The sequence below is a fragment of the Corvus hawaiiensis genome, chromosome Z, assembly GCF_020740725.1.
Source record: "Corvus hawaiiensis isolate bCorHaw1 chromosome Z, bCorHaw1.pri.cur, whole genome shotgun sequence".
Classification (NCBI taxonomy): Eukaryota; Metazoa; Chordata; class Aves; order Passeriformes; family Corvidae; genus Corvus; species Corvus hawaiiensis.
Window position 1 is genome coordinate 62,882,753 of NC_063255.1, and position 144,179 is coordinate 63,026,931.

General features: G+C 36.4%; 1 long non-coding RNA gene across 2 annotated transcripts; it reads left to right on the forward strand.

The window, feature by feature from the left end:
* Positions 1-27,785: 27,785 nt before the first annotated feature.
* Positions 27,786-102,472, forward strand: LOC125320469. Of its 2 annotated transcripts, none has more exons than XR_007201121.1 (3): positions 27,786-28,057; positions 39,557-39,851; positions 102,329-102,472. It is a non-coding gene; the product is annotated as an uncharacterized LOC125320469 (long non-coding RNA). The 2 variants fall into 2 exon arrangements; XR_007201122.1 differs by lacking the exon at positions 102,329-102,472 and adding an exon at positions 40,840-40,893.
* Positions 102,473-144,179: the final 41,707 nt, after the last annotated feature.

Sequence of the window (144,179 nt, forward strand, 5' to 3'; positions counted from 1 at the left end):
TGAATCACAAAGGTTTACTTTTCTCGTAGTTTGTTGTAAAGGACAAATAAGCCCAAAGGAGTCAAATCTACAATGATTATGTTAGTTTTATATTTTGGTATTCTTGCCTTATTTTTGGACTATATGATGCTCCAATGACTTTGCATTCTTCACTCTAACTTGAAGTATACTGGGAATTCATAGCTAAAACCTGAAAACTTTATTTACAGAATTAAATCATGAGTAATTAAGTATTTATTGAGTGGGCTTACATCACTTTCACACGATATATTGGCATGGATTCTAGACTTCCAATATTTATAGGCCTTACCATATATTGCATTGTTGTTCTAAAGACTTCTTGAAGTCTTTAGAATTGTTCCTCTGAAGTAGCCATGTTTTTTCAATATGCCTTGGTGCTATCATAAAAATTCAGATATTAAATGTACATTTCAACAGAAAAATTAGACATATCTTAAAATAAATAGTCTGTGTGAGGAGAAAATTACCATGCAAATAGAATATAAATAAACAGAAGGAAGAAAGGAACTATGGTAGAGTGAGCTTATAAAATAGAAAAAGTAGGTCACAGAGAGAGAAAAAAATAGACACTGGCTTTATCTGATAGGCAATCTTATAATTTATTTAGTTTATAATTTATTTACAAGAGCATTCATGCATCAAAGATGGTATAGACTTGTTAAAAAATGGATGGAGAGTTGATCTGCTTGCACTCCAGAAACTGTGTTATAAGATCATTTGAATATCCTAATCATAACATTAGCTGCTCTGTTGTGATCTATGAAAAAAAGAACCTTTTCAAAGCAGTACGTAGGGAAAAGTGAGTTGAGATGATGTGGGAAAGGGACATTCCACTGAGCTGCCATGTCCCTTGGATCACTTTTTGATTCTGAGCAGCATTACTGACCAGTGACAAAGTTACAAATTACATGAAATTATTAGAAAATAATCAAATCTTTGATTGACAGATGTTTGTTTCTATACCAAGCCTGTGTTATTACAAACATATTGTAGATTTTTTTATAATGTTGCTTTACTGGACCCTAGTTCAGTCAAGCACTTTAAGCAGACACAAATCCTTTTGATGTCAAGAGTACCTGATTATATGCCAGCAATTAAGTATATACTTAAATGTTTTTCCTGGCTAAGGATTGTCTCATTGTCTGTGGTAGGAAAGATATGAACACAGATAACTCTGAAATGAAGTTCCAAGTTTTAAGTGTATCAGATGACTGCAATTTTTATCTTTTCATTAATAATTCCATTTTAAATTTAAGTCTGATTTACCTGAAGTGTTCTAATATCCACAAAACACACAATTGTGGTCACAAGTGAAATTACAGTGCTCTATTAAGCAGTCAAGATTTTGCTTCATCAGAATGTTTCTGGAATAAAATCAGAAGGAGACACACTTTCAATAAAGAGAGATTGTTGTAGTGAAAAAATGTTAGTAAAATGGATTATTTTTTAAATATTGAAGTTGAAGATATTTGAGTCAAATATAAGATTCTTAAACATATTACTGCTATTTGATTCCAATCATAGTTACATTCCTTGTAAATAGCTTGAAAGTTACATTGCAGTGCTTGGCCAGTAAACAGGAAATAAACAATTGTACAAATATATTATTATGTTTTTCCAAAAATATCAAACAATTTCTTTCAATTTTAACATTATCTGTGCTATTAAAAAAAAAAAAAAAAAGGGTAGCTAAGATGCAGGAAATCATATCCATTTCCTTTTTGGTGCAGCCAAAAAACTGCAGTAGCAACACCATAGCTTGTCATCAGCCAAATTGCTCTTCTAAATCTGGCTGCTTATCTACAATCAGTTTGCAGTTGCTTAGTCCTTTGATTACTATTCTCAGCATTAAGGAACGCAAATAAAATAACATTATTCTTATTTGATGCTTTGTGCAAAAGGAAGACCCAGACTGGAATCTTCATGTTAAGAGGAAAAAGGAGGCCATTCAGGAAAAAACAGATAGGGAAGACACAAACAAACTCTCCTAGCCAAAGATGCGTCCTCCATAGTGAAGTATCTTTCAGATTATTATTGAAAACTTTTTTTCAGATCAGCATGGGAATTTTGAATGGAGCAATCTGATACATAAGGTGGTAACGAAATCCAGCCCAGAGCACCACACAGACTACTAAGCTTAGGCTTTCTTCGAAAGGATTATTTGTCAAGAAAGATCTAACACTTAATGTGTGGTCTGAACAGTGATAGGGTCTGACAATGTGTTAAAAACCAAACATTTATTGAGGCAGTAAGAAAGATGAGAAACAATGCAGCCCTACAGTGATCAATGACAGGAAACAGGAGAATGTAAGTGATGCCATGGCTCTGGTGGACTGACAGGGACACTTAAAGTCTGGGGTCATTTGACACCAACAGTCAATCATGCAAAAATTTTTTGAATGCAGGTAGGAGTTGTGCAGCCTCTCGGCTCTACCCAGAGTAGTGTGATTAAAGAATCGTTTGTACCTTATATGAGTAATGTGGGCAGCATCTTGTCTGTGTTGACAATGTCAGTCTGTGGACTGGGTGTCAGAAGAACTGTGTTGGCTGTCTGTCTATGCTGCTGACACTGATCCAGGGAGGGTGTGGGAAGACAGGGTGTCACGATGTTAGATGTTATACATTGTTAATACAGTATCTATGTGTGCTCCATGGCTTCACTTGAAGAGCTTATATATTTCATTTCTTATCCTCATTGAAGTTATACAGTGATACACGTGTACATCGTGTTACTGAATATCAGAGGTCTACTTTCAAGATAAGGAATCAGACCTCCATTTTATTTCAATTATTGTCTCATTCAATTACTGACTGGCAAGGAAAATAGTTTTCATTATTTATAGAAGAGACACTTGCACCTGCAAGTTACTTGTTGAAACAAAAGAGAAAACATAAATGTTACAGTGCTGAATGCTTCCTTGCTCTCCACAGTATGTGTTTTATTCTAATTGACTTGTCTTCCTCAAAATGCATACACAGGGAGTGGCTCTCTTTATCAAGGCATCTTCATTAAAGTTTCTCATTTTAAGCTAGTTTACTCCAGCAGGATACAATCACAACTCTTAAATGTATACTTCTGCTATTTCAAATGATTTTACCCTTTCAATAATTGTAATTTATAAATTAAACTTAATAGATGCTGCACTTCACTCTTTTTCTTCTTACTTTCTCAGACAACAGCCTACAACATTTTTCATTAAAAATAATTGGTTGGGAATCTTGTTTTTATGATCATCTTAGTATTTTATCTATATTTTCAGCATAACACATTTATTCTGTGCATCTCTTTTTCACCATAGCATAAATGTTTTACTTTCATTTGGCATTTGCTGTACTACTTTTTACTACAGGATTGTTTTTCCATGCCTTCCCACACCCAGTATATTACCACTACTGGTGCATAAAATAATCCATTCCATTGATTTTTGTTCCTCATGCTGGTCAGAAAAGCTCCTTTAGGAGTATACATTTCTCACAATCCCTTTTATCACTTTTGTTCTGTGTTTAAAAGATCAACAGTTGTGATTATCCACTAATAGCTGAAAAAGTTAGATCAACTTGTGTAATTTATAGAAAGAGGCAACACGCAGGACCATCTCACTTGAAATTTCAAAATCGGGATTGGGAAAGAGTGGTAACTTTTTGAGCTCTGGGGTTTTTTTCTTCCCTGTCAAAGTATTTCAATTTCAATATTTTAGGTGAATGAGAAATTGAAAGCATACACTTTTAGCTTATTATTTTAAAGTTTGTGAAAAATCCGTCCCAGCAGATGCAAATACTTTAATTACATTTTAAAATCTGATTGTTTGGGTTTATAATTTTAAACAAAGAAAGCAGATTTTTTTATACCCAAAAAAGAAATAAAGTAAGCTAAATATTTTTTTCTTATAGTTAAAAGCAAAAAGGCACACAAACATATAATCTTCTGCAAATATTCTCTTCATTTTTAAAACAATTCACTTTAGTCATGCATTTATTTTAGTGGTGTGCTAAAAAAAAATCTAAACAATTATTTTCATTCTCTAAAAGTCATCCCTCAGATACATACACACTATTTTTAAATTTTTATTTTACTTAAAGGGTTTGTTACCTTCTTCTTATTTGATTATTTGTAATTAAGTTACATAGTTCTAAAACCAGAACAGAAATACTGAATAATTGCAATAAATGATTCCTCCTCAAACCTTAGATGGGAGAAAAGCCCTTGCATTAGTTTAAGCTCTTCATAGTAAATAATTCAAGATTTTTTCACAATAGAGAAAATATTCTGTAATCTGCCAAAGCTTGCATCCAATGGATAACATATATATAATGAATAATTAACTTCTAGATGTTTGAGTAATCATGATATTGATACATTTGCTCCAAATCATAATAGTTAGCAGTCCTAAATCTGAAAATGTTTTTTAATATTACTGCCAAGTACTAAGTAGTTCTCAACATGGAACCCATAAAGAAATTAATGAAAATAAGAGATTTTTAAGGTAACATTAAAAAAAAAAAAGCCATAGTTGTCACTGCACTGACTTAAATATTCCAAAATTAAAACCAAAACCCAATTCTGACAGTAAATGAAAAACAAGGAAGAATTGAGACAGGAGTATGCTATGAGAGTAAATTTACTGAGATTTACATCTTTATCTTTCGGTTTTATGTGTTGATATTTGAACAAATGTGCAGATATGCATTTAAATGCTTGCTAATTTACTTGACTTTTTCCTGCACAGATATTTTTAGGTTTTATTTATTTATTTATTTATTTATTTATTTATATTTCCCTTTATCCTTTCAGTATGGGATGCCTTAGATAACTCTGGTTCTCCTTGATATCTTGCAATATTTGCAGTGCTCATAACTCCTGTATATTAGGCATTAAGCCCTGGACAGTTGAAGTTATAGTTGCCTTATGTTGAGCAGATCAAAATTCAGGGTACCAAATCATAAAGATAATTTAAAAAAAACATATTTTCGATACACAAACCATTGGGTTTCCTGACCAGTCAGGAAAAGCCAAAGGTTTTGCTAATGAAATATTGATTGTTGCTAGTCCTATGACAGTGGCATCACTTAAGACAGTGTAAATAAGCAGCAGCTCCAGGGTCAAACTCACCAATATTGAAACACGGATGTCACAGCCATTGATCTGGGACTCATTAGGGTGCAGACTGAACATTACTGTGCAATCGTGCTAGTGAGATGGATCACCACTTGCAGATGGAACATGCAGAGTGATTTTACTGTCTTTTCCTGAGAAATGTATGCGGTTTTCCAACAACAGGGAGATTTGTGGGTACACAAATCAAATCTATTATGGAAAGGACATTTGTCTTGGAGCTGTGAGTTTCTTTCACAGAATCTTTGATGATAAACCCTGAAGCAAGATCAAGACAATGTGGTTGCATTTTCTATCTGCAAAGCTAGAAATTGTAGCACAAAGCTGGGATTTGGGTAGACTATGCACCTTTCCATAATAGCTGTTAGGATACTGTTTCTCTGGCATGGCGGCTTTCAGGAATTCATAGGTAAGGTAATTCCTGAATGCCTAAAGGTTACTGAAGAAAGTTAGGCTTATTAACTTATTTCTACTGATTACACAAAAACAAAATGATCCCAGACTACTCTGGAAGAATGTAGGGATGCACAAGTCAAAATATTGCAAACCAGTTCTCTGAGAAACCTGTAAGAGGGAAGAAATATTGAAGATTAGCCAAAATGCAAAACCTATATAACAGTCTCAGTGAAGACAAGAATTCACTAGCAGGATGGCCCATATCTCTTACAAGGGACATAGCAGACTACACGTTAACTTCTAATTTGGATAAATATTATGAGGAAAGGAGCCTTTACATCATCAAGTCAATTAAATATTCACCTTTCTCAGAATACTCCTGAATTTGTGGCACTTCCAAATTATTTTTTTTTCTTTTTGATACAGCTCAGAGCTCCTTACAAACATGCCACAGATAGCCTGGGGGAGTTCTTTATTGAATCTTTGACTACAGAAAACAATGCATTCCCAATGGAAAAAAGTAATAGCCTGCCTGATGTTCAAGCAATGCACTTCTGCAAGAAAGCCAAATCTCGACTGCTGTATTTCAACCTACAATGTTCAAACCTATTACGCTGGAACGGATACAAAATACTCAATAACTCACTTCTATACAATCCTTATGGTTTTGGAGTTTTTAGTCTTAAACTATGGTAACAAGTCTCATGATGACTAGTTGAAACTAATTACTTCTCAGAACAAATTAAAGAGGGCAATTTTGGAGGGGGAAATAAAAAAAATAAATCCCTTCTGTAGAATATGTGAGTGGGTGTATTGTGCCTGAGCAGCCGTGTTGCTAAGTACTGTGAATGCTCTCTGTGATCTCACAATTCTAAAAATTCTGAACAACATACTTATACATGTAATTGGAGACTTATTCTTCTGCATGAAGTTCAGGATTAATACACAGTTGTTTTGGTGTTCCATCATGGATTCATTTAATTTAATCATTGCTTTCTAGAACAGATCACTGGAAAGCAATAAAACTCTTCAAATGTAAAAAAAACCCCAAACCACAAAAACCGAACAAAAAAAAAACAAAAAAAAAGAAACCAAAAAACCACCAAAAAAGCCCCACCAAAAATTTAGGGATGTGGGTAGATGATTTTGATAAAAATAATTTTTTCAATTCCTTTCTTTTTCAGAAAAGGTAATCAAGCACTTCAAAGCCTTCCTATTATTTTCTTTTCTCCTGATCTGTTCGAAAAGTGACTCCTTTTTTTGGCCCCTGATACTGGTTTTTATAGATATACAGGTATATTTAAAAGGCATCACTCTTCAGTTGAATATCTGCCTGAATGACAAGATTCATGAAAAGATTCTAAATCATGTGAAGTCATCCCAAATTTGTGAGACATTCTCAAATAATCATATTTTTCTTTAAATTTAATAATGAAAATTATGAAATTGGAATGAAAGCCCAAGTGTAATAGTACTTTACTGGGGATTTTTATTTTATTTTAGATCAAATTCCATGTTTTTACACATACATCACTAGAAAATACCTCCTACCTAACATTAGCACAGTGCAAATTTTAAAATAACAAGCTTGACAGTTAAGAAATGAGCATCTAAATTTTCAATGTCAACACTGTCTAATCAAGCAAACCAGAAAAAAAATACGGAATTATTGGAATAAGAGGTGGATTTTTTTTTTTCTTATTGTATGCTTGCTTATCTTCACTGACTTTTTTAAGCAAAATTTTTTAATATATTCTTCATTTGTTTTATATTCCATGACAGCATAGATCACTGGTAGCAAAAAATCAAAAGAAGCTCTGTTTTCAGCTAGATTTGTTGAATTTGTAATTTGCTAAATCCTATTAATTTTGCATAGGAACCTTTTATGTATCTTATGCATGGGCATGTTAAGACCAAGTTTTCTGTCTTGTCTGGTCTTTTCAAATGACAAAAGATGTTCCAGCTCTATGTTTTTTGAGGTAGGCTGTTTTTGCACTTCATTATCTCTCACCACAGCTTGTGCTTATACAGAGTACTGCCATTGGGACTCAAGTATTTCTTCTCAAGTGTTTTCAGCATTCTTTTATCTTTGTAACTTCATACTTTTCCAGTTCTTAATCCTTCAACTCCAAATTGTTCATGACAGTATAAAATCAAATGGGATGTCGTGTTCACAATTACTATATCTTATATAGTTTTGGTTCAATATTGAAATAATAGATGTGAAATAGAAGCTATTTCATACATTTTAAACAAATGTTTTTATTATTTTAATCGTACTGATACTACTGAAATTGACAATACTACACTTCAAAATATTCAACTCATATTGGGAATCAAGAGGTACACAAAGCCTTACAAGTCCTGCCTTTTTAGGATTGTATTTTACAAAAGTAAGGGTCATTGGGGTTACTTGGACTCATGTATTTACTTTAGTGGAACCCAGGTATAAAACCTGTGACATTCATGCAATATGACTGCAGAGTTGTACCGAATTTATTAGGAATTAATTTATTCTTATAGTTACCTCTCAATGTCACTCCAAAGAAGAATCTTACTTCTCAATAGGTCATACTCATGTATACTTGGTGTTAATGAAAATCTCTAAGGACCCCAATGGCTCTGAAAAGTTTCTGCTATTGTTGCATACTCCCTTCCATTTGAATGTTCCTTTTTGAAGCAGTGCTTGACTTTATAATAACAATCATTTGTTAGTATGTGCATGCACATATTTTACAGCTAAGCTTTAATCACTTTCAAGGCTATGTTTTTGTTTACTAGTATTCAGAAATTAATCACTGCTGGTTCATTGTTAAGAGAAAAATGAGGCATTGATGAAGTGGCAACAATTTTTGTTCTGTGTATAAAAATCAGTTTATGCAGAACTAAATCAAGGACTTAAAAGATATTATTCAGACAAGCTCCTTTCCTACTTTGCATTGCAAATGGTGGTGGTTAAAGGCACAGTAATTATCTCTTGGTAATACCAAAAGAGAGGAACACTTTAAAAAATATTTGAAAAACTGTTAAGCTATCTGTATGAATAGAGCTAGTGCAATCTTCAAGAAATAGTGACTAAACAAGACAGCTCTGATTTCCACATTTTTTTTTGCTGTGATTATAAGTGAATGATACTCTACCTTCTGTGAGAGAAAGGACAGTTAAAAGCTTCTGTTCCATTTGGCTGAGGAGTAGGATTGTGTATATAGAAGAGTTTAAACTTCATATACTTAAAAATGCTGGTAATAGTAAATCAGGACAACAGATATTTGTGTTAGAAAGGAAGAAGACAGATGTAAGTGTTGGTCTTTATCTGCTTCAGAATTTATATGTTTCAAACATGTTGGAAGCAGAAAAGAAGAAGAAGAAGAAGAAGAAGAAGAAGAAGAAGAAGAAGAAGAAGAAGAAGAAGAAAAGAAGAAGAAGAAGAAGAAGAAGAAGAAAAGAAGAAGAAGAAGAAGAAGAAGAAGAAAAGAAGAAGAAGAAGAAGAAGAAGAAGAAGAAGAAGAAGAAGAAGAAGAAGAAGAAGAAATCTCTGAATGTTGTTCTCAAAATAGTCACTTCAGAAAATCAGAAAATTGATTTCTCCTTCAAATTCTGTAACACTATTCCAGCAGGGTCAAACAAAAATGTTTGGAAATCGATTTTGTTCATTAAATGAAAGAAAAAGTCTTCTCAGCCAGTTTGTCTTTTCACTGTCCTAGAAGCATGTCCCAGAAGCCTGCAGTTAGCTCTTGTCTGGAGGTAGCACTGGAGATAAGGATCCTGAGTCAGTTTTTAACAATAAAAAGCCAGGGGAAAACAGAAAACTGAGAGGAGACAGAGAGAGTACTGAAAAAAAAAATGCTGGAAGATTCTGGCTAGTTCAAGAGATTTTTTTGTAGACTGCACACTTGAATAATTGTGTATGTGGTGTTGCTACTATTGTTTGCTCCCAGAAAGTAGTTTAGGAATTTTGTCCTGTTTCCTACTGGGATTGGGAGCACCTTTATCTCTCATTAGCTCATACCCTTTCCTAGAGGTCCCTCTAGAATCTGCACCAAGCTGAATATAACTTTTCTCCCTTAAATAAGCTATTTGTGAGAGTCAGGCATTCTAGCTTCCAGTGACAGGGGATGCTAGGTGAATTAGTCATTACATCTTCCATCTGTTTATCCTGCATCAGTGTTTCTATGCCAGATATTTTTGTAATGGAGACAGAATAACAGTTCCATGATTGTATCTTTCATTTTCCCCTGAGCAGGGAAGTAAACAGGCTAATTACATGGAAGAATAGTGGAATACTCAATTGGAAAATTTCTTTAATTTTTAATGTTAATTTGCAGTAAGTGAAGAATTAAACAATAATAATAATTGAAAAAGCCTACAATCAACCCCCTCCCCCCAAACCTTAAGAAAACCCACCTCCTCCTAAAAAACACCCAGAAATAAAAGATACGGCATTCTAGAGCTGACATTAGTTTATTCTAAACAATTTTAATATCTGTTCCTAAAAGTCTGGTGATTCCATCAGTATGGTAATAGACTACTAGCTTCTGCCTGAACCCACAAGTAGTAGCAGAATTCATTGCACCCACAGGTAATTTTCCCCTTCTACCTGCACTTACAAGAAGCAGTATTTCTCCACATTTGCAGCACATTCATCATTTTTCACAAAATCACTTCAGGATTACATCCCTCCATGCAGTAAAATAAAAAATGCTCCACTCTCAAGGCTGTTGGATAGACAGATAAGAGTCCTGACTAGAGAACGGCAAGGTGGAATACAAGGGGTCATTTAGGTGGGGACTATATGACTGCTGAGGGCTGTCACAGGGATCAGTGCCCTGTTGGAGTGAACATTGTAGATACATGTATAGCATAACATTTTCTCCAGCTGAATTTGCAACCTAAATGGACAAAGTATAAAGTGAACATAAGGGTAATGCCCTGGTTTTGTTTCCTTCTTAAAATAACTTCCCATACTAGTTCCTGTGGAACTGATCTTATACTCCAGATCTTGCCTAACACAGGATCTGCAATTCTGTCTGATCCTTGTGGGAGGGACTGTGTGGGAAGAGAATACCATTACGATCTTTTTTCTCTTCTTTGGTAGCAATGCCAGTCAGTCTGGCCCTGGGCCTATTCTGAGGGAAGAACAGCCTTGGGATCTGGCTTGCTAAAATCATTAGTCTTCTTGGTCATGTTCCATACATATCTGTAAAGTAAAACTGATAAAAATTCTGTAGAATTCCTTGCCAGGACACCATGGGAATATCTGGGGGCATTTTGAAGTTACGTAATGAAAAATGATGCAGGGGGAGCAGATAAATTGTGAGCAGGAATGCAATAGTGCTCTGTTAGCTGAAGTCAACTGACTCAGCTGTGCTGGTTTTTCTTTTTTACTGGATAACTAACGCAATAAGATCCATATGAAAAAACAGAGACCTAAAAACAGAGTCACAACAGTGTTTTACAGCTGTCTTGGACTTGCTTGGACTTCAAATGGTGTTGTAATTCACTGTTTGCCTGTCATGCTGCAGAGAGAACCATCTGGTTGTAATTAGTAGCTATATGTGCTTCTGTTACTAATAATAGTCCTAGGTGTCTTAAAGGGCTCTGTGGTTTTAGTTCACAACTGTCCAGATTTATCTCTGGTGAAAGACCTCTACTCCTTATTCCTCTCTTTGTTTCGGTGAGTCATACCGTAGAATAAATGAACAAGCAGAAACACATTATAATTGATTCAATTACTGCTTCAGAACCTACAGGACAGTACATGCACTCATATGTGAGAATATACATGAATAACTACAGATTTACAAATAAAATGCACAGTTCTGTGTTTATACTTATGTATAAAAGGATGTAACAAGGAACTTAATAGAGGAAAAAATGATGGCACTTTGGCACTTCGGCCAGCAGGATTTAATGAAAACAAAATAGGCTGGTTTAGAATTAGTGTTTTGCAACAACAGAGTGATGTGGAAATTGGAGTTATAGTGAATAAGGTGTAACTAAAAACCATGCAGTAAATTTAGTTTTACTAATGAAATAAACATGGCAAGTGGGAAGGGCATTGAAAAGCTGGTTAATAAATATCAGCATGAATACAATCTCTGGGGAGCATTAACAGATAGATGATTTAAGGCAGTAGAGAACTGAAAGTTTTCTACGTTAAAATAAGGAGATGGACCTTTTAAAAATTCCTCTACATTTTAAAATCAAGGAAGTCTATACAGACCTTTCTAAAATTCCTATACTCTTTAAGATCAAAGTCTATATATCCTTTGCTAAAAGTTGTATACTCTTTAAAATCAAAGTTTATCTAGATAATGAAAGTTAAAACTATGAGAATCACATGGAAGAAGAAAGAAAGAATCGAAAGTTGGGTACCAGGTGAATTGCTCCTGGCAGTGAGATGCTGTGTCAGTGATAGACCACACGAGTCTGTTTGTTTTTCTGCAAATGCTTATGCCCCGGTGCTTCCACAAATGTTTTGACCTTACTGACACATGAAGTTTCCCCCACCTTTGTCTCTTCTAATTTCCTTTTGAAAGTCTACGACCTTGACTCAAAACTATGCTTCCCTCAAGGACTATAGCAATTATATTTATTGGAAAAAGGAAAGGGAAAGGTTTTGAGAAGAAAAAATACTCAACAACAGAACCAAAACCAGATGGAACAGACCACTGCAGCATATCTCAATTCATTTCACTGAAATTAATAAAGGCCTTATTGCCTTCATGCTCGTAGCTTTATTGAGAGTGAGTTTCATATACAGAGCTGTCTTCTCAATTGCTAGTAGAAGACAGTTTCTTAAATATGCCTGTATTAATTGCTGTTCAATTTTAACTCTTAATAAGTTCAGCATGCAGCCTGATGTGAGAATGGAATTTGAATTCCAGAAGACTAAAGCTGTATAATAATTTCAGCTTTTTTTCTGCGTTGGACAAACTGAAAACCTTTTGCAGATGATTTTATACTTAGACGTCTTTGACAAAATGAGAAAAAGAGCATATTCTAGACTCACTGCTTGTTACTCTTTCAGTTAACAAAAATAAAAACTTTTGAAATGAAACGTTGCTGGATGGACAAAGTAAAAACGCAACGTTTAATAACAGAGGCTGAAATTCCTCTGATACCTCTATTCTGTTTCCTTATGCCAAGAATCTGACTTTCATAATACTTCTCCATTAGATTGAAATAAATTTATTTATAAAATATTTAGATTGAAACCTCTATTTCTGAAATAAGAAAATCCAAAATTGGTTGGTGTTCAAGACCTTGTTGTCATATGGCCTCTGCATGCTGATGCTGGCATCCTTAAGTATGCACAACAGCTAAAGATAAATCAGCAACTGAAATTCCATTCCTTCCTTCTCAGTTTGGCTATGTTAGAGTTTCTACTGAAATCTGCTATTTCATTCATCTTCTTTACTGTATCAGTGAGTCTTTCCTGAAAAGACATGAATGACTCAGTTTCTTCTATGTATTTTTCTTGTCGACTCTAGCATTGTACTATTCTCAGCCCAGTACTATCCGTCTTTATATTCGCTTGTCATTACCTGCTAGTGAATACCAGGAGTGTTACCATGTTAGATGCCCTGTACACCTTGACATGGTCTGCAAAGTGCCTGGCCTCATTCCATTCAGGATTCATTCTGTGTTGTTGACAAGAAATTACATGACTAAGGATACTTTCTGGTTTCATTACATTAACAATTTAATGAGAACTTAAGGAGTTATGGATTTCCTTACCACTGATTATCTCTCACTGACTGCATCTTCATCAAATGAGACCTTAGTGCTCTGTCTCTACAGAAATGACTCAGACCAAAAGAGGTAACAAATAATAAAAGGCTAATTGAATTAGCAAAATGGAAGCCTGTGACATTACGTAAAACTAGCTATTCGTGTTCAGGTTTTCTAAGACAGTTTGTTGTTAGTTGATTTTTAATTTGTTTGGTTGGTTGGTTTGGTTTGGTTTTGGGTTTTTTGGTTGTAGTTATAAAATTTTGAACAGCCAGTTACACTCTGAGACCTTTGATGAGACTTTCAGATAACTCATTTTGAGCTGGTATTTATATGCTTCTGAGCCTTCCTTCCTGCGCAGCTCTAATTTTTAGCTTTCTTGTCTCATATCCAAGAGCAGTAGCACAAATGAGCTTTATAAAATAAAGAATCTCTATTTCCTGGCACTCAAGGAAGCCAGAACCCCTTAGCTCTTTTTTATAAACAGTTTTAAAGATACTCCATTTAAATGCAGATATTTGACAGTTCACTGCATCGGAGTAAAAAATACATTCTTTTTCCTTATAGCATCAAAGGAAATCAGAGGGTTAACCGTTGACTTTTCTTGAGATCAAACTCGAACACTCACTTCCAAAAGGGCTGTATAATTAAAAAAGCATACCCATGTAATTTAAGACAAGGAAGTCTGGTATATGTTTCAAGTAAATTTCATTTTCATTTTGACTGTAGTAGGAAAGGTACTTTCACATTCATGTAAAGTGAAGGGGAATAGGATGATTTTTTTATTAGAGGGAAAAAAAGAGAGCATTTGGCCTTTGTTTAAGTGATATATCAGCACATACTGTAAGAAAAGCATTAATGCCTTTGAATATCTCTTTTTTGTCAGAGATACTTGGCATGCTTTTCTATTATTGTATCTGGATGAAGGAACAACTTAACTAAAGCCAGTGAATTTGCAGTGATTTTGTTAGAGGGACATTGAGGCAAGCTTTGCTCTAAACAAACTTCATTTTAAGCAAATGGTTTTATTTTCTTTTATTTTGGTGCAATTAGGATTTTCTTTGGTTATAGCTAATGAATGTATCAACATATTTGAGCAGCAATGCTGAAAGTATTCTGCATAGTCAAGAGACATTTTGCCACATCTTTGTTTAAGGTTTTTTGTTTGTTGGTTGGTTGTGAATTTTGTTGTTTTGTTTTTTGTTTGCTTTGGTTTTTTTTTCTGGAGACACTATTCAGAAAGAAAATCTAGGCACAGAACAATATTTTAGGTATAACTTCAATATCTAAAATGGTCTGTTCAGCATAACCCTTTTGACCTGACATCTTTTTGTATGCAAAGGGAAATAAACTCTTATAGACTTCTTAAAATTTTTAAATCCTGGTAGGGATGAAGGAACAGCATCCTTGCACATACATCAATAGCTGACTGTGTACACTAATATATATGATACACCTGAATTCAGGTGCCAGCATTGACAGCTTCTCAAATGGCTATATTGATTTTGCTCTGCTTCCTTGGATTTTAGACTAACAGTTTGAATTGATGAACAGACTTAAATCAATTTCCCCAAGCTATGGTAGATCTGGAAAACATTCTCATTGTATTGGCCTGTTTTGCTGTATAATACACCTGGAGGTATTGGAATCAGAGGGAATCTAAACAGTGCATCCAGGAGAGAGTTCATTTCACAGTAACACAATTTTTAATTCCATGGCACAGACTAATGTTTACACTGTAGAGCACTGGGAAGGAAGCAAACATTGAGCCTAGACTATGAACGTCACGGAGATCTGTACATATCTGTTACTGAAACATCTCGGTGTGTGCCATCCATTTGTGGTACAAATTTCCTTCCCACCATGTAGGAAGAGGCCAACAGAAGTCAGTGGACCTCAGTTCAGGAGTGGTGCTGCACACCAGACCCTCCACATCCAGAAATCACACAGGTGTGTGCCTATCTTGGATATCATTATTGCTCCTTGCTGTGTGTGGCAGCTCGTTAACTCCTGAATAAGCCATTGCAGAGGCAAAGCAATCTACAGCTGTATGAAGTAAGAACCCAGGGTAAAAATAGTGACAACTCTGAAAGAACAGAGGAGTCTGAAAAGCTTGAGTGCAATTAATCACAAACTGCCGGACACATTCTGTCCTGTGTGGTATCCATATTTGATATGAAAGCAACCTCAACCCCCTGGCAGACAAATTCCAGCTGCTACCTACTGCAAGGTAACTAGCTGCCTGTCTCAGCACAGCATTGCACTGTACTGTGTGATACCATTAGTTCATTGCTATCAGGTGACAGTGAACCATGTACTAAATCACTATTACCACCTTCTCTGTCATACTTGTGGGAATTTGCTGACCAAATAGGTGGTCTAGTGAAGCTTTATTTAATCTTGTTAGTTACGCTTGGACAGTACTGAAAATATCTTGTCACAAGGCATTTTGATGTGTTAAACTTCCACAGTACTAGTTTTCAAATTTTCACTCGTCATTTTATTTTTTGAAGACATATGGGAAATATTGATGAATGAGATGTTTTCGTATTGCTTGGCATGTTGCACAATGAGCAATCTTTAATATTGATAAAAATAAATGCTTCAGAAAAAAGAAAAATCTGTAAGTGGTTGTTTAAGCTTAGCCATAGAACTTCTCAAATTTTATGCTATGTTCCTCTGTCTGTGTAATTCTTTCAAACAAGCCCTTATAAACAGATTTTGGAGAATGAGAAGGAAGAAAAATGTGTAAGTGGTATCAACCTTTTTTTTTTTTTTTTTTTTGTTTTGTGATTTTCTTTTTTTTTTAACGTATGCACATACATCTCTGTAGCAGAGGTTTTCTGGGGTTGGAAATATTACTTTTGTATTTCTTTCCTGCTAAGAGTAGATTGCATGCTACAGTAAAATCAAAAGAGTTATTTTTTAAAAAGTACAGGATAAGCAATTCTGATAACAAACAGATGTGTAAATGTTTAATACTCTGCATTGTTACACGGTACAGCAGAAACTAAGGCTGTCTAGTCTTACGGCACTGCCCTAGATTCCCTTGTCTTTGTTCTAGCCATGCATCATTTAGAGGTCTCTTGGGTGAAACTGTAATACTGAGGAAATGGGAGACTGAAAAGGGTGGAGGAAAAAAGGAATGAATTCCCATAAAAAAGGAGCATAATAACTGGTGGCATGTTGTATATATCACCTGTATGTGTTACATACAAAAGCACAGGGCTTATACAAAACAGCATGCAGCATTTTGACACACTAAATGAGTCTTAAGCAAAAGTGGAACATATGTTTTTATAAGAGATTTCAAAGCTCACAGTTTATGGAAAAGCAAAGTGAATAGGTATTTTTAGAATGTTGCCATTTTAAGGTATTTTCAGCACTGCCTTTTCTAACCTTTTCCTTTCCATATATATCAGGGGACCCTCTTCTCCACTGAAAACAGGTTTTTGCCTCAAATAATTTATCTGTCCTGGTGCTCTGTATTTTCAATAATTATACTGTCAAGATCTTACAGATGGGATGTCTGAGACCAGAATTTCAAATTCTCAGAATACTGTTTGTGATATGAACAAATTGGGTAGGAATTTCTATGAGGTATATTAAACAACATAAAGCTCTCTGGATTAAATAGCAACAGTATTAATTATTAAGAGATAATTAGTGTAATAACACTTCTGAACATTGTTGTACTTATCAACTGAACAGGTCATTTAATTATATTAAGGAAGCATCTCACAGTTTTTAATTTAGCACTGTCAATGAAATTTCTTTTCCAGTCTGTACAATTTTCTCAGTTGCTGAACTGGATACATCTAAGTTATGATAGTATGAATATTAGAATTTAACCAGCAGCCTCATGGAAAAAAATGGCTTAAACTCTTTGTGAGTTTATATAAGAAGATAGAAAACAAATCCCAGTTTATGGCAAGAGTTCATAAATTATTATTTGTTTGATAAAGTGTTTAACTTGAAGAACAGAAATATTAGCCAAAGTTGCCCTGATTCTGAAGAAACAAAACCACTGTATGTATATCATGGTATAATTAAGTGTATATAGATATGCTGAAAGACAGAGGGCACTGCAGCAGCATAAAACTACAACAGAGAGTTGCTATTGTAATGGACAGCACTACACAAGCATCTAATTTTCCCATGCTTCCTATTTTAACAAAATGCTAACTTGTAGGTTTTTTCTTTTTTTTTTTTATTTTTTTATCAAACTTTTTATGAGGCCACTTTTTATCTTTGTTGATCTTGAAATGTTAAGAAGAAAAATCAATTCACACTGTGTCAAACTTTTCAGATTATTATGTTCAGTTCTCTTTGCATGATTGATACAAAAGTTTGCTCTAAAGGTTGCCTTACTGAAAATAAATGCTACTTATTAGAGTGAGGGATAGAAGGCAGCTGTTACAGACGCATCAAGAAGCATGGAAGTTACTAACTAAACAATAAATTTTGTAGCATTTTATTCTCAGCATGTATTAGAATTAATATTTTACGTTAATGGATAAATACTAAAATGGGGGGCAAATTTACCATATAACAATTATGTTGCGCTTCATCTTCCCATCTCCACCCTGAACTAGACTTTGGACAGTTCTTTTCACTTCCAAGTGTAAGAATGTTTTGTCTTTAAAATAGATGAAGATACTGATTAAATGAGAAGACACACAAAGAACTAACAATCTGTGTTTCTTAAGGACTCCTGGGATTCACTTAAATTCTTCCAGAGAAGGAACAAACTCCTGCATTCAAGTACAGCATTCAAGAAAGAAAGAAGAAAGAAAAAGAAATTCTCCCCTTTTGCTTCCTCTTTATTTCCCCTTCTAAGTGGGAATCTTTTTTTGACCATTGATGCATATGGAACAATGAGACTTACAGAGCTGCTGTTACCCTATTGGGAAGGAGGTGGAGAGCCTACAGAACATATAGTTCTCCACAAGCTTGAAAACAAAAAGAAAAATCATGCCAGCTTCATGAGTCTTAAGAGTTACAGAAAGTTAGTTCATATTCATAATATTTGAGAAAGCAGTCCCTTAAAACAGTTTGAAACACTGTTATATTTTCATGACACAAAAAAGACAATAGGAGACAAAGGGTTGGTTTTTTGCAAGTCCCATACCTTGAGCTTTTCAAACAAAAGTTTCTAAATCCTAAACTTTAAACTAAATCTTGAGAACTTTTATAAGGATAAGTGAAGGAAGGATGTTGTATTTTTGTAGACTACTGCTGCTAGCTTTTTTAATATCCACTTTGAAGAAGACATTGAGGGACATTAGATGGAAAATGCAGAGAACTAGGCAGAATTTAGGAAAATTATGTTCAAATCCTGAAATTATTTTCTCTCTGGGGGGAGGGGAATCATTGTGCTCTGACTATATTGCATGAGAAAGAAGGTAACATATTTTAGAATATGAATCATATAGACATCTACAAGGACTGATTCTGGCAATATTAGCTGTATAAAAAAAATGACAGAGATGAATTTAAGAAACATTAATGGAAAACAATAGCTTTCAGATCTTTGACTTGCCATTCAGGTATACTGCTGCAAGCCTGAGAAACAATGGAAATGAGTCTAGAGAAAGAGACTAGGCTAAGAACCGCCTTAAAATAGAATTCCTTAGTGAAATTCTGGCATGGGGTGGGGGGTGGGGAGAGAAAAAGAGATTGAGAGAGAGATGCATATATAAGAGGAGAAGAAATTAACTAGAACTATAGTAGAAATTTTACTTTCTTATATTCTTTCTCTCATGAAACAGGAACAAATTTGATGATTAAAATTTACACCTAGGTTATAGCTATCTAAATATATTCACAGTTAGTGATCAGCACGCAGATTTTAGCTAACTGAATAAATGCAAGTTTGGAATATGTTGGTCCAATTATGGGACTTCTTCAGAAGACAGCATGGGATATTTAGTCTAGTAGTTCAGAAAAAGCATGTATAGACTGAGAAGGGGTATGAAATATTTTTTGAAGCTTACTCATAGATCTAAAAATAAAATGACACACAGTTGTACAGCTATATTACAAAGCCTATCTACCACATATCTTTCAAGTCTATCAAGATTACACATTACAAATTATGAAACCCAAATGTTTGACGTTGTGTACCAGGTTGATTTGATCACAGAAACCAAGCAAACCTTCAAACTGTCAAATTGCCTTAAATGACAACTACTACAGGATGAAGCTTTTTCTCTGCTATGATAATCTCTGACTAATACCCCTTAGAAAGAGTTGGTGCAGAAAGAGGAATATTTCCATCACTTCAAATCTGTATGTGTGTATGTGTGTGTCTCTGTGTGAGTCTGTGTCTAAAACCTGAAATACCAGTTTTCTTTATACCAAATAACTATAATTATATTGAAATTGATATTTCAGGCATGACTTTGCATGCATACTGGTCTCCATAATGGTAATGGAAAGTAAAGATATTTCTCAGACGGGGAAAATATGATGAATATGAAGAAGTAGAAGAGTTCCCTCCAATGGTCACGGACCAGACCCAAACAGTTAATATGTGGTTAATATTTATCAAAGTTCAAAGAAGCACCTTGTTGTCTCTCTTCTCCTTTCTTCCTTGTGGATGTGTTAGCGTGCATAAATTTGCAGTTTCTCTGTGTATGTGCCCTGAAGTCCTCTACCTCTATCAAGACTTAGGTGTACTGAGTTTCCATATTGAGTAGTCAGAGGTGTGCAGGAGAGAGAAAGCATATTGACAACAATGTGGTGTTGCTCAGAAACAGAAACCCTATTTCACACAGCACTGCTGGTGTAAATAGAGACAAACTAATTATTCTCCTTACTCTTGGTAAATATTTTTCATCAAGCCAACAAAAGTCTTCATGCACTCTTCACTTCTTTCTCACTGGTTTTTCTTTTGCAAAAGCCCAACCTTCCCATTTGTTTTCATCATAATTTTTAATGTGCAGTACAAGTAGAATTACACTGATAAAAATACGCAGTTTGTTTGAACTCTGTCTTGAATATAAACATGTTTACTTCAAGAAAAAACTAATTTAACATGTTATCACAGAAAGAATGATGACAGCATTAAATTTATTCATAAATAGTGCACATATAAGGCTGGTGGAATTTTAATAAAATTAAGAGAAGACTAAATGTATGCAAATTAATCAAGACTTTTTAAGGCAGGTATTTCTCTACAAAACAGTAAAACACTACAGTAAATTTATTTCTAGATCTGGCTTATCACAGATCTGACTTATCATAGACTATGGTAGAATAATTCTCTATATTTGTTTAGGACAGAATTTTGTTTTCCTACCTATGGTCTCAGAGTGCAGCCGAGAAAAGAAGATTAAAAGAAGAAAATTAAAATATTGTACTGAAAGGTGTTTGGTTGTGTTTTAGAGGTATCTAGCAGGATCAGGGTAGGTATGAGACACTAGGGACCATTCATAAAATTAAATGAGGTGAGCCCCAAGATTATGTAGAACTTGGGAAATTACATCATGTTCTGAATTAAATTGAGCAATTTCTTATCGTGCTGGAAATCTTGCCAAGGAAAAATAATTATTTAGCCTCATTAATTAACCTAATTGCCTCTTAACTGGACTTGGATAAATCTAAAAGAGACACTTGTGGTCTCTTACTACTGAGTGCCCATCAAATAGAGTTCCTTTTAGGTCCCAAGGCTTTTGTGGTCTGGCAGTGAGCCATAGAAGTCTTGTTTTCTTATTCCTCATCTCTCTCTTCAACTACAAAAAGCTGATCTGCTCCTAAGTATCCATCCCAAATCCTCTTACTACCTTTTTCTTTTTTTTGTTGTTCCATATTTAAAGGACTTCCTGCAACCTGCACCTATTGCCCTGGGAGTTTGTGCTAAAGAAAACATTATTAGGTGTACACCTTCCTATCTGTGCTCTCTGCACTGAGAGAAAATTCTTCCTTATAATTCCAAGTGTCATTCCCTTCCTTGCAATGTATTTATTTCCTCTACCTTTTCCAGTAGTCTCTGCAGGCATATCAAGTTTGTTTTATTTTATTTACCACTATTGCTTTTAGACTCATATCTTCCTGTAATTAGGAAATGTCCTTGAAGCATACAACTTGAGTTCATAGTTTTGGCTTAGTTTTACTGTTTTAGCTGGTCAGAATTGAAGTTTTAATTTGGGAGCCTAGCAGAGGAAGGTACCACAAAAGATTCCCAATCCATCCTCAAAAATGATTTAAAAAAGAAAACAACAAAACCTTCAAGGGTTCATAACAGTGTACAAGTTGTGTTAATTGCCTCAGGTTCGTTATGTATACAACATTATTTCCCAGAGAACACAGTGTGAAAATATTGTTAAAGCTCTTGAAATACCAGATAGGAATATACCTGTGAGAATCTGGAGATTGAAAGAGATTGTTATTCAAATTTCCCAACATTACAGAAATGTGTGCAGAAAATTGTGAAAGAAAGTGTGCTGAAAAGGAAGGAGTGCTTCAAGAGGTAGTTTTGTATTCCTGTTAATATTATAAATACTTCTATACTAAAATTTGATGTCAATTTCTCCAAATCCTAATCTTTTTTTATTCAGACTGAAGATTTGTAGCTACCTCCTATATATGCAAAAATACTCTGTAGAAAATGTTGAGCATAGAGCAACTGTCAAATGCAGACAGTGAAAGCTGTGCAGTGCTATTTTGTCAGATTTTAGTCCATTTATTTTTGTTAACTGTTGCTCTGATAAAGAACAATTTTTTTGTAGTTGGCTTTTTGTAAGATGAGTAGAAAGTGTAGTTTAAAACTTTTCCCATTGGTGATGCAGCCTTAGTCACCATCGGCAAATTGAGCAATGTGAGCAAGAATTTTAGTTTCCCCTTGTAGAAGTATCCTGTGGCAGTTGAAAGATTAGGGACATGCAGCTGCTTTATAAAATCAATCAGTTTCAAAATACTGGAAGGAACTATTAACTGAACCTGCTTCTACTTCTGGAGAAGGTCTCCAACAGATTACTTTTGCAATGAGATAAATAAAGATTAGAAGTCTTCAGAACATATTTTACTGCAACTTCTGCCATCTCTTGCAGAAATGATCATTCACTGGAGAAGAAAGTTTGCGCCATTTAAATAGAGTCTAGTAAATGTATGGGATTAGAGTAATCAATTTCACATTTACAGAGAACATCAAGACACAATCATTGAACTGAGTAAACAAATTATAGAAACCAGATGCTCTATCTTGTTTCTCAGATGCTGCACTACCAAGAGTCACATATTCAAAACATTGTCTTCAGTTGAAACAAGACATAGATTTATACCAAATTCTTTAAACGCAATATACTGTGCAAACACAAAACTTTTAGGGAATTTAAAAAAAATATTTATGTACTTGAGACTTGTTCCTAACAGAATTTGTATTTAGACTGAATGAAATTTTTGTGTCCAAAGGACCTGAAATGTTTTGACCTCTATCATTTGCCTCTAGTCACTAGAGCAGTATGAATATAACTGAACTGCAAACAAAATATTCACCAAATTTCTCTGTAACTCCATCTAGTTTTCTGTAACTAGAAAATTTCTCCATAGAAAGGTCTGTCAAACAAGCTGAAACCACATGCCAAAACAAAACAAAGATTTTACAGTATGGTTTATAAGAGCACTGTTCCTAGCTAACACTAGTAATGACACGGTTTAGAAGCATTGAACACAGAAATACACAGCATATACCCAGAAAAAAAAAAATTTTTAAAGGAATTGATTGGGGTTTTGAATTAGTGCAATTAATACACTGTTGCTGTGATATTGTCTAACACTAGACAAATTCAGATCCTGTAGATTACAGACAGTAATATAATAAAAATTATTTATTTAATTATCTGATTTTAAAATTAGTCTGATTTTAAAATCTCTCCGAGCTGATAGAATCTGGGCCACAATCTATGAAACTAAAAGAAATTATTTCTCATACAAAACTAAGTCAACAGCCATGAAGAACTGAGAAATACTACTTTATCTGTCTACATCTCTCAGGAAAAATTCTTTTACTGAAAGTGTTGTTAAGCATCAGAACAGGCAGCTTGGGTAGGTGGTGGAGTCTCCATCCCTGGAGGTGTTCACAAAATGACTGGACATGGCATTTAGTGCTGTGCTATAATTGGCAAGGTGTTGATTGGTCAAAGGTTGGATTCGATGATTTCAGAGGCCTTTTCCAACCTAAATGATTCTGTGAAACCTATATATGTGAGAAAAAGGTACTCAGGAAAGAGCTGCTACAAAGACACCTGCCTCAAAGGCCTCTAAGTGACACTTTCCTCAAGTATTAATTTTCTTTATGGAACCAGAAAATCTATAGGTATATGCAGAATTATCAAGAGAGTCATTCCAGTGTCTAAAGACTTATACAAAACAGAAGACATAAAAAACCTCAAACCAAATCACCCCCACCAAAAAACAACCAGAAAAACAAATCAAACTCTCTTAACCCCTAAAATAACCCTTAACAAGCTCCTCTCCCAAGCAATTTACCAACAACAATAACAACAAAAATATCACAGCCATTTCAGCACAGAAGTATGGGATTCTCAACTATGCAAAAAAAAAATTAAATTACAGTATCAAGTACAGTCAGGATTGTCTGCATTGTGGATGTTACTGGTTTAAATCCACTGAGGACCAAAAAATTTTCGTACTTGCCAGAAGCATTAAAAACACCTAAAAAGAGAAGGTCTGAACACCTTCTTTTCTATGCCTGCCAGTCCCTGATGGCAGATATCTAAGTGATAGATACTAGTATGTAAGCTGCCAAGGACACAGCTCCCGACGACTAATGTCCTCTAGGCTGCAACTATTTGTTCATTTTAAAGGTGAAGGGAGAGCTTGCATTACCTGCTAGATCTCTTCAAAAGATCTTCTTTTTCCTGTCATTAGGTATATATGAAATTGGTGTTTAATGTTCTTCCTGTCCTGTGATTTAAAACATTACCTTCACAGTTTAGCATAGACACTTAAAAGAAGTCCTCACCAAACTCCAGGTTTTTAGCTTAAATTTTAACTTTTCTATTCTAGTCTTCTCTTTACCATTGACATCCTAGGGACTGAAATATTATTAGACTCCTGCAGAGACATCTCAAGTACACATAATCTTCATTCATCAAGAAATTATGTTGAAGCAACATGCATACTTCACAGCACCATTCCTTGTGCTTCCAACTGGTGTTGGAATATTTGCCTTTCCCTGTGACCTCTGCATGCTTTAGATACTTGTATACAGACTGAAAGGGAAGTTACCTGCAGTATAATTTTCTTGAAGGAATTGGATACATTCTTTATGAAATGACTGAGTTCTACATTTTTTATCTTCAGATTGCTTTTTTTTTTTTCTTGTTTTGCATATAGCCCTTTGGTTTCAAGACAAGATTAAGATAATAGCCATGATAGAAATTCCTGGTTCTGCATCACTCTTATGAATTCTTGGCAGTTCTGATCTAGTCTGGCATGTGTCCTCATTCTTTTAATAGAACTAAGAAGGTGTTCAGCAGTAAGCTGAAATTTGCACTTTCAAAGAACAGAAGCATCAGAAATGTTTTGATAGTTTCTTTACCACACTTACAGTTCCTTGGCCTATGGCAGTGGTAGATGTCAGGACGGAAAGCACAGGATGCTTGAAAACCTGACTTTGGAGATTTGTAAGCAATAAATTCATCATGGTCATTTTATCAAAAACTGTTTCTCAGGCTGTTTTTGAAAAGCTGGCATTTTTTTTATCATCCATGGTCACTTTGTTCAAGTGCAGTGACTGGAACAATGTAATTTTCTTTCTCTCTGAGCAATACTAATCAGTGGTAACTTTTATGTGAAAGAAGCAAGTGTCGAATATGTAAGAGTTGATGCTAAAGAAGCTGTAGAGGAGATAGGATTCATGCAGAGAATATTGTTTGTGTGTCTACTGTGGGATAATCATATCTCATGTTGCACTTTTCTACCTAGCTGGAAACTCACATAAGAATTGTCCTAATTGTAGAAGCAGGTCATTCTGCCTTGGCTTTTCATAGTTTTCCTGGGTTTCAGATACTGAAAGGTATCTGAAGGATAAGGAAAAGTTTTCTCACGCTGGATAAGAACCACGACTGAGGTGAACTCTCCGACCATCCCTGTATTGAACGTTATGAAAACAGAGACACTTTCTACCGTGTCTGGTCTCTACTATGCTGTTAGTGAGAAGGTATTTAACATATTTTGTGAGGTTCCTGTGCCTATTCTCAGATGTATGGGTCTGACTAGTGGCTGGGTTATTGTGCTTTCCAAAAACTTGAACCTGTGAATGTATTTTCTGACTGTCAATCTCTCAATTTTCTTTTCTTAAAACACGGCTGTGTTTTAATTTTTGCAGTTAATGAAAAAGTATAATCCATTGAGCAACTACTAATCACCTTAGATAAAGAAACCTTTTGTAATCATTCAACATCTCCTTACCTTATTTAAATTAAAGAAGAATCTTCAGGAGGCACATGTTTTCTATTTGAAGTGTGTTTTAATTTTCTTTTTAAAGTCTTCAGAAAAATGTATATACATTTAACTTCTTTTCTCCTTAAAATTGCTGGACAAGAAATTAAATCAGCAAAATTCTACCAATTAAATGTAAAGTCTCTACCCTATATTTCCTGGTTCAACAGACTCCAAAAAAAATCTGTCCTAAGACACCCTGTTCTGTCTTGCTATCAGTAGATAAGATTGTTTCTACCTCTGCATTCTCATTTTTTTCCTCTTTCTAAATAAATGACAAGAAGCAAAGCATTTCTAACTTTTCTTCTCTTCATCCAGATGTCCTATTTAAACCTTGGCAACTGGACAGAAACATAAAACAGAATGGAAAAAAACTTTGAAAAATCCCTACATCTTCTTTTGTGTCTTGCCTTATGTACTATTTTAGGTTTTATTCCTATTTTCTTTTTTAAATGCTAATACCTAAAGTCCAAAGAAACCCTGCTCCATTATCCACCTGATGTGACTTTTGTACAGTCATTTTTTATATTCAGAAAACTAGTATTTCCATATTTTGCAGCCCATTCATGAAAAATACCATTACCAGTTCCTCATTTGTCTATCTTTGAAGTGGCTTCAGTTGAACAACTTGTTAGGACCTGAGGGACAGAAATGAACAGAAAGACGCCTTTTTATTTGCTTTGGTTCAGAAAACCAAATTTCATTGAATTGCAACTCCCAAAGTATTACAGTTGATAGCTGGACTATATCAGAAGTCACAGAAAACTACAAATTTGCATTAAATGGATGGTTAGCACTTTTCAGTGTCACAAAGAAAAGTAGGAGAAGGATGGTCTTCCTTCAGAAATGCAAACACTAGCTTTTCAGATATAGGTTTATATCCTCTCTATAGCAAATGCTGAAAAATACTGCCATAGTTGAGCTCATTCCATAGCTTGGAGTGCTAAACATCCACTAAATGCAAGCAACAAGCAGATACTAATTTCAGCCCCTCAGGACTGAGAAGGTTTAAGCTTGCCAGTTTTTTAATCTTTTTTCTTTATTTCTTTTTTTTTCATTCAGCTGGTATCAAATGATTCAAACCAGAATGTGATGTAGCTTATTCAAATGTGTGTATATTTTCCAGTAGCTTGGGTATGCAGTATGAATTTCCAAACAAAACATTCCATGTATATAGGATTTCATCGGGCTCAAAATGGCAAATTTGGATTTTTACTCTCTTCTGTTTCACTGTTTGCCTTTTTTATTGTTGTTGTTGTTGTTGTTGTTTGTTTGGATGTGGTTTTTCTGCTCTTGGTGGGGGTTGGGGGGTGTTGTCTACATGTCTAACATACATATTTCCTACTCATAGAATCAGGTAGTAATTTCATAATTAGTTTACTTATTAGTTGGGAAAGTCTAAGAAAGAGAATGTCTTCAATATCAGATATCATGAAATCTGATATTACATTTTGAGTCCCTCCCAGGGTCCCATTGCTGAGGGTGTATATAGATCAGTATACCATAGACTGCAACAACTTGGGTGGTAACACAGTGACCACCATTGACAGGTGAGCTGCATTTCAATGTCTCTGTGTAGGCACCTAAGTCTTTCTAAATGCAATGGAATATGGAGTATTCCATATTCCCAAATTGTCTTTCAAAAAGTTTGTATGGCTTAGATAAAAAGAAAGCACATTGGGATTTGTTGATTTGGGGTTTTTTCCTTTTTTTTTCTTTTACTTCTAGGCATTGCTACACTAACATATTTTAGTGCGCTTGCATGAGCTAGGAGCACACAGCCATTTAGGACTGAAGCTTTGCAGCTTTTTAAACTGCAATAACTCCCTTATTCTGTAGTCTTATGTCTGTACCCAAAAGCTGGGTGCTGTTTAAACCTTCTCCAGTTGTTCTCTGTGCTTCTGGAGCATTCCAATTCTAGTGAGGTTTTCACAGCTCCATTCCTATGCTCAAAGTATTTCTCTTCATGTAATTTATTCCTGGCACCATTGGCTCTTCGTGATTATTCAGAGCCAAAAAGTCTTAAAAGAATTCTGCTTCCTCTAGTGCTTCACTTCGTACTGATCAGAAATGTTGAACATGATCCCCTGCACAAGAAAACATGCCATTTTTATGGGAGAAACATGAAAATGAGAACATTTTACCTACAAGATCTCCTGCGCAGCTGGAAAATAGGGTGTCATCATCTGTCACAAAAGACTGCCATAGATCTACAGACTGAGAAACAAATGCAGAAGGGTTTTATCAGGATAATTTTACATTTTGGATGGCTGTACAGAAGAACGTCTTGAGCTGAATAAGGAACTGCTGGATCATCTTCTCTCAGTAAGTGCTGAATAAATACATGTGAAATTTTTTCTTGGGAGTCCTAGAGGTGAATTTCTGGGGAAGCCGCGGCGAGCTGGTCCCCAAAGCATTTAGGGGAAGATTTTAAAAAGTATCTGGATGATCTTGATATTTCAAGTCATGGAAGGCCCTAATTCTCAGCATAGTGTTGGGGGGAATAAGGCAGACAGGTGTTCCTACTCGGAACCTGTTTTTTTTACAGTTGGGCAATTTGGAATGAGGGCCTCAGTGCGGGAGATCTGAAAGTACTGAACTGCAAGCCTATCCTTGTCACATCAAGACAGTTATTGTACCTTCCACTAGTTCACTCAGTTAACATTCATGTTCTTGGGAAAGGAAATATGCAGAGGGATATTTCCGGAAATTTGCCTGGTATAAACCACTTAGTAATAAGCCTACTTACAATGCGTTAGATGACCGAGGCAATCCTCCTTTCATACAAGGACAAGACCCTGGAAAACAAAACTGTATCTACAAATAGGTAGTTGTGAGTCTAGGAGATTTTTATGTTCACGTATATATGAGACATGGACACAGTAAATTTTCAGCGTATGCTTGCCTGATGCTTTACTGAACCTTCAGGTTCTCCTCACTGTAGACCAACATTTTCATCCTTAACTGAGAGACATCTTATCCAGTCAAGGATAACTATTTATAATTAATTAATTAATTATATAATTGCTATTTTCTATTCGACTTGCAATGAGGTAATGTGACCAGATGAGGTTATCTCCAAAGTGAAGGAAAACTTCTGTTCAAAAGAAATAGATACTAAAAAGGGAAAAAAAAATCTAGCATCCAAATTCACCAACTGCAAAAATGATAGCTTCGACCATGAGGAGTCAGGTATATCCTTTCTTTAGTCTCAAAGCTAGACCAGAAGCATCTGAACTGTCTTAAAGTTACCTCTGTGCTATCCCTTGTAGAGCATATATTCAGCAGATTCTATGTACAGACATGGATCAAATGAATATATCTTTTGAATTACTTTCTTCAGCTCTCATTTGGATTTATCAAAGATGGTAAATGTACAAGTGGAAAAATGCACTTATTTTCAGGGACTTGTTTTGAAGAGATCTACTTCCTAAGTCAATATTTCAGAGAGTAAGCTGTAATACAAATCCCCCGTTGTATATTTTGAGATCTCAGGACTCACCGTCACCCAGAAGTGAGCCTTTTTTTGACATGATATAATAAGGCAGAAAAGTGTTTACATCAAAACCAGTGTTTTGATGGAGGAATTAAATGAAGACTCCAAAGAATACTCAAGTTCCAATGTTAATTGAAAGTAGAATCAGTAATATCAAAGTCAGATACTCCCTACACAGTTTTACATGAAAACCCACATCTTTCTAAATGTACCTAGAACCTGTCTCTTTTAAGTGCAGATATGAGAGCTTAAAACTCACAACTTCTTGTGCTTTTATAGGTGTTGTAGGGGTATTTGTTTACTGTCATCATGAACTATGAACAATGAAGAAAACCCCATATGTACAAGAAATATAAAATTTGGACCAGATTTTAAACTCAAAAGAATTATGAACACTTTCCCCTGGTGATTAAAGTAATCCCTTCCAAGCATCCAAATTATGGATTAATGTCAGCATATCAAAATGAAGCCAATCTTTTCAAAGTAAAACTGTAGGGTACATTGCAAAGGGTTAGGCAGACAGCAGATTCTCCTTAGTAAAACTGGATGATTATGTAAAATGCAAATAAAAAAGAGTTTCCAGCACATATGGCAGCAGAATTTGAGAACTGGTGTCTGCAAGAGTGTGAGAAAAGTTGTTCCTCCTTTTAGCTGCTGGTTAGAAGGAAAAACAGTCCTGAAGAGTTTATTCATTGTCTTCCTGGATATAAAAGCCCTTTATATAGAAGGCCTTTTCCTGCAATACAGGCCATACCTTCAAAAGAGTCTAAATTTTAATTTGTCTTTTATCTGCTTAATGGTTCATAAGCTTCTCTAATCTTGTTTGTTTTAATCACAAGGAAATGAGGACAGACAGTTATCACAGCAAGGTGCACCCTTCAATATGACTGACTTATTAAAAATTATTAGTTGACTTTCTTATTATAAATTCGTATGTGAAACAACTGCAATCTTTTTGTATATTTGAAAAGGTTACAAAAAGAAATTTCGTTGTTTTAGACATACAAATTCTAGACAATGATTCCTCATGAATTATTTGCTACAATGATTCCTCATGAATTATTTGCTATGCTGTTTATAATTTGGATTTCCTAATCTCTTGTTTATCAGGTAATATAATTTTATTTCATTATTGGATATAAAAAACCTTGAGAAAGCATGAAGAACACAAAAAAGAATCACTTGTAGGAAATATATTTATTTATTTATATAAATATTTATACACACTTAAACTCCAATTTCTGCAACAGTCTGTGATGACATTTTCTTTTGACAGACTGAACTGTTGTTCACGTCAACAATTTCGAAAAAAATTAAAATGATACAGTATTTTTTAAATTGTAGGGTCTTCTTGTACCTCAGCCTGTGCCGATAAATACTTACTATCAGCACCATTATTTTCATTATTATTTTCTGCTGTTTGCTGCCTTGTTTTGTCCTAAGTATACAAGTATACAAGCATACAATTCAGTTATAATACACAACATTTGCAAAAGAGGGAGTCAATGATTTCTTAAGCGTACATTCATATGAAAGGTTAACAATTCATTAGAGGCTGGTGTAAATCTCAAGAAGTAACTACAATTACAGTGTATATTAATTTAAGCCATTACTAATAAAAGAGAAAACCACTATGCTCTCAGAACTTTTAGAAATTTCCATTATTTTATTTTACTGTTATGGAATGAGTGTCTAATTTTATCATATTGCCATGGAACATGAGGATATTACCATATGTTTCTTTTTATGATAAAAGTGTAGGCAGATATTTAAGTACAGTTAAATGAACTAATTTATCTACAAGCTACTGGTATCCTTCTCTTTTAGCGTACTCACTTTAATTCAGTTCATACTTTCACCCACTGGCTTGCCAAAATACTATTTTCAATAAGGGATTATTTAGATATCTTTTTCTGTTCTGAATATTCATAACAGTCTTTAAAAGGTGAAATTGCTTTTTAACGTAAGGAACCACCCCAAGCTACTCCTTCTGCTCTGTGTTATTAGACCAGGTAAGAATGGAAGTACCTGATGCTTAACTAATAATGGACTAGCAACAGATAACCTTGGTCTGTACATGAAATGCTTAGACGGCTAAAAGAAAATAAAATATCACATAGCAGCAGGAAAGATGAAGCTATGCTACTTACTAATGATTTCTCAAATAAAAAGTACTCTTCTGATTACTAGAAAGCCAGTTCATATATACTGGTAAACATAACTAGTTTTCTGTCATAATTGGCTCCTAATAGCTGGGCCTCTCTTATGCTTCTTGCCTAGATTCTTCAAAAGTTAAACTTTGTTACAGTAAACAATTAAGTCTTCAAAATAAAACCTATGGAAGCAGCCATTTTCATGTCAAAAAGCTTTTCTAGATAGTTATCCATTGTCAGCTTTGCCTCAGGATGGAAAACTAACGAATTAGTTGCTAATTACTTAAACCCGCTGGCTCCTTCTGAAGCAGTTTCACTAATGCACGATTTAAACACCACACTGTGCTGTTTGTCCTTTACAAAAGGTATCTGTTCCTTGCCATTGTGTCTGCTCCATGGTTTGGAAAACATCATGTAACTCTGCACTTAAAAGAAGGCATTACTGGTAACAGGAACCCAGTTCAAGATAAATTACTCATGAAGGAGGGGGCAGAGAGAAGGAATAAATGGGCTCCACATTTATTGAAAAGAATAACCTATTGCTCTAGAAATTTGCTTCTTGATCCTATTTTCTTTTCATATTGCTACCCAGTTGTTACATGAGTTGTCATTGTGAAGAAGATAATTATTTAACTAGGAAGGGTCTTATAACTACAAAATCAGTGTCATTTTACCAACTTAGAGACTTTATAAGATTCTCTCTTTTACAAAAATCCCCATGTAAATGGAGGGGGAAAAAATACTATTTTTTTGGAAGCCTTTTGAAACCAACTATTTCTGCAAAGGCCCATGGTCACACTTCACTTTATCTTTTAGATGGGGAATAAATGCAATCGATCAAGAGTAATTGTACTTGTTAAGTGACTTTTATTTACAACAATAAAAAAAAGAACACCTGCAAAACAGTTTTTTTAAAGCTTGAGAAACATTAGGACTTTCTACCAAAGCATAGAATAAGTACAGTGTAACTTTTAAGACTAGCTGGAGTGAATATAAAACATTCATATTAAATATTTGATGAAAGAGTAGCATGAAAGAACTCCTTTTCTTTTTAATACAAATAATTGGTGAAGTAATTTTAAATAGTGAATGAAATAATTTCATATTTGTGAACAAATATAAAACCTGACTTCTCAAATAGGCTAAAGACAATGAAAAATTGACTTATTTCAATCTTGTATAGGTAAATTGAACCTTGCACTATACTAACAGCCAAAACACTCAAGCTTATAGAAAGAATTTTCCAGAGAGCTCTATCCACCATGAGAGTTTTAAAAAGCATTTTTTTAAATGTTACATGACAGTTTAGATAAGCTTTCATTTAGGAAAAGTATCATGCTCAACATTCTCATTTCTTTACTTCATGTCTTCTTAAAGAGATAAAGTAGATAAACATTTGTTGTGATTTGCTGGCGTTATGTTTTGTCAAGATATAGTTCTGATTTAATCAACTTTTTCAAGGCACAGGAAAATATAACAAGCAATTATTTCCCTAAATACTATCCATTCTTCTTAAATGAAGCATTACTTCCCAAAACAAAACTGGATTAAAAAGACAGTGTTCATTATTTTTGTGTTTAATTATAGAGAGTATGCATGGATTTCCAAGCACACTCCACATCACACATGAGCTTCCAGATGCATTCTACATTTTACTGCCAATACAAAAAATGTCACATTTACAAGGCTTCCAAGGGAGCCAGGTAATCTTTCTTATGAAAGTAGGTAGTGAAATATTTTGAAAAATAAAACCTGTAAAACTGGATCACTTTCAGAGTCTTTCTGTGAGCTCCACTATCTTCTCCAGAATTCCTGGACTCAACCTAATCCATGAAGGCTAAATAATATCTTAGCCACAATACAGGTTTTAGGAGTTTTTCCTCCCTATGGACTTTTCACTTGCAGTTGTTTCTGAGTGTGACCCTTACTTAGCTTTCTCACCATTTGGTAGTGACAACTTTTGTATTACAACCTTATATGCTGGTCACCTCTCTATAGGCATTTTCCTCTTAGGAAATGCAAACTAAATGGTGTACTGAGCTTGCAAAACAAAATACTATGCTTTTTCTCTCAGCCTTCTAGGACAGAGCATTGTTCGCGCTACCTTTGACACAGGTTCCCCTGAGTTAAAATTCTAGCTTACTACAGCTGGAGTGTCTATAATGCTGTGCTTTTATCTGCCACGAGAGCATGTGTCCTGTACAGATGGAGGTATGCTGCTCATAATTTGGCTGTATGGCTAGCCAGAATAGAAAGAAGGGCATTTTCTGTTTTTTATCCAAATAATCAGAGGAATGAATGCAAAGGTCTTGTCTTATTCATTAGCATGAATAACAAGCAGTAAAATCTTAAAAGAAACAAGTAAAAGCCCACAGAAAATCCCAAACACTAAATGTAGATGCTTAGTCTTACAACTATGTTGCACCCCAAACTTTGAGTCAATTTATTGTAATGCCAATAGGGATTGAATTCAGTGGAGTGAAACATTATGAAGTCCACTTGAAATATGACAAGGAAAAAACCACATCAGCCTGATTAATTCACCTCTTAATGACTGAATGAGTGGCAAATTGTTAAGAACTTGGTGCAGCTAGCATCCAGTAGACACTGAAACAGCTCTTAGAGTCTTACAGGATTGCTCGCACACTTTGTCAAGACCATTTCTGCAGTGGCCCCTCACACTGTAACACAAACCTCACACATTTAGTTCAGCTCTGCAGAGAAATTAATCTTCCTCTAGACTGGTGCTAAGTGGGACCTGTGGTTTATATAAATAAGAACTCTGACTTCCTCCTCATTTTAAAATGGGTGAAGAAAATGGCAAAGACAATACAATGCATCCATGGTCCTGCTTTCCTCATTGTCATATGCATTACTCGGAAAAATCCCCAAATCTGGGCCCTGTGAGAGTGGAATCCAGGGTGGAAATTGCTAGTGCTTAGTGTGCTGGCTTTTCACTGTTCAGTGCTCTCTGGCACAGCCACTGGCTCAGTCATCGTGAAATAGAGCTTGAGCCCTACTGGGGGAAAAGGAATGACAGTGCTTAACAACAGTTTTTCAGTCAGGTAGCACATGGTTTTGGGAAAGAGAAATCTGGAAATTCACTGGATTTGGGTTCTAGCCAATAATCTTGTTTCATTTTACAGAAGGAGGATTTTCCCTTACAAAAATCTTGATCTGTATTAATTTTTCCAAAATCTAAAGCACATTTATCCTAAATAAAACATTACTTATTAACTGCACAATTAATTAATTAATTTCCTTTTTTAAAACTGGTCTAATTATATAAGAACATAAATCCATACCTAAACTTTAAACTCAACACCTCATTTTTAATAGCAGCACCAGAATATGTAAAGCTCATATCCCTAACTCTAGGGGAAGAATATACTGCTAATGCTATTTAATGCATCTACTCTTAAAGAGAAACTGACCTATTTTTAAATTATACTTCCATTTTAGAATCAGAGCAAGAAATTTGGTATCTCCTCTGCAATTTTCTTGAGTCCATTTTAGATTTAAAAAGCAAACAGGAACATTGTATTTCTAAGCATATCTAGGTAACTTTCAATTTTTGCTCTGAATCTGTCATGTGTGAAGAATACTATTGGATGACAAACTCTCTCAGAGAAAACTGTTCATTTTTTTGCTATGGAGCCATTCTATTCTACACCATGTAAGTTATAGTCGTGGGTTTTGATCTCAGAAAATTGGGATCAACCGATAGGTGGAAGATAGGCATTATATAGTGTTACTAAGATTCTCTACTAACTCCTCCATCATCCAGTGCAATACTTGCAGACCATGTTGGTACACACAGATGTTTCTTCACAAAGGAAAAAAGATTAGTGCAAGTGAGGAATAGTAAAATATTTGTCTAATTCTCTTGTCTATAACCAACTTGTAGTTATTAGTATATATCTTAGTTTCAGCTGGCACTGAGTTAATTTTCTCCCTAGTAGTTGTGTCTTGGATATAAGAAGTGAACAGCAAATAGAAAATTTAGGGCTAGGAAATAATATTTATGCAACAAGTTTAGCTTAAGGAGACCATGCAAAATATTCACTTTCATGGAATCATCTTCTATGCTAACTATTTGGATTGCTTTGAGTAGATAGAATATTAAGATTCTGTATGAACAGGTGCTGCCTAGTAAACATTTTCAGCACTGATCTAAATAGACTGAATGGGACAAAAAATTCTCAGGGCTAACAAAATTATCCCTATGCTATCATTCGCTCTGCATTTCATGGCTGTGGTAAGCACACTTTTGGAACTTCAGTGTGGCAGTGGTGGACCATATGAAATTGATTCACACCTTAAAGCTCAGTGAATAGTTCCAAGGAAATTACACACTTTATTACACTTAAGCACAGAGAGATGAGCAATAATGAAATGCTAATGTGTAGCAGCCATAGGGTACTGATTATTGACATAAATAGTAGTTCAAGAAAATGGCTTTTTTTTCTTTTATGACTGAGCAACAATCCATGTAATAAGTTTAGCCATCTCTTGATTAGAAAATAATGTAATAGGGTAGCATTAAAAAGAAGAAACATGTACATGTACATATATTAGAGGTACAGAAAAGATCTGCTTAGAATATGGACAAAGGAAATATAACACTTCTCCATAAGGGAGATGTGAGCTACAAAAAAAGTGACAGAATTAATGTGAGTTGTCTTTGTTTATTCCAAATTATTTACATGTTAGACCTATATTAGGAAATGTTTTGTTCTTGAATAAGGTCTGATATAATATGCATTTTGTTTACTTTCAGTTCATTTCATAGATGGCACTCTCAAGGCAACTATCAAAAGCCTCTGAAATAGATAGCATTAAAATTTCTAAATGCACTCACATTTTACTTGAATTACAAATGACACCAAATTTGATATATAAAACAGATATGAAAACATGTTGGTAAATTTAGAATCTGGACACCTGAAGCTTTAAGGATGGAATTATAGAGACTGCAGGATTTAGACACAAAAATCCAAGCAGAGAAATACATCTAAGCTGTTCTAATCTCCTAAGGAATCTTGACAGAAATTTGTGTTATATGTCTCCTTAATTCCTTTGTCATGCTAGAAGCCAGAAAAGGAGTGGGATTCTTCTCCATCCCCAGAACACCATGGTAAACAGAACTAATATATCACAATCTTAACATGACTTATGCAGCTGACATCTTTTTGGCAGTATGTGCTTGACTTCCCTTTCCTGGGTGCTACTCTCATTGTGCCCAGGCTCTGGGTGTACTGGCTGCAGACCTCTTAGCACTCTGAAACAGAAAAAAAAGCAGAAATGGAACTGAGTCAGTGGAAAACTCAAGAAAGTTTGGAAGCATGTTCTTTGCTCCTGAAAATATACTGATAAAATATAATCAAATATCCTGATGGGATAGTATCATATTCTAATTTTAAGTCGTATTTAATTCCCGAAGCCTGTTAATTATTGCAGCAATAAACTGTTTTAGCAAGTGTGAACAGAAGATCTAATCCTCAAGCACTGAAAATGATAGCTCTACAGAATTCATGAAATAAATATGTATTTTCCACAATGATTTGGTCATTATCCTTCCCCTTCTGTAATTCTGTTAACTTCTTTCTTTTTGTTTAAGAATCATGTTTTTCTCCTGACTCGACTTTAAATTATGAATGCCCTGGATTTTTTTCTCCTTCCTTTTGCATAGCACAAGCCAGCTTGTGTAGCTCTCCAGAGACTGCTGCAAAATTGTGTTTACAGACAAGACACCATTTTTGACTAAGTGATATCTCACATAGCCATATGATTTTGAATTTTCTTTGCTTTGTAGGAAAACAAGTCAACATTTTTCAGGCACCTAGAGTCCACTTTTCTTAAATACTTTGATATGCATCTACTTTTTAAAATAACATATTATATAGCTATGGTATAGATACAATTTTAACACTTTAATACATAAAAATAAGAAAATATTTTTAAAATATATTTAATAAGTATAAAATATTTTAATTGTTAATAATATCAAATAAAAATAATATAAAAGGGGAAGTTTGAGAGAAGCAGCCTTTAGGAAAAATTAATGTCTACAGTAATTAAGCAATGAAAGACAAGTGGGAAGCTTCAAAAATTATTTAAATAGCCATACATTGAAAAATGTTTGAAATATTTCATTGCTTCACAGACTTAGCTTGAAGTCAGATAGTATATAATGACTAGAGCAGAGACAGTTATCTAAAGTCTTGCTCAAAATTGTTGTCATAGTGGATAACGACATGGTTTGGGACTGAATATACATGAGCATTTTGGCGTTACATAGGAGAGTTCCTCTAAAAGGAAGCCATTATATTTGTTACCTTTTTTGTTACTTCAAAATACTTTTTAGTCAAGGTTTCCTTCTTTGGGACAGAGCTATTTCAGTTAGGCAAACAAGTTCAAGCTTTCAGTGACAGTGCAGGATGCTTCGGCATCTTACAATGGACTTAATTGTCTTCTCAGAAGTGGTTACCAAAAGCCCAGTTTAGAGGTGCCCTTCTGATGGACTGGTTTTAACTCATTGTGCATTTTGATAAACAGGGAACAAAGGGAATTTTTCCTTCTCGTTTATTTTCCAAACCTGTGGGGTTCTTTAGTTGACTTTATTGATCATTCACAATGCATAGAAGGAAAATCTTTTTTTTTTCCTTTCTTTTTTAATTTTTAAGGTAACAGTTACACCAAAGAGAAGATGGGTCTTTTATTTATGCTACTTGAAAGTTGCTGGTTTTTGCAAGCGGTATGGGCTAGCTCACACCAGAGATATAGTCACTATTTCACAACTGGGTTACAGGTTTTTTTAATGAAGTTCAACTTCTGGTCATCAGAAGCAAGACAAGGAGTTAAGCAGTGTACCTCAGAAAATGTGCACTTTTGAAATGTAGTTCCTTTATCGGTACCATCAGAATCAGTTGCCAAAATTGCATATTACAGGTGCAGTGCACTTGCTGAAAGTATTGGATGAATTCCCATCAAAAGCTAGATCTCTGGATGTTCATGGTAAATGCTGTGTGTGCTCTGGTGCTTAAGGACCTCTATTAAAAATTCATGAATAGGTGATATTAGTTTATTACACATCCAAAGGTTTACAGAGTCTCCTGAAGACCCAGGCAAATCATCTTTCTGCTCTCCTACAGACAGTCTGTTACCACACCTTAAAATAAAGCTTTTTAGAGGCAGAGGGAAAAGCCTCCAATTTAAATGCAGCAAGCTTTTGCTTGCTTGAGGCAATCAGAATGTGTTAGAGGGGATACTTCTTCCTTTTACAATGGTCCATTTTTACCCAAATTGACCCATTTAAGAAAATCTAAAATTGTCGCATAGGTTTGCTGAGATGCTGTCTATTTTCAGGGTAAGAAGGAAATGAGACTAGCTCTCATATTTAATCCAGAAAAAAAAAAAAAATAGAACACAACTGACTTCAAGATGGCTTCCTCGTCCTGCAGGCAGGCTGCCTCATGAAAGGACTCAGGATATAGTGGTCATATCAAGTGTTCATGCAAATTTGGAGACTGCTGTCACAGGAAGAAATAAGGCCAAACAAGCAGAGTTTCTCACTGGAAATTACAGACTTATATTGTGCACAGTCAGGGAGCAGAACAGAGTGGAAAAAAAACACCCTTAAGTATAATAATTTCTTCTGGGTAAGTAATCACTAGGTAAAATGAATATCCCTTGCTTGGATTCCAAAACTTTGAGACGCCAGATTTTTTTTCCACTTTCTCATAGGAGAAGGTAGTTAGATGACGTTTTTTGTCCAGTCTCTGCCTAAATACATGTTCCTCCTTTAGTCTGCCCATGAAGCCAGTGGACGACAAACTTCCTTGTCATGTGACATTTTCTATGTTTACCAAACAGCAATCTGAACCTAATGAGGTTAATTTTTCCATTTTCAAGATACAATTAACAGATAATGCTTTTGTGATGGCATCTTTGATGTGCACATGTACCAGCACCATAAATTTTCTAAAATTACTGTGTTTTTCCCCTGTGGTCAGCATAAAATAACAAAGGACTCGAAGAGGTAAGACTTCATCTGAGAAAGCTGTGCAGCTAATCTAACAGTTAAGTCTGAAAAAGTAAAAAGGACAAACATTAAGAAAATGCCTACTTATGTGCTTTATTATTTGACTTCATCTTCTCTGCTTTTTTTTTCAGCTGTGGTATGGGGAAAACTAGATTGGGCTCAGGCTGCTTCTCTGAGAGACTAGGAGAGGTCTCTGCCAGTTTGTGAGTTTGTACACCGTGACAAAAGAAAACTTCAAAAGGAATTAATGTTGATCCCACTTTGGAACAACCAAGGCTCCAGAGGAGAACCATTTACTGGAAAGAGCACTCCCAGATCTAGCTCCAAAATCATTAAGAGCTTAGATCATAGAGTGGTTCTTAAACTCCATTGCATGTTTTCCCTCCATATGTGTTTCTTAATTGCTAATCTCCTGAATCTTTTGAGGTAAGTGTATATGTTTCTCTACTCTTCCTCTTTTATATTTAATCTCATGCACTTCTGGAGTATCTGATCCATAAAAGTCATGTAATAAATACAGCCATTTCTATTTTATTGTGACCTCTCTTCTTTAAAATGTGTTTCAGATGGAATGTTTTAGTGTTTAAGACTAAACTCTTTTCCTATGCTTATGCTTTATTTCACAGTAGTCATACCATCTCCTACAATAGTAGAGAGCTCTTCCAAAGGCTTTCTGAAACTTATGAGATTCTCTGTTATAAATTATGGTTGTATTCTCCACAGAAAACTGAAGACTACTTTGCGCAAATAACGGCACAGAAGCTCTTGTATTTCTGCAGAGCTGCTGAAGGCTTCTTTCCCTCCCAGTTTGCCTGCTGCTGTCAATCTAAAATCAACTGGAGTCACCAGCTGTCATATACTCATGTCATATCTCCCTTGCTCCCTGCTTCAGTTGTGCTTTCTGGAGCATTTTAAATTTCTTAGTTTCAACTAATTTTTCAAAGAACTTGTTGAGTCTTGTAAGAGGGCTCCAGTATCTTATAGCTGCAAAAAAATTAATTTCTAATTAGCTAGCAGTTGAATATTCCCCTGTTAGAAATTGAAACCAATCATCTGCAGCTTTCAGTTTTATGTTACATATCTCAAATATAGAAAAGAGAATACTGCATTGTCATAACAAATGTCACTAATCACAGGTGTGGGCTTACACCAATATTTGCCTGTAAGTAGTTTAACAATGCACAACTGAGGAACACACTTTCTTTTTACCACCATTCTTCTGTTTTCCTCATCCTTACAGCTTGTCACTGTGTTTCCAAACAGAGCAGGAAGTTCATAAAAATGGTTGAATATTTGGCCATTTCCAATGTTAATGGAATATTTTTTTCATCTTCCCACTTCCTTACCTTCCCAATTTCCCTCTCACTGCTTATGGTGCAGGTCTTTGTTTTTTCCTTCTTTTTTTTTAAATTAGGGGACAGCCGGGATAGATGGACAGGAAGGAAGGAAGAAAGGAAGGAAGGAAGGAGAGAAGGAAAGGGTCAGTGTTCTTTCATATGTTATTGAATACTTAAAAAAGAGTAAATCCCTCAGAAAAATACAGCAACTGTATTATGGTTTTCAATATGTAGTTTACTCGTCTGGACAGACTGTTCATCAGTTTTTCTGTAGCTTAACCTTTGTTGCACATGCCCACACAAAAATTTCAGCCATGTTCAGTTTCATAGTAAAAGGAGACAACCAAAAGAAATTTGGTTTTACATTAAAAATTTTGGATAAATTTCTTGGTATTCAAACAGCTCCAGGCCAATGTCCATAAAAAGAAAAATTCCAGTTTCTTGCAACCCACTGGCTTTTGTGTTTTCTTTCACATAATCTGCATTCATAATGGGCCTGCTGAGAAGAAATAACAAGTGGCTATCCAGATAACATAAATATGGGAAAACATCACTCCAAGGATTTTGTTTTGATTATATAATTGATTCGATGCATTTCTTATTGTAAAATTATCCAAGACCTGTAATATATGCCTCTAGTACAATAGTTTGCTTTAGAGGCTTGAGTATTATTCATAGAAATGAATTCTTCAAAACAAGTCTTATGTCAGAAACATTTCATTAGAAGTGATATCTGTGCAGAGAAACTTAGATTTTTCTTGTTCTAGGACCTCGCTCCCAAAAGTTTCTGCTTGCCAAAGTGATAATAGAACTTGGAGTTCAAAGTGCTTTTGACTGAATGCCAGGTATTTTGAGACCCCTGCAGCTAACACATCGCTGCATGACAAATTATTTCCACTAACCCCTTTGGAGCAGTCTGTCAGTTTGCCTGTTAAGTTCCTAGTTACTGGGAGGTCTCTTGAAGATTTGAAGTGTAAGACAACATCCACAAAGACATCTGTGGACAATTACTGGATATTTTTGCACTTGTAAACCTTTTCTGTTAAGTGCTTCTGTTTGGAAATGGAGGGATTCTCTAATTTATGGAGTAGAAGTATCATTTATTCCTCTCAAGTTAGCATGTAATCACTGCTTCTCATTCACTGCTATGACTATGTTAAGTGCTACCAAGAAGCATTTAAACAGTATACCTTCTTGCTAGAATGCATTAGTTGTCCAGTGAGGGAAGATGGTTAGGAGGAAAAAAAAGAAAAAAAAAAAAATAGCACAAAAAGCCTCCTAACAAAACTTCTTTTACAACGGAAAGATTGAAGTATAGCTTTTTGTTCTGAAAGAAATATTAGAATATTCATTCTTATCATAGAAAATAATTTTTCATCTTCTGACATTATAAGTTTCATATTAAAGGTTCCCTTAATCATCCTTGAAAAAGAAAAAGAAATACCCAGCATGCACCACATGTTATTTTCTTAAAGTGATCTACGTTCTGAAGTTTCCCTGTAGGGCATGTTGGAAAATATTGGAGGGAATCAAGCTCAAAATATAATGAAGTATTATTTTTATCATGTAATTTCACATTTAATAGTGAATATCATCCATTTGATGAAAGACACCAGTGCTTGGATTTTTTATGGTCTTGGCTTTTTAGGGAGGGTTTTATGGTGGGATTTTTTTTGGTTTTTGGTTTTTTTTTTTTATAACCAAAATTGCAGAGTCCATTTCCTTTCTCTCTTTTCCTATCAACAGGCATCAAAAAGCTTATGCTTTGTGGGAAGTGGACCATGAACACCTAGGACTTGGTGAAAGCTGAAATATGTAAACTTGGGCGTTCCAAGTGTAGATAACACACAATTATTTACATTTACATTGCAACAGTCCAAGTTGTGCAAGAATGCTCTCACACTAAATCCATCAGTGTAATAATTCTGCAGCTTTCAAGTTCACAATTGGATAAGATTGCTGTCATTTGTAAAATAAAAATTTTTTACATTATTCCCTTCTGTTACAGAGAGCAGTAGGAATCACAGTAATTTCAAATTTGTTACTGTTTAAGAAGCAGGGTCATAAAGGGAAGTTTTGAGTTTCATATAAATGTGGAGAGATTTCTTGTCATACACAATGCCTATAGGAGTTTTAGACCACCTGTAAACAATACCAAGCTCTTGTAGACTCTGCAGATTCATTCTGGAGTTAGCTGAGCATCAGAAACTGCTAGATTCCAGTGAATGATAAGGTATATTCAGCTGTAACTGTATTTTCCTACCCAACAATGAGAATGAATTGCAGGAAATTGAAAGATGAAAAAATTGAATTGTAGGAAAATCAGAAAGAATTGGACAAACTTTGTGTGCCATCAATGTATGTGTGTCCTAAGCATCCAGTCATAGTAGAATACATTATTCAAAGATGATGCAAGCTTCATTCTATTATTTCTAGTCCAAGCAGAGGTAAAAAGTATTTTAAATCTCAATTGGAAACCTCTTTTCAGAAGAGTGCTGGTTGATATTTTCTAGCATAAGCGTTTCACATAGATTGTATCCTTAAGCACAGGTTTTTATCAAAAACAATTTTGCGCTATTTTCCAGAATAAGCATACTTTCTTCTATGACATGTATATTTGCAAGAGTTACATGAACTGAAGCAAATTGTTGGGCTTTATGTACCCACATAACAGATTTCCCTACAGTATAGATTACTTGAAAGCATCACACCTAGCTTTCCCTTTTTACATGGTTGCCATATGGAAGCTAGACAAATTTGCAGATGCTTTCCTTATCTTCATGGAACTCAGTAGACTATGCACAAACTACTGAACAAATAATCTTTTACCCTACAGAGAAAGCTGGTGTCAGCACTTCCATTATTTTAGCACAGTGTATGTTTGTTCTCTAAGATTAAATCCCGGTTTTTATTTATTCTTACAAATATTGTCCCCTGGGAACTGAGGACCAACAAGATCCTCACTGTTATCTAATCCAGGTACAGGGAGGCTTTCTTTCCTGATCCTGATTTCTAATGCAAATCCATAGTAGCACATTCTGGAAATCTCCACAAAGACACAGGGAAAATAATAAAATTAATAAATAAATAAACTCCCAGTGTTCTTCTTCTTTCTCTTTGAGAATAAAAACAAAAGAAGAAATAACTACCGAACAGATGTTAGCCACACTACTTAATATGCTACAAGAAGGCGTGCTGATGTTTCAGTAATTGCAGACAGAGCTGAACCTGAATGGAATGAAGCAGACATTCAGCAGAAATGTTCAACTCCCACAGAAATAAACTTGTGGTGTAGACAGAAATATTAGACAAAGTTGGTTTGAAAACCACATTTTAATTATTAAAACTACTTTAACCAATGTATTCATGATCCAGAACTTTTGTAAGTCTCGGCTTTCGCACTCTCAGGACCATAATTATATTTACTCATGAATATAATGTAAAAACTTCTCACAGACTGTTCCAGAAACAATCCTTTACCATGCAGTATATCTATATGGTAGTTTGCAGGAATGTATCAGGTGCTAACTTGAGCCAGTTGGGAAAAGGCAGCCTTTTCTTTATTGAAGCTAGTAGATCGTCAAGTTATTCATCTTATCCATAGTGCCCTTTCTTGCCTTTAGGTCTCAAGAAAATGTAAATCAAAAGCTTTTTGAGTTATGGTTCCTGATGATTCACAAGGTAATCTTGCAAACACAGCAAGGAAATATACGATTTGCAAATTGCTTAAATGACATCTTTGCTATTACCTTAAATTATTGTTGCAGTAAATCCTGTTTTACAATATTTCAGCTTGATAATATTTTAAAACTCTACCTTTATCAAGATAAATACTGTACTTCTTATTTGCTTACTTATTTTTTCTTAAACTTTATGCCTGTTTAAGGACTGAATATTTTATCTCAAAATCACCTAAGGTTCATTTCTTTGTGCCAGCATCTATGTGTATTTAAACTAATTCTAAATCCTTAGCTAAAGCCAATTTTTATCCAGAATTACACTAGGATTTGCCTGAAAATTAACATTTTCAAATTGCTAAAGATTTCAGGTTCAGATTAACTTTGGATTAAGCACAATGTTGGCCTAGGTTTCTTAATGGCATTGCATTCCCTTCCAATTCCTAAAAGCAAATAACAATTTATTAACTATTTCAGCCCTTGAACACATATTGTGAAGTAACATCGTCTGGTTTGTATGGGATATACTGAAGAGATCCAATTAATAGTACATGTTATATTTAGTTTGGCAAAAAGGCAATCTAACTTCATGAAGAGATACCTCAATTTTCTATATTGAATGTAAGACACCTGCAAGGAACTCAGGTTATAAAAGGCTGAAACTGACCTTAGGCACCTCTGGATCTGCCTAAATTATAGTAACTTTAAAAAAGCATGCTTACTCAGGCAGTTGCCTTCAAGTAATTGTTACTTATTGTTGCTGGCATTGTTTTTTGTTTTTTGCCTAGAGAAACATCAGAAAGTGCAGTGGTAAGGAGAGTTCTTGCAAGATGAGAATGTGCTTTCAATGGATAGACGTCTTTAAAATAACACGGTTTTTATTATTTTTAGGGATTCCAGTAATTTATATACTTGGTATGTGTAATACATATATATTTATTGGCATTTAATATGCCATATGCATTTTAACTTTTATTATATTTATGCTTTTTAAATTATATTATATGCTTTTTATTATAATTTACATAAGAATCATATCTCAAACATTACTCAGCCCACAAGAAAAGGCTTACTACTCAGCAATTGCCTACATGTTTGGAGGCACAATTTTATGCCATTCTTTGTGTCCCTTGAATTAAAAATCTTCTGCAGAGATTTATAAAAGAACATATTATTTCCAAATAAAAAATTGCAATATCACCTAAAAGTTTTGGTATTACTGTGAAGGTTGCTTGGGTTTGTTTTTTGTTTGTTTTGTGTACATGTAGAATAAAAGCAATTAACCATTTAATCAGCAAATTTTGGGAAATAAAGCCCTTAGACCTTGTAATATTTATGAGCTATACATGTGTTTTGAAATTACAAACCCTATATTATCATTATTGGCTAATGAACTCCATGTATAACAACTTCTAATAGGATCCCAATCCAGACATATAACTCACATACTGGATTGAGAGAGCCCCTCAACATTCCAGATATAAGATACAGATTTCTTAGGTTAGTAAGTTATTTTCCAAAAGAAAATCAAGAAAAAAAGGAATTAAGATAGAATAAAAGCTCACATAATAAAATGAAACTGTGAAAGATTAGCTGTGTCTCTGTTTACAAATTTACTTTTTTTTAATGAGGCAAAAGGAAAATAAATAAAACTTAAAATAATATGAGGAAAAATCCCCTGAAATAGTTTCTAGCAATATCTTAGTTAAATAGACACATTTCAAGGAAATTTTTGTTCCAAGTTAAAAAAAAAAAAAACCAAGAAAAACAAAAGAAAAGAAAAACCAGGGTGTTTTGTGTGCTTGTTTTGTGTAAAGAGCTCCAAGAGGGTTTGATACTAACACAAACCCTAATGACAACTATTTCGCAGTTGAAAAACTCTCTTACATCCAATTTTGAAAAATAATGTGCTGCTACAGAAATTGCATGGCCAAAGTGCCCCTCTTTTGCAAAGATACCCAGGGAGCTTATTTCGCAATGCATTGACTGAAATTCAGGACTTTCTGGACAGGTCATACAGGGAAGGTACTACTCTGAAATAGTCTTTTTCCATGAAGCCAGATTTCTGTGGGCAGATGTTGGGAAAAGGGTACATGATTTTACCTTAGGAGTTAAGTAATATAATGAAATTAATTTACTCTTTCTGTCAATGTTTTAATACTGAAAGAGATCAGTTTCAAAGCCCTTTAATTAATCAGAAATATAGTTAGGGAAGGGCATGAAATGCATTGAAGATGATGGTTGTAAAGGAACAGGCTTGAAATCCCAGACTATGAGCACCGTTCCATCCAGTATCTAGGTGGGAGAAAGGTATTTGAATGAAAGCAAGATAAGGGATTTCTAAGGTCCTATCCATTTTGACCCTTCTCTCTCCCAAGTGTTCAAAGTATCATACTTATTTTACTGAACCTATTTGTTCTTCCTGTCCTTTCCTGAATTTTCTGTATTTAACACAGCATAAGACTGATCTTTCTCTTAAAATTTTAAACTTAATTAAAATCTGTGGAGGAAGATTGTTCTCTAAGGGTCTCCCATGTGAAAAGGAAAGGTTAAAGGGTCATGGCTAGACATCGCCAACTAATTTAAAGAAGCGAAATTGCTGAAGAGGCCAGGAAAACTCCTTCCATTGAGCCACTGATGTAAATATTTGGAATGTGACAGTGTCTATGTGATATTTCTAACCATAGCTGTAATGGTCACTAGTACCAGTTTTACCCTTTTGTTTATATCTATGTGTATATTCCAGGTGAGATCTATGTTCTGCTATCCTCACTAGTTTGCATTATATCTGCAATTCTGTATGATATTCATGTCTGATAAGGCAGGGCTCTTTGAGACTCTGTACTGTACTACCAATGAAATTGAAACAATTGATAGAGTGGAAGTGTATCCTACATGGTTTCAACACAAAGAAGTATTTCCAGAAAGCAGGAACCCCTGGTAGGAGATGAAGTTTTCCACTTTCCCTTTCTGTTTCACTTCTGCTTCCTTTTTCCCTTCTCCTTCCCCTTTCCCTTCCCTTTACTCTTATCCTTCCCTTTCTTCCTTCTTCCTTCTTTCTTCTTCCTTCTTCCTTCCTCTTCATCTTATCTTTCCTCACTATTTCATGGTTTTCTGGTCTAGAGATGTGTTGAAGCACTAATTTGGTTTACTGATTGGCAGCTGTTCTCTGTGTGTGATGACTGAAATTTTCTCTTATGTACTTTAGTTCTCTGTTATAAAGCTATAAATATTGGTTAAATTATGTTTTACAAAGTGCATGAGATATTTGAAATTCTGGAGAGGAAGACACCCTGCATATGCCAAAAGCCATAACTATCACTACTTAGCTCTTTCTGAATTCTCTGGATGACCACATTCATAGAAGGGTATTTGGGAATTTGTGCATCGCTGTTCCTAATTTCACTGTTGGTAACTTTTCATTAGTAAGATTTCAGTGGATACAGATCTCATACCATTAATTCTGGCTTTAGACGACATATCAGTAAACTCATAGTTACCAGAGTAGCTTAGCATCCATTCTTATTTGTATCACATGCTATAAAAGGAAAGTTTTGTTGAACTGAACAGTGACAGAAAACTGATGAAAATCTTACAGCCTACAAATTATATTCACCCATAAGATATTTCTACTTGGATTACATTGCTTTTTCAGCCATCCCTGAATTCTTCTGTTCTTGGATAGCTTGGTTTTCAAGATCTTTCCAGTGGTCTGAGTAGTCCATTTTCAAACATGCTTGCCCTTATTGGTCAGAATTTAGGAATTCATATTATCTTGATGTCACTGTTTAGCATAGTTCGGGTTTTTAATTAAGGAGGGCTCCATCAGCCACAGAAGTGATTCTTTTACAAAGAGGTGCTTAGACCTTCTTCCTCTAGACCCGACAGAACAAATCAACTGGCTAGTTTGAATACTGGCAACTTTTTAAAGCCACTTAAGAAGTTTGACACGCTTCTGTGATCCACATTTAAGAATGAACAAACCCTGGAAAAGCTCTCTTGCTTCGGGCTTTTGGACAGGTAACTTGGTGGCCTGCGGTGCGGCCCAGTGGGGTTGGGCCGGGCCTTGCTCGGCACGGCCCGGCCGGGTCGGCCACAGCACGTCTTGGCTGAGATCTCAGCCGCTTCTGCTCGCTGGACACCCGGCGCAGCACCCAAGTGCAAGCCAGGCCGGCCAGGAGACAGCAACCCTGAACCGTGTGGCCCTGTTCCTTCCATGGTCCTGCTCCGTGCGGGCAGGTCAGCGGTGCGGCTTGTCCAGGCCGGCCCCTGCCTAGTGCAGCCAAAATTAATCTGAGGCCACTGCCCAGCAAGGATCATGTGACCAACAGCGATAAACGAATTCCAGCTGCAAGGCCTGGATGAGATTGACTCTTTTAGTGCTGTAAGATTCCTTCAGAATAGATGAAGCCAGAACAGATTGAAGACATCAATCCTCTCTCGAATCAAAGGAAAGGGAAAGGTGAAGGCACGTAAAGAAAACACCGTAGAGACACCAAAGTCAGTGAAGAGGGAAGAGCTGAAACCCAGAGAGGAGAAAGCAGAGATGCTTCAAACCTAGAAGCTAAAATTCTGTTGTAAAGCTATGGTGATGAACTATGACACATCAGAGTACCTGCTGTAATTTCGTGAAAACATGGGGCGTGGAGCATTCAAACTGCAATTTTGAGCAAAAGTACCTGTGCTGAAGCAAGCAAATGTTGAAGTAGCTGTGATTTGATGAGAAGATTGAACAGAGAGAGATGAAAGTGATGAAGACCCTTGTTCCCAGGGAAGAAGAAGACCTCTGTTCCTAGAGATGAAGATGCTCCCAGAGATAAGTGAAGAGAACCTTTTTTTCTGAACAGCTTATCCTTAAAATGGTACCTCAGTAGCTAAAGATTGAATGCTCAGAAGCAGTTGTGGGGAAAGCTGTAAGTCGGGGGAAGGGACTGTCACATGCGAGCAGAGAACCAACCCAGGCGGCTGTCTTGCTGTGACATTGAAGCCATGAGAGAACTTCTTGTGGAGATGTCTCCATAGCATGAGCAAGAGAGACTCCTCTCCCTAAGTGAACTGAAAAAAGATTACTATAGAGGTGGTAATCTGACTGAAAATCTCAAGGGTTTTCTTTTTACGTTGTCAGTAGGAGAAGGGAGAAAGGTGGGGGGAAGAGAAGTGTTCTGAAGGTTTAGTCTGACTCTTCCTTTTTTTATTTTAGTTCTGTTAATAAACTTCTTTATATTCTTTTAAGTTTTGTGCCTGCTTTGCTTTCTCCTAATTCTTATCTCACAGAAGGAAAATAAGGAAGTAATGGATTTCAAACCGAACCACTACACTTGACTATATTTCAATGATGCCTGTGTTGTTACCTTCAGGAAGGATCTTTGAGGGCTACCTGCTATGATTCATATCTCATAAAATTCTTCACTGGGCTGAAGTCCACTGTGAAAAAGATGCAAAACCAACACTTGAAATTCCTTCTGATGAGGAAATACTGTAAGCTGGGAAAAGCCAATGTAGTGCTTCATATCTCAAGCAAAAAGGCAAATTTTTGTCAGCCAAGGCAGAGGAGATTTAGAACCACATTTTTTCAGGAAGCAGCAGGGAGGGGTGCTCTTGGGGGAAGCAGAGCCAAGGGCAACTCCAACACAGGGCAGGGCAGGCCAGGGCAGGGCAAGGGAGGGCAAGGCAGGAAACGACCCTAACAGGTGCAGTTCACCCTCAAGGGAAGAGAATGACCAGGCCAGTTCCCTCATGGTGGCCAGGACTGGCCAGGATTCTGATTGAGACCAGGAGGTCAAGTCAGGGAGTTGAATCTGTGAGTCACAATCTGCATCAGCACAGTATGTCACCATGTGCTGGCACAGCTGCAAAGGCCCCTACAGAAGGTGGGGGAGTGGGGGCATTATTCATAGCCCTTTCTCACAGTTGTAACCCAGATCCAGGTAGCCTTGTCTTGTCAACGATGGCCTTAGGTGCAGGCAGTAAAACTCTTTTGATTTCTATGCATATGTGCACTGAGGGAGGTGACACGTCCTTTCAATAACTGTTAAACTTATCCCAGCAATGAATTAATCACATTGTTGTCATTGTCACTGAGCAAGGAATAAAACCCCTTCCAAGGATGACTCACCTCCACAGTTTCTTGAGAATAAAATCAAGGATTTGATCATCTTCTGAGACTGTACAGAATCTTGTAGTGGTATCGTCAGAAGATTTACACAGAAAGGCAGAAGGCAATTCTTGAAGGGATCTCAGTATGTTTAGCTGGTATGGCGATGTCATATTGAGCTTTGACTAGTGAAAAGTACCTGCCTGTCCTCACACCACTGTTATTGCCCATCTAGCACGTCTTTACCCCTTTTCCCCTTTCATTTCTACTTTTACTCTCTACCTTTTGTCTCTTTATCCATTCTTTCCCCCCAGGAAAATATAAAAAAAACAATTCCTGATGCCCCATTTTCTTGAACACCTATCTTATTCTTAAGCCCTGATGTCTTAGCTTAAACTAGAAGCCAAACGTCGTCAAAGAGCACATCAATTAAAATGTGACTAGCTAACCTTCAATTCAGTTTGGGCTTGCATCAAATCTGTGGTACTAACAAGAAAACATGGGTATATTGAGAACAATTTATACATACCATGACTATGTCAGGGCTATTAACTTATCACATCTACCACTCAGGACTAGGTTGAACACAGGGTTGGAGTTGTTGGGTAGGAGTGAAGTGGAATGACTCAGTCAAAGCAATGTTGTAAGTTTACATCCTTCATAGCAATGAACTTGTTTGCAGGTATGAAAGAAGTGTTTGGTTTAAAACCCATTTTCTTTATAAAGCACTTATTTGTAAAGGGCTGCTTCTCTTTACTTTGAATCACAGTGATAAGTCTTGCCCCTAGTAACATCACTCACAATACAGTCACCATCTTATATCCATGCCATCCATTAGGTGAAATCCTGCTGGATAAAAGAAATAAAGCTGTTCAAGGAATAGATTTACTGTACACCAAGGCAATGAATTAAGAAGTCTCCAAACTCTCTAGTGTATTCTATATTTCCTGGCCATTTAGCACATCTCTTAGAAAACTAACAAGAAAAATCACTTTCTTCACCCCAACTTGTAAAGGCAAATTGAATCTAAAATAAAAATAGGATGCATAAATTCTTTTAAAAAATGCTGATGCAACATCTCTCTTCTGATTTTTTATCTTTTCACTGTCTTATAGCAAGCGAATGCATTCACTGAGAGTAGTTTATGGTGTTGTGCTTTCCCTGAATTTCTGTGCGTGTCAAAAGAAGTACTATGCTAAAATTCTAGAGATTTAGATTCAGTTCCAGGCACTTTGATAGACTTCTTATGTGACCTTGTACAAAATGACATGGTGATAGATTTGATAAAGTACTCAGAATTTATCACTTAAGTTAGATTTTTCATAAGGTTTGGCTTACACTTTTGAGATACAGAATAAAGCAAGTGTCATTTTCTTCCTTGGGTGCTGAACTACTCTGAAAACCAGGCCATACATTTCACAGAGCAAGCCATTAGAGACTATCATCTTTGAGTGCTAACAGCCACAGAACCTGGTTTCTCAGAAATCTGGCCTTGGCCTTTAGAGCCTATCATTTTGTGCCACAACTTGCCACTCAAAAAATGAGCTTCCTTTTCAATTTCCATCCCCCTTTTTCTTTTGAAGCCTGTGAGAATCTGTTTACAGCCAAATGCATTGGCTACACCTAGTACAATTCTTTCAGTTGTTGCCATTAGACACATTTTATTATCAATAATCAGGAAATTAGAAATCTGTGATTCTAAAAGAAATTCAATAGCACATATAAGCAGCTATCAAACACACAAACAGACTGCTCAAATTGAATGTATTGAATACTTCTAGCGAATACTTTAACCCAACACAAAACAGCGGAAATATATGTTGCCTTGTCAGAGAAACCTTGACTTTTAAAATTTATTGAATTTTAAGGAGGTCTGGTAGAGTCACATTTATATTTTCATTTAAAGACAAATTTACATTTAATATTGTAATGTTGGATAATTCTCTGTTGCATTTATTTCTGTTAGGTGTACTGCCTGAGGTTACTCTAGTGAGTGAAGTAGCAAGATTGTCCAAAATGTGTTTATGGTCCATTTCATTTTGTGAAATATTCATGGAACATGAATTCTAAATTAGAAACCATCAGTATCCACATTATAAACCTTCCTTTAGGATCTACATTTGAAATATTGGAGTTGTGGAGAAAAAACCTATCTTGCACATGAACCTCACACTGCAGCTATGTCAGTAAATTGCATGTTCTGAGCTGACTCTGATGTCATCTATTAAAGCCCTTGAAGTCAGGATTTTTGCAGAATTGTTCAACCCCGTCTGGTAAATCCCTAGAGTTTCTGTAGTTCTGTTATTCACCCTGTTCTTTATCTCCTATCTTACGTTATTCAAATCGTATTTTTATCAGTCCAGTAGTTTATGAAAAAATAAAGAAAAGATTGAATTAACTCCTTGCTTAATTGCATACGTGTTCATTATATTTACTGACATGTTAATTCACTTGAATTTGAGGGTGTTTTAAGGACTTTAAATGCATTAGACATTGAGGTCAACAACGGAAATAAGAACTTAGAATAGCCTGTGGCTGAATAATTCATCACATTAATTTTTTTTAAATTTTAGAATGCTTTGTTAGCATGTTGTGCTTGTCTTTCAAGTTCCTTTAAGCAGATACTGGTATAGTTTAAAATAGAATTCTGACTCAGCTGTGTGTGTGTACCATGATGTTCAATACATGATGGTGAACTCTAGTAGTGAACCTCATAACTGAGTTAACTTTGATTTGTTTAATATTAGGTACCTAGAAATAAGTTATGTTGAACATTTTAAATTTGAACATTTGGATTCTGAACATTTTACATTTTCATGTAAAGTGAAATGGTTTTTGAATATTTTAAATTTTCAGGAAAAATATTTTCACGAAGCATGGAAAAAAATCAAAGAAGAAATTTAGTGATGAGAATAGCTAGCAAAAGAAAGAATTACTTTCAAAAATACTTGAAGAATACCTTACAGAAAGTCTTGAAATCAGCTAAAGATGTTTTGGAGAAGGGAGTGGATGGAAAAATTTGACCCTCTTGATTTTTAGTGCTGCTACATGCATCAGATGCGTAAGTTCTGTATCACTTAGTCCATGGTTTAATCATTGAATAACTGACTTTGAACTGTGCAACTTTATTTTTTGTTAAACTTCATATAATATGTCTTGGACAGGTGTACTCTTCATTGGGTGAAAAACTTGCTGGTCCAGTGGGTTGTGGTGGATGGGCCTAAACACAGTTGGTAGCCATTGACTAGATTTGTTCCAGGGCTCAGTGTTGCAGCCGGTCCTCTTTAAAATCTATGGTGGTGGTTTGGGTGAGGGGATTGAGTGCATCCTCAGTAAGTTCACAGATGACACCAAGTTGGGTGACAGTGTTGATCTGATAGAAGATAGGAAGGGTCTACAGAGAAATCTTGTAAGAGTGCGTTGATGAGCTGAGGCCAACTGCATGAGGTTCAACAAGGTCTTGCCTTTGGGTCATGACAATCCCAGGCAGTGCTACAGGCTTGGGTTAGAGTAGCTTGAGAGCTTCTCAGCAGAAAAGCACTTGTGCATGCTGATTGACAGCCAGCTGGATATGAACCATCAGTGTGCCCAGGTAGTGAAAAAGGCCAAAGGCATTTTGGCCTGTGTCAGCAATAGCGCAGCAAGCATGACCAGGAAAGTGATTGTACCCTTGTACCCGGCTATGAGGAACCAATTTAATTTGATTTAATTTGATCCTGCCCCAGCACCCACTCACCTCATGTCTGGCTGCCTGTCACTGCAGGAGGTCTGCTTGTGCAGCTGTGCCTCTCTGAGAGCTGTCCAGGCTCCCTGCTGGCAGGGAGCATGCACACATCACCTGCTGGGTGGATGCTGAGAGCACATTCCGAAGTTCTCTTTCTCCTCTCTCTCTCTCTCTATTCCCACCTCTATTCTCTTTTTCCTTCTTCTTCCTTCTCTTCTGTCTTTTCTGTTCTTCTTTACTAAGGCAACGCACCTTTTAGTTACCAATAAATGGTTCTCAAATACAATATTTGCCTCATTTGGCTTAATTCCATCCTAGAACATCCATTTTCCGTTCCCCCAACGGAACACGACACTGGTGCTGGTGAAGCCACAGCCTGAGTAACGTCTTCACTTTTGAGCCCCTCACTACATGAAATACATTGAGGTGCTGGAGCATGTCCAGAGATCGCCAACAAAGCTGGTGAAAAGTCTAGAAAATATGTCCTATGAGAAGCAGAAAAAGGAGGAGAGGGGGGGATCTTATAGCTGGACAAAAGGAGGCTGGGGGGGGACCAGGCTATAATCTGGACAAAAGGAGGCTCAGGGGGGACCTTATAGCTGTTTATAATGACTTGAAAGGAGGCTGTAGTAAGGTGGAGGTCAGACTTTTCTGCCGTGTCTCAAGTGAAAGAACAAGTGGAAATGGCCTGAAGATGTGCCAGGGGAGGTTCAGATATTAGAAAACAAATATTTCACTAAAAGAGTGGTTAGCCATTGGAATAAGTTACCCAAGAAAGTGATAGAACCACAATCTCTGGATGTGTTCAAGCCTCTAGATGTGGGGTCTGGATGTGGCACTTGGGAATATGGTTTAGGGGGGATCATGGCGGTGCTGGGTTGATGGTTGCACTAAATGATCTTGAACGTCTATTCGAATCTTAATGGTTCTGTGAATGTTCTGCAAGTAGTTGAGTGCATGTCTGCGATCTTTTCTGCTAAACAAGAAGTTTGAGACAGAAAGTGCCAAAAAAATTGCCTAATTTTTTTTTTTTTCACTTGGTGTTATAGAAAAAAGTTGTTCGTACTTTCAAAGAAATCATTTAATTTTTAAGAGCTTGTTTGGTGTTCATTATAATACAAACACAGAGACTTGTGAAACTGGGGGAAGAAACAGGAGGTTTTGTTCCTTTCTCTGAGGAGATCTTAACTTCATCACAGCAAAGATTCCCAGTCATGACTATATACGGGTCTCTGAGGTAGGGTGTTCTCAGTTACATCCGCTCATATTCTGTTTCGCTTTGCATGAATAATTAAATTGTGAACCAGGGAACAAAATCTGACTATCCCTGCTCCCAGATAAGAGTCCGAACTTCTAGGCTGGAGAATACTTCCTCCCTTTACATGCACACAAATATTTATATATGTAAAGCTATCTACAGAGAAAACTGAAAGGTCCAATCTTATTTCAAGGATTTGGGATACTTCCCAGGGAGGAAGAGGAAACTAGAAAAAGTTACTGACCCCTTCTTTAGCACAGCCCATATATATTGGATGGTGATAGAATGACTGTTATTGATCAAAGCCTCTCTTAGAGATTGTACATAAAGATACCTTCTCTGGGGTTTTGACTTTTTGTTGCTTGTTATAAATCATTTAGTAAATTATAAGGGTCCACACAACAAAAAACACTTAAAATACTTTTCTGAATGAGAGATTAGTCTGTGTATACCATGATCCTGTCAATATAGTCCTTCATGTGTTCTCTTGTTCCGTTTTGGGTCTGAACAGACATGTCTTTCACTTTGCTCAAGGGTCTTGATATTCATGAGCCAAATTAATTGAAGCTTTTCTTTCTAGCTGCCTTTTTAGATACAATCAATGGCCTAGCTTTAGTAGATGAAGACTTGCATTTTCACTGAGTATTCATTTATTCTCTCATTTATCAACAGATACATTTTATTTAATATTATTTAATACACTTTCACACAATATTCAGCATTACTGGTATAAGTACAAAATAAATGAACTGACCAAAGCCCCCTTTCTGCAGGTATGTTTTATGTTCCCTAATAAAGTTTATGTTTTTCATTTTCATGGGTCATATTAATACTTTGCAAAATATATTTTGTTCCACAGATGAAAGATGCATTAGTAAAGGTAAAGAGAGTTTTCTCATACGAGTTTATTAGAATGAAAATGGAAACTGAGTTAGGAAAATAAAATATCTAGGCTGTGAAATAAATTAGGGACTTCATTAAAAAAAAGTTTTGTCAAAAAAGACCACTGGAAATAAACTTTTTCTTATGTATTCTATTTGGTGAATTAAGTCTATTGCTGGAAGCACTTTACAAAATATTTTCCACCCCGAGTTACAACCCATGTGTCAGAATACAAGAAGTGCTTTCTGTTCTTCTCTCACAGAAGCTCTGTTCAGACAGCGTGAAAGGGTTTCCAATGCTCATTGAACCTCTTTTGAAATGGAAGCTTTTAGTTAGTAATAGGACTTTGGGCTTTTCTTTTTCTCACTGAAGACATATAACGCTTAAAACACACCTGGCGAAGTAATAATCTGGTTACAGAAATAAATAGACCCTACTTCAGAGTTGTGCCTTTAAGAAATCTTTATTGCATCTGACACTGGAGTGTCAGATGTTTACTACTGGTAAAGAAATAAACACTTTTTGACAACCTACAAGTGATAGGAAGAAAAGGCGGAGGCCAGAATGTGCTTTAAATAATTCAAAATCTAATTTGTAAAAACAAAAAAAAGCTAAAAGGACAAACTTGAGAAATTATATTGCACAACAAAATATGTCTCTTTCAGGATAATGTAGTCATTTACTTAGGAGGCACTTATGGTACAATAGAAGCATTTTACTTAAATATGTCATCTACTGATTTTTGTTACAATTCTACCACATAATTGTGAATTCTTGTATAGATGTTTCAAAAAAGTTTTCAGCAAATAAGAAATTAACTCTTGAATCATGCTAAGGTGTCATACTTGTCTTGTTTGTAAATAAATGTGTCTGCACAATGTGGTTTGGGTGGGGTTTTGGGTTGTGTTTGTTTTTTTTTAATTTGGGAACTTCATGTGAAAGAAATCTCTAATTTATAATAATTATTTAATTAATTCTACAAAATTAAACCTTGAAGAGCATTGCAGTACAGAAGATATTCAATCATTCCAAAGAATAAAATAATTACAAACAGCCTGCTCATGGTGTGTATCTTTTACACTTAAAAAAAGGATAGAAATAAGCACCAAAATTTGTTTGTTGTTCATGGGTTTATTTTTATGTTTTATCTGTGTCAAGCAGATTGTTAACCAAGAGTCATTTTCCAGGTGATTTCTGTAGTCTATAAAGGAGACCATTTTCCCCCTCAGCTTTCAGTATTTTCAAAACCCCAGAGTAATCTGTTCCTTCCAAAGAAATATTCCTTTCAAATGACTGATGAATGGAGGCATCCATCAGCTTGTAAGTAATTGACAACTGGACATTTTAACAGAAGGAATGCATAAAGCAGCATTATAGAAGAGCTGAACAATTCAGTATTTTTTGCCACTAGTGATAATTAGATGTTACAGCTCAGTGGTGTGGTGAATTGTTCAGCTCCAAAAGGTATTTCACCAATACAATAATTCCAGATGCATATCTGTCATGTGTCCAAATCATTATCTGCACTTCTCCCTCTAGAAAGGAGCAACAGCAGAAATAAACCAGGGAAGAACCAACAGAATGAACTCAAGAGATTAGGAGTCATTTGCATTTCAGGTGGATTGCCAGAGAAATAAATTTTTCTAAATCCTATATTCTTGATCTTGAGATTGTAGTGCTCTTCTCATAAATGGGAGAAGAGTGGTCTTGCCTATTCTTTCAGCAGAAACACAGCATGATTTTTCTTGAAATGCAGTATGCAGTGAACTATAAATTGACTGTATCTCTGTGTCTGTTGGGTGAAATTTTTATGTATTATGTGAAGGAGAAATCATTTTGAGTATGAGCTACCCAACTATGTCAGTTAAAAACCTAAGAGTAGAAGTATATTAAGACTATTAGAGCTAACCATATAGCCTCTGTCTGACCAAGAACAAATATTCAGATGATTTTCCATCAAGTATGTAAATTAATGCATTGTTTTATTCCCTATTTTTGAGAGTATTTATGAGTGTAGCAGAAATAATAAAAATACTGATTTCTTATAGAAGACTTCTGTGTTTGCTGTGAAAATTATCATGCAGATTTAGAGAAATCATTGAAACATGTCACATTACTATAATCTATGTAATTTCAGAGAGTGTTAAAACACCAAAACCATTTATGTCCCTTACAAAATTTGCAGATTCCACCAAATCTCAGCTGCTTCTAGAGCAAGAAACAGTAGGTTCATGTATAAAACAGTAATATCAGTTTCTTGGGACCTGGAGTGGTAACAGATTTTGTTTCAGGATGAAGAAAAATTTTTTAAGAAGACGTTCAATTTTCTGAGTTATTTCACGATTTATTATTTATTATGTGACACAGAAATTGTGAGGTACAATTCCTTATTGGGTGTGATTCAATAGTTCATTGTGAAAAATAAAAGCTTTCTATAGATTATTTTAATACCTTTCAGAAATCACTCTTTTTCATGGCCATGTATTTTGTTTCTGATTATTCAGGGAGGTTCTTGAGCTCATGGTTCAAGAATCATGGAATGATTTGGATTGGAAGGGACCTTTAAGGTTCCAATCTCCCTGCCACAGAGAGGGACATCTTTCACATCCAATCTGGCCTTGAACACTTCCAGCTTCCCGGAGCAAACTGTTCCAGTGCCTCACCACACTTACTGTAAAAAAATTCTTCTTTATATCTGTTCTAAATCAACTCCTTTTCATTTTAAAACCATTACCCCTAGATCTGTTATTACAGGGACTGGTAAAAAGACACTCCCCATCATTCTCGTAAGCTCCCTTTTTATATTGAAAGGCCACACTTCCTTTGTATAATCAAGGTTTGAACAACTTTAACTCTCTCATCCTTTATGCACAGGACAATTAGTCCAGCCTTTTGACCATTTTCAAGGCCCTCATCTGAGCCCTCTCTGACACATTCATGTTTTTCGGTGCTGAGAGCCCCAGAGCTGGATGCAGTAGTCCAGGTGAGGTCTTAGCAGTGCGGAGTAAAGGAGGAAAATCATCTCCCTCAACCTACTGGCTACACTTCTTTTGCTGCAACCCAAGATACTGTTGGCTTTCTGGGCTGCAAATACACTTTGCTGCCTCATGTCCAATTGTTACTCGGTCAGTATCTCCAAGTCCTTCTCCACAGGGCTGCTCACAATCCATTCATACCCCAGGCTTTCCTGATACTGGGGATTGTCTCAACCCATGTGCAAGACCTTTCACTTGACCTTGCTCAACTATCAAGTTGTTCACCCACTTCTCAAGTCTGTCAAGGTCCCTCTGCATATCATCCCTTCCCTCTAGTACATCAACTGCCTTCATCTTGGTGTAATCCATAAACTTGCTGAGAATGCAAATAATCTCACTGTTTATGTCATTAATAAAGACATTGAAGAGCACTGGCCTCAGTACAGACCCCTGAGGGGCACCATATGTCACTGTTCTCAATTTGGACATTGAGACATAGACTGCAACACTTTGGGCAGGGCCATCCCATCAATTTCTTATCCATCTAACAGGTCATCCATCAAACCCATATCTCTCCAATGTAATAACAAAATGTGGGTGGCATCATTTCAAGTCCAGATAGAGGATATCATTAGCTCTTTCCTTACACATCAGCTCTGTCATTCTGCATAGAAGGCCACCAGCTTACTCAGATATGGTTTGCCTTGTTGAACCCATGTTTGCTGTTTCTAATCACATCTCTGCCTTTCATGTGCTTTGCCTGGCTTCCAGGCAGGTCTGTTCCATGATGTTATGAAGCATGGAGGTGAGGCTGACTAATCAGTAGTTTCCAAGGTCCCTTTCTATATCCTTTATAATAATGGATGTTGTCTTCTCTTTTCCAGGCATTGGGAATTCATCTGATTGCCATGACTTTTCAAATACAGTGGAACGTTCTTCTTCAGTAAAACTTTCTAAATTTCTGATGCTCATTCATGGCATCAGTATTGGAAACCTAAAGGTAATTATGTACTGACTCTTCACAGAAAGAGTACCTGTAAGTGTAACTGGAATACACACTACTTCTCCAAGTACATGTCCAAACATACTACTACAGCAGTAGGTAGCTGTGCAAATGTTGTACAAGGTATCCCTGTTCTTCATCTCCCTACAAGGCAGCTGCATACTTGCAGGAAGAGGTGGGTTGTAAAGCTATTTTTGCCATTCTTGTTGAGATATGGGTAGACAGAGCCAACAGGACTAAGAAGAGCAACTTATTCTTGAAATTAAGGTTTCTGCGATTCATGATAATATTTATCCTGTATTTTGTAGATTGAGGTTAAGAAAATGGTCATCTGAATCATACTTTTTTCCTATTTTCTCATTTGGATGAAACACTAGAAAGTGAAGAGGTAAAGAACAGATTTGTTGTTGCTACAGGCTATCTTCTATGCACCACCAATGGAGGCTAAAAAATATTTTAAAAGTTAAAAAAAGTTTCAGTTTCTCAGAATTCAAAATGTGTTGTGAATGCTACTTTTCCATTTTTCAGAATATTCTTGTCTTTAGTAGGCCCCTTTGGAACAGCTTAGATCTCCAGGTTAAAAGTTTCATGGAAATGTATGATTTTAGGTTAATTTTTTCCGGAATGTCAGTTCAAGGTTCAATTACACTCTTGAGGAATGACTAAGTATTTCAATTCACCCTGGTGGGCTTGCTTTTGTGCCATGTTTTATGTTACAAATAAATTCAGGTGGAAATTGTCATATGAAATTTTTAACAGAAAAGTTACTTGGAAATCTTCTTCCAAGAAAAATATTACTACTTTTGCACAAAAGTTTTTCTGAATTTAGAAAGATGTGTCTTACATTAAATAGCAACAAAACAAGAACCCTCAAAAATATTTTCCTTGTTTCGCTGTTGTACTTTTGCATTTATTTGTTTGACTACATTTATTAGGGCTCAAGATTCAGTACTGACACTGGTGTTTGTGTAGTTACTAGCTGAGCGTGGGCTCAATCACAAGGTCATACCACATTTCTTGTAAAGTTTCTAAATATTGTTAATAATAGATAAGAAATGTGTTTGGTGCTAATCTTGTATGTCTTTTATTTTTTCTTAAAGAACACAAAGGCATTAGTCTTCTGTCTTTGCAAACATAGATACTTGCAAAGGATACCTGCAAAGATAGCAAATACATAGTAACAAAGGGAAGTCTCCCAACCTCTGAAGTTAAATTTATGCTTTCAGTCTGAACATTTCTCTTGGATGAATTTCTTCATTTCTCACATAAGTCCAGTGACACTGAAATAGTCCAAAGCATTTTAGACAAAATGTGCAGAAGTGGAACTAAAGACTGTGTACTTATTAAACTAATGAATGATTCAGGCAATAAGAAACTAAATGTCAAAGGCTTTACTACAGATTAAAGAGCAGGTCTGCCTCTCAATAATAGCAACCTAGTTATGAATAAGGTTCTGATGTATTGTGGAAAAGCAAAACTATTTCAGACTAACTTTCTTCAATAACTGTGTTCTCTTTTTGGCTATACAGAGTAAGATTTTAGTACAGGAAATCTGATCCATGTAGATTACATCATTCAAAACCCATACTAGCACACAGTCACTTTACTCAAGTGATTGATCTCTAGCATTCTGCCACTTGGCCAGTTTCTACAGACCTGTTACTGGGAAAACATCTGTGCTAGCTCTTTTCATCTGCATCAGCATATGTTGGGCAATGAAGCACAAAATTTGCAAATAGTTTCCTTAATTTTAATACACCATTGTAAACTACACTCTGCTTTTATCATCTTTCTTTTCTCTGCCCCACCCCATGTAAGTATTCGGTTGCATTCCATAGCTCAAATTGAGAGGAGAAAAATGAAAACCAAATATTTAACTTTGAGCAATTGTTCTCCATTACTAAGATTGTCTGGAAGAATATATGAATATATAAAGTTGGCTTAAACCTCAGCAGGAAAAATGCCCTGTATACAGACAGTGTAATTAGTTTCTTCAAGCCTTGCCTCTAGCTTTATACTTGATCAGTTATTTCTTCAGTGAAGTAATATTCTGCATGGTTAGACAAGGTCTTTAAAGCAATTACAAAAGGTTAATTGTACCAAATTAGCATATCTAATATGATACTAATGTCACAATATGTGGTGAATAACAGTAGTTTTATCCACCATATGTATTTAATTGCCATATCTATTTGTCTAAGTATTTCTGAACACAACCCCCTGAATATCTGCAGCTGAATAGTTTAATTTTTTGTAATCAGTATTTTCTTCCAGTAAATTGTGAATATTCAGTTTCTTTCTATACTGTGCAAACCTTAACACAACTGTTAATCTGCAACTTTATTTCTACAACAAAATAGTACAGGTGATTTGGCCATTACAACTTTGCATCTCTTGAATATACATTTTTTAAAAATGCAGCTGACTTGCTAATTAATTTCAGAGATGGCACTAGGTAGGCTCAATAACCTAAATTTCACAATGTTTAAGATGGAACATTTAAGCATCCTTTAGCATGTGCTTGCTCTTTTTTATTTTTTTAATCTTAGTCTGAGAAAAAGACATGACAGTTTATTAGAAGATATTGTACGAGAAAAATCCTAAGATTTTCTTTCTGTTATATTAAGCTAGTCCACTGATGATATCCCCAGTGATAGCCATGGCCAAAAGGGGAAGTGTGAGCTAGATGTGAGCAGGAAACAATAGTGAAACACAAACCAAGGTTTTGTTTTGCAAAACTATGTTAGTCGTATGGCAATGCTAGCTTACCACAAAAGTTTCTGTCTATGATTTTCACCATATTTTGAAGGATGGTGAAAAAGTCAAAATGTAATATTATTTTTGAACACTAAAAACTATTAGGAGGTGAAGGGAAGGAGACAATGACAGTGGGCTTTAACTGGGAAAAAAAGAGCTTTCAGAATTTGTTTTCACAAATATCTTTGGAGGTAGAGGGGAGAAACCTAGATGAAGTAAGTTCAGATCAAGTGGAACACAACTGAAAACCAGAGAATTAAAAGCTAATTAAAAAAAAAAAAAGAAAATTAAAGACTATAGATGGGAAGATGATGTTTGGAATAAGATCAGAGGAGTTACAGAAAACAGAGAAGGCGGGAAAATGAATGAAATTTTCCTTTAAGTGAATTTTGATTTAACAGATGCTTAAAAGGACAAAATAAAGATTGCAAAGAATTGTTTTCAGAATATAATGAATCATGTAATGAAAACAGAAGAGTATTCTCATAACTTTTGAGAAGCACACTTTGTAGCTCATGACAGGTGCAGGTGTGTTGATGATATTTGACATGTAGTGTCAACATGAATGCACTCCTATCAGTAGCACCTTAAAATGCCTCTATTTTCACAAGGAAAATGAGGGCTAATAAGTCACCAGCAACTGTTAACAATGACAGTTGTGATCCAAAGAGTCACTGGACTTTTTTGACAGTTCTGTTGCCTGACTCTATACTGAGCAGACTGAGAGAGCCATAAGGATGCCTAGATCCTCATGATTTGTGGCTGCTGGAAAGGCACCAATACAAAAACAGTCCCATAGAAATTGCAAGTTTAAACAAGAGCTTCTACAAATGAGATTTTTTGATGGATTTTCACCTGCAACAAATTGTGTTTAAACCCACTCTGTGTCTTTAGTTATTTAAAATATAGATTACATGTTTTAGATGAAGGTACTTACTGTGAAATTCAATGTGATTTTTTAACTATATTGCATAGTAGTAGCGGTAGAGGGCAGGAGAGTGAGGGGCAGTGGGAACAAGTTGAAACAAGACACTTATGCTGGATATGAGGAAAAAATTGCACAATGAAGAAATGTCCCTTCCAGCCTTACCTATCAAATGTCTGTGCAGACATTTTAAACTAATCTTTGTAAATTTTAAGGTTGTCATTATAATCGTACACTTTTAATCACATTTTCTGAAAAAGTTTAACACTTACTCTTCGAAGCCTGTTTATATAAAAATGGAAATTACTTACATGTCTAAAAAAAGAAACTTAATGAAATTCAAAAGTACTGATCTATTCATGAATTTTTACTTTCATAAACAATATTTTATGAAATTAATTAATTTTATCCTATATTTATTCTGTTTAAATCCATTTGAAAATAGGTAAACATGCTTACACTCTCTCTCTCTTTTCTTATAAAAGGAGTAACTTTGTGTAAATTGAGGTTTAAAGCACTAACAAACCTGTGTCTTTTGAGTTTTAGAATATTATAACCAAATTGGTGAGATATGTATGTGACAGGTTGACAATAGCATGAATGGTGAACTACTGGGTGGATGAAAAGGTCTGTGGTTAGTTCAAGTTGAAAGAAAGAGTTAATATGCAGGAAGGCAGGATTGCAGGGGTCCTGGACAGGCTAGAGAAGTGGACTGACAGGAACCTTACAAAAATTTCACCACAGTCATAGAGTGGGTAGGAAGGGATTTTCAGGGGTCACCCCAGCCCCGACTTGCAGCAGGTCCAATGACAGCAGGTGGCTTATGGTTATGATCAGTGCATCCCTAAATATTGCCATTTTTAATCACCCCCACAGTTCCCTTTCAATAGGAAATTCAGCCAGAATTTCCCATGTTCCAGTTTTTGTTTACTTGTATGTTTGATCATGATTGTTGGTACTGTTGTGATGGGGTAGATTAGTATCTTTTTTTCTTTTATTTTTTTCCAAGAAGATTTCACAGCTGTACATAGTTTGAACTGTGGCAGTAATACTACTCTTGATATACACAACCACAAGAGCCTCTGAATGTAATAACAAGTCAATGCTAAAGGAAAGCATGGAGTATTGTTAGGATATTGCCTCCAGCATCTAATGCCCTAGGAATTCATTTATAATTGGAATCCACTCCATCACTTATGTTTTAGTGTTTATTAGGAACTTGAAGATCAATTCATCAACTGCAGGCTGCTGCTGCAAAAAAAGGAGGACACTGCTGGAGGTTCTCTGCTTTATTATAGTGGGACATCAGCACTTAAATGCTTGCAATATAATCTGAGCCTTGTAATTAGTAATCATTCATTACAACCTGAAAACACCACATAGAGCATTTACAGCCCCACAGGACTTAATTCTTAACTGCAGCTAGTGTTGTTTTATGATTCCAATAACTAAAATCTATTGACTATGATTTTATTATGGTTTGTAAGGGCAGAAATTGAATGTCTCTTCCATTTTCCTCTAGCCTCAGGCAATTGCTGTCTGTTTTATTTTCTGTTACCATTAAAACTGAAAATCTGGAGAGAATTACATTTCTTTGTATTAGATGGCTGATGGAAATTAGCAATGTGCAAGGAATTGATGATACTAAATTAACATATTTAATCTTGAGTATCAAGCTGTAGTGCCCTGTTCATTAATATACTTAAAACCATATGGTTGCTTTTGTTTTTGGTGTCAGTTTAGCTGGGTGGGCAATGCTTAGGCACAACATAAGATACACTTATTGATTCTTAAAAGGTCTTCATTCACACTTGAGCCAAAGCAGCTGGTTGAGGGCTAAAGAGCATTCAAGTCACCCAAATCTCTAGATATTGCTTTCTGCTGTACCATCTGTATCCTATTAAATATTCTTGACTTTTGCCAAGTTTGGCCAATTTATATGTTAAATCAGTTGCTGAAAACAGGATCAAGATTCTTGTGCAGGGAAAAAAACCCCAGTATTAAATTGCAAACTCTTATACATTAATCATTTGTTTTGGAAAAATCCAATTCAAGTTCTTCTGCACAAATAATGGCAGTAAGATGTCAGATTTCTTAGTCTCTGAGACAAAAATAGGAGGGCAAGTGTAATTTCAACACATTTTATTCCCAGAGAAGGGTATCATCTTCAGACCTAAGAGAGGATGTCATCCGATTTCTTGTTAGAAGAGCTAAAAACCACCAGTCCTGTGAAGCAACTGTTGAATCACTTGCATATACTTTTTCATCCAATATATGCTATAACCAAATAAGTCCAAAACTGTTTAGCAACTGATATTTCAGTGCCTTATAATCAACTAAGTATTGAAGTAATCCTGAGTTTCATACATTTAGCGTTACTACTTGATGGTGATAATCTTTATGCAAGCCAGTATTTTAGTCTTCTACTAGTTTAATTTATTGAATTAGGAGGTCAAAAATCTCATCTCTGGATAAGATATTTTTCCCATAAACTGAACACCAGGTGCATTTTTGCACCATGTATTGATTTTGTGTCAGCCATCTCATTGCAGAAGTTGGAATTTGACCATCTCACTAAAATCTACTGAATGCACTAAAAGTGCCTTTTTTTTTTTTTTTTTTTTTTTTTTTTTTTTTTTTTTAAGGGGGTGTTGCTTTTGTCTTTATAAGGATCTGTTCATTCCTGGAAAAATGAGATTTTTAAAAAAAATCTTAAAATTCACTGTATCTGATTTTGTATCCCTTTGCTATTCCTCTATCCAATTTTACTTTTTACTCATTTTAAGTTCTGCCATCTCAGACATTTACATGCTCACTGCAGGATTTGTATATATATTGCCAGCAGTAAGATCTTGCCAAATTCCTCATAAAATAGTTTCAGAGTCCCATTCTTCTCCCTCAGTGCAGTAATACCACAAAGCATAATTTTTTTGCCATTTCTCATTCTTATCTTGAATGAATGTGCATTCATTTCAATGAGAATGCTTCCCTGCTGAGATTTCATGATATGACAATGTAGCCTAACTTCAATGTTAAGTCAGTTACTCAAAAAACTAACTGAATTAAATAACAATGTAGATAATTTCTAATACATGCAAGGGTGTCAAAAATAATTATGCACAGTCTTGCCTCTCTGGTTCTCTATTTTACCTGTGAAACTATGAGAAACAGAACACTCAGGTCTAGAAATTGCAGCTACCGTTAATTCACTTTTAAATAAAATTTCAAATTGATTCACTTAAATACTTCTTTATTTGTAACTACTTCTCTTCCCCTCCTCCACCCCAGGAATACAAAAGCTTTGTAAAGGGGAATAGATTGTCATGTTTATTGAAAAAGGGGTAAAAATACAATATTCTTTTCCGTAATGAAGTTTCACAAACTCTTCCTAAATCTGCGTATCAGTCAAGCCTGTACTTGATAATACATGAATGGAGTAAACCTGAAATATATTGACTTTGTTTATTTGTTTGCATTTTTAACTACTTGTTTTACTTATACATGCGTGTGTGTGATTAGTGAAAATACTGCGGAGCTGGCTTTTTTAAGTCTGCACTCTTCTTGTAAAATATGGGCAATAACCATATTAAAGGGCTAAAGTCCTTTCTAGGGTCCCAGATTAAATTGCAGCAAGTAGTACACAGATGACTTGTTTTTCTTATTGGATTCTCTACTGCTCATAACAGATTCCTTGTATACAATTAATCCAGATGAAAATATAAATCTTGAAACATATTTGCAAGTAATGACTTCAGAAAATAATGATTAGCTTATTGATTGCTAAATAAAATTTATTATGATTTATGTACAAATTATCAGTAACCAAGAAGAGATGATAACCTTTCCTTTTTAGAACCGGCTTCAAATGAGGAAAAATAAACTTTAAAAAAAAGCAGTAACTGTTGAATTACTCATTTGGCTTTCCAAATGACAAGTCATTGGAAGTCACAGGTAGTTCCAGTGCTCCATGTCAAGTGTTATATCAGAATTCATTAGAATGACGCCACTACTTCATTATTAGGTCTCAACTTTCTAAATTAAATTGGAGTTCTCGGCTCCCTTCATTAGGTGATGATGGCTAATTTTCTCAAATTCTCATAACTATTTGATATTTATGGAAGAATTAGGATGTACTTATATGAATGCCATCTCTGAAATGAAATCATGTCAGGATTTTTGATCTCATATACTATTTCTGCATGAAATTTCATTATTGATATTAGTTCATTTTTTAGAAATCATAACATTTTCTCACAACAGAGGAATAGATTTAAATCACAACAGAGGAATCATTTAAAATCTCTTCATTACCTCAGTGGGACATGGACGGGCCTTAGCATGAAGAAAGTATTAACACCTTATCATTACCTTGGTATTCTGCGATCTAACAGTGGCTGCATTTAAGCAATGTTTACTGTAGTTTTACTCCATTAGCTTTCGGTGTTAGTTAAAATGATCTCTGATATTTACCTTTAAACAAACAAACAAAAATAAATAAAGACTCACAAAGAGTTTCTAAACTGCTGTTGTACAACAGTCTTTTTTAAGTCTGAGTCTTTCAAAGTAAATTTCAATGAAAGCAAATAGATGAAGGATGAGGGGTTGTGGAGACAAAAGTTTCAGCTCAGAAATATCTAGAAAAACTCTTGTTTGCCAAACATCATAAACCTAAATGGCTTAGCTAATTATTTGGTTTCTGAGAGCAATCTTATTGTGTGCTGCATACCAGTACTTTTGGAATTCCACCACTCAGTTGTAGTTTATATTTATAGGTTCCTTAGTATATCAGTAATATTCATAAGAAAAATATTTATGAGTGATGACTTAGTGTTTCTCTGTCACTCAGTAGCAGCAAAAACCTGGACATTTCAGGTTGCTGTGTGAGGTAAAACAAGACAAATCAAAGAGAATATGTTAGATATTCACACACTATCAGGTCTGAAAGGTATCTTATCAGGAAAGTCCCAAACTGATTAGGTTAAGTTAGCATGTGTAAATTACCTTAACATGTCTGTCACAAATATTATTTTCATGATACCCAGAACCCAGAGTGAAAAGGCAATGAAATATCACTTAAGAAATTGACCCTTGCTGAAATGAATCACCTCTGCAAATAAGTGTGCCTCCCAAACTGTAATTTTGTAAAGTTTTGTCTTTTAAAACAGGTGTGTAAGCAAGATGCTTGAAGAAGTTAAAAGTAAGATATTTTTATCTTTTCCTATGATAACAGTTACATATATTTAATTCTGTGTCTCTTTCCTAGGCCTCCAACAAGTTTAATTGCATCATCTTCCTTCTGCACTTTCAGAAATTTAAACTTGAATAATTCATACAGCACGAGTCTCATCAAGACTATGTGACGTAGAAATGTATTTTTAGAACACCTGCCTTAATTTAGGTACCAGTAAGACCATGGAATCTCAGGCTTCAAACAGTGAGAAGAGTAAGAATGCTTTCACATATACCGTTATCTTAACTGTTACATGTTACTTAAAGCTTCTATATTAAGGAGCTGCGCTCCTACTTCACATTTTTCACAATAAAATTGTGAAATATTCAAATCAGTGTAAAGGATCATAAGAAAGTATTCACTAGTAAAAAACCATTTATTTTATTCTAATATCTCTGCTGTCCTAATTGCACTGAATGATTTCCAGGGGCTGTCCAAGTATAGTAAATGAATATTGTCTTTTCTTGTTGGTGTTATGGCTTGAATTGAACAGTTGCCATTATTCACTGTGTGTGTGTTCCCAAAGTCTCTCCATTTCAGGCCCCAGTAAAATTACACACGTATCCAAAGCAGTCTTACATGCTAGCTCTAATGCTGGAAGCAGAGCAGAAAAAGCAACACAGACTGTACGGTCTAATTCATCTACCTGTTGTCACAACTAGATCTCTTGTGGAAGCTACGCTGGCTAACCTGTCTTTTACTGTCACACTGCAGTCCACTTGGTGGATACCTAACTGCTTTACAAAAATTATCTGCTCTGGTTAGGTGCTCTAATTTCTAGTTTAAGTTACAAAGTTAAAAAGCTCTAAACCATCAGTGACTATAAATATGAGGTCTGTATATTTCCACCTCTTTCTAGTTGTTTCTATTCTTGTTTATCCTTTGGATATAACAGCATCTGTATTTGTCACTCAATTTCCATTGTGTCACTTTCCTAATGTTTTTGCCCAGCCCTCTATGATTTGACCAGATGGCCATGAGGGAAAAGGATAAACTGACACTAATTTGAACTTCTGTTACTCTTCAAGAATGGTAGAGACAGAGGGAGGAGAGAAGAATAGCAGCTTTAAAATTATAACCTGCTTTTCCTGTTTATTTCCTTCACTGAATTCTTATCAAATGCACTTGTTTGCAAACTAAATCCAGATTTTTCTAGCTGTCAGAGATACATGCTTGTCCTTTCTCTAAAACACAAACTGAGTTCATCTTGTCTCCTGCCTCATCACCCACAATAAATATTCTTGAAAGAAAACTAAACAGCTAGCTTATGATAGTGCACAGAAAAGAATATCACAATGTATCATCCTTGAAGTACTTACAACACTGAATTTTTTGCTAATAAATTAATGTATGCATTTCCTGACATTCCTTGGCATGTGCCCACCAAGCCACTCAGCAGGACAGGCAGGGAGCAAATAGAATGGAAAAAGCCAATGAGTCAAGATAAAGTCAGTTTTATAAAGCAAATATAAAGGCTGCATGCAGAAGCAAAGGAAAACAAAATGTTTATTCTCTACTTCCCACCAGTAGGTGCTGTCATTCTACTTCCTGGGAAGTAGGGCTTGAGTACGCATATTGGTTGCTCTGGAAAACAAATGTCAGTAACAGATGTAATCCTCAATTTCTTTCCACACAAGCCCTACTCCTCTCTCTTAGTTTATTATGGCTGAGTAGACATAATATGGTATGGAATGTCCTCGTGGTAAATTTGGTCAGCTCTCCTTCCAGCATCTTGCCAAACCCCTGCCAACTGATGGACTGTTGGAAAGACAGAGCTGATGCTGTGCCAGTGCTGCTTAGCAGGAGCCAAAACACTGGTGTATCATCTACATTCTTTCAGCTACCAATGCAGAGCTGGTGAGGGCTGCTATGGGAAAATGAACTCCAGCTCAGCTACATACACTTTTTTCAGGCTACTTTCTTTTGGTTCTAACTTTAGATTTATTTAAAGAGACAATTTAATACACGTCTTCCACGTTAAAGTTTTCTCAGAAAATACTCATGCCACGTGTGAATATTCCAGTCTTTCGTCGCTCCCTTCTTCAGTATCATGATCAACTGCCAATCTGAAGACGGAAATTTGACACTGGCAATAACAGTTTCTCCTCCAGCTGGAAATTTTCCTTAATTACTTTAATTCTCAGAGTTTCACAGAAAATGTTTTTGAGTGTGTACAAAAGTTGAAAACAAAGCAACATCTTGATATGATGGGGAAAAAAAGAAAGAAATCCAGCTTTTTTGGGAGTTATTTTTCACGAATGTAGTGAGATTCTTAAGTGCATTTATGAGTTCCAACTGAGGAAAACAAATTTAGACATTTAAACAGTAAAATAACCCTTAAGGAAGAAAATAATTTCTATAAAAAAGAAGGGGAATCTATTACGAAAGAGGTTAGTAACTAATATATATGATAAAACAGTTAAACAGAATGAAGCAAACTGAAAAATGAAGGCCGTGAGTATCAATGACGAGCAAGAGGATAGGTCAGAGGAGATAAAGGACTCATTAATTCCTTTTACATAGACATGAACGTGTAGAAGCCCCAACAAACTGTTCATTTAACCATAAAAATAAGGTCACATGCCCTCAGACTTCATATTTATTAGTGCAACCCAAAGGCATTAAATATATATATGGAAAATAAACCCTAAATTAGACAAGTATGAAACACTAAAGATGCCATGATATACCTTCTTTTACCAAGCCACCACTACCATCCTCATTTTTGCAAGAAATTTTTCCAGGAATTTCCAAGATTTTCTTGTTTCATTAGCAGGGGAATTACCTTCAAACTGAGATGAAAGAATAGGAGGTTCTATTTACTTGAGTTTTAAAATTAAAATTAAAGTTTTAAATTAAAAGTTCTTACCTTTAGTCAAATCCAAGTCTACAACAGGTACATTGTCTGACAACATGAGGACATCCACAGGATATTTTATTTGAAATATAATTTTTTTTTTTGGTAGAAATTGTAGGAGAGGCCTTGTTTTCCTGGCATCCATTGTGCACAGTGGTCTTGAGATTGCCCATGAGGTTTTCTCAGTGGTATTTTGAACATAAAAGAAATGGTAAGGGAAAAGAAGATAAGGTTACAGAGCATGAATGGGAGGCGGGAAGGACATTATGTTGAACAGTAAATGTAAAATGAAAATAAACACAGCATCAGGAAGAAAAGCGATGAATGAAAGGGAACAAAGTAGGGAAAGATCACTGAATAAAAATTCTATTTAACTGGTCTACATGGAATATAGATCATCAATCCATGGTACCTTACCCATCACTACTATTCTTTCTTTCTTGTACTGGTTTTGGGTGGGATATGGCTCATTTTCTTCATAGTAACTCACATGGTGCTGTGTTTTGGATTTTTGATGAAAATAGAGTTGATAACATGTTCATGCTTTAGTTACTGCTGAACAGCTCATACACAGCATCAAGGCTGTTTTTCATGCTTCCATGCAAGTGAGGAGGCTGGCAGTGCACAGGAGGTTGGGAGGGGACAGACCCAGGACAGCTGACCAGACTGACCCAAAGGCTATTATTCCATGCCATATGGCATCAGTATATAAAGCTAGGTAGGGGAAAAGAAGAAAGAGGGGCATATATGGAATGATGGCATTTGTCTTCCCAAATTACCACTAACACATGCTGGAGCCCTATGTTCCTGATGGCTGAACACCGCCTGTCCATCAGAAGTGGTGAAAGATTTCCTTATTTTGCTTTGCAGCTTTTACTTTACCTACTAACCTGTTTTACCTCAACACATGAGTTGTCTCACTTTTACGCTTTTGGTTCTCTATCCCAACTGCTGGTGGTAGTAAGTGAGCATTTGTATGGCGTTTAGCTCTCAATGGGGCTTAAACCACAGCAGTCTTTTTTAGGAACCCAGCATAGGGCTCAAGGATTAAAGGCAACAGATTTGATTGGAGTGTGCCAGCCCAAATTTATAACTGTTTAGCTAGTAGCTAAAAGGTTCTTGTACTTGCCATGGGGCTTGCTTGCTTGACTGTGTATTGAAGCCCAGTTACTTTTTGCTTTTGCTGTTTGCTGTAGTCCTTGTTATCTTCTGTACTGTGACTGGGATTGTTTTAATAAATTGTTGCCTGGATTGGCAGGTAACTAGGGCTTTACTGCTTTTTGTGTGCTGTATTACAGCTGGTGAGGGGGGTCAGTGGCTCTGACCCAGGAAGAGGTGACCCAAAAGATGGTCCCAAAAGGAATCGCCTTCCCAGGGTCCGGTGTCTTCCCTCAGCTGCTGGCAGGAGGGCCCTTGCAGAGGCTGTCAGCTCTTTAGTGATTATCAGCTCGTGATTCCAGCTCAGCTCTGCGGGGCAGCCTCCAGGCCAAGCCAGACCAGAGAGAGAGACGAGAAGGTTCGTGTGGCTGGTTCCGCACGAAGGTAGCTTTATTGTGGGTCCCCTCCGGCGAAGGGGAAAGCCAGGGACGAGAACTCTCTCTGAGCCCCACAGGGCCAGAGGGCTTGCTTTTATAGGGATACAGGGGATGGGTGAGGACCAATGGGTTATAGAGGATCTGGGATGGGTGAGGACCAATGGGTTACGAAGGATCTGCATAGTGTCTCCTAAAGGATTGTGGGTCTGTCTTTTCTTGTGGTGATCAAAGAAGTGGTTGCCTTTCCAGGGAGTCCTGCTGGACGATTGCAAAATCTCTTATCTCAGCAGAGATCCCTCCAGGGCAGGGGCTGGGCATACCCTACATGCTGCTGTGTGGGACAGGCTGGAACTCCAGTGTGAAGTAGGGTGTATATCCACATGGAAAGAGGTACACTTCAAAGCATCTCTGGCCATGGTTATGTGCACATCACAGCAAGTACACCCTGAAAGGATTGTGGAGCAAGCAAAAATCCGTATTGGAACCAGTATAACTCAAAATGTCAGTGCTAGAACATCTTGAAGCTCCTGTGGCCTTGGAAAAGTCTTTGTTGCTGTAAGTATGCCCCTGAAAATATTGGTGCGTTGGACATGTGACAATTATCAGAAATATTTTACTACAGTATGCAAAGATTGATAAGGAATAAGGAACATTCTTCCAGTGGACATTTGTGCATAAGTTGCTGGGCTTGTATTAGCTTTTTGACTACTAAAATTCAGGGAAGCTACAGAGTTCTTCTAGAAGCATATAAAATTTTTTGTAAAAATTCAGATACAGCATATTATTCATGTTACCATGGAAGATCAGACAATTATTTTAACAATCAAATGTGCCTACAGACATATTTGATAAAACATTTCAGTATGGTATGAGATCTTTTTCACATGACATTTCCTGAAGACAGATCTGAAACATATATAATGGTTTCAAGTTTAGAATTTATTTAAGAGCAACTTTGCTAACTTTGCATTAAATGTTATTGAATGCATCTGATGACTTAATACAACATGTAACTGCTAGATACAGCAGTAAATACTGTCATCACTAAGACGTTTACACCTCACCTGAGGATTTAATTTTTCATGGTGTTTTTATTAATTAATCTGAAGATTCTTGCCCTCTACATGGCATCAGTTTGTAGTTTCTTTCTTTTCTTTCTGCAACATTTATTATATTAACCAAGGTTTTTTCAGGAAGAGAAATCCATCCATTAGGTTTTTCCAGTGGACAACTACATTTTGCTCTACAACTAGATATCCTACTTTTGCCTCAATATCTTATTTAACTTTTTACAAGTTAGAACACTTCACATGATTGATTCAGCTGACAGGTATTAGAAAAAAAATGATAGAACATTTTTATGGAAAAGCTATTGTCCTTTGTGAGAAAACCCATCCATTATTATTTTAAGTTTAAAATACTTTATATTCCCCCCAGCCAGGAAACCAAATGCTTCAGTGATGTAATTCAGCAAAATTCCACTGACTTCAGTGAAGCTCTGCCAATTTTATATCAATTCTGAAACTTCTTTCTGTGTTGATTTTCTCTTGTTTCATTTATTTTCTTCTTTACTTTTGCTTTGCGAGTTCTTTTACTCAGAGTTTGGTTTAAAAGGCAGAGACACTAGATTGTTCTTCGGACTTAGATGTTTATTATTTTCTTATCTATAGCACAGCTGCACAGGATGTGGTTCTTAGTTAAGAAGGTGGAAAATGGCTCTGGAGTTCTAACTTCCAAGGTCTTTTAAGGTCCAAATTACCCAATTATGGAATGCCAAGTAATTTATTTTTACCTATAATCCAATAACTAACTATTCATGATCTGCACTGCTGGTTTTTTGACCTAACACCAGAGCACCCAGATTTGTGAAGAAGAAGGAGAAAAGAAGAACAAATCCACACCCCAAATCCTCCATATTGTTATATATATCCCAGAAACCTAAATTCTCTAAACCCAGGGTTCTAACATTTCTGCATTCCCATTGAATGTATTTAATGGGGATTACTGTCAATTTCCATTGTGAATGCTGAAATGGTGCTTACTGTCCTTTTTTTAGCTGAATGTTACTGAGCACTTTTGTTGTATCTTCTCTTTCTTCATTTGTGCTGCTCAAGAAAATATGGTGTGAGGAAAATAACTTGTAACCAGTGACTATAAGAAAACATTTGTCTTAAGAAACTAGATCTCAGTGATCTTGAGGATTAGACTTCAAAACGATCATTTGGGTTACAGCACATATAGGTCAGGTTTTTTTAAAGGGTCTGAATGGTGCCACTCAGAAATGGACTATTTAATTGTAATATGGAGGAAGGACTTCAGAAACCATGGCAGGAGTCAAGGGTTTTGAAACAACCTCTTACATCGCACTCTAAACCACAGACAAAGGAGGATGACAACATAACTTTTCATAAGGAAGCAAGTGTAATTGCTTATTTAAAATGCTAACAGTAATGGGTGAAAAATTGATTATAACATTTTAGAAAAAAAAGAATACAAAAAAAAAAAAGTATTATCAGTCCGGGATTCCAAACTTTTAAGAATAATTTAATGGAAATCTCATATAATATCAAACAATGTTAAAGCCCAAAGCAAAAGGTAGTTATATTGACTGCACGTGCACACACACTGTTGTCCACAACAGAGGTGATTTTTTAGTGATTTATTTTTAAACAACAGCGTCTAATATGCAAATGAAAAACAGGAAGAAAATCTTTGAAACCAATGGACGTGCCAGCACATAGCAGAGTGTTCTGTGATAGACTATATATTATGACTTAATATTTTGGACTACTCCCAACAAAACAAGATGAATAATGAAATAATAAGGTCCCAATTAGACATGATTATTTTATGTGATTCAAAATGAATAGTGATTTTGAGTTTCCTTCTCCCACTTAATAACATGAGGTGAGTGGGTTTTTAGACACTTTCCCTTTGGCATGATCATAATGAAAGCAAATACATTTCTGTTCCCTCCATAATATTCCACACATTGACAGAGGATTAAATTATTATTTCTGTAGCAAATGAAGAGACATTTCCTCATTAATGTTTCCGAAGGAAAGAGCTGTGTCATTCAATGATCACTAAACTCAAAGAAGTTTCTAAATACCTGACTGATTTAAGGGTGTAATTCTCCTTAAAATTCCAGTGGCAGTTGGTCATTCAACTGCTTCTTCTGGATCCGGGTTTCACAGTTGATGTGGTTGTCAGGAGACAGGCTTTATTCTGGGTTAGGCTTCAGAAACAGGACATTCCTCTTTCCAAAACTTCACATTTCTCTGAAATGATCACATCTAGGAACAACCGCAGAACTGCTCAAGCCAATCATCATTTGTATTACAGGCAAGGTGGATTTTCCTGTCTCAGGAGCTACTAATGTTTTGATGGGGTTTTTTTGCTTCAGTTTTTGCTTCTTTTTGTTTTTACGAGGCAGTGATGAAAATGAGAGAGAAAAGTTGAAAGGAAGGGAACAGTATAATATTTGAAAAATAAAAAAAACACTATCTTTTTTCCTATGCAATGTCTAAGATAAAGGTACACTTAATGTGGGTTAATAATAGAAGAGTGTCAAGAGATTCTCAGGTGAATGTCATTATTTGTTCTTGCAAGGTTCATAATTTCTCCATTTCTTCTCAAGCTTATCTGTGGAAACTGAAAATTTGGTTAATAATAGTCTTCTGAACACCGCATCTGTGAGGCTGTGATATATTTGGGGTTAAAGAGAGGCAAACAAATTGCAAGAGCGTAAGACAATAAAGAAACTGCTATAAATATAGAAGAACAAGAAATTCCAACCTTCCTGTTGGTTTGCTGTAAGCTTTTTACCATTGACAATGCTTGTTTATTAAGACTAGTTCATCGTGCTCATCAGCACATGTATAATCTTTTTTTTCTGGCATGACTCTTTTAGGTGCCAATAAATACTATTTTTTTTCTGTACCTATTGCTTCAAAGGAGAGTGAGGAAAAGTTCCAGGTAAAGAATGACTTCAGAAGCATGAGATTTTTGTATGAGAAAGCTCTGCCAGGGAATGCAGGTGAAATGCTCTATTAGGCACCTGGTTTTTAACAAGTCTGACACACAAAATGCCATAACATTAGTGATGCACTAATTATTTGTCTTAAGGTCACTGAAATTGGTATGTTTCCTCAGGTAGCAATACAGCTACTGAACTACAAAATAAAATATTAATTTAATTTGTAGTTAAAAATATAGGAAAAAATATGAAAATTATATAATCCTGATTGAATTTCTGTATCCTTATTGTGTTTTCCTTAAAACATGTCTTTTCTTTCTAAACTATTACCATGTGACCATATGAATTTTCTTTTCTATTTAATAGAATTCTAGAGCATTCTCTACTGAATACTTGGTGAATATCTCATGACTAAGAATACATTGTATTTAAAAGAAAGAAGTGGATCTTACCTTTTTATTACTGTCTCTGTCTGGCTCTGTGCGGGTCACATGCATGAACGCACACACAAACACACGGCTGGCTTCAGTATAAAGCCAGTCGCAAAGAGATGGGAAGCATCTTTGCGTGGCAAAGGAGCATTTATTGCTTCCACACTGTGAAAGTTTCCAGAGGCAAAGGCAAGAACAATGCTGAACTCAGAGGTTTTATCCAGGGGCAGGGAAAAGGTGGGACTAGGGAATGCGGACCCATGGGGAAGCTCTGGGGGAGTGACAAGGGGTAGAGGCTAACAGCCGACCTGGGGAGCTCAACTGGGATAGATTAACATAACAGAACAATGCATCCTGGGAGAAGCCTTTCCGGTCACCCTAACCTTGACAGGTAAGTCTCTGGCACCAGAGACTGTCTTACCAAGAGCTCTCTCTGTCCCTTGTGCCACAGGCCAATCGGCCACCACACCTTTTCAATTGCATTTGCACAGAATTGACTGTTTACTTTTTCAAAGACTGCATATGGGCCTGCAGTCTTTGCATCAGAATTGTTTACCTTTTTTCTTACAGCCTCATCTTCACCCCCTTCCTCCTCCCTGAGTAATAATGCCAATATTTTATAGTTTGCATAATTTTTAGGGAGATTTTTGGTTATTTAGCTCGTGTGTAGTTGATTTTAGTTTAAAAGTCATTATTTATAAATTACATTGACTGCACTGATATTCCACAATTAAAGTCTATGAATTATGTATTCAGACACCATTTGGTTAGATAGGCCTTTCTTCCTTACCAGACCATACACATGAGATTATTTCAGCCGTTGGCTCAAATGCCGATAATTCTGGGTTGTGAAGCTGTGTTGATAGACATTCTCCTTGCATAGCTCCTCATGCTGCCTATCCAATGACTGGTAATCCTTCCTGGGCCATTTTCCCAACATATGGTCCACAGCAGCCTCTCTGTGTCCATATGGCACAGGTGTTCAGGCCATTTCTGATGGATTCCTGCCAGATTTTATGAAGCTGTGCAGTAAGATTAGTTGAAGTCATTTCAATGTCAGAGTTCTTTATCCTTTTTTTATTAGTATAAGCATATGAATGGGTGTAAAGCAAAAAAAAAAAGAAAAAGCCAGACAACTGAACTCTATACAAATCTCTGTAGTTTATTTAATCTTGTTTCTGGCACATACATCAGTATACTTCACCTACAGGCACTTCATAAAATTCAGATATGGAAAGAAAACCACAAAAGTTCCATGTCATAGAAGCTAATAAGAGACTTAGCTTTGATTTACATCCACAAGAGAGCAACACCTACTGAGATGAATTGTTTAACAATACACATTCCAGAATTGGTACATGCAGAATATGTTGTACACATACAGGCACAGAGCATGCTAATGCATTACTGGGTATTTCAGTTATTTTCCACAGTCTCATTCTAGATGTTCTAGTCTCACTTTTGACCACTGCAAAGCGCCAAATTAACTGGTATCATGCTAATTGTTCCTACTCACAGGTAAGAGAATGCATCCTCTTTAGCACAGTTGGCTGCTGTTCTTATAGCATCTCATGATGATTTGATGTTTTCATGTTTGGTTTTCTATTTGCCCTACCTCTCTATTCACTGGTTTAACACACTTTTCAGGGTATCTTTGTATGTTTTCTGTATATTTTTCAAAGGATTCTGTCATTCAGTTATCTCTACATTTTTGCAGTAATAATTTTATGTCATAAATTAGCTGCTTATTTTAATATTGAATCAAGATTTGGAGTGGTTTTGGCAGTTTGGCTATTACTATTATTATTATTATTATTATTATTATTATTTTGGTTATCTTTATTATTTTGGTTTTATTTTTATTTTTATTTAGTTTTTTTTCCCTGCAACAGCTGTGAAACATAATTTCCCTCAATAAAACACTTTAAGGTTTCAAAATAATTTCTGTTCCATTTCAAAACAAAACAAAAAACCAAACAAAGTAAATATTTTAAAGGAATGTGTAATGCTTGTGCATTCAATATATCAAATAGATTAATGGAATTTATTCCCTTATTCAGAATCATAATTTCAAATATTCCATCCATATTCACAGACTATTGGCTATTCCACAATAGGTAGTAGTCTTGAAGTAAGACCAGCACAAATTTGAAGAATACTACTACTGAAAACATTTGTTGAAACATAAACATTTCAGCAAAACCTATCAGTTTCAATAGTTCTGATCTGCCGCACTATTTTTACATCATATAGCTGTTACGACATTTGGAACCTAATTTTCAAGGTCTGCCTGTGGTATTCATGGTTTTTTCATCTGACTCAAAAACTTGTTGCTGATCATTTAAATATTATTAACCATTTTTTTGCTGTTCTTTTTGTTTGCTTCAGGAAAAAGCACATCCTTTTCCAATAACTCTTGAAAAAGAGTCTCTTGACAAAATTAGAACAAACCAAATCCAATGAGAGTCTCAAAACAGGATGTGTAGAACCAGAATTTTTTTTCTCTGAAAAATTTTTATTAAACTGATATTCATGATAAACTCATGTCAGTGGATTTTGCAGCAACAATGTTATCAAACAAATAAATTCATGGGAGTCATTACTAAAATATCTTTTCTTTGACCTGATGACAATATATAATCTCCTTACAATCGCTTCCTTACAGAAAAATGAAACACATGATGGGGTAAAGAATAGTAGAATTATATTTCTTCTGTGGAACAGAAGAAAGATTATTCTAGTCTTATATTATTCTATTCTTATAATCAGTACTGAACACTTTTTAATATGTTCTAAACTTTTGCCAGATAAAAGGGTGAAATTCCATCTGTGTTGATAATCTTAGATAAACCTTGAATAAGGATTTTTTTTTTCAATCCTGATTGGTTAGCGAAGTACGCACTTGTTCAAGTACACCTCATCTCTATTTGTTATTTGGAAATTAGATATTGTACTTTTAAAACAATTACTTTTAAAATCTGATTTTAGTGGAAATTAGTGAGGAGGAAAAAATGAAAGTCACCACTCACAGATTATATATAACACACTTCAGTTGTGCGATGCTGGTTTTCTACTCTAAAATGTGTTTTCTCTAGGATGTGTGAGGTGTTCTCCTTTCTGCTTACATGATTTTCCGTCAGTTTTGTCAGTTATGTTCAGGTACATGAATCTGTTTCATATCTCTTAAGAGATAGTTTTCCCTTTTTATAACCTTCTCTACTCACAACTGTCTCTTGCTTGTTCTGATTATATTATTTGCATATATACTGTTGGGTCTGTTCAGCACAATAAAGAAGAAGTGTGTTTTTGTGTTAGTGAGCTGTGTTGGCTAACAGATAGTAGCAGAGCTGAGACAGAAAACATGCTAGAATTACTAAGCCACAAACAGCATAAAACAACCTCCCTCTGCAGATGTCTTAGATTTACTCAGCCAGCTGCTGAAACCTCATCCTTACTACGAAGGAACACAAGTTTAAAAGCAAGTGAACAGTGTAAAAGGTCATACATACAAAAAAACATTGACAAATTGGTAAGCTAGAAATAGAGCTCATAATTTCATACACAAGTCATAAGGCAAGATTTTGCAACATTGTAGAGGGATAGTTCACCCAAGTAACAGGACATGATTAAGTAGTCCTGAATAACTGTTTTGTGTGGCCTGCCATCTGATAGCCAATCACTTAAGAAATTTTGAATACAATAAAAGCTACATGAAAGAAAAAAGTCTACCACTGATTTGTCAGCTGTGGCAGGTAATTTGTGTGGCATGTACATGGCACTCTCCAGCAAAGCCAAAAATATCTGCCATTTACTGGTTACCTCTCTTCTTGCCTGAACCCAAGGTGAATCTTTCCATTCTATGTGCCCCTTTGAACATCTCTGGTAGTGATGGTTCTTACTGTCTGTACCGTACAATCTACAGCGCAGTCCTCTGTCATAGTAACTTTTGGCACAGGCTGTGCCTTAATCTGCTGGTAACTAAAATATATCCACTTTGTGGCTATTTACTTATAAACAATACTAAAGGACACTGTCAAATTCATGCAATCTGCTAATTTTTTTCATTCAAATATTTTTTCTTTATACATAGAGTTTAAAATTGAATTTTTTGTTGTTTTGCTAAATCTTTAGTTTAAGCAACGATCGACATAGCATAAAAATATAAAAGAGAAAAAACTGGCTCTGCATTTAAGAGTCTGAGGTGTTTATTGAATTCTGAAGAAAGAACTTGTTATTTTCCAATTTACACAAAGGCATCTAAATTATCACTCCCTATATATCCAAATTTTGTGTCTTAATCAATGAAACACAACATATACCTGTTTCTTCATCTTTCTCATTTCAGTAGTGTGAAAAGAAAAAGGAGGAGGCATGGAAAGTAGTGGAATTGAAGGAAATTCAACAACTTAAAACTAGATGTTACTTCTACAAAATGCAGAATTTCTTAAAATGCAAGTAAAAGTGTAAATATAGATTATGCATTCTCTTCAAGTCACTGTTCTTGATGCGGAACCTTTTTTAGCACATCATCTGGAAAAGATGCTGACATAAAGGCACTTGACGACTTTCTTTGTCACGTTCTTTCAGGCCTTGTATCAGTCAATCGCATGCTTTCAAGTGGCAGCAAAACTAAAACACTGAGATAAGCAGAGGCAAAGAATGAAGAAAGCAAAAATATTGAATAATTCTTCAATATCCTATAAATATGAGTTTGATGTAGTGATTTGCTCTTCAAAACTTGAAAATTAAAGAGAAACATTGCTTAAAATCACTAAGGATGGAGTCCAGATGTTTTCTGCCCTTTTAATACATGGGAAAAACTGACAATACTTCCCATAAACAGATTGCACCAGTTTGAACTAATGGCTATAAGAAGCAAAATGGGGTTTTATTTTGACTGGGTGTTAAGAAACATATACGTAAATAGTGACTCTAGGCACTGGTCCTAAAATACAGCATGTGGAACAAAGTCTTCTCACTGTCAGGGATTTCTTATTTTATTAGTAAAGAGTATTTTACCTTAGCTTCTAGATAATTGCCATGTTCCTCAGAATAGTAAGAGGAAATCAGCAAAGGGTGATCTTTACTCAGAAGGCTTTGGTAGAGGCCGGAAAAGAAGATTGTAGTTACTGTCAGTACTCTCTGTTTGGACACTGATTAACCTGTAAAGACATTCAAAGACAGGTAAAACTGGCACAACTCAATGCAATAAAGTGAAAACCAGTATGGATAAACTTAGTGGAACACATTCTCTGCTGTTTCTCTCCTGACCGAAAGTTAAAAATAATCTACAAATCCTAGTCTGAGAATGTAAAGTACGTCTCCATCCTCAGAGTATTTATTTCATACTCCATAAACGAAAATTCCATATAGTTCATTAAATATGTTTTTGGGTTTTTTTATACCTGTGAATTACCTATTGAATAAGATGCACGTTTGCTGTTCCCCCTATTTCTCAAGGAAAATAAGCCAGACCCCCAAAATGCAGAAGAATAACAGGACTGAAAATTGTACTTTGGTTTCCTGTCAACAAGTCGATCAGATCGTATTGTCAAAATACAAGCTGAGGTATTCTGATACTGAAGAATGGCTCTGGTGTTCATATGTTGAAAGTAAATAAATTCTTACAACAAGTGTTTTTTAAGCAAAAAGTTTAAAAAATTTAATTTGTAGTTCTTGCTTCAAGTGTAGAAGCAACAGGGAATAAAAGATAAAAATTTGATAAACACTTCTTATAGTTTATTAAAAGTTTTGCTTTTTGTTTATTTGGTTTGTACTATAAATTAATTTTTTTAAAGTCTCTGTGTTGAATTGAGTATGAGTAATGATATTTTTTAGACATGATAGACGATCAGATTTCCTCTAAAAATCTGAGATAAAGATGGGAAATAGCATCTGTATCTTGAATGTGTTTCCAACATGTACAGTTATATATGTTGTACAGAAGTATAAATTGCACTTTCATGCTCAAATTCTAGCTAAATTTTAGCTAAAACTCCTGGACTGGGACCTTTTCTTGTTCTTTTTTTTAAAAAAAAAGATGTAAAGGTGTTTTCTGTTCTTAAGTATTTAAAAAAGGAAAACAAATGGTTATCTTCTGAGAATTCCTAGACTGGTGCAAAGCTTTCTGTTTTAATATGGAATATTGGGGCAAATAAAGCCTTCACCCAAAAAAAAAGCACTAACACAGTCTTCAAGAGAAAATATCTTTTTATTTATCTCAGTCATGAATATTTAAAAATCGCATATGGCAGGATTTTTCCTAAGCCCTTACCGTTTGGCTTAGTTGTTCCAGTGGAATTAATGGTAAGATGCCTGTTAATTTTGATGCAAGCAAATTTAAAGCTGTGATTTTTAGTGCCATTCTTGACAGACTTGTGCAGGAGATACAAGTGAATTTTAAAATGCTGCAGTAAAATAGTGGGTTGTGATTTGGAGTGAGTTGGATTCAATTTCATCAGAGTTGGTAACAAAATAGCTGTCTTTCTGTCGGTGTAAACTAGCAGAAGTCATTTAATACCTTTGTATAATGAGACAGACGAAACTATAATAGCCATAAGTGAAAACACAAGCTGATGTATTTAGATAGAAGCTGAAATATGCAGTACAACAAGCTTTTGTAAGAAGCAGCAAAACAATTGCTGAGATGAAGTCACTGATTATATTAGAAAGAGATGACAATCTCTTATGGAACGAACGAAACTGGAAGGAGCAGATGATATACCAGACACGTGTTGCCTCTGAGAGAAATCTGGAAAGGCTGGGAACATGGGCAGACAGCCACCTCACTAAACTCAACAAAAGAAAGGGACATGCCTTGCAGCTGAGGAGAAATAAACCCATGCGGGTGGCCGGTCAGTTCGTGTACAGCTGTGTAGAGAAAGACCCTTTGGTCTTGGGGAACAGTAAGAACCTGAGTCAGCCCTTGCAGCAAAGAGGAACAACACCATTCTGGCACATTAGGAAACCATTGCAAGCAGATCAGAAGAGGCAATTCTTCCCTAGTACTCTACTCAAATGAGATACATCTGGGTGCAGTGTTCAGTGCTGGGCTGCCTCACACGAGAGAGATACATGGATATACCTGCTGGTTGAACTAATGAGAAAGAAGTGAAGGCGCAGGCAGTGGAAGAAGGGACAGGTATATTGAGAAGACCTTAGGGATGCCGTCCAGTTGTATATGTATGGGGTGAGGAACATCAGGGTGAAGGTGGAGCTGAATTTGACAAGGGATGCAAAGAATAACAGATGTGTTAGCCAGAAAAGGAAGGTTAAAGAAAGTGGAACCCTCTTACGCAGTTAAAGAAAGTGGAATCCCCTTATGCAAGGCAGGCGAACTGGTAAAAACAGTCAGTGAGAAGGCTAAGGTACTCAACAAATTTTTTGCCTCATTCTACAATGGCAACCTCTTTTCCCACACCTCTAGAGTGAATAGACCTCAGAATGGGGACTAGTGGAGCAAAGGTCCTCCCACTGTAGGACAAGATTAGTTTCACGGCCAGCTGAGGAACCTGAACATATATAAGTCTATAAAATCTGATGAGATTGATTCCAGAATGATGAGGGAACTGTCTGATGTAGTTGCCAAGCCACACTCCATGGTACTCGAAAAGTCACGGCAGTCCGGTGAAGACCTAGGTGACTGGAAAAGAAAGGAAAACATTTAGCCATCTTTAAAAAGGGGTAGAAGGGAGAACCCTGGGAACTACTGACCTGTCAGCCTGCCCTCTGTGCCTGGGAAGATCATGGAACAGACGCTACCAGAAGCTGCCCAGAAGGCACATGGAGGACAGGGAGGTGATTTGAGAACTATGGATGTCATTTATCTTAACTTCTGTAAAGCCTTTGAAACAGTCCCCCACAACATCCTTCTCTCTTAAATTGAAGAGTTATGCATTTGATGGGTGGACTGTTCAGTGGATGAGAAATTGCTTGGAAGGTGTCTATTCGGAGCATAGTGATCTGCGGCTCAATATCCAGATGGACATCATTGAAAAGGGGTGTCCCTCTGGGGTTCGAGACCAGTGCTTTTTATTGTCATCATCAATGGCATAGAGAGATTGAGTGAAACTCTCAGCAAATTCAAAGACAGTACCAAGCTGAGTGGTGCGCTGTCTTGGTTTGAAAGACAGGTGTCTGCTAAGGAAGGCAGAAGCCTCCCTTGAAGTGGCAGATATAACCCCTTTCCCTCCAAGTTATTATAATTTTGAAATCAAGGGCCTTTAGGCAAAGATGTGGGAAACAGGAATAACAGTTCTTTACAATACATATATATATATGCATATATATATAACCAGTCTAACAAAACAACAACTCTGGCAGTAACAGCAAACAATCACAAACCCAGTGCCAGCCCTCTCGGCTGTCGGGCCCTTTCCCCTCGGGTGCAGTTCCGCTCGCAGCCGGCAGGGGCGCTGGCGGCTCCTGGTGAGCAGGGCAGGTGCGATGGTTCCCCCGCGGCTGCAGGGGGCGCTCCGGAGCGAGCTCGGGGAGCATGCGGCACCGGTGCCCTGGGATCCCGGGAAGGGATGGGACAAAGGCTTCACAAACCCCTGGGCAGCCGATCCCGGTGTCCGGCCAGACCCTCGGGAACAGCAGGCTGGAACGGCAGGGACAAGCACAAATCCTGGGTGGCAGACAAGATGTATCCAAACTGCGGAGCTGCGGTGGGAACCCCCCAGCGGTCTGGGCAGGCAGAGCGAGCAGGGCTACAACACAGCGAAGGCTCAAAGCAATGGCAGGGGCAGGACAGCCACGGCCCAGCTCCCAGCGGGGCAGGGAAGGCAGGCTTGGGATCCCGGGGTTTCTCTGGCAGAAGGAAAAAAAGCAGCTGAAGAAAGCAGCCTCCCTCTCCGTCCAAACACTGGGGACCGACTGTCCACACACCCAGGTGAAACAAAAGAGTAGCCAAATGCATCCCACCTCAATGGCTAGCTCTTTTGTTTTTCTGAAGTGCCCAGCAATTTGTCCCCCTAGGAACATGTATGGGGAAAATTCCTTTAACAGAAAAAAAACCTAGAACTCCTAAAACCCCAACAATGCCCCACCCCTAGAAACATTCAAGATCAGGCTGACCTTTGAGCAACATGATCAAGTCGAAAATGTCCCTGATCGCTGCTGGATGACCTTTAAAATGTCCCTTCCACCTCAAACTATTCTAGTATTCTTTCATACTGGAGAGAGTCCTCTGGGGAACCATGGAGATGATGAAGTGACCAGAATATCTGTCACAAGGCAGAGAGGCTGGGAGAGCTGTGAGGGTACATCCTGGAGGAAAGGCTCAGGAGGCTCTTATTCGGGTGTATATATATTTAGGGGACTGCATTAAAAAGAAAGAAACAAACTTCTCAGTGGTGTCCAGAGACAAGACAAGAGGCAAGTGACACAAATGAGATATGTGAAAATAATTCTAAACAGAAGAAAAAGAGATTTCAGTGTTAGGGTTATCAAGCAGTGGAACATCTTTCCTCAGGAGGCTGTAGTATGCCTGTCCTTGGAGACACTGAAACCTTACTGGATATGTCTAGACAATGTGAGGAGGTGATGGTCAGTATCAGTCACTGTGATTCTGTGATAGGTCTATCAGAAAAACCACAACTGAAAAATAACCAGAAGCAGAAAGAAAGAGTGAAGAATTACAAGGCACAGAATCATGGTTTCATAAATCTGACAAAAAAGGACTTCTAAACTTCTTACTTTAAAAGATATAGTTAGAGCCAGTAGTGAAGTGAATGCCACCTATTACTTGGTACCTCATGTGTTGGTGGAGCCGGAAGTCTTTATTCACACTTTATTTTTTTCCACCTTATCCAAAGGCATTACATATTCCACCATCAGCATACTGTTTTATTAGAAACAGAAAACTCACAAGCCTAAAGGAATTCCTCAGACCAAGGAGGGATAACAGTATTTATTTTGTGTCAGAATATTAAACAAAATAGAGAGTTTGGCCAGACCAAAACATGTTTGATTTCTCTTCATTAGTCCAGCTGTCTTTCAGAGTACTGCAACCACATTTGCTGTGTTAGAGCTACAATAATCTTTCTCAGAAACACGTGAAGTTATATATTTTCCTTTTTTTCCTTATTTCAAAATTCTCATGTTTTGCTTTCTTATTCTTTGATTTGTATAAGCACCTGAGATGCAGAAAAGTAGGGGAAGAAAGCAAAATGGAAAACATCACGGATGAGCAGATGATCTGTAAGCATTTATTATAAAAGCATAGGATATCTAGAATTTTATACTGTGCTATCAGACTGGGTGAAGTCTTTTGTGTTGGAAATCTGGAGAATTTAAAATCTACATTTAACATAAGATATAGTTGTAATTTCTCTTTATAATATTTACCAGTAGCTTACTCTTGATTAATTCTGAAAAACATTTGGCAATCATAGTATTGGAACAAAGGGCTTCTTTATTTACCTTTAGCAAATACTATACTGACATGTAGTTTCAATAGCTTGATAATAAGCAATAACTTGTTGTAAAGGTTTTGATGACATCTATCAGCCTTACATATATTTTTGAGAAAACTACTATGTAAATGACCTCCTCAATTCAATAATACTATATCAATTTTTAAAATAGAGGTCATAGCTTTATTTACCCTAGCTGATACTTCAGTCTGTTCACATTATGAAGAGGTGAACAACCTATTCCTATCACATATTCAATAAATAATAGATTGGTAGTTAAGAAATGTCTCAGCCCAAGAGAGTAATCTCTATTCTTCTCATGGTATTTCTTTTCTTTCAATGCTCTGTTTATATAATATGTTTGAGTTGGTACCTTATATACCAAACAAAGACTAGCATGGGGGAGCAATTTAAAAAAGTATAAAGTTTATGTAGAAACATGATTTTTTTCAGACCACCAGTCACTGATGCCATCTTCAGGTGCTAGGAACATTTCTATTTTAACTTTATTTCAGTTTTTTGACATAAAGTATTAACTAGTTGATGATTTTCTCTGCAATCTTTTCACCTCCCCTAGGCAGGCAATTCTATTGGTTTTCTATAAAAGTGAGTAAAAAATATCCAGTTGCTCTAAACTGCTAAAATTTTTCCCTTTACAGATATGGTATATTAAGTCCATGAAATGTTTTTCCTACAAGGAGTCTGAGTTTTTAAATTCTTATATAAATCTACACACAATGATGCAGCCTTTAGTATAAATTATAATGAATATGGACTTTCTTTGTCATGCAAAATAATCACCCTCACAGGGCTGCTAAAAGAAGATGTCAGCAGCTTCAAATCACTAGAGGTTTGTCCTTTGCTGTAATGTAAGAACAATGCTATGTCAGAGCTTTGAAGGAAGCTCTGCATAGGAAAGGGAAATGCTTGAAAATGTTACTAAACTCTTGTGCAATTACATGAGGGAAATAGTCCTCTGGCACAAAAAATTTTCAGCAGATAACCTTCACAGCTTTTCTTCTATCTCATAGGTTGCTGATCAGTAAGGAGAGAAAACACCTGAACACAAGGTGATTTAGATCTTGTGTTTGACATCATGCATCTTTTATTCAACCAAATATGTAGTGAAATACCCAGAAGCAAACTGTTCTATATAACATTTCGATATATCAGACAACAGTCATGCCATTGTTGTTTTCATTTCATTAAGCTACTTCCACAGAAAGGAGAGAGAGAGCGTAAACAGCCCAGTCTTTCAACTTACAGCAGCAAAACACAATTGTCAATATGTGTTTCCCTTGCAAGAGAAGTAAAGTTCTACTTATTCTTTATTATTGAAAACTCACAGAGTGAGTTAAACCATTAATTACTTTGTCAGTGTTTCTTTCAATGGTATCTTACATTTGATTGATCATAGTATACATATTTTAATACCACCCAACACTTCTCCCAAAACAAACTTAGTGGAACCAAAAAAACATAGTGAAAAGATAATACAAAATGTAAATACATTGCACGCAGTGGGACAGACAGGGGTTTCAGTCTCCTCAGACATACATGTACCAATTTGTCTTTCATTCTTCTTGTCTGCCTAATATCCTTTAATCCTTTAAGGCCTCGTGTCCCTATAGCCCACCAAATACTGACATTTTCAAGTTCATCTGTTTTATGATACTTCAAAGCTCCTAGACATGATGTGGTTTGATTAATGGCTGACAGTATTCTAAAATTATGTTGCAAAGGGGTACCCAAAGGTAATCACAGGAACCAAGAGTCTATGTGGTCCTATTTCAGTTGAGCTGTCAATACAGAAATCACCAATGAGTGTAGTATTTAATTATTACTTGGGGAATTCATTTTATGTTGTACAGTGATTTTGACTTCTTAGTCTAGATAGGATTTTTCAGACCATATGCCTTGAAAAATGGACATAATTCTCTCCAACTTGAAAGTTTATTTGTGGTTTAATAATTTTTTAAATTAGTTTCCAGTTTTGGTAACAAGAAAATAAGCTGATAATATTACTTAATAATTTATAAACCTAGTATAAGGATGAGATACCTAAAATTTGAAACTTGCAGCATGGTACATAGTTCTTGTCTTGTCTCTTGAAATACAAATGCAGTTTACTCTTTCAAAAGGCAGTAATCTTACTATTTCATTATGCATTCACATGATTAGAAAAGATCTTGGGTATTTAGGGTGTCACTGAGCTCGCAACAATCAGGCAGGAGTACCTGAGAAAGTATGTCATAGAATAAACCCTATAACACTTAAAATATGAAAAAAAAACCTAGACAAATTTTATCTTCAGGAGTTCTTCCCTTATTTGTGAACCCTGAATCATCAGTGACTTTAGTCCCAGATGTATGTGTGCACAGTGCAAGTAGCTTTTGAAACAGAATTAAGAGGAATGAATGCATAAGTCTTGGAGCCCTATTATTTGAAGATAAAAAATTATCATATAGTCATCAGATATAGATGCAATTCCAGAAAGTGCAACATGTTGCAAGAAGCCATATAAAATAACCACACTGGAGGTAACTTTTCTGTAATATGGAATCATGGAAAAATGTACTTTGGAAAATATTTCTGGTGGTCATCTGGTCCTGTGCTCAAAGAAAGCACAACTTGATCAAGTTTTTAAAACTTTTTTCCCCACTGATTTTTGTATAAAATCAAAGATGGCTGTTGCAAAGCTGTTATGACTAACCTCTTCAAATCTCTGACTACCCATAATGTGCAAATAATTTCATTTTCTACCTGGGCGAAACCTCACTTTTTTGTATGTCCTCCCTCCTTGTTTCACTGTACAGCTCCATCTTCATAGAATCATGGAATCATAGTATGGGTTGAGTTGGAAAGGACCTAAAAATCACCTAGTTCCAACCCTCCTGCCATAGGTAGGTAAACCTTTTACTGGACCACAGCTCCATCGAACCCGGCCTTGAACACCTCCAGGAACTGAGAGTCAACAATTTCCCTGGGAAACCTGCTCCAATGCTTCCCCACATTCACAGTAAAGAATTCCTTCTTAATATCTAATCTAAAACTAATCTCTTTCAGTTTGAAACCAATTCCCCTTCTCCTGTCATTGCATGTCCTTGTAAAGTTTCTCTCCACCTTTCTTGTAGGCTCGGTCCGAATACCGGAAGGCATAATTAGGTCACCCTGAAGCCTTCTCTTTTCCAGGCTGAGTAATCACATTTCTCTTAGCCTTTCTTTCTATGAGAGACGCTCCCTCTCTCTAATCATGTTTGATGGCCCTCCTTTGGACTTGCTCCAACAGGTCCCTGTCCCTCCCGTGCTGAGGACCCCAGAGCTGGATGTAGCACTGCAGTGGGGTCTCAGCAGAGCAGAGGGGCAGAATCCCCTCCCTCTCAGGATACAATTGACTTTCTAGGCTGCAAGTGCACATTTTGGGGTCATGCCTAGCCTCTTATCCACCAGCACCCTCATGACCTTCTCATCAGCGCTGCTCTCAATCTGCTCATCTCCCAGTCTTTATCAAAACCATGGGTTGCCCTAACCCAAGTGCAGGACCTTGTACTTGGTCTTTGTAAACTTCCTGAGATTCCCATGGTCCGACTTCTAAAGCTTGCCCAGGTCAACGGCATCCCATCCTTCAGACGTGTCAACCACACCACTCAGTTTGGTGTCATCTGCAAATTTGCTGAGGGTGCACTTAAACCCTTTGTCTGTGTCATTAACAAATATGTTGAAAAGGATTTCTCTCAATGCAGACCGCTGTGGGATACTACGTGTTACTGATACCCATTTAGAGAGTAAGCCATTGACTACTATGCTCCGAATAGACACCTTCCAAGCAATTTCTCATCCACTGAACAGTCCACCCATCAAATGCATAACTCTTCAATTTAAGAGAGAAGGATGTTGTGGGGGACTGTTTCAAAGGCTTTACAGAAGTTAAGATAAATGACATCCATAGTTCTCAAATCACCTCCCTGTCCTCCATGTGCCTTCTGGGCAGCTTCTGGTAGCGTCTGTTCCATGATCTTCCCAGGCACAGAGGGCAGGCTGACAGGTCAGTAGTTCCCAGGGTTCTCCCTTCTACCCCTTTTTAAAGATGGCTAAATGTTTTCCTTTCTTTTCCAGTCACCTAGGTCTTCACCGGACTGCCGTGACTTTTTGAGTACCATGGAGTGTGGCTTGGCAACTACATCAGACAGTTCCCTCATCATTCTGGAATCAATCTCATTGGGTGTCACAGACTTACATGGAAAACACTTTGGTCCCGCAGTCCCCATTCTGCTGTTCATCTGCTTGATAAGTGTGGAAAGAGATGTAATCTTCTCTATACTTTCACATTAGATACCTGAGGATAGCAATCATGCTTCCTCTCATCCTCCTTTCTCTTAAAGGCTGAACACACCCAGATCTTGCAGTCCTCTCCTTGAATGTCCAGTGCTCCAGTTCAGATTGCTTCAGAGGCCTCTGTGGGACACACACCATTATGACAGTGTTTGTGTCATGCAGGGGAGATCGCAGCAAGGGCAAGATCTCTTTCCAGACATGCTGACTCCATCCCTGCATACGCAGCCCCAGACAGGAGGCTACCTTTCTGCATGGACACTGCCAACCTGCTGTCTTCAGAGCTAGTTCTGCAGAACTGCTCTCAGCCAGTCAGCCCCAGCCTGTTCTGCTGCTGGGCTTTGTCTGTCCTAGGGGCTGGGTTGCTTCTCCAGCCTTTCTGGGCCCCTCTGCATATTAGCTCTGTCCTCCAGTGTATTGACTGTTGGAATTGTAAAAGGACGAGAACCCGGGGATCCCAGCGGGAGGAGGAATGCAGTCCAAAGCCAATGTGGTTGATAAGCGCAAAACTCCGTTTATTAGCAATCCAAAGACACTTATATAGTATCCCAGCTTGTTAACTCCTAAGTGGCTTAAAGCTTATCAAAACACATTTCTACTTCTACATAATTGGACTTACATTGGCAAGCTTCCTGGTCAGAACATCTTATCTGCACAGCTGTACCTTTTCAAAACTCCCTCTATTCCCAGCCCTGCTTGTTTTCTTCACACCAGAATTTTCTCATGGAGAGTTTTTTCTCACACACAGGCCTTCTGCTTGCAGGCTTATTGCTTGTATAGTTCTTTTATTGATCCCATAATTCTATCAATGATCCATGCCCCTGATCCTTTAATAATTGCAACAATTGATCACATATCAAGACTAGGTATCATCCACAGATTTGCTGAGGTTGCAGCTTATCCAATCATCTAGGTTGTAATTAAAACAACGAAACAAATAATTAAATAGTAGTGAAATAATACTGATCCCAGATCAGCTCTGTGACAGAATCCCATCGTAACTGGTCTCCAGCTGGACTGTGCCACTGTTCATAGACCTTTGATCCTCATAGTCTTGCCAATTCTCAATTCACATTACACTCTATCTAACCTAATGATATCTCAGCACTTTACTTAAAAGTTACTATGTGATACTACATTGAAAATATTAAATACTGTAGGATGCTACATTTGTTAGGCCTCTCATTTTCTTAGAGAGAACAATAGGTTAAGCTAAAATTTTAAAAAAAGTCATGACATGGACAGAATGCTCATGAAATATGTGCAGAAATATGAACTTCTAAGTATCTTTATAAGGAGTCCCATGAAGTACGTTTAATATCAATGGCATAGGAATTACAGATATTTATGATTTGTTCTGTGGTTTTTTTCTTTAACTTTTGAGGTGATTTCTCATCCTTCATGTACAGGAAGCTATTTCCATTTCTCTGAATTCATCACCTTTGTGCCTCATGCTTGACTTAGCTATTCCAGAAAGGTATTTTCTGAAAGATAGGCACCAAAATGAGAACTTTGTGTTGTCAAGATAGCATTACAATGCTGACAATGACTAAGGATGTTTCCCTTTTTGACCTTGATCTTCCATTTGCCTCAGTTTTCTGTTGATAAGGCTTAGACAAAAATTTCCTTCATCACAGAGTAATGAGAAAGTAGATATAATTACTTATGAAGGGAATATGTAGCTATTAAAACAATTTTCAAATAGTAATTTCACAATTCCATTGGCAAAACAAGTTTTCTCTTAGAAATTGTGATTAACTTCCCTAGCAGAAGTATTGTTGCTCACAGATTGTATGCATCTACATCATAACTCTATACAAACTTTTGTGGAAGATGGTATTCTGAAAAATATGTAAACTATTGGATTCATTAAAACTGCTTTGTGAGGGCAGCAACCAAACTTCTTGACCCTTGCAGTAATAAACTCGTCTTTGAAAATAGCCTGTAAAGTATAGGGAGACATGAAGCGAGAAAACTTTATGGCAAATTTAACTGGAAAGTAATTGTTTTCTACATGGATAGAATTGTTCAATAATCTGTTGCAGAATTTCAAAGTAAATCTAACATAGTCACTAAGCTAGTTCTGAATGACAGAACTAAAATGTATTGCACATGGGCAGCACTACAGCAATCTAACACTAAACCAATGTTCCTGGAAGATGTGAATATAATTACATGTTCTGCCTGAGCTACTAAGTGGAGAAGCATTCTTTCTCAGACTTCTGTAAAGCATGTCAATTTCCAGTTTCCATATTTTCCATTTTCAGTGCACAGCCTGTTTGAGAATGCAGTGATTTGAAAACAACAATGTCTGCTAACAACAAAGCATCCTGAAAATTGAGCAGATTTCAAATTCTCCTGTGGAAAAGAATTACTGGTGGAAAAAGACAATTCATTCCCTCTGAAGTTACAGCAAGGAACTAAAAAAGGAAATATCTTAATAAGTCTATATCTTGCTAATTGTACGTTTTACATAGGCATTGTATCATTTGCATAGACATTTGCTCTGAGCTAGAGAAAGTTTTACGCTTAATATGACCCATGCACTTCTGTCATTGAGATTAGGTCTCCATTTTTATGGGAGGAGTGCTTCATCCATTCTAAAGAGATGAGTTTCCTTTATAAACGAAATTATTTTAATGCCTCAAAAGAAAGTATTGTATCTATTTTGTAGAGTAACCTGAAAGATATGTTTAAGAGATGTTAAGTTTAAGATACAGAGTGGTCAGTTGTTCTGGGGAAAGAGTTCTTAAAAATTTTTGACAATTATAAATCAATATAGTCAGTTTAAAAAGCACATCCTTCTGTCTATTTTCAGTGAAGCCAAACTTTTCCTATAATTCTAGACAACAAGAACATAGTGTGTTGCACAGGGCTGGGGCAAATAGCTATCTGCTTTCAGTTTTAGCATTATTCAAACTTTGTATTACACACTATTTGTCTCCTTTGCTCCGGAAAATGACTTAATTTTCATTCTTTTCCCTTTTATTAGAGATAAAAAATACATGGTATATTAACAATATTCCCTTTGTAACTATAGTGTCACTTTTTAACTTGCTAGTCACCAAGACCTAATTTCTCTTATCGACCTTTCACTGGAGATCGTCACAATTATAGCATGAATGTATACATTAAAGGGATGAGTGATGTTACTGCATTGTCTCTGATTAAGACAACAGAAGCTGACTTTACATCATAAAAAAGATGATGCTCAATCTGTCTTGATTCTGAGCAGGTCTCTGAACAGACTTGGCAGTACTAGTTAGATGGCTAATGTGTTTCCTTGCTAGAATGTCTGCATATCCTCATTTTCCTTCTATTTTAAAATTTTGTTAAAGAAGTACAAGTAAACTTTTGCTCTTCAATATGTTAAATGCTTTTCTTCTATAATTAATGTTACTTCTGAGTGATAATTAATCTGAGAAATAATCTCTCAGTACAGTTAGTTTATTGTGGTGCTTAAAGAACTATGACAAGAAGAAAGGAAGAACCTGGATCAGAGTAAACTTCCTGATCTGTCTCTTAAATGCGAAGAGCACCTATTTCACCCGATGGAATGTAAAATGAGGCCAGTCTAACCCCATCTCTGGTAAACAGGCAATAACTTGATCCAATAAGCAATGTTCCTTCGGGCTCTTCATTTTTGTTCAGTTCTGACACCTGAAGAGTAAAAATTCCACTCTTTATACTGTCTTCATAGATTCAACCTTATCTACACCTGTCCTGTTTTAACCTTATGCAGAAACGAAGCCCCATGCAGCCTCTTGCTCACTCATCCATCAGTGAGACAGAATTGGAAGAGTAAAAGGTAGAAAACTCATGGGCTGATATAAAGACAGTTTAATAGGGTGTGGGGTATGCCCAGCCCCTGCCCTGGAGGGATCTCTGCTGAGATAAGAGATTTCGCAATCGCCCAGCAGGACTCCCTGGAAAGGCAACCACTTCTGTGGTCACCACAAGAAAAGACAGACCCACAATCCTTTAGAAGACACTATGCAGATCCTTTGCAACCCATTGGTCCTCACCCATCCCAGATCCTCTATAACCCATTGGTCCTCACCCATCCCCTGTATCCCTATAAAAGCAAGCCCTCTGGCCCTACGAGAGAGAGCTCTTGTCCCTGGCTTTCCTCTTCACTGGAGGGGACCCACAATAAAGCTACCTCATGTGGAACCAGCCACACGAGCCTCTCGTCTCTCTCTGGTCTGGCCTGGAGGCTGCCCTGCAGAGCTGAGCTGAAATCATGAGCTGATAATCACTAAAGAGCTGACAGCCTCTGCAAGGGCCCTCCTGCCAGCAGCTGAGGGAAGACACCGGGCATCGGGAAGGCGATTCCTTTTGGGACCATCTCTCCAAACTGGTCACCTCTTCCTGGGTCAGAGCCACTGACCCCCTCACCAGCCGTAATACTAATAGGGAAAGCAAAAGCTTCACACACAAGCAAAACAAAACAAGGAAATAAAGCAGTACTTCCTATGGGCAGGCAGGTGTTCAGCCATCTCCAGGAGACCAGGGCCCCATCACGTCAAAGTTTTCATATATGTCTAGCCAACAAGTACATCTTATGTTGCACAGGGCTGGGGCAAATTGCTTACTACTTAATATTTTAGCATTATTTAAATTTTGTGTTGCACACTATTTGTCTCCTTTGCTCTTAAAAATGACTTGAGAAGACAAATGTCATCACTCCAACTGTTCCCCTCTTTCTCCTTCTTCTCCCCCCTCTTTATATACTTTGCATGATGTCATATGGTCTGGAAGATTTCTTTGGTTGGTTGTGGTCACTTGTCCAGACTGCATCTCCTTCCAGTTTCCCATGCACCTCCAGTTTCCTCACCTGGGTGGCTGTATGAAAAACAAAAAAGGCCTTGGCTCTGTGTAAGATCTGCTAAGAGAAAATAAAAACATCTCTGTTATCATTACTGTGTTCAGCATAAACAAAGTATACGCTCATACTGGCCAGTGTGAAGAAAATTAACTCTACTGCAGACAAAAACAGCACAGCATGAGAGAAAAGAATGAGATAATTGTGACTATAAAGTCACAACTCTATTGTCTGGGTGAAGAGTTTGTTTATTTCTCTCAGTGTATATTTGCAAAGTTTGAAACGTGACTTTTAAAGCTGTGCAATTGCTTGTAGAAATCTGTATTAGTTTCCCTCTCCCCTCACCTTTATTTTCATTATCCCTCATTATTTGCCTTTAATTAATACTGATGTCAAAACCCGCAATGCTCCTGGCAACATTCTGTACAGACAAGAAAGGAAAAGAGATAAAGACAAGATCTCTAAATAGTGAAAAACTTTTTTGGCTAACAATATACTGTCTGCATGATATAGCATTATAACAACCCACATAATCCATGGTGGCTTAAAGATAATGGGTTTAGACCTTTAGACTACATGAAGAAATTGAGCAGAATAGCTATTGTAGAATATATGGGCTTTTAATTGCTATACCAATCAATATAAACATTTTAACTTCTTGTTCAGGTGCGTTTAAAGTTGTCTCAATATCTTACATTGCAAGGTTACTTCTGTAAATTGATTAAAAGTATTAGAGGCTTTTATGAATAAGCAATATTTTTTTTTCTTTTCTTGGCCTCTCAATACAGCAGTAATTTTCTGCATGAAACAGTAACAGTTGAAAAATACAGAAACACAAATTATTACAGGAATATATAGGTTTATGAAGAACCTTCATTTTTAGATACTTTTATTTTTCTTATGCTGATTCTCAGTTTGAGAATGGTGGTGTCCATTCACTGGTTTTAGCCATTTTGCACTTTCTATCTTGTTCTGAACTTATGGATTCTCTTCCTATGTAACATGCCCCTAGGCCAAATGAGTTTTTTGGCTTTGATAGGTATTTTCTTTAATTTAGTTGTCCAGTAAGAATTCTTGTTGGTCCCACAGCACCTTTCTCTGCTCTTTCACTCAGCCTGGGATTTGCCTTCTGAGCTGCCTGTCCTCTCCCCTGGCCCAGAGCTGCTCTTTTCTCACTTAGTCTGGCAAACTGCTCATCACCTTATAGCCTTGTGGAAAGTAACTACACTTTTAGAGTAAGCTCCATGGTATAATGTTTTTATTCATTAAAAAAAAAACAGTAAAGAAAGAAATAAAAAAATACAGACATAGCACTCTCTACTACTTGAAGTAGTCCTCATATGGTTTGTATACAGTTTTCATACTGAAAGCTTCCCTCCAGCCCTTATGTGTGCATTACTCTAGGATCATGCTATATATTTTTTTATGAAGTTTGGCATACCATTGAATACAATCATTCACTCCTTTGCAAGTCCTAATTAGTTCTATTTTTTCCCCGAGACTGGGAGCTACTGCACTTATTGCTCAACAACAGTAATAGTGTACATGCACTATATTAATTTTTTTTCTTGAATTTATAGCCATGTAGTATAACATATTTACTTCATAAGAAGGCTTATTTCTGTCTGGCAGCTAGTGCAGTAATTGAATCCATTTGCCACAAGTAAGCAGTTTATTTTCATGTTTCACTAAACAAGTTTAATAATAATTGCATGTACTGTGGAATTTAGGAAGACTCTTATTTCCCTTGTGGATCTTCAACATGGTATTTGTTTGAAATGGTTTACTGTGCATTATTTAAGAGCCAGTAAGCACTAAAAATTCTTGAGTTATGTAAAAAAAACCAAAAAAAGGTAAATCCTCTGTCAGCAATAAATTTACAGTACAAAAATATTATGAATTCACATATAGGAAACAGAGTTTGGGGCTACAATAGTTACTCACCTACTAGTACACAATTGGTTTTGTTTACTTTGTTTTTTCCATGTCATTGTGGAAACAATAACATTAAACAATCTACTTCCTAGTGATTTAATCACAATTAAAGTTCATTTTAATAAAAAAGCACCAAATACCCCTCTATGTCTATGTCATTAGAAGAATAGAATGCATAGGGAAACAAACAAACAAACAAAAAAAGCCCCACACACCCCCACATCCTAACCCCCCACAATCTTCCTTTTGGTTAGGGACTTTGTAAGTAAAAGACATGGATCTTTTATGAAACTGTGTAATAGTAAATTTAAAAGACTGACTGGACAATGCTTTTGAATAGTCTTGCAAATGTTACTGTCTACAAATCCAATAGAGTACTGGAACAGGCATTTCTGTTTTACAAAAATTCTTAAAATATCTGATCTGCGTTACAAAGAAAATTCAAGATAATATGAATAGCATATATATGAGACCTAAAATGATGGTCATGCTGAATATTTGGGTCCTAATAATAGTCTATTAAAATTAACATCCCTCTTCATGATCACTTGATCGTGAGGAAAAGACAGCATTGTCAGCTAAGAAACAAATAGCCAGGTCCAAATAGTGGCATAAAGTTGGTTAAAATATATAAATCTGTACGTTTGATGACACCTGGGCAGGATATTCTAAAAACAGCAACTGTTTCCACATTCAGAAAATGATTAAGCCTTCTCAGATGGCTTTTTCCTGGGAGAGTGCACTGGTCTTAATCAGGGTATCTGTCAGTCCTTTGTGATTAAATATATAGTCTCATTTTGTGAGTTTAACATTGTTATTGTACACTCGAGGGCTGTGACACTTAACTTTTTTCATTTTCCTGTTCAGTGTCTGGTTTTTCCATGAATGTAGCTGGGTTTCACCTTTTGCAAGTAATAGCACACAGTGCAACTGATTACTGACAAAGCTAATAAATTAAAAAGAAACATATACCTGTGGGTAATTAAATTAGACTTGATGAAAGTTGTAGAGATTAATGTATGCAATCAAACTATGTGCCTTAATCACTACCACTGTCAGCTATAATTTATGGCAGAGCATCTTTACAACAATTCACTTTATCTAAACTTTAAAGGCATGTGTATACAGAAATAAATGATTCTGCAGTTTGGGTTGGTGTCTAGTGCCTTTTGACAGATTCAACAACAACAAAACTTAGAACAGCCCTTTTTACCAATACCAAGTAATACTGAAATTCTCTATTTAAGCTCTCATCACCTAAATGTACACAAACAAACTTGACAAGGGTCCTGAACTAGTAGGACATCTAGGGAGAATGAACCACAGATGTCTGGCATGAAACCTGCTAGAAGTCAGTCATTCAATTCACAACTTTCTGTGCAGTGCTATTTACTGACTTTTCTTTCTGCAGTTTTTGTTCAACCTAACTTTAAAATTAACATACATGATTGCTGTATATGAAATTCTGCCAGAAAAATTAAAAAATAAGTTGATGGGGGGCATGAAGATGACAGAAAAGGAAATTTCAGCCTTCTACAGTTAAAACACCTTAATTTCAATAAAATATTTTAATTGAGAAGACATTTTAGATAGCAATAAAGAATGCACTTAATTTGTTGAAATATGCAAATAGGGTTCCATCATTCTAGCAAATGGATTTATGCACAATCACTTCTTTGCTGCAATTGCAGTTGAAAGAGGCCAAATAATTTATCACAATTTTTGGATATACACATTTAGGAGAATGAGGTAAATAATCTGCAGCATTTTACTGAAAGACCAAAGAGAAAAAGATGTATCTTCACAATTCTGTGACAAAAATATTCATCACTGCAAACAGATTGATGCAGAATAGAATTTGTATACTGAGACATTTGAAAACTGAGACCTAGACACACAAAAGTTTTTAGGCAACTGATTCACACAGTGGCTGAGACACTTGTTTCACCAATTGTGACAAAGTCATATAATTTAAAGAAGCAGATTTAAGTTGCGAATTCTATTTTCATGTAGATGTTTACTGTAGGGGATGCTTAAACTCAGGATAGAAAAAGGATTTTAAACATACATTTTTCTCTCCTTGAACTTATACCCTTCACTAAATGCACTGGCTCTCTTAATGGGCATGGCTTTTTCCCATTATCTATGAAGAAAGCCTATAGACACCTGTGAACTCAGCTTCTCTGTCTTAGTATTTCAGATTTAAAGTTGCGTCATTGCTGTACCAATAGGTACAACAACCTCACAGAATCTGACTCTAGGTTTGTACTAAATTTTAACTAAAAACTTAGAGTGTCCTATTCCAGAGTTTTTGCTCAAGACATTGTGGTGGGTTGACCTTGGCTGGAGGGTTGACCTTGGCTGGAAGGGAAGTGTCCATTAAACTGTTGTATCATTCCCCATCCTCAGCTGAACAGGGGAGAGAAAATAAAACAAAAATGTCACATAAAGGACAGGGAAATATCATTCACGAGTTACTGTCACAACCAAAACAGACTTGACTTGCAAAAATTAATTTCATTTATTGCCAGAGTAGGGTAATTAGAAGTAAAAACAAATCTAAAAACAAATCCCCTCCCTCCCCGGTCCCTTCTTCTCAAGCTCAACTTCATTCCCAATTTCACCATTTCTTTTTCTACAGTGGCACATGGGGATAGGCAATGGAGGCTGCAGTCAGTTCGTTGTCCCTGGTACTTCTTCCTCGTGTTCTTTCCCTGCTCCTGTTCCTGCAGGTTCCACCTATGGCGGGCAGTCCTCCAGGAATGCTTCAGTGTGGGTCTCTTTCCACACGATCCAGTCCTTCAGGAACAGACTGTTCCGGTGTGAATTCCCTGCAGAGTCGCAAGTCCTGCCAGCAAACCTTCTCCAGTGTGGTCTTTTCATGGGGTAAGAGACTATTCTGTTGTTCTAGCATGGGGTTCCTCCATGGGCTGCAGGTGCACATCTGCCCCTGCATGGACCTCCATGGGCTGCAGGGGGGGCATCCTTCCTCACCATGGTCTTTAGAATGGGCTGGAGGGGAATCTCAGCTTCAATGCCTGGAGCACCTCTGTCCCCCTCCTTCTGCACTGACCTTGGTGTCTGCAGAGCTGTTTCTCTCACATATTCTCACACCTCTCTTCTAGCTGCTGCTTCACAGCAATTTTTTTCCCCCTTCTTAAATCTGCAATATTATTGCAGTGGTGCTACCATCACCACTGACAGCTTATCCTTGGTCAGTCATGGGTCCCTCTTGGAGCCAGACAGCACTGTCTGATACTGTGTCAGACATAGTGGAATGTTTTAGCATCTTTTCAAAAAAGCCACCTCTGCAGCCCCTCACCACCAAAACCTTGCCATGTAAACCCAATACAGTCATCAATGAAGTCTGAAAGCAGGGACATTTGATGTTCAGTAAAAGGCTAAAAGTGCATTTCTTCCTTAGTCTAAATATCAGTTTTTTGAGTAGGGTCACAGACTCCAATCAAAGCCCAAATGATCACTTCCTGGAAAAATTTCAGTATAACTTCAGATAATTTGTAAAGGATATTAATCCGTTGACACACAGTACAGCATAATTTGACATTTAATGTGTGCGGATATGCTTACCCAGAAATCTGGAGAGGTCTATTTATTTTTGATGTAACAGATACAGTACTAGATTCAGTACTTTTGGTTGAGGGGAAAGCTGATTCTTGGAGGTTCATTTACTGAAGTAACATTAACCATAAGCCATCCCTTACATCCATTTCAACTCAGCCAAAAAAAATTCTGTCCTTTGGGAATTCAGACATATTGAAAGTGGACTTCTCGTCTGTTTCTTAATTTTTTTTATAATAGAACTCAGGAATCTTTTAGTGTCTTTTTATCATCATGTCCCTTTTAAAGATATGTTGCATTTTTTTAAAATTTGATTAAGAAGTTTGGAAAATATTTTCATGCTATAAAAGTTATTTTAACATGGTCATGAGCTATGAAATACACAAAAAAATAAGTGTGTAGTTTGAAATAACATATTCAAATATTATGGATCTTTGTGATCTCAACTAATAATGCTTTATTTCACATTGTTGCTGTTAGGATACATCTCAAGGCTGTAAAATAAAATGAGATCGATTTTCCCAGTACAAACCTCTGTGTTTGAATAACAACTATGTTTAACCAAAAAAAATGAAACCTTTCTCTTTGTCTATATGTCTTATACGTTTATGCCCATTCATGAGGTAACATTTGTTACCCCAAAAGATAAAAGATTGCATTGTTCTCTTAATGAATTTTGTGTATGAAAAGAAATTTCTGATTAGTCACAGAATTGCAGAATTTATTTGGCGAAGCCCACTCTGATATGAATATGCAGTTGTGCACTTTTTGCTGAGTATGGCTTCTCTTATCACTACTGGGACCATCTAGTATCCCAGAGCTGTCATAGCACAGAGGTTACTTGAGATAAATCACTTAACAGCAGCTGCAAGCCCTTCCAAAGTAACAGATTAGATACAGCACATGCAGGGTAATGCAGAGTGAAGCAGTCTGACTGAATATTCTGGAATCTAATTCAGCAGCATCCTCCTCCCCAGTTCAGGCTCAGATCTGGCAAAGTGTCATAGAAACTGGTGAAGATCATTCTTCAGTAAGGTCAATGTAGTCTGGAATAAGAATATATTGAGCCAGCATAGCAAATACAATGGCATCACGGACATTTTTTGCTGCTGTTTTCCTTTTCTGACAGGTTGATTTTTTATCCTGCTTTCACTGTTACACCAATACATCTGAGGATCCTTTCCTGTGCACAGTATTGCTCTCTAGAAGGAGTAATTGCCACAGGAAAACCCCAAACTGAATTGTGATTAAGCCTTTGATAGTTCAAGTCCAGAATACAGATAATTTTATGCAATTCATAATTATTTCACTGCTGGTTTGCGATGACTGAAAGAAAGCTTTATTCAAATAAGATTTACAGACATTGAAGCCAAGTTTCAGCTAATGATTTAACAAGGCAGAGTAGATCATAATACAAAAGGATTTGTTTAGAAACAGATAGCACTGCCTAACAACAGGGTACCTGGATCACTTCCTTCTTGTCAACAAAATCAACAGAATTTGCCAGTACCCCTACCATGCAAGTCCTTTGATTCTTTTATAAACTACAGGATGTGTTCTAATAAGAATGCAATGTGTTTGTGTGGAGGGACAGTGAGAGCATCTGGGTGGTGCTTAGTTTCTAGCTGGGGTTAGAACATGACAGTATGTAATCGAGACATTTGGACAGATATTAAATATAGATTGATTTTTATGAAATATATAGTTAAGTTCATAATTGTCAATGCATTCTCTGAAGGAGAAGGAAAATAGCTAATCATTTTGCCTTGGTCACCAGTCAACACCAAGTACTATCAGTTCTTGATTTAACTTCTGTAAAGCTTGTCTTTAATTTGCACTGAAAGAACAAATTAAATCACTTTGAAACACTTTTATATACCCTATTTTCAAAAAGAAGATTGGTGTTTATTGCCATTTATTCTTTATTAAACTGTTCCTAATATAAAGGAGAAGGGTGAACTTTTCAATTTGTAGTTCATATTCACTTTGCTGAGGCTTTATTTTCCTGCATGGATCCTGGCTCAGTAAAAGACAAACCTACAGAATTTTCATCTGAATATTCAAAAAATGTAGGGATGGTCACAGCTGGGTCTTGATAAACAGTCAGTTAATTTGAGAGAGTCTCCCACTCAGGAGTTTTTAAATTATGACATTTCAAACAAACATAAAAGTAGGTCTTAGCTTACTGTATCTTAATGGCTATGCAGTCAGATGAAGAACATTCAGAAAGCTGATTGAATCAAGAGAGGAGAATCATAGTGTCCTGTAAAAAATGGAAACTGTTTGAAAATTCTCAAAAAAGGTATCTCTGAACTTTTAGAACCAAAGGAACCTGATACAACAAGAAGCCAGTGGAAATATGTATTTTGGTTAAGAAGAATGACTGTGTTATCATGATATACCAAATAGTATTTTTTTAAAAATAGTGACCTCAAGCTGAGCAGGGACATACTACACAATTCCAAAGAGAAACCATCTGCATTAGAGAAATGTCAGATATTTTACAAAATTCACTACTAAACCCCAATGACTTTCTGTCATCATTAAGAAACTGAGACAGAAATAATGCTTTGTTAAGCTGGCATTCTCTAGATGTCTGCTTTTGCACAAACATAGTCTGTTTGTCAGAAATACCTGTGCTCTGTCCTCTGACAGGTAACTGTGTCTTTGATATGCTGCTTAATCTGTTGGAGAGTCTTAGAAAAGGACCTTAATAGAACACATTGGTATCTTCTGGGTCTTGTGCTAGACAAATGTCAGCATCAGTTGATAGACAAAAGGCAGGAGCAAGATGAAAATTTCAGATATTCACAATATTTGGAAGTCTATAAGGAGTAGCATGATGGGCTCTAAAGCCAACAGTGAGCAAATATTTAGATATATTCCCTGCTTTAAATGGTGCATGGGTGGGAGATTGGCTGTTGCAAATGTGAACTTGGACACTCATTCATGTGTTTCTGCAGGAGGAAGAGGAACATCCTTCTACCACCCAGAAAATTTTAGTCCAGAAAATAATGCAATCATTCCCATGTAATAATTCATAGTTATCTTCTTACGTTTTCTGTGTGCAGAGAAGTTTACCCTTCCCTATTATTTTCTGTAAGTGAATGACTTTCCCCCATTTTCCTTTTCCTCACTTTCTCTTCCTCCCAAAAGATAAATGCTCTCTCATTTTCACATGCACTCCTGCTCCCAACTCTCATTACAGTCCTGGCTGTGCCTTACATCTGGCAAGCTTAACATACCACTCTCTGTCCTCAGAACCAAAGTGGACTGGAATACTCAATAAACCAAGAGAGTTATCTGACCTATACTACCCGACAGACCACGTGCATGTCATTTTTGTAAAGCACCTTGCATGCCAGCCAAAAGCCTTCACATATTCCATCCATTCTGAAATAAGCATCCCTTGTGTAGCAGCATGTGCACCTTTATGCATATTTTACCATCTACTCTTGTTTTAACTGAACCTAAACAATGTTCTTCTGACACTTGGAGACTTTAAAATATCTTTGACTGTCAAGAGTCCCAGGGCTTTCAGACACATAGTCAATGTGATGCTCTAAAACACACACAAAAAGACAATTGTGTATGTGTAGTAAATGGATTATAAATTTCAGAGATTTTTCTCTAAGCACCTCAGCACTACAAGAGCTACAGACTGTTGTTTATTCTACATAATTCTAATAATAATGACCCTCCCTGAAGAACTGTAAGTAGGTTTTATAGAATTTAAATTAAATTTTAGCTAAGTTTAAAGTGACCTTCTGCAGCTGAACAGTGGCTCTTGCACAGAGCAGGGAGGCCACAAGCAATCGACATTTTAGACTAAACAACATGGCTTCCCAAAATCAGAAAAGCCACAGAGAAAGGACATTTTAAACAGTGAATTTCCATTCCATTCACCTTTGTTAATATACTTTCTCTGCCTGTCCCTTAAAGAAAAGAAAACAAGTCAAAATGTTAATATTGAAAGTTTTAATTGTCACTCATCTTCCTCTGCCCAAAGACTGTTTCTTTTGGATGCTGCACCTTCTAAAATCATACCAGACTTTAATCCAAGCTGTACTACTCCTGAAATGGTGGGAAACAAGTTCAGAGTCCTCTGACTCCTCATGCCTGCCATTCGCACAGTGGGTAGAGAGGGCAGGGGGATTTCTACAGTATCACTCTAGTGCTTTTGACAGAAGCGCTGAACAAAGTCATTTTAAAAAAAAAAGTTTTTCAAATTTTACTTTAAAAAAACACACTTCAGTGTGACAGAGAAGTAATTAAAATCTATTAGGAGTTACAGTAGTTAAGCAAATATTCTATAATTTCCTTCAAAATGTTAGAGCAAGGAACAAAAAGCTTAAAACACCTTTTTACTTTCTGCTATAATGTTTACTTTTTCTCATCATTCACTGCAGGAAACATTTGCTGCAAATGTTTCTTAGGTAAATTACTGGTTCAGGTAGCTTAAATCACAAACCACAGAAAAATAAAACCTTAAGAGATGTAACTAACACAGAAATTTATGATTACTAATTCTGAGGCAGAGGCTTGGAAGTGTATTTTCTCTATCATATTGCCTGTCCTACCATTGAAAACACATTTGAACCTCAGACAAGGAAAAAACCCTAAAGAAAACAAGACGTTCTCTTTGTTTACTTTGTCCTACTGTTTACGTTTTTTATTTTACCATTTTAACTTTCAGTTCTAGGAAGGTCTCGCATGTTTATGGAAATATTTTGCATTATTATTTAGGTAGTTAGATAGCTAACTATGTCACATGTCATAGTGCTGAAATCATTCATACTGAACAGACAATATTCCTTAGCATGTTTTTGTGAGCTTTGCCAGTTAATTTTGAGTTATGATTGTTACTCATTGTATTTTCTATCCAAGATGCAAAGAGTACAACTGGAGAGACAAAAATTTGTGTCATTGTGTATATAACCTTTCTCTGCCTAGCCAAGTTCAGAAAAAATTGAAAAAGTGCACATTCCCGTTGGAAGCTGGGGTGTAGCTCTTAGCTATTCATATGTGCAAGGACTCCTTCCTTTTCTGCCTTTTTCTGTTATTTTGCTAATCAGAAATTAATAGCAGTATCCATATGGCACAATACTTTTTATCCTTTCTCAAGCATAGCAAAAGAGCAGCCTACTACCTTTTCAATAATATATTTTCTAATATACTGAAGAAATTGTAAGTTCCTATTTTCTACTTACTACCTGTTTGATACGTGCTAATAAATGCTAAACATAAAAGCAGGAACAATACTTCAGTGTTTGAAAGGAGTCTTTGTGTAATAATGATTTACCAAAATATGAATATCGATCTAATATCGATATCCAACTGAGATGGACAAAAACTCTCTAACAGTTTAGAGTTAGAAAGTGCATGTTTATTTGGTGCCAGGCACTGCATGGGATAGCTCCCTAAGATGGAGGGCTCTGATACAAGCAAACACAACGCTTTTTATTTCCAAAAATTATGAATATCCAAAATACAAATGCATATTTGTAACTTTAACACCTCCCATTCTCCACTTCGTACAGAAATGAGCTTAAATGTAATTAAGCATGCGTAGTGTGTGTTCTGAATTGAGTCGGTGGCCTTGAATCGGGCCAGTGGTCCCAAAAAAGATGAAGCAAACTCATCTTCCTCACTTTGACTTTTTCGCCTTCCTGAACTTTAACAATCCTAATTACTTTAGTGATCTCTACGTTTCCTCTTGCGTGACTTTTGCATAGGTTCCCACAGAGGGAGGAAATTGGTAATTGTCCTTGTTCCCTAGACCAACTTATCAATGTTTCTATTCCTCGTTCTAAGCACAGCTAAGCAAACATACAAATGACAGATCATCAGTAATTTGGTAATCAGTTACTAATATCTTAAAACCCATTTCAGGTCCAGCTCTCTTAACTATTCTAATTAACTCTAGCTGGGCCCGAATTCCTTCCTATTCTAACTAATTTCAACACAGCTAGCCTATAACTAAAATCTTTATGGTTCTTCTAAATCTATGTTTCAATAGCACCAACAATCCCACCACATTAAAGTCTGTTCCAAATCTTTCCTTTCTCCTTGTATTTGTTTCACATGACCCAGTTGGGGGGGGGAGAGGGGGGAGGGCTACAGGGGCTTCTTCCGTAAAAAACTGCTAGTATTTTCTTCATGTTCAGCAGAGCCAGTTCCTGGTGGCTCCAAGGATATATGTGCTGCTGGCCAAGTCTGAGACAATTAGAAATAGTGGTAATGCCTTTGTGACAACATATTTAGGAAGAAAGATAAATAGTTGTTGCACTTTTGAAATTGTGACCTGAGAAGACCAGAGTGAAAACATGTGAGGAGAACAACTCAGCAGACACCAAGGTCAGTGCAAAAGGAGGGACAGGAGGTGCTCCAGCCTGAGCCAGAGCTGAGATTCTCCTGCAGCCCGTGGAGGAGCCCCATGCTGGAACAGGTGGATGCCTGAGAGAAGGCTGTGACCCTGTGGGAGGCCTGTGGAGAGAGTGGCCCTGCTCCCATGCTAGAGCAACCTGTCCTGAAAGGATTTCAACATGTGCAAGTGTGACCAATGCTGCAGCAGTTCAAGGAAGACTGCTGTCTATGGGATGGACTCATGTTGGAGAAGTTCTTAGTGAACTGTCTCGCCTGGGAGGGACCCCATGGTGCAGCAGGAGAAGGACTCCTCTCCCTGAGCAGTGGGAGAAGCACAGGTGATGAACTGACCACGACCTCCATTCCCTGTCTCCTTGCACGTAGGAGGTAAAGCTGGAAGGAGGGAGGGATGGGGGGAATGTGTTTTTAAGGTCTTACTTTAATTCTCATTATTCTGCTCTGCTAGCAATAAATTCACTTCATATTTCTAAGTCTGGCCTGTTTTGCCCTTGATGGTATTTCATGAGTAATCTCTCCCAGCCTTTATGTCAACACATGAACCTTTCATTAAATTTTTTCTCCTCTGTCCAGCTGCAGAGGGGAGCTAGCGAGAGGCTTTTATGGGTGCCTGGCATCTGGCCCGGGTCAGCCCAATACACTCATTCTATTTCCCGCCCCAGAAACATAGTTTCAGTTATTTCTGTCATAAGTTTGGACTTCTGAGTTGTGCACTGGTCATTCAGGTAACTAAATACATCCATTGAATGTGCTTTCTTTGAGAAGTTTTCGTTAGACAGATTATGAGAATACAGTAAACTTCCTTGTAGTCTTGGAAAAAATTGCTAGAATTGTTCTATCAGTGTTCTATCACAGTGTTCCTGGAGCAGGCACCATAGAAGTCTTGAAGAAGAATTTAATGTCTGTAGCTTTATTTATACCTAATTACTCTTTAAACATTTCTCAGGCAGCCTGCTCTGCTGAGGGCTCCCTGTTTTGACTTGACTTTACTCCGCTGGGTTAAAGCTGGGATAGAATAGTATAGCATAGAATAGACTAGACTAGAATATTGTTCCAGAGCTACAGCTGTCATCTACTCCAACTGCCTGATCAGGGCAAGACTCATTAAAGTTAAAGCATGTTTTGAAGGGCTTTGTCCAAACACCTCTTGATGTGGTGATCTATTTACTCACTGCTTTTATGATCCCATATTGTTCCCCCCACTTTCCCCTGCCCCTAGCCCTGGACACTCCCTTGGGCTCTCCCTATTGGTTCCTGTACCCCAACTCTGCCCATGTACCGTCCCCGAGCCTCTGAGAAAACCCCACTGCTCCCAGATCAGGAGATCTTGCTGCCTCTGGGGATTGCTGAGGTAAGATGTAAGATTAACAATCCTCTAAAACCCTTGTGGAGAGACCCTTCTCACCTCCTTCGGCATCACTATGTTGTAGAGCTGATAGCTGGCCAGAGCAAGAGTGTGGAGCTGTCCAAAAAGGACTACGGGAGGACAGAATGGCTGCCCTGTCCTAAGAAGCCCCACTGAGCTCCCAAGGAAAGCTGCAGCTTGCTAAACTAAACTTAGCACTACAACATCTTGAACTCTGACAGGCCTTGGCCATTGATCACCTCTCAATGAAACCTTTTCCAGTGTTTGATCAGACTCCCTTGGTAAATAGCTGATTCCTAATGTCAGGTCTGATCCTCTCATGTGTACTGTCCCTGGATAGAGGGAGAAGATACCAGCATCTTTTTGTCTATTTTCCCTTTTCAGGAAGCTGCAGAGAACAGTGAGGTCACCTCTCGGGTTCCTTTTCTCCAAACTAGACAAGATCAAGTGATTAGTCACTCCTCGCAGAATATGCTTTCCAGTGATTTCACCAGCTTTGTTGCACTCCTCCAGATGCATTCAAAGACCTTAAAATTCTTAAATTGTGAGGCCCAGAACCACACACAGTATTCAAAGTGAGGCCGCACTAACACTGAATACAATAAATTCTTTTGATTGGCTGGTGATGATGTATTTGGTGAACAGAGGCTGCTCTCCAGCCACTCCTCTCCCAACTTAAACTTGTATTCAGTGTTACTCTGTCTCAAGTGCAGAATCTGACATTCATTCTTATTAAATTTCATGTCATTGATGATTACCCAATGCTATTATATACCCACCTTCCTCTGCAAAAACTCCTGTCCCTTAAGCACCTCCCAGGTAAGTACCATTGATAAACTTGCTGATGGAGCACTCAGGTTTTGCATATAGATAATTTATAAAAATGTTGAACAGAACTGTCCCCAAAGTTGAGACTTGAAAAACACCACTGGCTGGTTGCTGGCCAGATGCAGCCAGTTCTTCACAGGTGCAAAACTCTTTCAGAAGACTACTGTGACAGAGAGTATCAAAAATATTACTTAAATCCAGAAAAACTATATTTGCTGTGCTGCCTTCATCCACCAGCAGGGTGGTGATATCTTATTGTAGAAAGATAGCAAATTGCAAATTAAATACGATTTTCCCTTTGTGAACCCATGTTGACCGCGCCTGATGCTTGTGTTGGCCTTCAAGTGCCTTTAGTAGAACTCAGTATCATCTTCAAGAAATATATAGTTGAGGCAGTTTGGGTCATCTCCTCAGAAATGACTGTTCTAGACTCTTTGTCTAGACCTTTTACTTTAGAAAGAGTTAGACACAACCTGCACATTAGAAAAGGTAAGAGTAAATTGCAAATCTGCCATAATAGCCACATCTCCTGGAGAAACAAAATCTAAGCTCCAGATGGTTAGATAATTTATCACAGTAGATTTCGGAGCATGCTCAGGGCCTGAGGGTTTAATAATGATTATACTGAACCATGTCTTTAATCCTTTTTGTTGCTGTTTCCTAAAGGCTCTCAACAAATTTTCTATAGGAATAGTTTTTTAAGCACTATTTATAACAAATTTTTAACACTTTTTTTACAAATTAAAATACTTGTGCTTAAAATTTAGTCAGTTACCAAGTGTATTTGAGACACTGCAATTTTCAAATGTTCACAGACAGGATGCCACAGATCTTCTTAATTAAGTAGATGACTGGTTTATATTAATATAATTGTCTATTCATACCATTATATTGTGCACAATGGTTAATTCTGAAGATGACAAGAGGTTAAAATTCCAAAGAAATGCTTTCTTTTCTGAAGGCATCAAATAAACATAAATACATGTCTTTCATGACATTCCAATAGTGATTCTTTTTAAGTTTTTAACATCTTTAGAGAGGAATGAAACTAGTAGAGACATTAACTTGAGATGATAATAAAGTCATCTCAGTAATCATATAATAATAAATAACAATAAATATTAACTACAAATATTAGCAAGTTGTTAGATTTATGATTAGGAAATGTTTCTAAGTGCCTTGAAAAGTAGGACTTTTAAGATGCTAGAATCCTACTGGAGGGATTAAAGTCTTCTGTGATGAGGAACATTTGCTTACACCAGTACTCTGTATATCTGACTTTCATAAGTCCTTGAGTTAGATGGTAAAGAGCATGACTTCTAAAAGTAAGTCTGATACTTTGATTTATGAAAATGTTGTAGGAATAAAACAAAAAAAGAAGAAAAATGGGACATCTGGAGAAATTATACTCAACAGTGTAAATGTGGGGGGACAAGCCAAATATCTTGAAATATACATCATGCTCTGAGATAAAGTCTTCCTGTTTCTTCTTACAGATGAAAAAATACGGTGCAGCACCACCTGATCCACATGATCGGCATACCAGCACCATTGTTAATATAATTCAGGTAGAGTAAGACCGACTTCAGAGAGATAACATTGTTCTGTCTCTTGGATTTGAAGTAGCAGCACCCTGTGGATATTCATACTACATGTTGGGCTTTACTGTAAAAAAAAGTGTATATATATACATAATTTCTATGTAGAAGTGGAAAGTAGAGTTTTGCCAGTAGACATTCAAGCAAGCAAGAATAAAGTCTGTGTGATAACTTAGTGGAGAATAAGCCTTGATCCAGCTGTAAACCTTGGAGTGAATTTCATCCGCAGCAAATTATGAATGGACAATATCACCTAATTGGTTTTGTGCTTGAAAGATCAAAATAGTAAGGCACAATTCAAGAATGAAATACACAAACATTGCTATCAAGAATACAGTTTTAGAAAAGTAAATATCCACCAAGGGGAGGAGGAAAGTCTATCAGCAAAGGCACACAACTGACGTCTCCTGCTACTCCTTCTGCCCAACCCTCCTTGTCTCTTCCTAGCCCCAGCCCTCCCAAAATAAAGATTCCAAGAATAATTCATCACTGAAGACTAAAATAAGGGTAGTTGTAGAAACACTGACAGCTTGTAAACTCAGCCAAATATGTAAATTGCAAAAATATGAATTAATTTTCGTTCACTATAATCGTTCACTATAATGAAAAAATAGCAAAAAACTTTATAGTTGTAAATATGAATAGCTGTAAATACGAAATATTTTTGCACATCAGTACACAGACAAGTTTTAAAACTTTGTTCATTCATTAAACCAGCATAATTCTTTTATTTAAAGGAAAGGGACAAAAATAAAATTTTAAGCCTTAGTCATGTGGGATATGCCCAGCCACTGCCCTGGAGGGATGTCTGCTGAGATAAGAGATTTTGCAACTGCCCAGCAGGACTCCCTGGAAAGGACTTTTGAGTCATGGTGAGGAAAAGTAGACCCACAATCCTTTGGGAGACCCTATGCAGATCGTTCTGTAACCCATTGGTCCCCTTGCTGATCCCCTGTATCCCTATAAAAGACCAATTCGCCTCTGTAGAGGGAGAGCTCGTCCCTGGCCTTCCCTTCGCCGGAGGGAACCCACAATAAAGCTACCTTCGTGCGGAACCAGCCATACGGGTCTTCTCATCTCTCTCTGGTCTGGTTTGGCCTAGAGGCAGCCCTGCAGAGCTGAGCTGGAATCACGAGCTGATATCACTAAAGAGCTGACAGCTTCTGCAAGGGCTCCTCTGCCAGCAGCTGAGAGGAAGACACTGGGCCTCGGGAAGGCGATTCCTTTCAGGACCATCTCCCCGGACCGGTCACCTCTTCCTGGGCCACAGCCACGGACCCCACCACCAGCTGTAATATAGTCAGGCACTCCTGTACTTCAAATTCTTCAGGAATAAAAGAAGATAAGACATTTATGCCTGAGCTGAAATTATGTTCTACCTATTTTGAGTCTGCTTGCACAAAAGTGACCCTTTTCATGAAGAAAAAGTTTTCATTTTATTGCAATGCTGTTGGAGAATGCCCATCTAAAGCAAATGCTGTTGGGTAACTGTCATGGGTTAGCAAGCACAGCTCTGGATTTTCCTGCAAAGAGGTGCTTACAGCTTCCTCTGTGACCTAATGGAACCTATCAGGTCACAGAGTTTGAATATGAACAATTTTTTAAGCCACTTAAAATTTTGACCGCCTCTGTGGTCCACATTTAAGAACGGACAAAGCCCGGGGGAGGTCTGTCTCGTTTCCAGGGCTGGGACAGGTAGCTGCAAGGCCTGTACAGGGCCCGGCGGGCCCAGGCCAGGCCCTGCTCGGGCTGGGCCAGGACACAGCCATCCTGGAGCCGTGCTGCCTTGTCCCACCTGCGGCCCCCCACAGCCCTGCTACATGCAGACGGAGTGGCCCGGTTTCTCCCCCCTCTCCAGTGTGGCCGAAGATTCAGCTGAAGCTGCCTGCTTCCCGGCAAAGATCATGTGACCAACAGTGATAAGCGAAATTCCAGCTGCAAGGCCTGGGTGAGATTAACCCTTTTAGTGCTGTAAATGCTGCAGACATTAAGTAAAGAAAGAAGAGCTGAAAACCTGAGGGAGGAGAAAGAAGAGATGCTTAAAGCTGAAAATTTGTTGTAAAGCTATGGTGGTGATAGACTATGATATATCAGAGTACCCATTGTAATTTCATGAAAGCATGGAGGGTGGAGCATTCAAACTGTACTTGTGAGCAAAAGCACCTATGCTGGAATAAGCAAATGCCGAAGCAGCTGTAATTTGAAGTTTGAACAGGGAGAGATGGAAGTGATGAGGACTTGTTTGCTCCAAATCGGAAGGAGAAGACCTCAGTTCCTAGAGATGCTCCCAGAGATAGTCCTAAAGATGAAGATGAGGAGGAGCCTTTGCTCCCAGGGACAGGGGGAGGGCCTCTATTCTTAGAGATGAAAATGCTCCCAGAGATGGGTGAAGGGAACTTTGGTTCTGAACAGCTCAACCTTAAAATGGTACCCCAGTAGCTCAAGATTGGACCCTTGAAAGCAGTTGCGGGAAAAGCTGCAAGTTGTGGGAGGGGACTCTCACATGATGCAAGCAGAGAACCAACCCGGGCAGCTGTCTCGTTGTGATACTTGAAGCCACGAGAGAATTTCTTGTGGAAACGTCTCCATAGTATGAACAAGACAGACTCCTCTTCCTAAATGAACTGAACAAGGATATTATGGAAGTGGTAAACAGACTGAACATCTCAAGGGTCGTCTTTTACATTGTCAGTGGGAGAAGGGAGAAAGGTGGGGGAGAGGAGAAGTGTTCTGAGGGTGTGATATGATTTTTTTTTTTCCCTTCTTTTAGGTCTATTAATAAACTTCTTTACATTCTTTCAAGTTTTGTGCCTGCTTTGCTTTTCTCCTAATTCTTATCTCACAGAAGGTAAACAGTAATGAGTATTTTGGACCAAACCACGAGAGTAACACATTTAAAATAGTTGTATTTGCTGACATTTGGAGTAGGTCAGTGAATATGTATATTTACAATGTCCTGTTGTCTTGAACTAGTACAGAATCACCAGAAATTTGTGGCAAGCAGAGATACAAAAAATTGTCCAACAGAAACTAAATATATCAAGAGGAGCAAGGTCATGAAGAAGGCATTGGAAATTGTTGTTATGCGAAAGTAGCTGTTATCATGCATTTTTTCAGCTAAAATTCTGTGATGAAATTCATTATTCAAATCCAAACCCTCCACAGTAAGTGCTGCCAACTATTTATTTGAAGTAATAGAGTGAATCGTGAGTATATTCAACCCATGTCACTCTGTAAAAGATCTGAAACATTGTCCAGGGTTTTGCTTGAAACTAGAATGTACTGCAGAAGTAGGAATATGTCCTAAAAGACCCTTGTTGGATAAAGTGTCATTCTTTACTTATTTGGACTGTAAGACTGGCTTTTACTAAATGTAAGACATTTACTGCTTTATTCAGGGGAAATCTGAAAAAAAAATATATTAAAGGGACTGTGATGTTTTCTAACCATTAGAATACTTAAATATAATGTAATACTTTTTCAGTGAGGCCAGTACATATTTATCAAATTCAGGTATCCAATTTTTTTTCATTACGAATTTTTATTAATACATTTACTTGACTTTTAAGATTTTTACATTGCAACAATTTAGTATGTACAGGACACCACAATGGAACAGGGCAAACATCATAAAGACTACAGTGAGAGTAAGTGAACTTTGGGGAGCATAAGGACTTGAAACCTATGGAATATAAATGAATTGACAGAATTTAAATTAGTCTGATGTAACTTGAATCAGTTATTGAAATCTGGTTGCTGGAGTGATCACTGACAAAAAATTTACTACAACAGAATTTTAAAATTTGCCAACAGCTTACCAAAAATCACATTCAAAATTCTGAGCCTTGCAAAAAGGAAAATAAATAAAGCCAATTGGAATGAATATTAGTAATAAATTGTTTCTCTATTTTCCAGGAATACTAGCTAAAACACTGGATTGTGGGAATGAGATTTGCCCTTTTATATATGTATATATATACTGTATTTGTATTTTCTGATTCTGTTTTGTGCATAATATTTTCTCTTTTAAATATTGCATGTTCCATTTCAGGAACATATCTTGCAAATTGCTGAATAATCTGACACGTAAACGTGTGGTTGGTACACTGAAAAAAAAAAAGTACTGTCAGCAACATAAACAAAACAAATCAGTGTACTAAAGCTAAGAACACCAAACAAAGCTCCAGCAGAGCCATCCAATGTTCCCAAGAGGAATGCAGGTTAAAAAACCAAAATGAAACAGTGCTGTACTACTTTTTGTGAAGTGAGAAAGATTAGGAAAGGAAAAGGTAAAAACAGGTAACAGCAGAACTTACTGCCCAGTGCTACTTAGTGTGGATTGCAAGGTATCTGCCTAGCTCAATAATGTTGCAGTGTGGAAATCCCACATATCCAGAAATTCAGCTTACAATGAGGTACACTTTGAAAACTTGCATGTAAGAGCATTGAAGCTAAAATAGTGGTTAATCAGAGAAAATGTGTTGTGATAGCTATATTCGGGAAGAAAATCATTAAGAAGAAACTATTATGAGAAACTGATAAAAGTAGATCTGGTGAAGTACCTTTTGAACTGTCAGATTTATTATACAAAATATATTAAATATAGACTATAGACTACAGTACATTGAAAACCAGGAAATTGATTCAAGTCAGCCTGTCCATTCTCTGTGGTATCTACTGTTCAATATCCACTTACAAGTGTTAAATTTAGCCTTAGGTGGGGTGTCAGATAATTTATAGTACTCATAAGTAAAACATATATTAAAAAAAAAAGTTAAAGTGAATTGCCATTTCAGAAATTTAATGAAGATGCAAACACCTTATTGGTAACTTTCACCATGTGAAGGTATCTCAGAATGCTGTGGGTAAGTAAGCTGAAATATACTTTTTATCTCCTTTGCGTGCAGCAGATTTCCAGGTAATAACACTGATATAGGAGAAACTGAGGTACAGCTACCAGGGAGATACTGGTGATAAACATAAGGGCGTTTTCCCTGTTTAGTTCCATCTCTTGTGCTATGTGAGTAGTATAGTGCCATGGGGTAGTCAATATAATGGAAATATTCCTCATTCTTAACCTTGCCAGTGTTTCAGCAGCAAATGAGCAAATTATAAAGTTTGACAGAAAATTATGGATCTGTTTCTACAGAATTATAAAAGCATAATTGTTAAATTCACTACTGATATGAATCTGGAACAGGTGGTAATAATTTATAAAAGCATTATTTCATAGCAGTATTTGAGTGTTGACAGAAATATAAAGTAAATTAACAAACATTATTATGCAATTTTACACTCAAGAAATTCTAGAAGATGGAAAGTAGAAATATAGTTTCAAAATGCAGGCATTTGCATTTTAAAAATTACAGGAGTAGTACAAAGAAGAAGGAAGCCGCTATAAAACCTCTGAGATGGCTTCTTTGAGAAGGTTCTTCGTAAACAGACCTACAGTGAGGCACTCCAGAAAGCAAAAGGGACATTACTTTAGTCAGGGTGTTTGCAACTTTCCAGTGTGACTGTAAAAACAACTTCTCAAACAGCAACAAGAAAAAAAGTACTTGGGAAAAGGAATGAGTGAAAGCTCCTGTACACTGATGCCTTTTGCTCTGACTCAGAGAGTAGTAACTGTTATCAGTGGAATGCCCACATGTTATTCTAATTCTTCAGAAACCATTCGCAGTTTGTTGTCAAACAATTCTATGTTTTCTAGTAGATTTGACATTTTCTCTGAGGGAGTTCCGGAGAGTCCACTTGAGAAGAAAATGGACATCACATCTGAGCAAATGGGGACTCATCTGACTCAGAAGTTGATTTTCTCCAGAAAAAAAACTGGGCAATCTTTACAATGGATTTCAAACCCATGAGTAATATTTATGATGACAATTCACAGGAACTAAATCACATGCATCAAATCTACAAGAAGAGATACCTTTGAGGTGAAGGATTTTTAGTCAATTTTGAAATATTTCTTAAGGCTACTAAGGAAAAGAACCAGTACAAATAATTGCAATAGCTCTGGCTTCATTTTCCAAGACTCTTACCCTGCAGACAGAATAATTTACTGTTGAGCAATGCTTTTAACTAGACTAGTGAAACAAAAATACACTGAGTTTGAAACAGCAACATTTACTAATCAATCATGGTGAAGTAAATAATACAAGCAGCAGCCTGATTTCTTACCGACTCAGAAAGAAGTGTGTGTGTGTGTGTGTGCGCGCTGATATGGACCTGAGCAAGCAGAATGTCTCTTTTTCCATTTCTGAAGTTCATGCCTGAGACAATCTAAGAGTGCAAATTTTCTCCAGGTGAAAGGGTAAAGGTCTTTTCTTCACATGACATTCTTATTTACTATTTGGTTTGCTGAAAATGTAGCCATAATATATGTTCATAACTCACCTTATTAAATTAATCCCTCACAAGACAATAATAAGAGTTGCTTGATAATTTATTATTTATTCTTGGTTTCTATTAAGAGGTGCGGTGGTTCAAAAAAAGAAAGGATTAGCACCAATCTGATCAATATTTCTGTAGAAAGTTTTTCAACAACTAGAATATATATATTTCTCTCTCTGTGTAAATTATATATAGTGATATACGTACATATAGAAAAATAAACATCAGTTTATTTTTTAGAGAAAGGTTTTTATGGATGGGTTGTGAATCATTACAACAGTGTTCATGTAACATAAAAATATGGCTCTTTCCCAGCTATCCCTTTTCTTTTCCAGAGATTTTGAGTGATTCGTTTTGTATTAGTTCCCAGGGAATTTTATTCTATAGAGGAGATGCTGGGTATTGTCATGATCACCTGAAAATATCAGTGCAGTGCTAGGAATTTGTGTTAAGATCATAGTTTAAGCAAGGTTGTCTAATTGTGATTTGATTACAAGTGCAAACATTAAACATATTTTCAGGCATTGCATTTTTTAAGATTGACAGGAGTTTCTTATGAGCACTTTTTCAGAGACGGCTGCTACAGTAAACATTTTTATGTTTTTATATTCTTACCTAAGTGCTCCAAATTAATATAAAAGTTTACTTTTCTCCTTGTACTTATAATTCTAAAGTACCATACCAATACAAGCATTAAAGTGTGTAGAATGGGAAGTTTTATGTCACCAGGATGTAATTTAACTGATTAGCCTGATATCATCTTTTGTTTCTATAGTGACTACCCTTCTGCTTAAAATGTTTTAAAATTAGTTAGTCAATATAGTCTTTATGAGAAACAGGATTACTAATTAAAAAATACCTAAGAAATCTGTTTTCCTCTTTTATGCAGAAAATGTATGGTGCCCTTTTCAGTAGAAAAATTTGGTTTTCAGTCAGAATCATACAGAAAATTACCTTTTGACCCAATCTTCTTTAATGTCTAAAAATGTAAGCATTGTTGTATGGCACAAGGAAACAGCAAAAGCAAAGCTTTATAAAGCTCACAAGTTCAGACTTTCTACTCAGACGTAACAGCAGCTGAATTAAAGAAGTGGAACTCTTCTGTTGAGGTTCTTTCAGAAAGCCACCAGAAATGTATTGTAATTCATATGAATCTTATTTCCACAGTCTAGTTGGCTCTTGCAGCTCTTGCAGGTCAACCTAATTTATTATTTCCATTCCTGCAACCTTCTCATCTGTGTGGGTGATTCAGCTAGTGGCATACTTCCCTGTCAATCAGTAAACAACCCAAGTGATAGTCACTGTGCAACCAGAGAGGCCATCTTTCAAACGAGACATAGGAATAAGGTTATGGTCTCTCAATAATATGTAACACCTCACAGAACAGTCTGCAAATCTTTTTGTGCCTTTTGCCTGAGGCTTAGTTTTCTAGGACTGCAATCAATACTTGATTTTACTTCACAGAATATTCACAGAATATTTTGAATTGGAAGGGATTCAAAGGGACCATCAAGTCTAGCTGTTAAGTGAATGGCCGATAACAGGGATAAAACCCACAACCTTCGTGTTAGTAGCACCGTGCTCCAACCAGCTTAACATTTTGTAAAATTTTCATGAATTAAAATGGCAAAAATATTTGTATTTTTCACCATTATACATACATGTTGCCTCATCTCCACATTAGGAGTGGCACACACCTTAACAACTATTTCTCTCATAAAAATTATTTGCAATCAAAATTCTGTTCATCTTCATCATTGCATTAATGATGCATATTTGACTTTTTGCTAAACTTGTTCTTTTTCTTTCTTCAGTGTACAATAAAATATTTAATCCATAGAAAAAGTATGCTAGCTCTGAAATCTCAGTCAAAATTCAGTACTCGTAGTTATAATTTGACTATCCAATACCTGGAACTGTTTAGTTATCAAAAGGCTTCAAGAACCTTAAGTAAAGACACTAAATTAAAGTTGAGATCTGATAGTAATATCTTCAGGTTAACATCTTTCTGTAATGTGCTACACCTTTCTTTGGGATTGCATTGAACTATTATAACACTCTTTTAAGGTAGGGAGATAAAGTAATCTCTGTTATATTGACACAAATGAAACCTTCCATTCAGTTACACAGGGACATCAAACTCTGAATAATTTCACCTAGTCTCAGACATAGCTCTCCTCTTAAACTTGAAATATTTCCTTTCAATTCCATCTGAGAATTGTTTGATTGCATGCCAAAGTAATTAGGCGACTGATTTATAACACTTCTTACATTGTTAAAATGAAGCCTTGCTTTACCACAGGAGCAGCACTACACTGATTATAGGTGAAGTGACTTTTTCATTATAAATTCCTTAGACACTAAAAAGCTAAAATATACGTTAATAATTTCCCAAATTGTCTTCCTGTAACAGAAGTTTTGTATCATTCTTGTATCCATTTTCCCTTTCCATGTTTTCCTGTTCATGTTTCCAGACATTATAAAAGTACATCAACTAAACAGCTATTTCAATAGTGTGTCTTGCAATGCCATTTATTAAAAACAATTCTGTCATTTTCAAAGCCCTCCCTCACTTTTGTACAAGAAAGTCAAAGTCACCGTATTACTTTTGAAGTTTAGTTTTTTCCTAATGTCCTTCTTAATATCAGAGCTTTCACTAGTGCTGTTCTTCACTGTTCTTCACTCCATTTCTTCAATCTGTAGATCAAGTTTTGGATATGTTCTTTTTTTTAAAAAAAACCCCTGTTTTTTAGCAAGACATTGGCCAAGCAAAATAATCCATAAATATTGGGCACAATGGCTAATTCCAGAGCAGAGCTATGACCTCTTTGTAGTGAATTGATAAACAATTCTATTATTTCTTAATTTAAATTTTTCAGTAACAAATATTTTGTTTTTCTTAGGAATACTGGTTCAATATATTTCTCAGACTTTTTATGACAAGCAGTGCTTGTGAACCTATGGAATTTTTCTCAGTATATAACAATATCCTACTCATTTGTTGACAACTATTAAGTAAACATTTTTTATTATATTCCTTAAAGCACTATCAAGTAATTTTAAAACAAATTGTTGCCTTTTTATATCCCTATTATCCTTATTAAAGTGAGGTTTTTCCATATGAAAATGCAGCATCTTTTTCATGGATGAACTGGGAAATGCAGGGATGAATGGCAGAATAAGGACTTTTTTCCCCTACTTGTGTTTTCTACACTTGTTACATAATTATTTAAGCACAAGGATACTTCCCCACTCAAAATTAGATCAGATTTAAAATTATAAATGAGAAAATTTGATTCTAAGGTATTAACAAATGTTGCTAATAATTTACATGTGGATAATCTGTCTTTCCTTGAAATTATATTGTAGCACTTCTCTCGCTATGTAAGCATCTACCTCCCTATTGTTCAAATGTTAGTCTCAAAGGATGCATCATCTGTCACTAAATGTTCAATATAAAACTGCTCATTTTTTTTCCTTTCATTCACTGTAGAAGCAGAGCACAAAACTGTCCCTCTGGTGTGTTCAACAAAATTGTGATCTCACTGATTAAAACGCAGAGAAACTAGCATTTTTCTTTTATCCACAGTCCATCACAACTTTATTGTTTGAATCTCATTAACACTGTGTTACTCCTCTCTCTCTCTAGAATTAATATTTTTGTTTTTGTTTTGGAATTTTTTTGGTATGTTTTTGTTTTGCTGTGTTTTTTCTCCCCCCTTACAGGAAACTAATTAAACAGGAACAACCAAAATTAACTTTCTGTGATAGTATTCGAAGCATCTCTTCTAGTAGTTATGTAGCCTTGTACCATAATTCAATGGTGAAGTAAAAAATTTGGTGTTATTTAAAACTACATGTCTTTTGTGCAAAAGTCGTAATTTATTAAATATTTTTTAGATTTAGCTTATTCCCATCTGCTCTTTTCTTCTCTTATCTCTTCAGATTTTACTATTAAGATTAGAATTATTTTTAAAAGTATTACCAAATTTCTGTAATGCTCTTGTTGATTTACCATCTTTTTAAACAAGATATTCAACAGAATGCTTTTATAAATATTGAAATAGTCATTTTTTCTGTGTCCTTTTTCTCACTACAAGAAAGACATCAAGGCACTGGAACATGCGCAGAAGAGGGCAACAGAGTTAGTGAAGGGTCTGGAGCAGAACTCTTAAAAAGAGCAACTCAGGCATGTTTAGACTGAAGAAAAGGAGGCTGAGGTGAGACCTTATCACTCTGAAAGACTTCCTGAAAGGAAGTAGTGACAAGGTGGGTATTGGTGACATGTAACAGGACGAGAGGAAATGGCCTCAAGTTGCTACAGGGGAGGTTTAAACTACAGATTAGGAAAAAATTTCTTCGTGGAAAGGGTTGTCAAGCATTGGAACAGGTTGCCCAGGGAAGTGTTGAAGTGGAAGTGTTCAAAAACTATGTGGATATGGCACTTGAGGACATGGTTTAGTGGTGGACTTGGCGGTTGTGCTATGTTGATGGACAGACTTGATGATCTAAAAGGTCCTTCCCAATCTTAATGATTTTATGATTCTATGATTTGTCATCAGATTTTTTAAAATAAAAATATTGCATTTTGACCAAGCTTCAAGTGCCACTTTTTTCTACATACTGCCACCACATAATCTTAACAGAATTATACTTTTCTTATTCTGGAAGTAAGATATCAAATCCATTATCTTTTTCCAAAAATTAATCAGAAATGTTGTAGTACTATGTGGTTTTCCAACGATTACCTAAAGATCACATTAGATGGACATACATTCTCCGTCTATGTGTAAGTATGTGCACGTACATACATAAACATTACTTTTTCAGTAACATATTCTGGTTTTTTTATTATTATTTCTTTCTTGGCAGAAAAGTATAGTGCACAATTTGGGATCAAAATTGAATGAGGTGTATCAAGTCTTCCTCCTCTTTTCTCTTGGAAATCAATATTCACAATACAATTTAGAAAAAACAACAAATCATGCACAGCTTTCTTTAGACCCTGAATTCATCACTGAACATGGGAATAAGTGTTGAACATTTCTGCAGTCATAGAATAAAATCCTTTCTTTACATGTTATCTTATCTCTTGGACAGTTTGGCATCCAATTACTGCTATGAATGCCAAAGAGCACATACTCTCCAAATCAATAAATTTATTCACTTAAGTCAGAGCCATAACAAAGGAGCGCCTATTGATCAGCACGCTGGACCTCAAAGAATTTTCTATAGCTAATATACAACTTGGCTTACAATGGTCCCTGAAGATTTTGTCATCACTAGATAACAGGAGTTAAGGATCATTAGAGTAATGAGTGATTTGACTATCTGTCTTCCCAGCGATTTGTGAAGTAATTTTGTTTCTTAAAGTCTTCCTCAAAGAAAAAAAACCAAAACTTGATCATTAATGTGTTAGTTTGTCTAATTAGTTTACAAGTATGTACACACATAGGTTTTGGGTTTTTTTAAATGACACAGTCCTTAGTGTGTAAAACATCTTGACCTGTAAGGCAAGTATTACATCTTGCAGCATTTGGACAGTAAAAAAAGGAGTGTATTTTATGTTCATCAAACTTTGCATTTACTACTTATTCTGCAACATCCCTTTCTGTGCAGCTTGTCTACTATACTGGAAGATGCTGCGTAGCGTCAGGAAAGTACGGTAAGCAAGAAAAAAAGGATTTTAAATACCTTTTCACCAAGACTGGCTAAAGACTTTTGGGGGAGTTACATTTTTTTTTTTCCTTCCTTGTGAGAAAAAAAGACTATTCTTTTTTAGTTTAAAAATTAAAATAATTTATTGAAAGCAGAAAAATTACAAAAATTAGAAAAATATAAAAATTTGGGATCCTATGGCTCGGTAGGTGGTATGCCCCAGGAATGCAGGGATCTGAGATCTTTTGGCTGAAATAGCACTGGACCTCGGATGGTGAAAAAGTACTTGCAGTACTGAGGTGACTCTTGGCTAATCCAAGGGTCTAAAAAGGTTATTAAAAGCCCCTTGATAAGAGTTATGCCTTTACTGCTCAGCACTAGTCGCCCCCAAGAGCTAACCTGGAGGTGTACGAGTCTCTGTCTGGCTTTACACACTGTTTTATAGTGCCTTTGCTCCGCCCCAGTCCGCCCACAGTCCGCCCACAGTCCGCCCCTTTGGTTTGAAATGACTGGTGCTTTGCCTGTGTGAGATCATCTCAGTCCACCAATAGCTCGTCGTTGTCAGAGGGGTGGTATCAGTTGGGATAAGGGTGGTAACATGCCTTCATTAAAATTCAGGTTGCCATGTAGTTGGCCTGCAGGGTAACAGTTGAGGAGCTAAAAAGAGCTGGTGGCTGTTAGAAACCGGGGTTTTGGATTTAGGCTTTGAGTTTGGGTGCAAGATAAAAACACTTTAAAATTAAAATACATCCAATACATCTTAAAACACTTGTAAAAGTATACAGTAAACATGGGAAAGATAACTCTTGTGGTGTACATGTGGTTTGAAGTTTGAGAAGGGAGCATAACTTGGGAATTTTATTAACTGGGGATTTTTAACTGGGAATAGTGCAACTCTTTTAATAAACTACTTTGAACAATTGAAAATAGTGATAATAAAACTTAGTTTTTGTACCTGGGCTGATGGGTTAATTTTAATATCTTAATTTAAAAATACTTAACTCAGAATTAATTAAAACACTTAATATGCAAAGACCAAACATAATTAGGGATTTCATGTATGACATTCCTTTTTTAAAGTGTGACATATACTAGAAATTTTGAAGGTCTTCTTTTTCTTAAAATTATTTTTCTTTTCGTTAAAAATTATGCCGGGATTTCATAATATGGCTTCAAAATATATTTAATTAAAACACATTCAAATCTTCTTTTCAAATCCAAATGAAAAGTGACCCCAAGTATTTAACCCCTAAGTTGTATTAGCACTTTATTTTTGCAGGTAGTAAAAATGTTTAATTATTATTTTTAGTGGTTTAGTTCTGTTCCTATTGAAAGTGCTCATGTAGATTAAGAGACAAATTATCTGCAGAAGTCCACTAAATCCTTTGGAGTTATATTAGCAAGGAATTTAACTTCAAATATTCATTTTCAGCACTTCTAAAATCCAGTAAAGTCTCTCAATTTTCATTTCATTACAAGAATATCTGTCACTTGGGCTTTAGCTGTAACGGCTTTCCTTTTTTCTACACATATTTTTTTTCTGTGGGTGTTCACAAGCTGATGACTAAGATCTGTGAGTAATATATGAAAACAATAGCATAAAATTAACTTGGATTCATTTTTCATAAATTCCTATTGGAAAATATGTAGCCTTTAAGCTGTTATATCTGTCATGTTGTTGTGGAATAATTTCCTCTCTCCACATTCAGAAATAATAAAGAATAATTGGATAAAAAAAATGGGTCAAGTGAAAATTCCAACTTTATATGACAAAAAAACCAACATTGCACCTTTTCTAAACTGGACATTCCCTGAACAGGAAAAAAATATTTATGTTTGTGATAAATGAGCAATCACATATGCCATGATAAGGAGAGGGAGCAACATGGAAAAAATCTTACCAAAATTCTGAAGCCCAGAGCAGTGAGACCCATAGGTATGAAACTATCTGATCTTTCCTGTTTCATGCTGGGCTTAGGACAGAAGGGGTGGAGAGTCATTTGAATCTGGGAGCAGTGGAAGGGAACAGTTGTGATATCTTATTATTTTAGCAAATCAGTGCACAGGATCGTCTTGTATCTATTCTGGAATTCCTGAGTTGAATGGAAATACAGCTCAAGATTTCCTCTTAAGCTTAGTATGTAATATTTAAACAAAGGCTTTTTATAACAACAATAGTAGTTAGTCATATTTGACTGATACTGTGTCTAACACTTAACTCACTCCCTAGTATATTTGTAATGTTAAAAAAAAGAGTGGAAAAATGATCAAATAATAACTGACTTCATAATAATAAGGCACAGAGGCTAGCTCCAAGGTATCCTTTCCTCACATGTGAGCAGTACCGAACTGTTGTGGGAAACAGAGAAGCAGAAACTTCCACAGACATTAATGAGTTTGATTTGCAGCCCTGGAACGAGCTTGGGACGGTGTAGTGGCAAAACTATACAGACTTTAAGCAGAAGAATTATAAACCTGTGTTTCTATAGTTATTAGTAAGAAAATATATTGGGTGATATGGTGAAGGGTTTTTAAGTATAGTAATGTGATTTTATAGTTTAAGTTAAGAATTTAGATATTGTAATAGAAGCGTATGTGTGTAAGTGAGCTAGAAAGCCATTGGTTGTGAAACAGACGCAATGCAGTAAAAAGTACTAATGATGATAGGTTATAAAGTCAAAACGAAGTTTTGTGTTAATTGTTTATTGTATCAAAAACTTATAAATTGCCATGTAACTCTGAAACCCGTGACTTTCTCAGTTATGGCAATGTGTTACTAAATCACAGCCTTTGAGACTGATGCCTTGTTGATTTTTAAGTAATAAATCTTGATAACCACGACTGTCCCATCTCTTGGATAAGGCATCAGCAAACTGTATATATCACTTGCAGCTTAAAAGAAACATGGTCTAATAATTCTTCCCATTAGGAATACTTTAACAAGAAAACCTGGCAAAAGCTATTTGATTTCCTTACTAAGACGACCCTGGACTACTTGTTGGTTATCACTGTGTAAGGTTTTACTTAGAAGTACCTTGGTGTATGAGAATTGAAAAGGACAAGCAAGGAAGTCCAGAGGTTTCCTTAGAAATTTCTAATACCTGAACTTACTTCAGGTTAGATGCTAACTTCTTCAGGATAAAAGAATCTTAAATGGCTGGAAAATGAAATTGCAAATTAACTTCAGTGTGATGGATTTGCCAAGGAATCTAAACGTTTTCTGTAGGAAGTGATCATCTGTGTTTTACTGTTGTCACTCAGAAAATCTTGGCACTGTAATGAATTCTTCCTTGAAAATGTAAGTTTTGGTGAGCAGGAATAATAATTAAAAAAAAAAAGGCAAGACAAATTGTGGAAATCATTAGGAAAAGATTGGAAACATAACAGAGGACTTAACTGTGACAGTTTTTAATTTTTTTTTGTTGGCCTTTTGAATATAGAGTGCAACTCTTGTGCCCTCTTTCAAGAATTTCTTCATAGAGCAGGAAAATTTTCAGAGAAAAAACTGAAGATGCTCAGAATTATGGAATGGCTTTGTATGAAGAACAGTTAAGTAATCTAGGATACTACAGTTGAAAGAAAGACTGCTAAAGACATTTGTGATAGAGAGTTGCAAAACTGTAAATGGAGCAAACAGAAATATAAATAATTGGCTCAGCTATGCAGATGGTGACATGAGAGGTAGCTGTCATGTTTTAGAAGGTGTTATAAACCATCGAAGATCCCCCAAGCACATCCAGACTCATTTCCGTGGTCTTCCACCAGAGGACTGCAGGTGATCCACAGTGTTACATGAGGCAGTGTAAAACTCTCCACACCAGGGATGGTACCTGGGGATTCCCATCTAGCCTGAGTGTATATTAACCCATTAAACTTTGTGTTTCATGGGCTTCATACACCTTGGATGGATAAAGACTGTGACCATCACTTTGACCAATGGATGACTTCAAAATTACAACAATCAAGTCTCATTACTGGACCCACAGGTGGTGATATCTTTCTACCACAGTCCTTTCTTTTCTCATTGTTTCTTTTCCTAACTTCTTCTCAAAATATATTGTAAGACTGACTAAAAAATTCCAATCAATGCCTTATTAAGTGCCTTGTTATGTCTGGATAAGTTAAAGACGCACAAGTTAAAGTTAGCTAAGTTAAATTTTGTGAAGTGCCTCTACTTTGGATGTTGTTTTAAAATTTGCCAAGTACCTTATTTTATCATAATATTCTAAACTTAGCAAGCTAAAGTTTCTTATTGAACCTTCTGAGAGTTTTGTTGTTTCTCCTGCACACCACCCAGAGTGCATCAAACATCATTCCCCTAAACCCCCCAAGTGGACTGGGGCACAACACTAAGTCAAATGGCAAATTGTGTTTTCAATAAAATTTGTTTCTTTGGCCTGTCCCCAATATGCTTATTTCATTTATTTCTCATCTTTAATGAATAAAAACTTGAAAAAAACATATAAGCATAAATGAGATAATTAGTGTCTTCCTTTGGCTCTTGTAAGCAAGGGTTGTAGTCTGAAGCCTTGAACATTGTTGCAACACATCAGTATTTAAGAACTTCACAGATTTGTATCTATAAATTTTTCAGAAAAATTTAATGGAAGAATTTTACCACACAGGGCAGAGTCCTCTTAAAGTATATGACTAAACAGTTTGGGGGGTGGAGGAGTTTATTTCTTTTTTCTGAACAAATTCTCTATTTCAAATTCTTCCCAGTCATATGATTTTTCCATATCTAGACACAGGTTATAGAAAATGGGAATATTTTTCCTTACTTCTTTTCATAATACAATTAATATTTTCCAGTGAAAGGCAGTTTTTCCTTCTGAGAAAACAGGAGGTTTTCTTTTAATGTTTCTGCATGCTTGATTAAAATAAACAAAAAGATAGTCAGCCTGCCCATACCCCCAGATTTCCTTCATGAGTCTAAAAAATATGAGCTTTCAATATCCTTCTAAGATACTAGAATGCAAAATGAGATGTCACATGAAGTAGACACATGACTGGAAATTTATTGTCCTTCAGTACTTCAGCTACATTAAGAATAGAAGTATATTGTGGCAAATCTTATGCAGACAGAAGACATAAAAAACATCCAGTAAGGGGATGTTAACATTCTAATTGCTCAGTATCCCTTGCGTTTTACTTCTTCCTCTGCTGGATATCTCAGTGGACTCATCACATTGGACCCACACTAAATCCACAATATTCCTCATGCTTATCCTAGGTTAGGTTGGTTATATAAGGGAGAGAAGGTATTCTCCAATCAGAAATTCAACACGCACTGTTTTTAACCTGCAGGAGATAGAAAAGAAACATAACATATTCTAGTAAATACCCTGTTCATCTCTTAAAAGTTTGTATTACGACTCCAGTAACAGAGTGTAACCTGATACACCCTTCAGGTAAGTTCTGATAGTTTAAATATGAGGTAAATAATTCCAAAGTTGAATCTTGATAAAAAAAATAAGTGCTCATAGGTCATTACTATACTTGATTTTTTAATCAAATTACTATAATCTTCAGAAATTAGGCAATCAACTTTCAGTATTCAAAAATATTTTTGCTAATGGTTTCTTCTCTAGAATATATACCTTTTCTATCTCTTTTGGGCAATGTCCATTACTGTTAATTTTTCTTTAGGCTGTCTTAGGTTACAATGTAAGATGTAACGAAAAGTATGTATTCTATCACCATCTGTTAAAACCAGGTGGGGCAGTGTTCTTTTTCTCTTCCATGACACATCCCTGATAACTCCCTCCCAGGTAGATCATCTGTTAATGGGCCATCAAGTCTCACTGCATGACTCATAGAATTACATCATCCCATTGTGAGATGCTCTGCCTGGGGAGGGGGGAACCAAGCATTCCTAACTGGATATAGTCTGAGGTTTGGAACACCACATCCAGCCCTTACCTATTGGAGTGCCACAGGACAAGAGCTACATAACCACCACTGGACCTTCAGAGGAAGAGCAGGCCTTTCTACAGAATCACTGCTTCAACAGAACCACATCCATCACTTCAGGAGGACTGCAGCCACCATTTAATCGGACTGCTACCACCACCCTGACTGACACGGTGTTAGGTCGTATACTGACTCTGTCAGTTTAAGCCAGTGTTTCTTATTATTGCCTTGTTATATCTATATTAGTAAAGAACTGTGATTCCTATTTCTCATACTTTTGCCTGAAAGCACCTTAATTTCAAAATTATAATAAATCTGAGAGAAGAGCGTTACATCTTCCATTCCAAGGAAGGCTCCTGCCCTCCTTAGCAGACACCTATCTTTCAAAAGAAGACAAAGCCAAAAAAATCCTTTCCTCAGACTAAGAGATTTGTTCCTATTTATATCCTGGCTTTTCATGTTCAGAACATAGTTGTTAAATCTAATGTTTCTTTAATTTTCTTTGAATTTTCTTCCACTGCAAATAGGTGACATATGTAAGGATCCCTGTCAGTCTCTGGCTAACTCCTTACACGTTGTGGCAATTTTAATGAAATTAATGCAAATTAATAAATTACACATAGACAGAGTCTTGGAATTGCCATAGGATGGCAAGAAAGGAGAAAACAAAAAGCATTCTCATTTATAGCATTTAACACAGAATTTTTACGAAAGTTATAAATGAACATTTATCATCAGAAAATATATATTTTTTTTTAAATTCACTAGCATTTATGTTCCTAAAGCTCTTTTGAAAATTAATCCATTTGCCTAGATCACTTCTGAAATCTGATTTTAATTCTGCTGCCACCAGTCTGCAGGAATGGGAGGAATGAACTCTAATCTCACAAAACCTAATCTCATAGTAAATGAAAAAGAGAGGAAGGGGATATAGTGATAGCGCTTAAATGTACTTTCCTGACAAGGACCAATGTGTTCCTGAAAGAAATACTTCAGCCTTCCTTGACAGACTGAGACTTGCTATCTTGAAATGCTTTTTAGAAAAGGAAGGAGAGAAAAAAAAAAGGTCACTAAGACCCTGGAAGGATTTCATTTGTTGTTTAAGCATATTGAAAAAAAAATCTTTGGGAAGTCATAATTCACATCCTTAACGCTGTTTTCTCCACAGTATCTTGTCCTGTCCTGTAAATCATAACAAAAAGTAACACAATGCTCTCCACAGTACTGAACCTCATTGTTACAAAAATGGGTCACTGGAAGAGCTGTTTTCCCCCTCACCATTTGTTGCACTAACCTGTATTTGTTGAGGAACACTTTCCCACTGTCTTGGAACATAATGCTCCATGTCTCTAGGTGGCTTTCCTTAGGTACATTTGGAGATGTCTTTGAAATGTCTTTCTGTCATTTCCTTAGTCAAGGTCCTTTTTCCCTTGTACCTTTTTTTAGGACATTTTTCCTGGGTCTTTTCTCCAACAGGAATGGGGGGGGGTGGCAGGCATTTTTCATCAATGTCTGATGTCTTTCCTACTGTCTCCTCATTTATCTCAGATTTTGTTAAAGAAAGCAAATATAATGCTTAAGAAACTTAACTAAGTGCAAGATCCATCATTATGGGATTTTTTGTTATTTTAATCAGTCTGCAAGTCATAGAGCCTTTACAATTGCTGTAAAAGTTAAAAATATAAAAGGAAATCCATTAAATATAAAAGGAATCCATTTTACATGGAACAAACACACAATATGTAATTTTTTTATTCTTACTAGTTATCACACATAATCTATTAATATAAATGTCAGACACGACATTCATAACACTGTTATGAAGCTTACATACCTGTGAATATTTCTACTGTCAACAATACCTAGTCAATCATCCATAAACAAATTTTTTTTCTACACTATATCACTTGTATATATACACTCTTTTCTGCTTAGTAAGAGAGTATTGACATTATTGCAGTCAGGCATATGGTCTTTTGCTATAGGAAATACCAGACTTGATTTAATACAGTCTTTTGAAGAGACTTTGCCTTAGGCAACTTTCTTAAAATTTAATATATGTAGAAAAATTTGGATTGTCTCTCATGAAGCAATCACAGACCACTACAAATTGGTGTATTCTCACAAATTCTCTTTGTTCATAATGATAGCTCTATAAACGCAAATTTAACCTTTTGGCCAGTGCTACTTTGGATTTTTGTGATTTTGTGGGGGTTTTTTTGTTTTGTTTTGGTTTGGGTTTTTTGTGGTGTTTTTTTGTTAGGTTTTGGTTGGTGGTTTTGTTTGTTTGTTTGTTTGTTTGCTTTATTTCAGTACAGAGCTATAAGCTGCAGTAAAACAAGTGTACTTCATAGAATTTTATAGGAATTGTGCCCAGCTAGTTTTCATCCACAGATTTGCCAAAAGATTGTAGCTCAAATACCTGACGGGGAAAGGGCAAAGAAGGAGCTGTAACCATATTCATGAATTAGTATTAGATGTTGGGAAAATATGAGAGTTGCTGTCTTACAGGTTTGGGCCAATAAGTAGGGCAGATAGAAAACTGTCGAAGTGCCTCCTTTCCTTGCCAAGGGGAACACTGAATAGAATTGTATTTATCGCCCATGCTTATCTTACACCCTTATTCCAATTAATTGACGCCTTCTGCACCTAGAAGAACAATCCTTTGTTAAGCTGTTGCTTTGCTTTCCTCAAGGTTGGCCTTGAGTCATATTTGTATTAATCTCTCTGTAGGTGTGACAGTAGGGAAAAAAGCTAAGACTGCCTAAACCCCTCCCCTCCCCCATGACAACAGAGGAGAAACAAAAACAACAAAAAAAAGAACCAAGAAAAAAAAAGGGGAAAGTACAAGACATTAAAAACATTAGAGTCACAATTATACCAAAATAAGGGAAAAATAAAATAGCACTATACACAGCATTAAAAAGAAAATTGTACAAAAGAGGGAAATGGTTTAACCTATATAAACAAGGTGTTGTGCAGAGCCCCTGGAACAAAGATGGAATTGCTGCTGCTTCCTGGGCAGCCCACATGCTCCACTTAGAATAAAACCAGGATGACTGCTATTCCCTGGTGTTTCCTCATGGCCCAGGAGAACAAAGACAAGATGGTGGGGAGGTTCTCCTGGCTCAGCCTTCCCTGACCCAGGAAAAATGGGAAAACAAAAGGGGACAAAACAAAACCTGTAGGGCTAGTTTGTTTAAACTGGGGGGGTTGTGCTGCCAAAATGCCAAATCCTGTGATGGTGGTGCAGGTTCAGGGGGTCTCTTTCTCCATGGTGCAACAACAAAAAAGTGGACCTTGAGCAGGCTCTCCTCCCTCAACCTCTCCCTTTTCCTGTCCCTGTCCCTTTCCCTCTCCCTCTGACAAGTGGCAAAAAACAAGTGGCAAAGGTGTGAAATTTGCTCTGAAGCAGCTCTGGATTGCAAAATGTCATTTCCAGGGTTATGACTCAGAGACCTACCCATGGTGACCCCCTTTGGGAGCCCACAGAGAACAGTGAAGGTCCTCTGTGTTTCTGTTCCCTGATTTGAAAGGGTCGCAGCACCACTCCCCTTCTGCAAATGGGGAAAAACATAAAGGTTCTGTTTCCAATGTCCGCGTAGCTGCCTGGAAACTGCCCTCCTCGGGGGCCCCTTCCTACCCCCTACTGCGCTCATGGCTATGATGTAAAATGGTTTTTGAATAAACACTGCTGAAAACTCCACCCCTAGTCTCTGTACCCAGGACAACAGGCTAATAGGAAGAAAGTACAGAAGATGACGTTGCAACTTTGAATAAAGGTGTTAGGGAAAGTAGGCCAAGAATCATAATGCATATGTGCACACATTTCTCTGTGTTAGAAAGAGACTATAAATGTAAGAATATTTTATCCAGGGAACTTTGAAATGTCCTTCCATTTAAAAGAAAGTGCTCTATCTAGAGAACAATATTTGTATAACCATAGTTTAATATGTTTATTTCCTTAAATTAGAAGCAAATTACTAAAAAATTCAAATACTTTTGCTATATACTGCAGTTGTCCCCATTTGCATTTACATGATGTCTCTGTTGGAGATCTCAAATGCACTATGGCTTCAAATAAATTTGTATTAATAAGGAGTTGCAAAGGTTTCAACATTATGTATGTGTAACTGGCCACCTCACATTTTATAAAACTGAACCAGATACAAATTAAAGAGGATTTGTTAGGTTCTTGTAAAAAACATGATTAGTGGGTATGCTGACCCTAAGGCTTGATGAGAGTTACAATGCAGAATAGAAATCTGGATAATCCATAATAGTGACGCAGCAATAATAGTAAACTATGTATACAAGCTGACATTAGCTGAGAATATTTGATACTTCAAATTTATACTTCTGAGAAGAAAGGATTTGCTAACAGTGCCTGCTTAAAAATTACTATCCAGTGCCTTATTAATGAAAAAAAGAAAGCCCAAGTTAATCTCACTACAGAAAAGGAAAAATCACGTAAAAGAAAAAAACCAAATTGTCTAGTAGATTGAAACTTAATATTGGAAATGGGGAGCAGACAGATATTTCCACTCTGAAAATACTAGTTAATTCAAAACAGAGTAAGCAGAACTAGCTGTTAGAATATACAATTAAAAATAGACTGATGCATTTTGGGGTACATAATGCATATGTAAGGCATATGCATATGCCTTATTGCATATGCACTGTTGTCTTAGAACCACTTACTATCTTTGGGTAAATAGGTATATTCATTGAATAGAAGCACATCATAGCCTATCTAGTGATGTGTGACCTAAGGAGGCTACAACAGGAAAAAAAACTGTGGAAAGCTGTGGAAAGCAATGTAAAATTTAAATTTATCATATAGCGAAATAGAGAGTAGAAGAGAGATCTGTGCCTGCTTTCCTTTCCTTTTAAGGAAATAAACAGGTTGAGATCATTTAACCATGGACAGTGTAAAGCACTAGTAAAATCTAACACAAGCTATAACAGCACAGCATCAACATATTAAATTATCAATTAAAATTTGGGAAAGAATTTCAGAGATATAGTAGCATGTTGACAGCATTTTCAATCAGCTTTCTTGAATATGCAACATGTTGATTTAATTGGATCAGGCAGTGGTTCAGCACTGAGCCAGTCTGCAACCTGAGTTTACACTGTAAGGGTCTATACAAGACATGTCTCCAAAATACTAAAGCATTGAAGGGAATTTGTGTAGTGCCACTAGTGAAGAATATGTTTATATGAGTGAATATACATACATACTCAGTGCAGATCTGCAGTGCAGATATAGAGACAAAGCATATATTGAGTGTAATGTATTGTAAACTTACCAATTTCTGCTACAGGGTAAAGAATATAAATTCTTGTTCTGGGAATTCAACTATTTGATTAATGCAGAGTTTTTAACATCTACAGAAATAACTAAACTTATTGACAAAAATAAATCTTTTGCCCAAAAGGAATTTTTAAAAACATGCATCAGCAAAAAATGTAAATACTTTTTTCATTAAAATAGAACTGCTCTGGTTTAATAATAATTGCAATATCTCTTCCTTTTGCAATACATAATGGCAAAAGGTTTTGGCTTTCACTGATTACCCCTTCCCTCTAGGAAAGGGACGATTACATTAGATATGAGAACTTGTTACAGTGGGGAAACTGCAACATGCATATTAATCAACGAGGCCCATGGAAAAGAAATATATATGGACCGATTCTGGATAGATGTTTCAGAGATGTTTATTTCTCCAGCCGCATGGCCGGGATCTGCCGAGGAGCTGCTCAATCACCGGACCCGAGGGTCCTTGCCCGCGCAGGGGAGCACAAAACAACCAATGGGGAACGAGGCTGAGCAGGGGCAGGGAAACCCTGTGCCTCCCCCCAGGGCCCCTCTCCCAGGACTACATGGCGGGGGGGGAGGGCCCCAACAAGGACTAACTTAGCATTTCTGCCAGGACATCATCAGGATGCAGTAGTAGTGAGAACACCTGCTTGGTAAATAGTAGCTGGGCTTGGGGAAAAATATCTTAAATAAATATGGAGCTTGCCTGTAAATATCCTTCAGAAACAGTAATGTCCAAGGCAGCAGACAAATCTTTAACAGATTTAATATTACTTCCTTCTGGTGAACCTATCTGTAGTGGCTCACAAGAAAGCAAGTGGAGAGGTCAACCCTTCAGGGAGCCAGGAGGAACATTTTTGTCATTAACTGTAAATGACAAAATATCTCATTTGTAGAAGTCACTGTTGAAAGTGAATTGTGAAGTTAGCATATTGCAGCTCACGAACACTGTTTGCATCTCCAACAGAAAACTTAAAAAGAAAAATTTGAAATTGCCTCTAATGCTTCAAATAACATGAAATGCTTTGGACAATGATCTAATGAACAAACATGAAATTATTGATATTTTAAATGCATGTACTGGCAGATACACTCATTGACTGAGACTATAAGATAGGAAGGCAGCAATCCCTTCCTGTGTCTGCAGTATTTTGTGTTAATGTTCTGCCTTTTTCACTAAAGCCAAAAAACCCATCGAAATTTTTATGGTTCTTAGCTGTATTAACTGATTTTTCTCTTATGGGCAATGTCATGAAGGATTCTGCATGATAAGGTAATAAAAGGATAAAAAAACTAGGCCATGGAAAGGATTGTTCAGACACTGCTTTCTGAAAAACTTGACCTGCATCTTGAGTTTTGTAGAAGATGGAGGTTTTCTTTCAAAACTTCTGTACAGAAAATCTTATACATAGTACAACAGATTTACGACAGCAAGTACATCGTGTGTGGAATCATCTTTAGGGATAATATAAGCCTACTGTGTCTGCTGAGTATTTTAATAACTTTCACTATGTATAATTATGTATGAGTGTGATAAAGAAACAAACCATACAGTGAATTTGTCAACGGGCAAAATTTAGATTCATGATGTTGTTATTCTTTGCACAGGATGTGTAAGAATAAAGAAATTCCCAGTCAATATAGGGACTCAGTACTATCTGAACTTTCATAGATAATTGCAGCCTGAGAAATTTAGTCCAGCATATATCATTACTGCTTATACATCATGCTAAAGAACATGCATCACTCATGCTCTTTCTCTGCTTTATTTTGTGGAGTATATTGTCTAGCCTAGCCTATACATTTCATCATAAAGAATGAGCAAATGACACCTAAAATGAGAAAAATGAAATGGAGACACTTTTCTTTACCAATATGACTTAATGAACTACAAAGTATTTAAAAAAAAAAAACCAACATGGTGCAGCTGACATAAAAATCAGAGAAAAGTAGGAAGGTATTTCTGGATTTAAGGGGAATGGTGAGTAGATGTTATGGCATCTATGCAGAGCTTTAACATCAGTTTCTTTGGTCAGTCTTCAATTGCCAAGCAGCATAGCTTTCATGAGGCTGCATCTGTGATAAATAGACCAGATGGGTACAAACAGAAATAGAAAGCTCGGGGGAAAAAAAACAAAAAAACAAGTAATCCAGAGAAAAAATGAAAGCTTTTGATTCTCATACCTTGCTTTAATAACACTATCAAGCTCTGTTTTGAAATAGATTGGTTGTCCAAGCAGGTGTCCTAAAGGTGCCATCAGGCATTTGAATGCCAGCCAGTGTTTGAAAGCATATCAGTCTTACAGCCATTAATTGACATACTGCAGGAGTCCAACACTGCAGAAAAATTACAAGTACTTTATTCACCTCACAATTAGAACAGCAGAGGGAGCTGTCAATCTTTGCAGGAACAAAGACATAATGATATCCACTTCAGAGACAGGCATGTATTATCCAATCAATTCTAGAGCACCACACAGGGCTTGAGTAGTTGTTTGTACACTGTCCATATATACAGATAAATGTGGAGTTCCATGACTTCATAGCTTGACTAAGACTGACAAACCAGCCCACATAGTTGAACATCAGGTAGAATTTACACTAGCTGTAGTCATTATCCATTGAAATCTAGCTGCTTTTTGAATTTTTAATATAACTTAATTTATTATGCTTTTTTTCCTTCTATTTCTTCGGCTATTGATAACTTCCTAGAACTTCCCTTTGGCTTCTTCATGCTGACTTTCAAAGCTGTATATAACCTACTAATATATGAAACTCCTCTTGACTGCTTATTAGTCACTGGTGCTCCAATAGGCATGATAGTAAGGGCAAAATAAAAATACACAGCAGCAAAAATTGCATTAAAAGTAGAAAAAGATCATGTTCCAGTCATGAACTTGATAGGAGGAAATGAACAATGCATGGTTTCTTCAAATTCTCCTCCCAGCATTTAAATAGCTATATTCCTTTCACTTTTTCTCTTGAAGCAATCTAGGCTAGGAAGGTTTTTCACGTGTGCCATTGTGTGGTGCTTCAGTTACAGAGTATTTAAGCACAGAAAAAAAAAGATCATTAAATGTTAAACGACAGATTTATTCAGTGTCAGCTCAACACTACTTGAGACAAGGTACAAATCACCTCTGTCTGTCTTCACTTGACTGTTAAATTTGCCCAAGGCAATCTTTTTTTAAATCAAGCTTAGAGGTAAAGTGCATGATACATAAGCTTTAAATCAAATAAAGTCCTCTCAGGTATAAACGATTCTGCATTAATATGAGAATCAACTATGTTTTAGTTTACTGCTAATACTTATTTGAGTAAAATATTAAAATTTTAATTGTAACACTTTTCTAATGAACATAAGCTTTTGGGAATAATAGCAGAAGTTTAAACTATAGCCAATGGGCAAAATGTTAACCTAAAAATCAAAAAATTAGGATTAAAAAGACCATGAACACTTGCAAAATCTAAGCAGAAAATAACTCTTACCTTCTCCGTGTCACAGTCTCTAACCTCCACTGTACTCCATGCTTGCATGTTTTTATTTATGAATAAGGTAGAATATGCATCTATTTTTGGCAGATATGTATGGTCTAGCAATATGAAGAGCTACTAGATACCATTATCCTCATACTCCAAGGAATTCTATACCACTATTTTCATATTAAGGGTTTTTTATGAATGCATTGTTGAAACACCCTTAAAAAAAAGAAGGAAGGTTTGTAAAAGAGGGACGTTTATTGTCTCTACAGCTCATGCTACTTTCAGTGTACTTTCAGCTACTTTTGCAAAAAAATGTTGTCTTTAAACATTATGATTTGGATTATTTTTGCAAATATTATTAATTTGCTACCACATGTTCTGGCTAACATAAAATAGTATTTTGAGCTACTCTCAAAATAAAGAATTTAAGGTCAAAAATATCACAGCTACACAGAGACTTGTCTCTGATGCTGGAATCCATCACACATTGACAAAGATCAATTAGAAATGTGACGGCTATATGATTTTTTAAATTGCACAATGTCTGTGGCTATTCAAATATAATACTCTGCTTAGTCAACAGCTGTTTTTTCCAGCTTACATTTACGGACATAATCGAGTGAAATTTTGATGCCACGGAAGTTCCTTTGACCACAATATCAGATGCTGTAAAGCAACGTATACTGAGATGTATGTTAGTGCCAAGATACAGATGCTTTTGCAAGTCATTTGTCCAAAATGTTTTTTAAATGTAATTTGAAAACAGCATGCTAGGGAGCATGATCTTCGATAGTGTGGGTCAAACAACTTCCTTTGCTTTGTCTGAAAAACCTGTGCAGTATTTGGACTGTCAAGTATTTTAACAACATAGATCTTCTTTGTTTTGTCACAGTGTCCTTCTGTGAATCTCTGGATACTTCACTATGTTCCTGACCACTTAATTTCTAGGAATTTATTTCCTGTATTTCTTCTTCTCTCTCTCTCTTTTTTTTTTCCTTTTTTCAAAAATTTTATGGGGCATTTTAAGTCTTGAAGCAAAACCAAATTAGTTAAAACAGTTATACCTGCTATTTGAATTGGTATATGAAGTTTGTAGTATGATACCATCTATACAATCTATCATTCTGCAGAAAAATAATTACATTTTTTGAAAGGTCTTCAATTCATATTAGATATTCATAGATTGAAAAAAACCTCCTAAAAACTGGCAGTTCAGCATGTAAATCTCAATGTTATCCACATGTGAATTACTGTAAAACAATGAATAAATGTGATTGAAGCACTTTCTGTAGCAGCTGCATAAATCAGCTGCTCTGCCTTGATTCTTGTTGCTTTATACTTTTATCACAAAGAGAAGCAAGCTTTTAATGTCATAGCAGAATCTGAAAACATTAGCTGTTCTTTTCTTTATTGAGTCTTTTGTACACTGTGTGTTTGTGAATGTGACGTTCACATCCAAGGGTTACACACTGGTTTTACATATATGTATGTATAAATGGTAATAAACATTTAATGAATCATTTCATCCCTGCGAACATGAAAACTTGTACAGACTGGCTGAAATCATCCCCATGAATTGTTAACCAGGAATCAAACTGTATTCCAGTAATATGTACTTCATCTTCAAATCCTTCAAACAAATATTTCAAGTATCAATATCCTTATTATCTTTTCCCTATAATATTTTCATCATTTTGGCAAACGATTTTGCTTTCTGACCTTTCATTTTTCTAACCTTTGTTAGATTTAATCTAAAACTTAAATTTTGTTTTGTCTTTTAATATTTGAAATATTAGGAGTCTTTTTTCCCCCATGTAAAAATAGTCCTGTCTTGAGAATGCTTACACTTTTGGCAAGTTTTCTTACTCTTTGTTTTTTGCTTTTTCATAGTTTTGTTTTAGTTTCGTTTTTTTTCAGTGTTGAATTATCTGTATTCATTTTCTTCAGCTGGGCTGAATTCTTCGGTTTTAATAAGGAATGTGTACCAGAAAGACCAAGCCAGTGATAAACATCAGGGTGAAAAGGCCTCTTGGACCTTTCCATCTCACTACTTCTCATACTGCTATGGAGGTATCATAAAAGGATATAACTGCAGAATAGTTGATGTTGGTGTATATATCTGGAGGCTTTCTAGTCCAGATTCCTTCTAAAGGAGGGCTACTAGAGTTTGATTGCCCCTAGGAGGTGGAGGGGGGGGGAGGGGAAAGGAAAGAAAAAAAGAAAAGGAAAAAAAGGAAAAGAAAAAAGAATGAGAAAGAAATGGAAAAGAAGGAAAAAAGGAAGAAAAGGAAAAGGAAAAGGAAAAGGAAAAGGAAAAGGAAAAGGAAAAGGAAAAGGAAAAGGAAAAGGAAAAGGAAAAGGAAAAGGAAAAGGAAAAGGAAAAGGAAAAGTCATTGCATCAAATCTGAATTTTTTAGTTTCTCTTGACCCATGACTGTGCACCTGTGGTCAGAGTCTTGCCCTGTCTTTTCTTTTACCTGAAGACAGCAATGCCCTCGTCACTGAAATCTTCTCTTCATAAGATTGAAATAATCCAGCTCCCACCACCTTTCCTTAGATGCACTGTGCTCACAGTGCAGCCACTTCACTAGTGTCTGTGGGACTCGCTCCCATACATCAGTGTCTATCTCATGTGGGAAAGCCCCAGCCTGAGCAGTGCACTCAGGTTTGTCTCAGAGTTTCTAACCAGTAGGGTAAAATCCATTCCCAGACCTTATGGCAGCATCCTGGCTCAAGTATTTGGTAGAAAGGGTAGGTGGCCACTTTAGTAACCTTTCCCCCATCTCTGTTCCATTACCTTAAATAAGCCTTGTGTTCAAGGAAAGATCACCTTGAAACAGGTATTAAAAACAAGTTCCTGATACCATCAACATACTCAAGACTGACGTAAGTAACTCTCCCTATAGCCCTGCTGAAATTCATAAGAAGTAGTTTTCTGTCTGTAAAGTCCTTTTCTTAATGAAAAATCAAAGTGTAGGTTATCTCCATGTGGTGGACATGTGTTCATGAAGAATGTGCTTTAAATGAATGTACTATCTCCACCTGATCTGATACTACTATATGGAATAACACAGATATGATGAGATACCTGATTAAAATCACAGAAGTAGCACAGCTGCATCAATGTAGGATTGCATCTGAATAATTATCCTTGTTTCTTTTTAGTGCCACTTTAAGAAAATACACAATTATGCAGGAAGCTTTCCCTAAGAGAGTTTTCCAAATTTTAACATTAGTCTTTCCTTTCCCTCCTTTTTTCTCCTGTTTTATAAAAACAGGCTCTAAGTTAGAACAGAAGCTGTAACATTTAAGTATTCTCTAAAATAGTCACTTTATTTTAGACAATGCATAAACAGCGCTACTTTTACATTAAAGATTCTCTAATTATATATTTCTATGAGGAGCAAATGTGAGTAGAGCAGGATTTTAGAAGCATTCACTACAATTTTTAAAAACAAGTCCAACCAGGTTTTAAAAAGAAATTTATGAGTTCTTGACTTACTGTAGTCTGTATATTTGATAACAAAGGTGATAAACCCACCAAAACACTTTGGCTTCTTGTGGTCTTGGATGGACCACTCAAGATAAAAAACTATCTGGATGGCCACACTGACTTGTGGTCAACAGTTCAATGTTCAAGTGGAGAGCAGTGAGGAGTGACGTCACTCAGGGGTCAGGATTGGGACCAGCATTTTTTAACAACTTTGTCGATATGCTGAAGGGCAGGGCTGCCATCCAGGGGTCCTTTGACAAGATTGAGAGATGGGCCTGTGTGAACCTCATGAAGTACAACAAGGCCAAGTGCAAGGTGCTGCACCTTGATCAGGGAAATCCCAAGCACAAGTACAGGCTGGGCAGAGAATGGACCGAGAGCAGCCCTGGGGAGTAAGAGCTGATGAAGGTTCATGAATGAGTTGCTAAACATGACCCAGCAATGTGCACTTGCAGTGTAGAAAGCTGATTGCATCCAGGGCTGCACCAAAAGAGATGTGACCAGCAGGTTGAGGGAGGTGATTCTCCACCTATACCCTGTTCATGTGAGACTCCACATTGAGTAC